We start from the raw sequence: 113,488 nt of genomic DNA on the forward strand, positions 1-113,488 counted from the left end.
TCAGCTATTCCAGCTATGACATTATGCAACTATTTTTACAGGCTGTCTATAACCCTGCATGTGTACAATCAGCAGATTTATTTTACTACTAGAATAATTATAAGTACTATGCAAGAAAACATGACAGTGATTATCACCAAACACTGTTTCCAGTCAAGTCAGTGGTGTCAGGAGAGCAATAGTAGAAAGTTGAGGGGGCGGAGTTATTTGTTTTGCGTCATAATTTATGTTGCCTAGTGTAAACAGTCCATTGGCTGGTTCTTTGTGATGGGGGTTCCCTGCCCCAGATTGCAGGGGTAAAACAATAAATAGAAGCTATCACTTTAAATTTTCAATCTCTGGTACAGCAGAGATCATAAACTATTAGATAGTAGAGCGTGGGGGATATTATAATACACACCTGGAATACTTTGTATTTCAGAACAGTTTGCAGTCGCCAACTCGTAGTTATTTATTACAAATAATTCTGTCTACATAGATAGGTCTTTCATAAGGTAAGTTAGCCATCCTCCAAGCTAAGTTAGCTATCAAACGACTGACAAGCTAACGTAGTACGTACCAAGCTAGCTAACCGTTAGCCGCATTGTCTAGTGAAAACCACGACAACGCGATAGACAGACAGTAACCATTCAAAGTTGCCAGCTTGGTGTGTCGCTACTGTACAAATAGCCCATTTTAGCTATGCAGGCAAAAAAATGATGCGCATCAACTAAATTTGTCAAATCTGGCTTCCTTTGTTTTCTTTGAGCTAGCATAGCACTGAAGTTGTTTCATTGAATGCTGTTAGACAGTGCAAGTTGGGAGTAATTTGTTTTAAAGTTTGAGAAAGGGTTCATATTGCCTGCAGTGTGTAACGATTGCGGTACAATCAATTGTATAATAGTAGTTGGTGCTGTCAATTTCGGACCCCCATTGGGGAAACATGGACACACTTTATCCGTGCACTACATTGGCTATCACTAGCTCAACGTTATGTCGGCTTCGTGGTTTTCCTCGTTTGGTATCAGCTTGAGAGCTGTCCGTCTGAACTCAAAGCAAAGTAAAATACTGACAGTTGTCCGTATTTCTGTGTTTACCGAAACACCTCTGTTTAATCATGAAATATGCTCCTCCCGCACGTTGCTAAAATGACCACCGGCTGAAGGAAAAACGACGACGCCACAAGTTAGCCAGAGCTAGTGTTAGCTAGCTAACTAACCATGTCGCAAGCTTGGCGTTGCTTTCCTGTATGCCGGGCTAGCGTTAGCCATTGAAGATGACAGCGGGGAGGCCGGTAGTTTCCAATTAATATTCCTTCTGTTGTTTTTACAGCATATATAATGTTGACTTAGGTGAAACTGTAGTCGTACAGTGCTCCTGAGATGACTAGAATGGGAAAACATGATGCAAATACTCAATCTGTCAAGATACATGGCTAATGAACCTGCGACAAATGTGAGAACTGGCAAAATGTTGTTAGCATAGAGATGAAAGGCCCAACTCGTACAGTAGGCCACTTATCTACAAAGGGACGCACAGATGTGTGTAACACATGTATGTGGTTGATACTTTTAAGGGAAGGATTTAATTGTAGTTAAGTTAGTTTTCTCAGCTGCCTAAATTGAACACCTGCACCACTCGCTTCCCTTTTTATCTTCTGCCGGTTTCCCTCTTTGTCTCATTGGATGAACGTGATGGCGCAGTTGCATGTTAGCTTGTGTGTTAGCCAGCTAGCTAAACAGTCAGCTGTCGTGCTTCTGCCATGGGATTGATGTGGGTCAGAGAAAACATTGGCCTCAAGAGACAAAGAAAGTGAAACGTTGTCCTGGCGAAAGGGTCCATCAGACTGATTCAGATTTTGCGTGTACTTCGTGTACTTCCTGCTCAGACACATCTGTGTTGTTTACCTGAAGCACAGTAAAGGTTAATGTGTACCAATGTGGACTTCCTTATAATGTCAAGACTTCAAACAATTCAGTCACCTTCTCCTGTTACTGATTCATTAGGTGTGTCTAACCTAAATAAATGCAGCCGAACACAGAAGTTGCACAACAAATCCAACCATCCAAGATTTTTATTTTTTTTTAGTTAAGCTTACTTAATAAATTGCCAACTGACTATCGGTGTATTCATGTATGTTAACTCCTTCTTTTAGATAAATGTTTACAATTAAATCTATGTTTATCTTATTCTTCCAGCACTTAATATTGTTTACCAAAGAAATGGTGATGGAGAAGCCAAGTCCCCTGCTTGTAGGGCGGGAGTTTGTGAGGCAGTATTACACACTCTTAAACAAGGCACCAGATTTCCTGCACAGGTAATTACCCAAATGTTACGCATTACAGTCATAATGTGTAGGTGTTTGTAACACTCTGTTTAATTAACCGCCAAATTCTTGTGCCACTCAGGTTTTATGGGAGGAACTCTTCCTATGTTCATGGAGGACTTGACGCAAGTGGAAAGCTGGCAGAAGCAGTGTATGGGCAAGCGGTAAGTGTTATGGATCAATAATGAAGATTCACATTGAAAATACTGTGAAGTAGGTGTCTGGTAATATTTACAGTGCTGATGAAGAAGTAATCATTTTAACTAAATCGAACATGGCACAAAATTTATCATTGACAGCGTTCGGGGAAGGAATAAACATAGGAGGAAACATTGTTGACGTGGTTCTTACATTGTATAAAACTTGATGCCTCATGCTTCCATGTGTCAGTATTTCTGTTGTTTTGAGTTTGACCAAAATGGTGTCAGATATGAAATTATTACCCTGCTTTCAAGGCAAAGCTGAGAAATGAAAGTGAAAGTAAATCACACACTGGCTGACCTCAGATTTAGGTTAACTGGCAACAAATTGAAGCAAATGGGAAAGAGATTTTCCAATTTAAGTTTTGTAACATGTCATCAAAAGTTTGCTGGAAGTACAAATATGTTTTTTTTCAATGGTATGATCTGTTTTGTGTTGGTAGTTGAAGGATCCAGTCCTCAGTAGCATGAAAAATTGTGATCATAATCAATTAAATGGTTATTTTCTTGTGTCTGCATCCTTTAGGAAATCCACAAGAAGGTTATGTCCCTGCAGTTTAGTGAATGCCACACAAAGATCAGGCATGTGGATGCCCACGCCACACTGAGCGACGGAGTGGTGGTGCAGGTCCTTGGAGAACTTTCCAACAATGGTCAGCCCATGAGGAAGTTCATGCAAACTTTTGTGCTTGCTCCAGAGGTGAGTACCTCCACCTTACAGTACTGTTAACAGACATTATGTTTGAGTGATAACAACAGTAACTAATGATTCTTGAGTGCTGAATTTTCTTTGTTTGCATGACAAATCTTCTTAGGGTTCAGTGGCAAACAAGTTCTACGTCCACAATGACATCTTCCGTTATGAGGACGAGGTTTTTGGAGACTCTGAGGCTGAGCTTGATGAGGGTAAGATGTTCACAAATGTCCAAAAATATTATTTTAAAATGCAAGTTTTTAGGTTATGTTTTCGTGGTAAACGGTGGGGCTGCTAGGGGAAATAACCTCTCAATTTGTTTATTGTCTTTTTCTCACTTAGAATCAGAGGAGGAAGTTGAAGAGGAGCCAGAGGAGAGGCAGCCTTCCCCTGAGCCACTTCAGGAAAGCCCCAACAGCACCACCTACTACGAACCTCACCCTGTCACGTATGCTAAAACTTCATCTTAACCTCAGCTTTATATATTAGTGTGTTTTGTCCTTTTAAAAAAATAAAAAATAAATCATGAATGATTTTTCCTTTTAAACTTCTGTGGAAGTGATGGCCTGCTGTTTTATGCTCTGTAGTAATGGAGTAGAGGAGCCCATGGAGGAGCCAGCCCAAGAACCCGAGCCAGAGCCTGAACCAGAGCCCAAAGTAGAGGAGGTAAAGCCTGAAGCAGATGAGAAGGTTCTTGAAGAGATGGAGGAGAAGGCACCTTCACCGGTCCCTGTGGAGTCTCCACCTAACACCCAGGAGCCCCCCAAGGTAAGACTGATGTGTCTCTGCTGTGTACTTCTCTTGTATTTGATTATGAGGGGCGCAATCTCCTGACTCAGTTTCTCTCCTTTGTGCCCTTTGTTTTGATCTATCAAGTATGCTAACATAACACTTTTTTAAGGAAAAGACGTCGGTGCAACTTGAAGATTTGCTCTCACACAGAGTTCATTATTATTCAATATTTTACAGACTTTCTCATGGGCCTCGGTGACCAGTAAAAACCTGCCTCCTTCTGGCACAGTCGCCTCCTCTGGAATCTCACCCCATGTTGTTAAAGCTCCAAGCTCACAGGTAACCAACTACCACTGGATATGAGATTTGCATTAAAGAAATTTGACTTTTCTGATAATAAGATTACACTAGAAATGTGTCACTATATAAGAGTCTACCACAATGTTCATGAAGACCAGACAGTTGTTACCAGCAGCAGTAGATTTAGAGGTTTGTGTGAAGGGCACTCTCTGACTGGTTAATTTTGTCCAATGCCTCTTCAGTTGTGTTGTGTTTAGTAAGAGTAGCAGAGTTTCCAACGAGTCCCAGTAGAAATAAAAAGCCCTTAATAAAGAAAATTCACTGTCCAGGTCTATCAGGCAGGGGTGGGTTTTCTGAATAGGTTTGTTGTGTTGACAGTCTTTATTTAATTATGTCTGGAAGAAGGTATTTCCTTTTGCAAGGACTTTGTGTAAGCATGTTGATGCTCACATACTTTATTCCATTGAATCTAATTATTTCAAGACTTCCTCAGACTTTAAATGGATTATTTGTACAGCAGTTTAGATGGGTTAGGGTTAAAAAATAATAAGAGAGCATTAGCTTAATTAAAATAAATGAAAATAACCAGATAGTCATGTCTGTTTTCACTTAAACAAGTGAATTAAATACCAAAAAACAAGTACTTTATTACATTGCATGCATAGATCATATTAAAATGTTGTGTTGCCACTCAGACTAAAACATTCGATTTCTTTATATATAGTCTAACATAAGGTCTCGTTGAAAAGTTGGGGGGGAAAAAACAACTAAAAATGGTTAAGTTAAAGCAGCAGAGTGACTTGAGAGACTTGAAATTAAATAATAACCAGATCAGGCGAGGTCACTTAAACTAGTCTCTGGAGCACTGAGTAAATAGCATTAATAAAAAGGATGTCTGGCTCATTTTTTGTGTCACACTCCTCCACCTCACAGCCCAGAGCTGAAGCCAAGCCGGAGACACAGACAGCACCTCTTCGGCCCAGAGACCAGCGCACACGCGACAGACCGGCATTCACTCCTCGGGGTCCCAGACCTGGTAATGCCAACACTCATTCCCCAGAATAAAGATTTCTTACCTTCTTTTGTTTTGTTTATTCTGACGTCTTGCATGTCTCTGTCACTATTAGATGGTGTTGCATCTTCGGAGTCACAAACAGGAAAACCACACTTGAGTTTTGTTAACAAAGGTAAACACGATCATTCTTTGATAACTGACCAGCAACATTCAGTCATTATCTTCTTACTTGTTGCATAAGATTGACGTTCATCATGCCAGAATTTTACTGTGTTGGACTGTGATGCAGATGATTCATGTGAGCTGATCTGGTGTTTTTCTGCCTGTTGTTCTGACGTGCAGGTGGCAGGGGAGATTCTGAGTCTGGTGACATGGACAGCAGGCGAAATCCTCGCTATCCAGACAGCCACCAGCTTTTTGTTGGCAACCTCCCACATGACATCGATGAGAGCGAGCTCAAAGAGTTCTTCATGAGTATGTTTCTTTGAAAAGCAACACTTACTCCACGTCCTGCAAAAATCATGCATGGGGTGAATACAAATATTAAATTAAATAATGTCTTTTTATTCGTGCAGCATATGGAAACGTTGTGGAGCTACGGATCAACACCAAGGGCGTTGGTGGGAAGCTGCCCAACTTTGGATTCGTGGTCTTTGACGACTCTGAACCTGTGCAAAAAATCCTGGGGGCCAAGGTAGACGGGGCATGTATTGACATTTTCATTACCCACTTTCATTCTTTTGGTGATGGTTTGGTGACACACATTTCTACAATTAGTCAGACCCTGAATCTGACACATTTGTCATAAACTCCACACAGTCATGTTTATGCCATTATAAATATACCGATGTGTTTGTTTCCCATTGTCATGTCAGTAACAAATCAAGTTTGTAAATGGATACCTGAGGCTGTGTTCAGACTAACATCGAGTTAAAAAACAAAAGATACAATGAGCTGCGTTGCCGTGTTGCAACAGGTGCAGATGAAATAAAATATGAACCAAGAAGTGCAGTTTGAAGGCTCAACAAATGGCAAGATGAGACAAACTTTCCCCAAAAACAGTAGATGAGACTGTAAAACGAAGTTTTTTTTAACTTAAATATTTTTCACTCTGATGTAATCAGCATTTGCACGACATTTATCTATAACTGGATGTGCAGCCGTACACGTGTCACTTCAGGTATTCTGAGACAAGAAAATCCAGTTTGAGTAACAGATCCTTGTCCTCCTAGTTTGGAGGCTTATAATACTTTGACAGGATTTTACAACTCTGGAAATGTAACACAACAGCAATCAGTGCATCTTTTGTTCCAATGAGCTCGAGGTAAACGGTAGAAAAACTTCACTGATGTTACAAAGTAATCCACCAGGATGGTGTGCTTGCATGCATGGGACTGAACAATGCAACTTGCTGTACGACGTTACAAACCTTTATTGCCTGTGTTGGCACCCCAACTGCAACACCAGACTGGCCTCACTCAAATGAACGAGGGGGCTGCATTTTTTCATACAGGGCTGGAGTCGGTCTGTACACAACCTCAGAGATAAAAATTGTTTCACTGGCAGGGACACCGAACTTGTCAGGTCAGACCGATGTGACACAGAACAGTGCTTACATAGTCTGGAACAGATCAACAAACTTGTGTGCAAACCAGTGAATGATGTGGGTTGTGAAATGGATCGGGGGAAATATTCAGTCCTGGTTTCTTCCGTAGTGACATTGCTTTTCTCCCTGCAGCCCATCATGTTCCGAGGCGAGGTGCGTCTGAATGTGGAGGAGAAGAAGACGAGGGCGGTGCGTGAACGAGAGACCCGCGGTGGAGGAGATGAGCGTCGGGACATGAGGCGCAACGATAGAGGCCCCGGAGGTTCGCGAGGCATCGTGGGAAGCGGAATGATGCGTGAACGCGACGGGAGGGGACCACCACCTCGAGGCGGCATGGCCCCCAAACCTGGCATGGGCTCCGGACGCGGCTCTGGAGGCCAGGGAGAGGGTCGCTTCACGACCCAGCGTCGCTGAGAAGAGCACCACCTGCAGTGTGGAAGTAGTACCGTGTTCTTCATCTTCAACCGTTCTCGTTAACGAAAAGAAATCTTCATGTATAAACGTATATATTTGTTTTTTGTTTTATTTTTTATTTTTTGTTCCCTCTTTGCTTTGGAATGTGACACAGCCTGTCAACCATTTGTTTGTGAAATAGACAAAACAGAATAAGCAAACAAAAAAATTTCGCTTATTAGTTGTGAGCTGAGCATCCTTTTCGGGTATCTCAAGAAGTCACAAACTTTAATTTGTAAATTCGTGAAAAAAGGCAAACCAACCAGGAGTAATCTGCCACATTAGGAGGGACTGATAAGACTTTTAACTACGACAGTACAGCCCATCATTTGGAAAAGAGATTATATGCCTTGACTTAACTGGGGCGCTGCTTCACGAAATCCCTCTATTGCACATTTTATATGGTAGTTTTCTGCCCGTTACTGTTGGAAGAGTGAGATGCAAAATTTGTGCAGTTCCAGGGGAAAAGCTTGCCTTTTACTTTTTTCCTTTTGAGAGACCACTGCTTCAAAATTGCATAATGCACTCATCAATATGCACTAATGGGTACTTTTGTCGTATTACATTGACATCCACGCTCGGAACGCAGCTGGAGAGACGTGTTTTGTCTCAAAGCGATACGACTTAACGGGGCAGGCCTCGCTTACAGCCTGTCTGCTGTGACCAATGTACTTTTCTCACTTTTGACCCAAAACTACGCTTCAATTACTGCTGGATGGACAAGATGACAAGCAAATCTACATTATATTTTTCCTCATTTATAAATCACATTAAGAAAAAGCTCAAATCCTGGACTTTCACCAAATGAGTGGGGGGACAAAGGATAAACAAGAAACAAAGTTGAACAATAGAAGAGTGGTGGTAACGATGGCTGCTCGCTCTGTTTTTCTTTTTCAAAGTTTGATTTTCTTCATGTTTTTCCCTGCCAGCTAGACCGCAAAAACCGGGATGGACGACGCCTCCCTCCCCTCTTCCCTCCCTTCCTGTCTTAAGTGCAGAGTAACAGAATAAATGTACAGCAAAAATCATAGTTTACTGTATGTTTGGTTTTCTGTGTATAATTTAATTTCTCTCTCGACTTGATAAGAGCATGATGGTGCCTTCTATTTCACCTTTTCCAGTCTTACTAAAGCGGTTCGGAGCTCGCCGCCTCCCAATGCAGAGCTGCTCATTTTGAACTATTGTCTTCTGGGAGCAGATACAAAAGAAAGAAATTGCAGTATTCACAGGATTTTAGGTTTTTCAGGTGCATTTCTTTTTTCCATACTGTTTTACTACCTAAGATGATCTGTTGTGAGTTTTGTACATTTGTTTTGTATTGTGTCTGTTCTGGGTTTTGTAGAGACAATAGGTGCCTCAAGTTCTGTTCGATGTTAAATGGTTAAGACGTGCATCTGAAGAACTACTCCCAAAAGAAAAAACAAAAGGTACATTAAAGATGGTGACAGTGGAGTGCTTGGTCCTTGGTTGAACATGTCAGCTCTGCACAACCGTGATTTCAGTTTGGAAAGTCTCACAATGTGATTCAGATACTGTTTATTCTTTCTTTTCAGTCTGACCGTCATTTTTGACTCATGGCAGCACTCGGGTTAATCCCCGGACTCAGAAGTTGTCAGACTGTTCTTTTCTCAGCAACAATTTTGTAATGATCTGTGCGGGTGGGCTGGCCGTAGTTCCAGCCTGCAGACTAGCAAATAATTGTTCTCACTTTTCTAGCTGTTTATGCATTTGTATTTTCATATGCTGATTATTCATTGTGCTTATATTCATTTATTTTTCCATTCAAGGCGAGTCTGAATGCCATACTTGTTGTCTCCTCCTTGTCCTCTGGCGTGTTTTCTTTTTACCAATCGGTAGGGAGGGAAGACCTTTTGCTTTCAGCTGGAAAGGAAAACATAAACATGAGATGTTAACCTTTTTTTTATTTTTTATTTTTTGTTATCTTGCACTGAAATGGGAAGTGAAATTGATGTAGCATTTTTCTGGACAAATATTCTTATGAGGTCTTCCTTGTCTGGTGGTATTGCACTATTCCCAACATTTCTGGGACAATCTGTCAGTTTGAACACAAGCCTCTTTCCAAATTTCTCATCTGGCGATGATACAAGAAAATATTAGTGCTCATCTTGTAATCCGCATGAAATAATATTTGATTTAATGCTCGGACATGGCAAATTTAATTTAGTTTTCCACAGTGATGCTCAGCTACTCCCCCATGTAGGTGAGAAGAAATATTTTCAGACGTGAGAGTAGTTTTCAGTAGAGAGACTCTTCATTTGTTACCATCAGCCTTTGACCTAATATTACAGAAAAAATACTGCTCTTTTGGTCTTGGAGTGTTTTTAACAGACAGCTCTTATGGGTGCCTCTACCCCGAATGTTTATTTGTCAGGTAATTGCTTAACATGGGCACTTGACTGCAATCACACTTTTTACAGCAATGGTCAATTGAAGAGAGTGGTGAAGAAGAGCCATCATGCTTTCAGACCAATCTGTGCTTTTACATTGTAGTGGTGGTGAAAATGTTTGAGCATATAAATTTAGGGTTGGATAGTTCTTCTTTTTTCACTGAGGGTTTCAACGACCAACCCTTTTTTCCAAACTTTAAAGGATCCACATTGAAAAAAAAAAACATGTAAGTTTATTTTTCTGTGGTTGAAAATGAGTGGATCCTCATTGTGAATCATTCCAGTCCTTTTTGAATGGAAATAGAAGTACCTTCTTGGCTTTAGCAGGTGTGGTAAACAGTTGGCTGCCATCTTAATTTTACTGTGTTTACCCTTTACTTGTTGCTAGTACAAAAGTGTTGCAGGTGGAGAATCTTTTTTTTTGTTTGTTTTTTTAGTTTTGTTTTTTTTTCTCTTCTTTTTTCCTTTCTATTTTGAATGTGTTGGACTTAACATACAATAAACTACTGATATCAGCACCACTCATACCGTTTGTCATATTTGCAGGTTACTCGGTATAAAAATAATGTAACTATTAAAATAAGCTAAAACAAGTATAAACTAGAGAGATACTCGGAGAGCGCAGACTTTTGGGAAGGCCCGTAGGCCACTCTTCAATGATATCCAAATCTACAAACGCGACCATTTTATATGTCTCGATATATTTGTAATTGTACCAGGTCTCTCATTAAAACACTGTCCCCGAGTTGAAGTTTGAGCAACTACGGCTGTGTGTCGGCTGCTCCTGCTGGTTATGACAAGGTGTCATCATATCTGCTATGTTTTGTCACTGTTGAGCTTTACTGTCATCTATTGGGTTATAAATTTCATGGCATTTATTCCGCCGTGGAGAAATAAACGACCATGTAATGTTGAAGTGAAGGATAATGTGTGTACCTGTCCCGTGTTCCTACCTGTTGCCATATTTAGTGAGTTCTTCCCAGGTGTAAACCCATCTTGACTTCGCCCATTGGTTTGTAGACTACCGTTTTGAATCCTTGAGTTTGGCATTATGGCTGTCGCCAACTTTGTTTTTTGGAGCCAGATGTGAACATATTTGGAAGAGAGGTTGGAATTGCTGAGGATATCCTGATATCATCTAACTGAGAACCCGAGGACTCGCAGTGCCAGTGACTTGTCGATCATAGCCATGCTCATGCACATTTATTTGACTCTAAATGGGACCATAATTTACAAAGTGAACATCGTGTTGTATTGAAGAAGTCTCTGGACAGATACTTGATTTTTGGGGCCTACTTGATGCCGATTAGGGAGGAAAAGAACTCTGTATGTACTGTACATAAACACTCATTTTTTGCAATTATCTCCCAAATATGGTTCTCAAACACTCATGACAAAGATATATACAGTATGTCCAGAGTTGGGGGCAGAATATTTTACAGTTAATAAGCTTTATTGTCCAGAAATGATGATAGAAGTGCACTGAAACAAAAAAACCTTCACTGGGAATTAAACAAGCATTGTAAATGCCATGGAGCGATGTGTTTATGTGATACACGCTGCACGTTTCAGCCAATAGTTTCACATTATTCCACTGATCTGCAGGCGGTGCTAACACCGCAAGAAACACACTAACAAACTTAACCAACAGAGGCAATGAAAAAGAAGACTGTAAACTAATATATAAGGAGGAGAAAAGTCGGCTTAACAAATGTTCTGTGAGGAAGGAAATACACTCAACATGTCTGTCTGACACAGTGTGTTTTGGTAACAGTAAATGAAATGAAGAAAGCTCGAAAGATCACCTTTAAGACTGAAAGACAAGATAAGGATATAAGCAGTCTCATGAATCAGTCCCCGTCACTATCACTATCCTCCTCAGATGAAATTTTACTCGATGTCGAATCACGCCTTTCAGCTGAGAGGGAACCTCTCTGATTTCCTTTTGGTTTGATGTTGCCTTGTGGAAATGTGCCTACAGGGAGGTGTTTACTTCTCAGAAGATCCAAAAACCACTGAGGAGGTCGGAGGGAGCCAGACGCTCCACAAGGTGGTTGTGGAAAAAGTTGACCACCTCCTTGTCCAAACACATGAGGGAGAATATAATAAGGACCAGTAGGTTGGCAGAATACTTTAGGTGGAAGAGGAGGCGGTTTCTGATGTATGACAGTAGGTGTGGGAGGAGGAATAGTCTGATGATGTGGTTTACTGGTGGAAATTACAGGTGGAGCAGTGGTGGTGATTCCCATCGAAGGAGCATCAGTGACAGGAAAAATCTGACATGGAAGGTTTTCATTTCTTGTCTGAGCAGCAACACTTTCTTTGACAAAGGTCCCTACAAAATAAGAAATACACATATGATACTGCATTAAAGTTCAACCACAAGAGAAGCTCATGTAGTGCCAAGAAATTCATTTCTGTCACACATTACCTTGTTTTTCATTTCCTGAAGCTTTATGTTGATAGTTGGCACGGTCATTCCTAACAGGCAGGGCGCCTTGAAGAAAAGACAAAGTATTGTTTTTCATTATTTCATAGGTTTGTTAAATGCAACCCCATCGCTATGATTTTAGAAACTTTGAGGTCATGAGTCTGATGACCTCATCCCTTAGAAAAAGTTGACCAGAAATAAAAAATAAAGTCATCATCATCAATTTTTCAAAAGACAGCATTAAATATATGAATTTATTACAATCAGTCTGAATAATCCTGTTATCAGCCTAGTGAAGAATAGTAAAGTCAAATAAAGCCCCAAATCACAAATTTGCTTTAGATGGCTTCAAAAAATGTACAACATACAAGACCTTCTATCTTTGGCCCTCAGACTACAGTCCTCGCATCATGACAGCCAGTGAAAATGTATCTTTCCTCTATGCAATAAGCTTTTCCAAATCATTTCTTAAAGAATGAAGGCTGAAACACGTCTTACCTGTGTTTTGTATCTGTAAACACAGAAGAAAAATCAGAGCTGCTGTCGTTGTTGGCTCCATCGCTGACAGAAAATGTTTCCTGAAGACCCTCAGTGATACTTTAAACAAGGAGTGGGTCTTTTTTAAATACCTTATTTGTTTGTGTTATTATGACTCAGGTGTTTGTATCATCGCCTGACTTAAATTTAATTTATAATAGTATTGCTTCACTCCCAACATCACTTTAACAACAGAATTACTTTAATTACTGAGCCTACGTGAATCAGCTTGTTTTATTTTTCTTCAGGTGTGGAGAAACATGGCTCGGTGCTTTGGCCCTGTGAGTCACAAAAATAAAGAGATACAGACAACATGCTTAGAGTAAACTGTGTAACTATGGTGAACCCAAACATTAGACAAGTCAAAAGGCAGATGGGGTTGGGAGGACACCGAGGTCATGCCCTCTTTAAGTTAGTAATACCAATAACATGGAAAACACAGTGCTCCCACTCTGATCGACCAATGCTGAGTACCAAAAATAAGAAATCAATACAGATAAAATAAAACCATAGATAAACAACATTAAATTATATCAGTCTCCTAATACTCAAATGATTCCCTTTCTTGTTCTGCAAGTTGTTTTTGTTGTGCTTTGACTCTTGTACAGTTTGGAGATACTTGTACTTTTGTGTTTTCATGTTTGTTTTGTTTCTTTATACTTTCATATACTACATTGTAGACAGAAATATTGTAATTTTTACAGTTTTCGGATTAGGATTTAATATACAACACATATGATATGTTTATAAAATGCATTTGTACAGATTAAACTGCCCAACAGTGAAGACCCCAAAACGGACAAGTTAACTGCTATTTATATCAGAAATATTCGTATATATTCGTATATATAATAATATATCAGTGACAAAAGTGACAGCCTATTGTTTATTGGCTACTTTTCTTTTTGACACTTTTAATACATTTTGCTGCACCTGAAGTAGAATTTACCAGTTATGGAGTATTTTTGCTATGCATTGTTATTTCTAATTTACTACTGCGTTTGAATTACTACCAGTGTTGTAAAAAGTACCCAAAAGACATACTTAAGTAAAAGTATAGATATCGAATGGACATACTACTTTGGTAAAAGTGAAAGCTGTCCATATGAATAGTACTTGAAGAAATTTTAAAATATCTGATATCAAATGTACTGAAGTAACCTATCAAAAGAACAGGTAAAAGGCAATTATACGTATATTTACTTTAATGTATATATGGGTATCAAAACTGATACTGAGCTGATTCCCGTAAAAGTACATTAATTAAAGAATTTCTAATATGTAACTTCAGTGAAAATGTAGGATCACAGTTTTACATACATAATTGATAAAAAAACAAACATATATTCACATGGTAAATTATAATTATGAGATAAAAAATCCAAAATTGTTAGATGAAAAGTGAAAACGACATTTTGCCCCTTTAATAAAAATAATGTCTTCAACCACAATTCTTACATATTGCACCTTTAAGTACAGTACTTGAGTAAATGTACTTAGTTAGATTCACCGTTCGTATCAGTGACGTCACACAGAGTAATGAATGAGGTCTGCTGGCCCTTTAAATAACCTAATGACGTGTCTGCTGCTCAGCCACGTATCGCCACGTCTGCGCGCATGCGCGGTGCTACCACATTTGTGTTCCGGGGTCGGTCAGTCAGTGTACACAGTGTAAAAAAAAACATCATTGTGTATCCTTTTTTCTTTTTCAACTCACGTAATCACTGCACGGACCACTAAGAGGGGAGTCTGAGGGGTTTTTCAGAGGGAGAGACGCTTTGAATACGGCACCGAGAGGACGTCTGTAAAGATGAACTTCTTCAGGGGAATGAGGGTTGGGCTGGCAGCCGGGCCGCAGCCGTCCGGAGCGGAGACGGTAGGAAACCAGCCCCGGCTAGCTGCGGCTAGCTTACATTTCCTCCACGGTGTGCCCGACAAACCGAGACCACACACACGTCACCAATAAAACGTGTCTTTTTTTCCGCATTGAGGATTATATTTCTCTCTAAGAAACACACAGAGGGACATACTAAGACACTGGGGCCTCCCTAAATTAGATCAACGAGCTAGTCAGGAGGCTAATTGGCTAACGTAGCATACCTGTCAGTCAGCAGCAGGGCTGTTGTGACATATCTCGTGTTTTCCATACGTGTAGCTAAAATGAACGATGAATGAATGAAAGAAAACGGATAGTTACAAATATTAGGAATATCAGTTGTCAGTCTCTCAATCAACATCTTCCTACAATATCTGTATTAAAATCACCTCCAACAATACAGAAGCTAGAAATATTCAAACCCAGAAGAAACGTATAAAGATCAGTCAAAGCCATAGCACATAATAAAAATAGGCCCTCTTTGCTAGGTCTGCAATTGAGTATTACTTTCATTATCGAGTAACCTGCTGTTTTTTTTTCAATGACTGAATAAGTCCAGTAAATGTCAAAAATCACAGTACAAGGTGACAAGTTGTTTATGTTGCCCAACACCCAAGGTTATGTAATTTCCAGTGACAAATAAATATTTAAAAGGAGTAAGTCCTCACAGGTCTAATCCTAGTATGAAACTAGCGTTATCTCCAATTAAAATAAGCTATGAGATGCATGTGTTTTTATACAATACGTATGTATTGTATGCAGAGTTATTTTATTTGGAAGTTGGTCCTGCTGTTTTTGCAGGAGCGTGATAGCCACATAATCAGATCTTTGTCTCTAGGCATTCCTGTGCAACAGTACTAGTTTCTTGCCTTTTTGCCTGACTCCTCAGACCAAGACTTGAAGAAATTGTGTTGATACTGTTTACCCCGAGGCCCTGAAGTATATGCGACAACATTAGGTCCACTGATCTGCAAAATGCCCCCCACTATGAAGTCATATAGATAAGGACATCTTCTCTTCCTCTGTTAACAGATCCAGAAGTTGTGTGACCGCGTTGCCTCCTCAACGCTCCTAGAAGATCGCAGAGATGCTGTCCGTGCTCTTAAGTCGCTCTCTAAGGTAAAGTATTAAAACAAAGCTATTGGAAACAGGTGCAGTAAAAAATGCACCCAGCTGCTTAGTTTATCTGGTAAATCTAGCCATCACTTATGCAGTCTAATACAACAGTCCTGCAGAATATCCTTCCTTCATGAAGGTTTTAATGTTCAGTTTTTCTTGAAAATGTTTTTGAAGAGGTGATTTAACTGTTTAACTCGTTTTGGAGTTTGTGGTTCTACTCTTTTGTTTTAAGTTTAACTGAAAGTGTTTCTAAATCCTTTCTCAGTCCAAAACGCAATAAATACTGAACATTATTATAACCTTCTTACAGGTTGGATTTTATTGCAGGGCTGTTGTAATTGACTGCATTTGTTTGTTTGTTGGTTTTTTATCTGACTAGACATTATAAACTAACAATTGAGTGTAGGTGTGATGTGTTTTATGGATAGAGATTTGTGTTGATAGCCGTTAATGATGCTTCCAGTACTTTTTTATCCACAAGGTGTTTAGTGTATTAACCTTTTTTTAATTTACTGGTGTAGCTGTCAGTAAAAGAGAGAATAGCAGTGGAATTAAATCCCTCCTCTCCTATGTGATTTTTTTCTCCTCTGCCACACTGTCATGGACAAAACACTAATATGTCAAACTCTGCTATTTAAAATGAACTAATCATTGCCATTGACATCAACTTCTTCAAAGCCAGTTGTTCTGTTCATGGATAGTTTTGTAACTGGCTGCCCCATCAACCATGAGTAATGAGTTGATCAGGCATGAATAAGGGGTTTAGGAGGCATCGGGGTTGCACGTTAACACACACTGGTGTCAGCGCCGGGCAGAAACACTGACATGGATGTGCAGACTTCCTGTTTTTTATAAGTTAATAAAACAAAGTAATTTTTTTTGTTGTCCACATTGATTGAAATTCCTTTATTTTTAAAATAAAGGAATTTCAATTTGATGGTTATTGAGCAGCACGTCGACAGCACGTTGTAACTGTTATGCTCCTGTTTTCTCAATTATAGCTTGTATTTGTTAGTTCTTTTACTCTTTCAAACTCCTGTTGTTTTATATTGCCTTGTGTTTATTTAATTTGTAATAGCCTTTCATGTCTTATATGCAACACTTGAATGGCTTTGTTGTTGAAATCTTATACACAAATAAACATGCTTTATTATCTTTTGTAGAAATATCGCATGGAAGTTGGCACACAGGCGATGGATCACTTGATTAACATACTGCAAACTGACAGGTATGTTGATGTAATGTCTGTGTTTTTGTTCGGTCTGGTATCTGCGGTGGCTGACAAGGGCAAACACATTACAACGACGCAAAATCCAAAACACACAAACCAAAACAACGGAAGTTCTCCAGGCGTAGTCCCCCTAGGTGGAACAGCGCTAAGGGAAACAACTTGACTTTAGACCCAAGAGAGAAAGACCAGATATGTTGCTCTTTTATAATATTGTCAAAGTCGAAGACCACTTGTAAAAAAAGAGTACAAACCTTTTTGTGTCGCCTTTTTATTCCATTTTTCTTCCTGCTTCAAAAAGAAACACATTCTCGTCTGCTCTCTCTCTCTCAGATCTGAAATCAGCTGTTTCCACTTTCCTGTATCTGCAGCGTGTTTGCTGTTAATATGTCTGTGGTGGCTTTCTGCAGCTCGTTTATTAATTGACAGCACGTTTCCTTTGTTGTATTTTGTTTTGCATTTCCATATATTTTAATGAATTGGAATGTAAATGTTTTGTGTGTTTGCCCTCGGCCACCAAAGGTATCCGTCATTGTTGGCCCAAAATAGCTTTGTACCCGTTACTGTATAATGTGTTAAGTGTTGGATGTGTTATGTGACTCAAGTTAACATGGTTTGTTAACACTCTGCTTCTTCCTGCCAATTGAACAGGTCTGACTCTGAGATCCTCGGCTATGCTTTGGACACACTGTACAACATCATCTGTAATGATGAGGAGGAAGAGCAAGGTATTAAACCTTCCCACAATTATGAGAAATGATCAAATTCACTTGAAATCTGTTATCATTTGAAGATAATTCTTCTTAATTGTGTGGCTACTGTTGACTGTGGTTTTGTTTGCATGTGTAAATGAGTTCAATTCATGTCAACTGGACATCAGTCAATTTGCATTCCCCTCCTCTGATAATGTCTGCTGTATATAAAGATTCTCGTCTCTCTTCTCTTCCATGTTTTAACCCTACAGATGAATCAGAAGGTAAAACTCTCTGACTGTGCATGTTACCACCCCCCTCTAACCTCCTGCAGCACTTACCAATCAAATATTCCTCTTGGTTGGATCGTGGAAAAAGAGCACATTAATATTCTTGTTTACACCTCCTGCTGCAGTGCACAGATTGTAAACAGCTGATGGAAACTAAGGCTGTGTTTTGGTTGTTGTCGTGGCATGTCTTCACAAGAATCACTCAGCTGGTTCTACTCTTCTTCGGAGTGGTTGAAATGAATGCTAGCTTCTTCTGGGTGAGGCTGTAAACTTACTCTCCCTCCCCCTGCTCTCGCAGACGCAGTAACCCCTATCTCTGTCTCAGGGAAGCATAAGAATGCTTCCATGCCTGGTCAGTACTGAAACCAAGCTATCCACACAGTAGTAATAGAAATGCTAGATAACTAACTTCACTAAGATCAGTTGGCACTGCAGAAGTTACTAGAAGGTGTTTGGGTGGTAACAAGAATGCTTCACTAATAACTTCACATCCCTGTCTTATAGTGTGTTATGTCTCCTTGCTCCTTTGTTTCCTTCACATTTTAGTAGTAGCTGGTTGTTTTGCACTGTTGTGGTGAAATAATACTGTTTAGTTTTGTTTGCCTCTTGGGTGTTTTTTCATTATCAGTTTACCCCAAAAATACAAAAGAATCTAGTGTTTTGTTTTGAGAAATGAGAATCGTTAGTAACAGAGACTTAAAGGACACATTGCTTTGTTCAATCTACTTTAATTTACTGTGTTTTAGTCCCCTGATAAAGTCGTAGACAAAAATATAGTTGCATATTTATACACCCGACACACTCAGATGTAAGATGTAAGTCCAATATTCAACATTTTTTTAGCTCAGTCCCAACCAACTCCTAAGGGAATTATCTGTCCTCTAGACCTGTCACTATAACTACTTTTTACTGGGTGATATATTTTCCCAAAAAATAATTGCCATAAACGATTTTATTGTCAATTTAGTACCATTTAATGCCACTTATATGATAATATAAAAGCATAATAAAGCCAGTGCACCTTTTCAAAAAGCAGTGCACTTTTAATTCTTAATATTAAGACATTGGAAAGGGAATGTGAGATGCTATGTCTAGAAACAATGCTCATAAGACCGGTGAGATTGAGCCAAAACTTTAAAGATACAGGTTGGAAAACCAAAACATTCAGCTAAAAGAAGCTAAAATGATTAGTACAACTAAGTTGGTTGATAATTATACGTGGGCTTGTCGCTACAAATGCCCCCTTTTCAAATGTCACGTAGTCATTTGATCCATAATGAGTGTTGCAGCTTTTAATTAAATTTTCCAATGCCATGACCAATGTTTTATTGTTTTGGGGAGGAAGCAGGAATCTTAGAGATGAATAAATCAAAACATGGATAAAAAAAGTACCATTTAAGCTATGACCACATAAATATGTTGAATACATACATATTGTCAATGCAGTGGTTTTGCTAACTAGCCTGTCACACTAAATGAAACCCCTTCTATAGTAACCCCTCTGATCTCACCCTGTTCACACTCCCATCCCCCTCACCTGTGTGTCACCCTTAATTTTCCAGTAGGCGTGTTCAATAGTGTCACCCTGAGCATGCACACAATTTTTTATGTAAATTAAATTTACATATTTTTTGTAAAGAATATAATAGCAGAAAACCACCAGTGACAAACACTCTGAGAAAAGTTTTCTTTTCCAATGATTATGGCTTTCTAACTCGGGCTGATTGCTGTGAACAAACCAACTGGTGCCCTCACTTGACTGATGACTCCTGCTGTAGAGTAGTATTCATCAGAGACGTTACTAATTTCAGCTTTCAATCTCCTTCACAGATGAGAACGCCCAGAAGCAGGCAGATGACCTGGGAGTGCAGTTCACAGACACGTTCATTCAGGACCCTGAACATGTGACTCTGCTGCTCACTATGTTGGAGGTACTGAGCTGTTTCTGCTCCTGTGGCAGGACCTCTGTTTTATTGTATCACTGCCTGATGTGTTCATGCATTGATGTGATTTTCAGGAGTTTGACTTCCATGTACGTTGGCCTGGAGTGAAGCTGTTGACCGCACTCCTGAAGAACCAGGGTGTCCAAGTCCAGGGCATCATTCTGGTCAGCCCCATGGGTGAGTTTCTCCTCTCCAGATCGATCAAGCTTGTTTTGTAATGTCAGGATTTTACTCAGGACCTGCACACTCAGTGTTACATCAACATCTCTCTGTATGTCTTTATTGAGAGAATCTGTTAACTCTAAAAACGTTAACAATTCGCACAAAAAGATGAATTTTTTAAAGGGTTCTACCAGTATTTAGTTTCCCTTTTTCTTTGTGCCTTGTCTCAGGTGTGTCCAGATTGATGGACCTATTGGCAGACTCTAGAGAAGTCATTCGCAATGATGTAAGTACTTGTCCCTGCTGTTTACGCTGCCATTTTATAATGAGCCCCGTATGAAAGCTTCTGAAATAAAGGTCACGTTCAGACCGACTTTAGTTCTGTGTGAAAAACACAGCCCTGCCAACACAGAGGGTGCCAGCAAAAACATTCAGTGTTGTACCTCGTTCAGTTTTTGCTGCAATGCTACGTTACATCATCCTGCACAGCGCTGTGTTGGCCAGTCACATGCATGTAAGCAACATTCCTGATTCCAGTCCGGCTGACGAAATGTAACCCATCTGCTATTGTATGACAGTGATTTAGCTTTTTGTTAGCTGTTTTGAAATGTATCTGTATTCATATGCAGATATCTTTTTATAGAGATTAGTCGTCACCCAACTACAACTCCGTTCTCCCAACTCAAGTTGCTAATATGACTGTGAACAATGACTGGCACACGGAAGAGGACCTTTTGGCCTGGATGTCAGTTGTTTGTTATTTGGATATCCACTAGTTATTCTGGAAGCCCTGAACAATTGGCTGTTGCCTAAATCGGCTAAATTGGCATCAGATGATAGCTAATTGGCTTGAAGATTGCAGCCATGATAACTAGCCGTGCAGTGTTTTGGCATCTGAGAAGCCTTTTAAATCACAGATCTGTTATCAGAAGTGGACTTCCTGGATTGTATTTCCTGTCTCACTGGTACCTTAAACAAAACGCCCCCACAACAACAGGCTTTTATTGCAGGTGTGAACTCCTGTTGCATCTTTAATGCAGTTCTTTTTATAATAAAGAGATGTATGACGATCTGTTTTTCTCTTCCAACAGGGCTTGCTGTTGCTCCAACAGCTGACCAAAAGCAACGCTGCCATTCAGAAAATTGTGGCATTTGAAAACGCATTTGAGCGCCTTCTTGATATCATCACAGAAGAGGGCAGCAGTGATGGAGGTAAAAGGATTTTTAGATTCAGTGCACAATTGTCTCTAGACTTTTTAATTAAATCACACTCGTTGTATTTTCAGTCATTAAAACAGTCAGATTATTGTTCTTTCTTGTGATATAATGTCCTGACGCACATCCCTTCCCCTCGGTGCAGGTATTGTGGTGGAGGACTGTTTGCTGCTGCTGCTTAACCTGCTGAAGAACAATAGCTCCAATCAGAACTTCTTCAAGGAGGGCTCCTACATCCAGAGAATGAAGCCCTGGTTTGAGGTTGGAGATGATAACTCTGGCTGGTCTGCACAGAAGGTCACCAACCTCCACCTCATGCTGCAGGTAACACAAAGCAGCCATGTTGAACTTTAACCTAACAAGCAGAACAATGGGATGTTGAGTTGTTGAAATCTTGCACTCTGTTCCCAGTTGGTCCGAGTCATGGTGTCTCCAGTGAACTCACCTGGAGCCGCAGCCAGCTGTCAGAAGTCCATGTACCAGTGTGGTCTGCTGCAGCAGCTGTGTACCATTCTCATGGCCACTGGTGTGCCTGCTGACATCCTCACTGAGGTAATGACAGGAGCACTTACCGATACAAAGAAGGATTGTTTCTGACTCGGAAGGCTCAATGAATTCAAGCTCGTTATCTGGTTTCTGTCTTTCAGACCATCAACACTGTATCAGAGGTCATCAGAGGCTCACAGGTCAACCAGGACTACTTTGCTTCTGTCAACGCTCCTTCAAACCCACCGAGGTGAGAGAATCAAGATGTTAAATCTCCCATAACGACCTGATGGTAAATTCTGTACTCGTACTAACTTTTTCTTTCCTCCTCATGTGTTCACAGACCAGCCATCGTGGTGCTGCTCATGTCCATGGTGAACGAGAGACAACCGTTTGTGCTCCGCTGTGCAGTCCTCTACTGTTTCCAGTGTTTCCTCTACAAAAACCAGAAAGGCCAGGGAGAGATTGTTGCTACGCTGCTGCCTTCCACCATCGATGGTCAGTTACACCAAGATGAGAATTTAGAAGTGGGATTATCAGTTGCTTTTCTATAAGGATGTTGAGTTTGTAGACAAATTGACCTGAGAAAACGTTATATACCTCTGATTGAAAAAAAACATTTTGAGATTCACTGTAAGTGGGAAAACACATTTTTGCATCACAGTTTTCATTTTCAGTTAAAAAAATCGATTAAAATTGTGATGGTGTGACATTTTTGGGATCTCAACCAAACAAAACAAATTTTCTTACATCTGGAGAACGAGATTTGTCGACCCGGACGTCTCTGCAACACTACAGTACTTAATAGTAATGGTGTTATGTCACATTTCAGCTGTATCTATCTTCTGCAATTTGGATATAGAACATGGCCATATTTCAGTTTCAATAACACTTTGATTAATTGTGATTAAATTGACAGAAGGGCCTGTGCCCACAAACATGGCATGTAGGTTATAAACGTTCATGGCAGCCTTATCGAGTCTGCCGACTCTATTTTTCAGTTTTACAATTATAATTCTGTCCAGAAGCTGTTCAACATGTTTGGAGTTTGAGTTATTTTTTAAGCTTTTTTACTCCCACTTTTAATAAGGAGTGGGAGTTCCACTCCTACCATATTGACATCTGCGCTTCACAACATTTAAAACTGTAAAATGAATTTTAGTAGTTATGTTTTGGAAGCGACACATTTAAAACGCTGGCTGGCTGATATATAATGTGGCTGATATACAATGTGATGCAGGAAAAACAATTAATCAAATGAATCAATCTAACAAACTTTATTTTATAGCACAAATCATACAAAAAACACAACTCCAAGTCCCGAACAAGACAAGTTAGGGTTAAGAAAGAAAGTGTAATTGACAAAAACTTGTCTTTTGTTGAACGGGAGCAGTTTGGACTTAATCTAAAAGTTGTGATAAAATGGGACCACGAAAAATTGATGGACGTGTGTTTATTCTGCTGGATACGGTTTCATTTTAATTACTTACTGTCGTACTGACTTGCTCACTTTCTCCCCCCAGCAAATTCCATCTCAGCGGGCCAGCTGCTGTGTGGAGGCCTCTTCTCAGCAGACTCTCTGTCCAACTGGTGCGCCGCTGTGGCCCTGGCTCACGCCCTGCAGGACAACCTCACCCAGAAGGAGCAGCTGCTGAGGGTTCAACTGGCCACCAGCCTTGGGAAGCCCCCTGTGTCCCTGCTGCAGCAGTGCACCAACATCCTCTCCCAGGTAGGACCCTGACAGTGAGCTGCTGGAATGACAGAGATGCCGAATGGTCATGTGTGTAAGGGTAGAAGGACTTTATAAGAAAAGAGGCATATTCTTGGCAAACGAAGGTTAATAAAGTGTCAACAATAGTGAATAGAACAATGTGACATTATTGTAATTTTGCAGGGAGATAAGATCGTCCGGCGGGTGAGTAACGTGTGTGTGCACTGTGTCTCTGTTTGTGTGTTTTGAGTGTTTGGGCGGCACCTGTACTGGTTGTTTTGGCTTGGCATCTGTAGTAGGGGTCTCATTGGCCCGCGTTTTGGGGGATCTTGCTTCCCTTTAACTCTTCACTACCACTTCTTCGTCCCTAACGTATGGCTATGACCCAGTTCTTCCTCTTTCAGGTGGCACATGGGGGAACTCCTCACCACAGATTTGGTAGCTCTAGTTGCTCACTCATGGGTGAGTGTGGGCGAGTACACAAGTGTACATCTGACAGAGGTTCAGAGAAGAGGGACATAGCAGCTGTTTTTAGTGGTATGAGCTCAGAGATGTCATCCTAACACCTAATTTGAGCTGTGAATAGACCGTTATTTGACTGCAGGCCCTTATCTGTGTGCACAGGAAGTGTGCAATGCAGAAACTTTTGGGCCTTTTCCTGTTGAAGGGAGAGATCTCTGCTCTTGTTTGTCTGCTCCTTCCTGATCCTTTTATTTATATCTACCTGCTTACAAATACACAGTGCAGGCAGCAGATGGTTTTATAGTTTAAACTGTGCTTATGAAGATTACTCAGTTGTCTGTTTAAGTGTCAGATGAAGGTTGAATTATTCAGCCACTCTTTGATTTTTCTCCTGCAGTAGATTCTGGGATGGCAGTCTGCTAAAATGCATGAACTTCTGTGCGCTTTCCTGGTGAAAGTCTTTGCTATTGCTTGGCAAACGCTTTGGTTTCAGCGGGGTTGGTCTCAAGTGAGGTGACCAAGTTTGGATCAAGGAAAATGGGCCCCTGTCCTGGGCACCAATGTTATTTGGTCAAGTTAAGGCAGAAGAAGTAATAAGGGGGCAGCAGGCAAAATTGGTGGTCTTTCCCAACAAAAATGGGCTCTTGACGCTGTGGGCAAGATCTCTGGGGGAGCTTAAGAGGTTGAGCAGTACCAACTAGATGGAGTCAAGATCACCTCTATGCAAAGCAACATCTTCCAGATTTGGGATGATCGATTTTGTAGATTTTTGATCAGATCTGCAGCTAAATGTTTGTTTGTTTTCAATTTGGAGCGTATCAGTCTCTTGTTTGATAGTGACAAGATGGAGTGAGGTCACTTAGTGTGGCGTCAAGAGGAGTGCTGGTTTTAACTGGACTGTTGTAGTAATCTAACTACAGCTAATGACTGTAAAGAATGAGATTGTGGATAGAAGCAACATAAATGTGTGTGAGTGTTACCTGAGGGTTTCTCTTAGGGAAAGAGTGAGGAGCTCGGACAGCCAGAAGTAGCCTCGAATAGAAGTCCTGCTCCAGACGCATCCGGCCTCGGCTCCATTGTACTGATGTTTGACTTTAAAGGTCATAATTACAAGATGGAGTCTTCAGTTTTAACCTGTCGGCTGTAGTTTTAACCACAATCACCCACACAGATACAGTGTATGATTTCTTTTTTTTTTTTGCTGAGGCCAATGTGTGTTCAATTAATACTTGACATGTGGTCATTTCCTGTCGTTTGTTTTTCCTCTTCATTTTTGCATTACGTCACATTTGGAGACTAAATCTGAAAAGGTGATGTCGTAAGTTTTTGTAGTCTGGAATGCTGATAAGTTTTTATCCGCACCTTCACTGCTCAGATCTCCATATTTACTCAGTTTTGACATTGTTTATTTCACCAGAGTAAAGAAGTCTGCTCTTCTTAACGCATGATGTGCATTCAGTCTTAATGCGCCAGCTTGTTAGCAGCGTTGCGCTACGGTGAAGAGTTTACAGTTTCTGTTTGCCTCTGCACTTTGATTTAATCTGTACTGATTTTCATCATCTTATATTTAAACGCCATGAAAATCACCCTTTTTCTGCAGCTGATTTGAATAAATTGTTTGACACTGCATAATTACTTAAGACTTTTGTGAAGATGAAAGAAAATCCAGCTTTTTTGTTGTAGATCTTAAACCTCTTAGCTGCTTCTCAAAGCTGTTGTCATGGAAATGCACGATCGTTTTTATATTATCTTTTTATTATTACAGTTTCATGTTTTGTTTTTTTAAAAGCACATTTAGCAGGATTTGCTTTGCATGTGCTGATATCTGGAAATGCAGTAAAATTAGAATTTAAATACTTGGATCTGGTACTTGGATTGTAAGTCATCAATCACTAGTAGAATGAAAATTACAAACTTTATTGAAATTATGAATTTGTGGCGGTAAAGAAGAGGGTTTTTTTAGGCTTGAAGGACATTGATGTATTCAGTGAGCTTAATACAGCTTCTTCTTGTCAGCATAACCTTGTTTTAATACACTGATTGTATTAATTTGACTCCTTTTGTGTTTCTTATAACCTCATTAACTACTAATGGTTGATGTGATTGAAGTGCTCCCAATTAAACACTGATGGTTTTTAACCTTTTCTATATTTATGTTCTTTGGAAAATCAAATACAGGATGGGAAAAAATGGTGAATTGTCAGAAAGTCATCTGTCAAGCAAATTAAAGATTTTAACACCAACTCATATTCAAGCACTTTTGTTGCCCTTTTACAGCCCCCGTTTTACTTTCTTTTTGCATTAATTTTGTTGGATAACTTTAACATTGGTTGCCATTCTGATATTGTTTACGATCACATGCCTTGATGTTCATAACCTCCCATATTTAAAATCTGGTTCTTCACTTTCTAAACTCAAAATGTTTTGATATGTTTAGAATATTACATATCTGGTCTACCTTGAGATCTTGTCAACCATTTCTTCTCTCATCCTAGAAGCCTGTGTTGACATTTCTTTTGTTTTCTCTTGTGCTCTGCAGGGCAGTAAAGTGCAGACCAGGGTGGGCCTCCTCATGCTGCTGTGCACGTGGATCAGCAACTGTCCGATAGCTGTCACACACTTTCTACACAACCAGGAGAACGTTCCTTTTGTATCCTTGAAGCAGCTTTCAACCAGACACAAGTTTCATAACAATAAATGTCTGTTTTAAGTCATAGTAACTGTTACCTTTTCTTTTTTTAATCACTCGACATAAAATGTGGCAACAAAATCTTTTTATCAGTGAGAACGGGAGCCTCATAATCGACTTCCAGGTTAAAAATGGGGTGTGGTAGCGTGAAACTAGTTGGTGTTGAATGAATCCTTGACTCAGTGACTCCTGCAGCTGACAGCTCAGATCTCAGAGAACTTGGGAGAGGATGAACGGCTGGTGCAGGGCCTGTGTGCGCTGCTTCTCGGCATCTGCATCTATTACAACGACAACTCGCTGGAAAACTACACCAAGTAAGTGTCGGCTCACGCACCTTAAAGATTACTTATCAAATATACACATGTCATAATAGACCAAATGAAAAAACAATTTCACGTGAACTAAAGTCTTATTGGATTCACATGCTGTGTTTCTACCACATACTTGAACTAATATTGGCTGTGTATGAATGTATTCATGTTATGTAATCAGCTGTGTGTTTGGTGAGCTGTCACTGCTGCCTGACTTTGTTATACAGATGTGAATCATACAAGTAGGCTGCTGTTCTGCTGTGGAAACGGACTTATTTTGATTACATTTTTTGGTTATGAAAGACTGTTAAAAGCACTGATTTTTCAGTTCTTTCCTCTGCTTTGTTATTACAGTGATACTTCAGTGCTGTAGGTCTTTGTCATGAAAGTAATGTGCACATATTTTTTCACAAACTAGGGCTAAATAATATGCAAAGATAATCATACTGGGATATGAGTCTAATTTCTCGTGGGAATGGTATTTTTTTGCATGTCATTATCACAGAAAAGAAATATAAAAGTGATGATGTATATGAATAGGTCAAAACTCCAGCAACACTTGCAGCTGAAAGAACAATGTTAATGTCAGACCGACATGTTTTGGCTTGTGGCCTTGATCGGGGTCATCCTATTTAAAACCTGCCTCGTCATCGCTGTCTTCCTCAGAGAGAAGCTAAAGCAGCTCATCGAGAAGCGCATCGGAAAGGAGAACTTTGTAGAGAAACTGGGCTTCATCACTAAACATGAGCTGTACTCGCGGGCGGCTCAGAAGCCACAGCCTGTCTTCCCGTCTCCAGAGCAGATGCTGTTCGACCACGAGTTCACCAAACTGGTCAAAGAACTGGAGGGTCAGTCAGAGACGGATCTAATCATCTATTCATTAATGTTTGAGTTATTATTAGCAGTTGGAGAGTTTCACAATGTTTTACGAATTGTTTTTATTACAGGTATGATCACCAAAGCAGTTCACAAATCCAGCGAGGAGGAGAAGAAGGAAGAGGAAGTAAAGAAGACTTTAGAGCAACATGACAACATTGTAACTCAGTATAAAGAGCTGATCAGAGAACAGGTAAACCGAGATAAGTGGTACTGTCATTTTAAATTCTGCATGTGGTTTTGTTTTTTTTGTCTATTTGATGTTATTTATATTCAATGTTTTCTCCTGTTGACTCTTTTTATTTGGATCCTCAGGATGCTCAGATCCAAGAGCTGAAAGAGCAGGTATCGTCCATGGCATCTCAGAACGAACAGATGCAGACTACGCTCACCCAGCAGGTGTCCCAGATCCAGCAGCACAAAGATCAGTACAACATCCTCAAGCTAAAATTAGGTGGGTTCACCTCAGTGGTTCACCTTCAACTGGTGTTTTATGTCCTCGTGAAAAACAAACAAACAAACAAACAAAAAATGTTTATTACAAGAAATACTCTATTTCTGGTTAATTTATTTAAAAACACAATTTGAGGAGAAGTGGTTGGACCAGTCTTTAATCTTGTCCTAAATGCAGTTAAATACCTTTAATATTCTGTGTTCTGGCTTTTCATATTTCTGGCCTCTGGCCTCTGTCCTGGTTGATTTATGTTCTTTCTTTCACAAACAGTCACGGTCAGTCAGTCTTTGTTCCAGCTTATCTGAAGAATGTAGATAGTGACTAAAACACTGTCACATCCGCACAGAACAACGATGACTCACAGGAAGAATAACTGGAACTAAACTCTTGCCTCAAAGGAATAATTTGGGTTAAACAGGGTTGTTTGAGGTTCTTATCAGTAGTCAGTGTATGACTTTCGGTCGGCACGTCCTCAGTTTGGAGAAGCAGCAGGATTACAGGGGCAGGACGCTAAACTGTGTATACTCAACACCTATAAAAGGTCCAGCAAAAAAGTCTATATATATTTATAATATTTTACACCACTTTACCTCTCCATTAGACAGCCCTTTCTGACAGGAAATAGAAGTCACTTTATCCATATATTTTCGCTTCATAGACACCAGACTCCTTTGGCAATAAAACGATAATTTTACCTCGCAGTACACGGGAGGTGCTGGTCTGCTGCTGCCTCTATCTACTGGTTTGTTTGTGTTATTGTGTGACTTCTGTGTTTTAAAAGGTTAGTTCAGATAAACCAATGTCCCACAATATCACAAAAAAACGATCTGATTGAGGCAGCGGTAGACTAACTCTCGTGTTCTGTGAGGGAAAATGACTGTTTTTGTCAGTGGAGTTTGGTGGCTGTGGAATGAGCAATATAACGACATCAGTTCCCCACAGAAAAGGGCTGTTTGATGGCAATGTAAAGCAGTGAATATATTTTCCTGGTTGTGTTTATGTCTAGAACATCAACATTCACACCACACTTCCTGTTGAATCTGACATTTTAACAGAGTATGTCTTCATAACTTCAGGTAAGGAGAACCAGAGTCAGGGAGACGGCTCACAGATGAACGGTCTGCAGACGGAGGAGCTCACACAGCTCAGAGAGGAGATGGAGGAGCTCCGCAAGCAGCACACACTCCTTCAGTCACAGCTCGGCGACAAAGACGCACTCATCAACACACTGGTTAGCAAATGTTTGTGTACGGCATCTACACGTTTGTTTTTGTGTGTGCCGGGACTGATTTTGGGAAGAAAAATGTTGAGCTGTTGTCGGGGCGCAGACTTTATCAAGACGTCTCTGTGTGTGTTTGTTTGTCTAAGCTTCAAGTGGAGGCGGATGAGCCGTGCAGGCAAAACACACTCCTCCAGCTCGGTGACACCCTGGGGAGCGTTTCCCCCAAACAGCAACGGTGGTCACAGTTCGACCACCAGAACATGTCGTCACTGAAATCAGTTGACCTCATGGAACAAGCTGTGTTTAGTTTTCTCTGGTCTGATGCACACATAACATATAACCAGCCGGTAGACTATGATTGATAAAACAAACCACGCCTTCACAACTGCGGCAACAGTCAGGCAGCATTACAGACTGGTTGCCAGCTACAGTGTTCAGGCAAACCAAAACTATTTAAAACAACAAACAAATCCTCACAGCAGAAACACTTCCCTGGGGCGTCGAATTTAGTGTCGATGTAAGTCAAAGAGAGAAAATTGATATGCAACTATTGTTGACAGTCGATTAATAATTTGTTGCTTTTTGCCTTTCTTTGTTTGTTTCTTTGTTATTTAATCTTTATTTGATTAACAATGCTCGTTTAGATTCAGGTCTCTTTTCCAAGAGAGAAAAGAAAGAGGTTGTTAGCTATTCTGAATATAATCTTACAGTTGGAACAGCATGGAGAGTTTTACTTTTATCCGGTGACAGTGATAATGACATTATAGCGTATCACTAACTTACTGTTGTCTTTGTATGTGACCGCAGAGGTCGGAGATGTCACAGACGGCAGATGGTTCAGCAGGAGGATCAGACAACACAGAACTGCTCAAGGTGGGATTCATCACTATAGACTGTCCCTTTAAAAACAGGCTGGTGTTCTCTATTTTTGTTGCATGAATTGATAACAACCAACAAAACTGGTTTGCCTCTTAATACTTTCCAACTTCCCGACCTTTAGCCCTGCACCCATTTGTTCCTTTTGAAGATGTAAATGTTAAAAATACGCAAATATCTTGTGAGTATTTACAGCAGCAGTACAGGTAATATGAGACTGACCCAACATAAACTGCCCTGCTTGTCTTCATGGTAATTAAGAAGCATGTTATCCAGAGTAAATGTGTGGCTCATTTATTGTCAAGAATGGAGGTCTATGGCACAGAGGAATATTTGTTATGCAATTCCTATTGATTTCCCATTAAGACCACTATACATTCATCAGCAATGTGAACTGGAAATTAAAGTGCATTTAAGTGCAGTAAGAATAATTCAGGTTTGACTACACAGGCAACTCATGACAGTAGAATCAAGTTTAATATAATATAGACAAAATATAGCATATCACCAGACTTGACCTTAAAATTTCAATCTAAAGCATTTCTCCTATTGACTGTTTGCTGCAGGAGCTGGAGGCTCTGAGGAGTCAGGTCCAGTCACAGTCTGCAGAAATCAACCAGATGAAGACAGAGAGACAAGAGCTGCTGAGAAGAGCTGAAGCTGGGGTGAATATCATGCAAATATGATGTTTTTTATCAAATATATCACAGCAGATGCTAAATTAATTGACCTCCCACTGGTTTCTCTCAGTCCTCAGACGCAGTTCCCAGTAGTGACGGCTCTTTAGACGCTGCCAAGATGGCTGAACTAGAGAGCAGACTGGCAGCGCTGACGACTGAAACAGAGAGACTCAGGGTTTGTAGAATCACTTTTACATTCATTATCTGACGTCTTCGAAAGTATTTTTTTTTATCCATCAGTTGTTAATGATTTTTCCTGAGTTCCCATTATTTGTATTTATGGATCATCCTACTAAACATCTACATCCTCCTTTTCCCTCTCTGTCCTCTCCCTCTTTTTCGTTTGTGCAGGAGGAGGCAAAGAGCTCGTCACAAAGCCAGCCAGAGCTGGAGCAGCAGCTGGCTTCAGTCAACAGCACGGTGGCCATCCTGCAGACGGAGAAAGCGAAGCTGCAAACGGAGGTGCAAGAGTCCAAGAAAGAGCAGGACGACCTGCTGATGCTGCTGGCAGACCAGGACCAGAAGATCCACAGCCTCAAACAGAGACTCAAAGACCTCGGAGAGACGGTAGAAAAATCAGTATTATATTCTTTTTCTGAAGTCAGTGGGAGTTTTAACTCTGGCCATCGTTTTAGAAAGGCTGAACGGTCTCCAGTCTTGGCTCCATTTGGTGCTGATAATCAGAAAATAAGAAATTAGACTCAAATTGTTTAAAAGTCTGGAGTTTTTCTTGACTTAAAGTGGACTACAGGCATTAATCTAATGACTAATATGTGCAAAGTAATATTGTTGATGCAGGTCTAAAACTAAATCAAAGTTTTTTTTAATGATTCTAGATTTTTTTGATTTGTTGACCCTGAATCTGCACCACTGAATAAACTCTCTGCAAGCGCTAAGGGATCTGGTGCAACAGCCATGAGAGAGATATCCTTTATACCTTATCTTTTTATAATCAGTGTCAGTGCAGAGCCACAACTCACCTCACTAGTTCACCTCCCTTTAATGAAGTTCAGTCACCTCCAACTCTTCGTCTCTACAACCACCGTCTCGTTCAAATTTTGTGGGGGGGAAATTAAAGCCTTGAAAATTTTTTGCAAATAGACATAGACTGTGAGCTTCTGTAAAGCCTGGTAGCTCTGTTTTGTAACAGTCATGAACCTTGACCTCTGCATCATACTTTGCTGTGTTGGGTCCATGAATTTGAGTGAATCTAGCCTGGAAAGTCCTTGAAAAGTCATTGAAATTGATGTTTAAAAAGGTGTAGGGACACTGCCAGCAGAGAAGGGTAACTTTAGGTTGCAGATGCTCACAGAACAAGCTAATTGGTCGATCCAATAAGTATAAAGAGCTCAGCGTTTACTTATTCATTACGTCGTCCTCTCTGACTTACAAGACGAAAACATCTGTGTATGTCGGTGAGAAGAGGTGTTAATGTAATAGCTTTCTACTCTTTGAAGCTGCCGGTGCAACTGTGGTCTTAGTTTTTAGTGATAGATGTCGTGACTATTAATCTTGGTGGTAGAGCAACAACTCTAAAGACGTTGCTTTGTGTCCCGACCACTCAGCTGTGTGTTGTGTGTTTGCTCTAGTTAGACTGTGACACTTTCCCTGCAGGTGGACGATGAAGACGACCTCGACGCCAGGGACCAGACAGACGACGATGAGGAGGAGGAAGAGGAGGACGATGATGAGGACTAGAAGAAATAAAACACTGAAAGGAAAAAAAGAAAGAGATGGGAATTTACAAGAAAAGACTTTTCAGAAACACACGTGAGAAACGGAAGCATAGGACTAATATATTGAAGCAGTTTCTCTCCAGCTGCCATGCTGTCTTCACTTTTCTTTACCCCCTCTGTCACATCACACGTTCACGTTAGTTATTTGGACATTTACGTGTTCAAGATGTGGTTCTTCAATTTTCAGTGACAGCTACAAGACGTCAGTGCGTTCATCTCTGCCACGTTTACCATCAGTCTGTGATGATTTTACCAGTCTTGTGTTTATTGTAATGTATCGTCACGTAGTGTTAATTTTGATACACAAGTCATCTGGGAAACGTAGAGAGGAGGATTTAAAATGTAGCAAAAATGCAACTAAACAAATTTGATATTACTCTCATTTTTATCATGAACATGCTGGTGAGCTCTTCAGGCTCCCCCCCCCCCATCCTGCTCTGCTGCTCCCACCAGATGCACCCACAACATTAGCACCACCTGCAACATGTCACTGTGCTGCGCCCTGAGTTCACCTTCATACCCCGATCAGTTCAGTGTGTATGTTCAGTATTCAGACACTCAGAGTTGTTTCATTTCACTTCGACAACTAACCGCTCTACAATATGCTGCAAAACACTGACAGAAAAGATGTAAAGACAAAAAAGATATTTTTGCAACTTTTTGTCCAGTTCTGGCATCAAGCTTCTGTATGATATTGTGTAACTTATCAATTTATGAGCCACATTGAAATGAATAAAGAATCTATCAGTCTGTATGCCTGTATGGAGGGATAATTGTAGATAAATTAAATTTTACTAAATCCACGATAAGACTCTTGTATTTGTCTTTTCAGGATTATTTATGTCTGAATATTAAGCTGGATAACTTTTATTACATAGACATCACATCAATACAAATATGATTCAGTATCTTCTGGTGTTGTTAGGTTCTCACAGATTCAGATCTGCTGGCAAAGATTTCTTTTCTTTTCAAATGCGTCCGTTCAGCATGTTTACACAAACAGGTGTGCATTTTTCAGGCGATATCTGTCCAACGTGTGTGTGAGGTAAAAGTCCGATCAAGCATTTAGAGCCAACTTCGGGTATTTGATGTATTATGCTTTTATTTTGTAGGGATACACGTTACAAGACAGGAAGCAAGAAAGAGAGGGCTACAACAATGGAGGTTCAAACTGGGTTTGACAAGCTGCTGTGGTTCATGGTCACAATTCAGTCGGTTCTTGAAAAGAGAAGTGGTTCGAAACACAGCCCTCTTGTAAATAAAGATGCAAGAATATCATACATTATGATTATAAGTTGATTAAAAGCCACGTATAAACCAACATTTACAACTTCTCTGCTTTATTAGACACCTGGCCCTTATAGACATAAATATTTTAAATGGAGAGGTTGGCTGCCTTTGTAGAAATGATGAAAAACAAACAGAGAGAAGAGACGAAGAACAGCTCCAGCTCATCCTTTTGCTCAAGGATTCATACAAGAAATAAAACAAGCCCCCACTCGAGGAAGTACTTCACTTTTTATTATGAAGCCATTTTTCTTCTCTCCAAGAGAAAACCTGAAGAGGAGGCTCTCCAGGCCCGGAGAACATTTGTCATCGGTCCTTAATTAATGGCAGAGAAACAGATAATAAGTAACAGTCTCCTAAAATATAAACTCTGGGACAGTGTACAAATTAAAAGACTCGTGACATCCACAACATAACAGTGAGTCTTCAATCCAGAGGGTTATGGGGCTTGTCCACGGTGCAGGCACATTTTAAACTAAGTCAATTTAACGTAAGGGAGGCCAGCAGTGATAATTTAAAACACTGTATTGATTTTTGCTGAAGTATTAAAGAATATTTGACGTTATAGTTTGACAAATGACTCAATGCAGGTCGTTTTTTTATGTACTTCAATTAAGTTTCTGAATATTTCCTCCAACACCAGAGGTGGCAAAGGTAAACACACTATTTACTCAAGCAGAAGTACAGATACTTAAAAACAGACTCCGGTAAAAATAGAAGCACTGATTCAACTTCTTATTCAAGAAAAAGTAAGAGGGTACAGGCTCTGAAAAGTACAAGAATAAAAAGTGTCCCTCTGAAGGACATTTCTGTGCAAAGACAACTGAACCTCATGTTAATATGATTCAAAGACAATTAAACTTGAAGGTAGAATCAGTGGGATTTGTCCCAGCTGTTCTTAAATGCACCAAAAAGGTACTTGATATTTTGGTCTTATTCAATAATCGATAATTCCCCTTAAAGGCATCGCAACTAAAGTAAGGAGCCTGTTTTGGAAATGTAAGGAGCAGAAAGTTCAGATATTTGCGTTAAATGTAGGGATTCAAGTAAAAAGTACTCAGAGATCTCTGTCGTGTCCCTCAGAGTGGCTCCTGCTTTCATGAATCCTCTTGTGATGGCTGCGTTTCAACACTAGAGGGCAACAAACACCTTCAAATACAGATGTTCACCAAACCTCACTCACAAAGGGACATATTATACAGTACGCTCTCCAACATAGCATGTGAGGAAAGCATGAAGGATTTAAACAAGGTTGGGTCACATTTTTAAAAAAGAAAATACACCTAGAAACATATTTAATGACACTTTTTTAGATTCCTGTTATTGTTAGGGCTCCATTAGTCTATCAAAGGTCAAAACACTGTGTTTAGCATCTACTAAAGGTTATTATCTGTATCTATGATGTATCCTATAGAGTGAATGTTGTCAGTTAAGGATCTGTTCAGCTCTCTCACACACACACATGCACAGTCAGCAACATATGGGATCTATGCAAACTATGATGATAACGCGCTGTGCAGTGAGAGTCTGACGACACACTGACAGCTTTACAGTTTACTGACCTGTCACACCTGCTTCAAAGCCCCGAGGCAAGACTGATCTGTGAGCCTCTTCTTCTTCTTCCTCTTCTTCTCTGTCTGTGCTGCACTGTTTGTTCCCTTCATGCACCCGTCACATACAGCTCACACACACTGCACCGCGGGGCCTCACAGGAGTTTTTAAGGGAAATGAACCTTTTACGTCATATAAACATGTTACGCTTCTACACAAGTTAAGATACATGCAAAGCAAAACACAATGATTAAAGAAAATAAATGTTTATTATTTAACTAACAGCACACCTGACCCACCTGCTGTATATATGGGTCCATGTGTGTGCCTGAAAGGTATCAGAACCTCACTGGCCTTAAATAAGATTTGAAATAAAATGCAGATATAAAGACCAAATGTTTAATAATGTAGATTGGCAAAATAATCTCTTATTCACTAAAAACTACTGAAACTGTTTGAGATGCACAGTTTTCACATGTAGTGCCTGAACAAGGAGTCGATCTATTGGTTTTGTTCATTTAAAGTGTGGCCTGCGGACCAGAGCTGGCCCGCTGTAAGGATTGTCTCGGCCCACAGGATGTTTCACCAAAATAAAATAATGATCTGAATCAATGTTTATCCTGTTTTTAATTTTTATTAAGTAAACTGCTCTTTGAATATGTTGGATCCCTTATTATTATTATTTGTAATGATCTGAGCACCATGAGCCGAGTGACACTGTGCAGGAAGTGAGTTATTTAAAGGGTCTCCTGTGATAATTTATCATCATTTACATGTATTAATCGCTTCTTTATTGGCCATATGTGAGCGGGTTGTAACGTGAGGTGAAAAATGTCAAATGGAAACTAACGACCTGCTTCCAGCACAACACAGAAGACCCACAGAGCCCTTTTAAAAGAAACTGGGATCCTTGAACTACGGAGGCCCTGACAGACAAATATCACCTTCACCAGGTGTGTTTCACCTGTTCTCAAGTCATCAACTGAGGCGTGATCAGACTTATGAAAATGGACCATCAATTCAAATCACAATTTCTCTCACTGGCCTCTCCGGGCTTCCGTACAGCACCATTTTGCATTTTAACAACATAAACAGGTGACTAACATAATAAACAGGTGACTGCTTCAAGGACAAGAAAGTTGAGCTCTCTTGATTTAAAAGAACAAAATGTGAGTCAGCAGCACAAAGTAGGACTGCCACTGTGTATATGCATGGGTTATGCAAGGGATTATGGGAAAATTTGTGCAAAAAAACATAATAAAGTTTTTGCAAAAATAAAAAAATAAAAAAAATAAAAAAATCTTTGATTCATGATAAACTCTCGTTTCATGTTGGGAAATCATTTATTTATTTATTTTAAATCACCGTCATCATTTCAGTTTGTGCTTGAATCAGCCTGCCTCGCCCCTCCTCCCTCCTCCCTCCCTCGTCGCATCCTGTGCTCTCCTCCCTCCTCCCTCCTCCTCCTCCTCCTCCTCCTCACGCTGGCTGTGTTGTGTTTCAGGAGGGACATGTTCTGTCCGTGAGCTTTTTTATTTTTTCTTCTCGGGGACTGTCAAGGTCGAGCCGGGCATCATGACTTTTAATTGACCACCATGCAACAACCACCGCTGTTATAACACGACTGGTCTCCGCCCGGCAGCTCCACCACCAGCTCCACCAGCAGCAGCAGCTCCACCACTGAGTCCTCCTCAGGGAAAACTGCCACCACCTGCCGACGCGACTCGCCCCATATGACCGTCACAAAGGTGAGTTCACTTCAGTGGAAAGTCGTACAGCCTTGTTGTTGTTGCTCGCTTGTGTCTGTGCGGCTGCAGGATGAACGGATTGAGAGTCGGACAGTTTATTTTGGGCGCTGCACTTGCACCAGCACCACCAGCACCACCAGCACCACCAGCTGCAGCTCTGCCATGCGGCCAGCAAAACACAACTCAACTCCAGTCTGCAAGTGTGTGTGCGTGAAGGTGTGTTAGCTGATTGTGTGGCAGCATGTTGGTTAAGATGCATGTCTTTTTAATCCATGTCATGCACACCAGTGAGCTCCTTTGTAATGATAATAATAATAATAATAATAATAATGATAATAATGATAATAAACTTTGTTTATATAGCACCTTTTAAAAACAGAGCTTATAAAAGCAGAAGCAGAGTCTGAGGTGAAGTTAGGACAAGAAGGCAGAACAGAAAATGAAGAAAACACAAAAGACGGTATGAATAAATAACAGGAATAAAAGCCATAAGACAGGCACAATAACAGAAAGAGAAGGAGACAGGCAAAGTAACGCAAAAATAGAGATGAATAAAAGAATAAAATCAATAATGGATGATGAGAAGAGGTATAGTTGTGATTTTGTTTGTGCTCTGACACAGAGGTGCACAGCTGTTTGAGGCTGCAACTTACCTCATTAATCGATTAGTTGTTCGGGCTGTAAAAAGGCAGAAAATGGTGACAAATGTCGATCAGCGTCACACAAAGATATTCAGATTTCTGTGGAAGCCCATTTCCACCACTTGAAGGAGCACTCTGTAGTTTTGGAGAAGAAATTCAAACTCATATTTTTTATGTTTACAGTGTTAATGAGGTAATAATACAAACTCAGACATATTTATTTTTCCCATCACTGAATAAACAAGCTGTTCTCAGATGGAAAATAAGGTCCCCAGAACACTGTGTGGAGCTAGAAAGGTGGCGCGGTCCGCCAAATATAAACAAAGTAAAACAGTATGAATTTGTGTTGATTTAGTTTGTTACACCAAAACAAACTTAATAAACAATCGGTCTAAGAAGATCTTTCTCTTCTGAGAATGCCTTCCCCAAAACTACGTAGTGCACCTTCAAAGAAAAAATAGTTGAAAGTTGATGAAAAAAATATTTAAGTCATAATATATGTCATAATTATGAGCTTAAAAGTCATAGTGATGAGATAAAAAGTCACAAATGATCTTTGATTTGGCTTTTTTTCTCACAATTTCTACTTTCTGTGTCATAATTATGACTTTTTGTCTTGAGTGAGTGGAAACTGGCTTCCAACATTTGCTGTCAGAGGAGTAAAGAGACACTTTTAAGAAGGTGGAACCAGAGTTATCAATTATCAAAATAGTTGGAAAGTAACAGATAAACAATCAATTGTTTTTGCTCCAAAAAGATCAGACGAATGGTGAAAAATGCTCCATGTTTGTATTGTACAGCGTTATACGAACAACAATCGAAAAAGTCAAATATATTCACTTTACAATCCTATAAAGGAAAGAAAAACACCAAATAAAAGAGCTCAAGAAACCGTAACAATGACTCATGAACTCTGGTATGTTTCAGCTATAATTGAAATGATGGTAACTCTTTAACAAAAATGTTAATTATTTAACAAAAATCTGTACAATAGATTGACACAAATTTAAATGTTATTCATTGGACACGACTGAAAATACACAAAGATTCATATGTTGCACTGAAAACATGAATCGTTTCAGAGTCGATGAGTTGAAATTTTAATTTAAAGAAAAAGAATCCTCAATATCACAGATGACTGCAATCTAATTTAGATTATTTTTATTTTTTTAAATTCTGGTTTCAGCTATCCAAACGCAAAAAATAATATATCACAATAGCTGATAATGTTCTGTCGACTGACTAATGGACAAATTATTTCAGCTTTATATAAAACAATTCTTTATTTTGTCACTGAAGCTTCATCCTACATCTAAATCTAAACCACTGACTGTAAATATTTTAAAGATAAAAATGTTTTAATAAAAAATGATATATAAAATGTTGACGAGTCTATAGAAAGAAGATAAATCCCAAACCAAGATGAATTCATGACCCAGTACAGTCGTTCATTTACTGTCGTCTTCATGTCTGCAGACAACATCATCGGTTATAAGTGAAATCTTTTATTTTGGCACGGTGGGCGGTTGCGTTGTGTCCGGATGGTTTAAATCCATTGTTTTTACGCGCTCTAGTCTGGATGGATGTAAACAAACTACGGACAAAAGAAAAGCAGTTTGAGGGCTCAGTGTTTAATGACCCGAGTCTAATGGTCACCACATGTTGAACAGTGGGAGAAAGACATGTGGGACTCGGTGCCAACTGGGCAATTGTGGCACGGGACATCACTTCCACAGGGGCGAGTCCAGGACAGGCAGCTTGTTTGGACTCAGTTTAATATCATTCAACATCAACAGTATACATCTTTACGGACTTATTGTTATTATATTAACCCGTCACCAGTCACAGTTTATTATAATTAGGATGGTCCAGAAAGTTGAGTAGTTCTGTGTGATGAGTGACAGAGCTCAACATTTTGGGAAATTCATGTAGGTGCTATTATTTTTGTGAGTTAGATGGAAAGATTGATCGCTCACTGATGTTTGTGTCTTTTCCAGTGTTTTTTTTATCATATATTTGTCAGTGTAAGTCTTCTAAAGTTTGTATTTTCCTGGACAGTTATAAAATAAAATGTTGATATCTCATCCTGCCCTCGGGGGCGTACACTAGTTTTTGCATCCAATGACGCCGTGGATGTATAAAAAGAAGGACGAGTGTTTCTCGGGAGCAGGCCTCACACATTACTGTCCAACATCTTGTTAAGTTAGCCTGTTGGTTCACCAGCTTTTCATTCACAAACTTGGTGTTTCAGGCTGTGGCGTGTAGCAAGTTCAAGTGTGACAACTTGAGTCATGACTTCTGGAGCGTCGAGCAGTGTAGAGGTGTCGTGCCAGCACCAGATCTGTCTAAGTAGGCCGGTCGCCTACCCGATGGCAAACTCCAGCCAAAATGAGCATTAGACTAATGAGCGTGCTACACATCTTTGCTCAAAGTCTCCCAGCCTCACTGCGTGTAGCTGGCTTTTAACAGTGTCGAAGAACACATCTTCATGGTGTCTTTTAATGGTTTCAAGGAGGAGTTTGTGGTATTTGAAGACACTGTACTCTCTGCTATTTTTTTCTACTGTTGTCATTAGTGAAATATGTTGTGCACTTTCGTGTTGGGCCATAAAACGTCACCCAGTATCTCTGGCATGTTATCACTCAGACTGTTAACACATGCCTGAGATTCTCCAGCTTTGTGCAGCTTGGAGCTCACTTCTTCAGAAGCAAATTATTGTTTTTTCTGCTAAACTCCTTCATGAGAAGTCACTGATGAGTTATTTTCTGTCTATCTTGTACTAAACGTCACAAACGTCAAAACAGCAACCAGAGCTGCAGGTTTCTGAGATGATACACGACCTCGCTGCTGGTTCCAGGTGTCAAAGTCCCACCTGCTGTAATAACTGCGTTGAATTGAAGGTGTGCTTTTGAGCAAACACGCCCTTGAACCGGAGCGCCTTATTGGCATTCAGGGCAGTATGTCACTGTCATGCTGCTATGAGCATAAAGTGATTGCCAAATATCAGGAGGTATAACCTGTATTTAAGACAAACAATGTGCCCTGATTAACTCAGAAGCCTGTTGACATTTAATTTAAGATTGCTCTGTGCACTGCAAGCGTGGTGTTTTAAATCTCATGGAAAGAATATGAGCAAACAAGCCGGAGCTGTTGTAAAGTGGAAACAGACAACTGACCATTCCTAGCTTTTCCAAGTGGTATTACTGTCGGCACTGCTGTCACAAAGACAACTGGACCGCTTTCCATTTTCTGCAGAATAGCAACTACCAACAACACAAGAGAAAGAAAGTGTTCATTAATTCATTTAGTCTCTAATGGAGATGTGACAGCGGATAGAAATGGTGCCAGGCTGACAGTCCGGCTGGTTCTTCATTTTCTAGGAGAGTTGGGGTACTGGAGAGGTACTGGTGGTAATAAACATTGCACGGTGAAGGCTGAAGGTTTCTAGTCCTAACAGATTAAACTCGGATTTATTCTACAGCCATTACATCGTGTAATCAGTATTAACTAATAATAGGTTGAAGAAAAATCTTGTCTATTGTCAGTTTATTAACAAAAAATACCACAAACTCATCAGTTCCAGGTTCTCTGATGGAAATATTAGTTGTTTTTTTCTTATCTTCTATAGTAGGGATTATTTTGGAGTGTATTTAATAGCTGATCTGGAGCTTTCAATCACATCACTAGCTTAATTGAAAGAAGATTTTGGGGGGTTTTGGAAATGAAAAGATGTCAAACTGGTAATTGAATCTACATTTCTGGGACTCCATCTGCTGGTGAGGATCATGTGAAATGATAGAAAGGTCCAGAACAGCTACTAAAAGGACTTAGGTTAAGATTGTTTTGTTAAAGGTGCTGTGTGTAAGAACCTGTCAAATTCATACTCAAAGCAAACAGAGCAGCATATCACCAGAGTAACGCCTAACTGTAGCTGCTGTTAGCTTGTTAGCTCGTTTAGCTGTGCATCTAGTGGTCCAGACTGGGAGAGAGACTGTTGGTGTTTTACACCACTGGCACATGAGCTTTGGACTGGGATGGGCCGGGCCTAGCCTTTTAGCACGCTAACTTCAGTCAATAGCAACACAATTCATAGACGTCAAAACTGTGATTTCTTTACACTCTGTTGACTAAAATTCTTAGATGTCGCACCTTTAAGGTCAAGAATGAACTTTGTAACTGTCAATTGGACAAAACAAAAACAATTTTCTTGCATTTTATAAACAAATAAATAATGGAGATAGATATGAAACATATTATTTGTTTATATTTGTATGAACAGAATCATTTTTAGTTGCAGCCGTGTATGTTTCTGACGTATCTCCACTAATGCAAATGAGTCAACGGCGCTGGCTGATAAGAAAAAGTCCCAACTGTGCTGATGCCCAGATAGTGACCACGCAGCTCTCCTTCCTCAGCAGTGCTTGGACTGCAGAATGTGTCAGGTTTGTGGCATTGTGATGGATCATTAGGTGCTGCTCCACACAGAGGTGACGAAAGAAACCAATTAAAGGGTGGTAAGTCATGATGTAACCAGGTCAGACTGTTGCGCTGTTGTTAGGTGTGTCCAGAATACTAAATACAACACGAGATGACTTTATATTGTGTAGCTTTATGACCAATGTGGAGGTCTGTGACTAACTGTTACTTTAATACCATCGGTTAGACTTGTTAGATTTCTCTATAGAATAATACAAATAATGAAAAGAGACTGAACACGAACTTCCAGAACATTTTTGTGCTGTGCAGTACTTACTTATGACCAAATACCTGCAAAGCTGATGACACTCCCATCAGCCTCAGTTGTGCTTTGTGTTTAGTGCTAATTAGCAGATGTTAGCATGCTAACACGCTAAAGGAAGATTGAATTCTGTAAAAAACATACATAGCATGCTGACATTAGCATTTAGCTCAAAGTACCACTGAAAACCTGAAGATTACCATCATAACTTAGAAGAGCTCAAGAAACCAGTTTCATTCATCTTCATTGGTCCAAAACCCGCAAATAATACACGTACAATGACATAAAATTAAGAAAAGCAGCAGCTGGAACCACAAAATTGATTAACAAACAAAATAAATGTGTGTAGTTGTGTCCCTTACTGAACTGTGTGTATTCCTCGTTGTCCTGGATTATGTCACTGATTTAGTAACAGTCAGAAACAGCCTGAAGGTGAATGAGATCATCTCATGTGTCCTCTGTCGCTTCACTATCGGAGTCAAAGCAGACTTTGTGTTTTGAGGTGGTGGTGGTGGAGAACCTGATGTTACCACTAAATGATGCCTCATGCATGACTATACCTCCAGAACAAAGCCTGCAGGGGCCTTAAGACTCTGACTCCACCACCACCACCACCACCACTCCCTCCTATGGTTCATTCAACACTAAACCCATTGAAGGCCTGGCTCCCTCCCCAGCAGGGCCGAGGTGACTTCATGGTGTTTGTGTCAATGAACCGTTTGGTATAGATACACTTCCTCTGTCAGATTAAGGATTTTTGTTGTATTCTTTCATTTTAGAACAGGAATAATGTGGTGTTGTTGCCGTGTTTTGGTAAAAATGCAGTTGAGTGATTACATTCGGTCATTGACGAGTTTCTACAAAACCACTGATGAGTTCAAACTGGAAAATTGATGATGATAGATGGAAAAATAGCAGGTTTTGGTTTGCCACAGACCACTGGAAATGTCCGCAGCTCTCCTTAAAAAACGGTTTTGACCTCAGATAAACGGATGGAAATGTCTCTAGGTGTCCTTAAAAATATCCAGTGGTGTGACTCGAAACTCCTGTCGCCCGATTGGCAGCCATGTTGGCTTGTAATAATGCTACAAACTTCCCCTCCACCTCCTGATGTGAAAGGCGATATAAGCATATAATGTAAACGTGATATGCCGTGTTTGGTGCTGTACACATGTCAACCTTGGACATTACTGTGGTTTGCTGAACGTTAACTGCTGACGTTACATCCTGGTGACTGGGCTGTTTGTTAACTTTTGACTGAGCGGGAGAAATTAGTTTTTTAAATCCTATAAAACTGAGAAAAATAGCCAATCCACCACATTTGAGAAGCTTTGAAAGGGGACTCAAATGATCAAGCAATTATGAAAATACTGTAGTTGCTGATTAATTTCCTGTTTCCTCACTTCTTTAGCAACGACACACAACTTCTGATCTGCAATTTACTGCGACGTGTGAGCGGTGACTGACGTGATAATTACGCCTCGTTACGACAATCTCCATCAAGTGGGCAGATGTTTAAACCTGAAGTGGATTCATCACCCGACACTTTGTTGTAATCAAATATAATCTTTAAACTCACACTGAGATGTTTAATGATGGATGTGAGTCACTTACTGCTGGATGCTCTCAAGGCAGCGACCGAACCTTTTCAAACAAGTCTGCCATATTTAAGTGCACCGGCTTTAGGAAACAATCTGCTGGTGGATGTTAAAGATGATTACTGTACTTGTCCCGACAATGGTTTGGAAATCCTAAAATGCTCTTATGTAACCGAAGAGTCTGCACGTGACCCGCACAACCCTCTCACTGTTATTGTCACACACAGGCCGCCTGAAGACCACCAGCCACCCCCAACAAACCAGCTCCTGCTGTTCCTTTGACACTGCAGAGCAGGGTCATTTACACGACCGAGCTTAATGACTTTTTAAACAAAAGCTTTAAAAGACCTGTTTGTGTTTCCATTCCTCCCTTTACTGTTACATCACTGTCACTCAGATCAGTCGTGGCAGGTTGTCCTGCACGTTCCTGACATGACAGCTGTCCGACTGTTTGAGGATTATCTGGTGCGGCGCCCACGTGGGGCAAACAGGGAGGGGATTACTTAACCAAATAGAGAGAGAGAGAGAGAGAGAGAGAGTCTTTGGATTTGTTCAGCGTCGAGCTCATGGCGCTCTCGTAAAGGTTTATCAGGCCACGTTATAGTAAGGTGACACTATGAAGGCCACAGGAAAGAGGAAACTTCAGCACTGTGTTGGGACACTGAGCGAACCAGACTGTCTATAATCTGACAGTGCTGGTGAGCTCTTAATGAGCTGTAGCTGTGTAACTGTGATATAAAATTATGGAAACCATTAAAGAAGATCTTTGACATATCGCCCACCCCAACTGTTATCTTAACATTTCATATAATATCTTTTTTTTTTTTTTTCTTTTACTTTGAAAGAAGAAGAGGAGCGCTTTCCTCACCCTTAGGTGTGAATAACTTTGAGATTAGGAACTATTTTTTTAAAAATGTGAGATTATTGGTTAATTTAACAGTATTGGCCGTGAGAAGCAGGTAATTATCGGTAATCAGTATACATATCGTGCAACCCTTCCGCTACCATCTTTGGTTGGATCAGGACGCAGCTTGGAAAACGGGTTAAAAGTGTAACAGCGGATTAAATATTTAGATTTTTATCCAGATGGTTAGAAGAGTCTTTGAAGGGTCTGGAAATGCCTTCTTAACAGCGGGAACTGTTACTTAAAACCAGGGATTTATTTCATTTATTTTATTTAGTATCACCCAATAAAAAAAACCCTCTCTGTGCTACAATGTGGTCACTTTTCCTGTTTATGTCATCATTGAGACAATGGTTAAAATGAACTTAACACGTAACATAGCGGTATTTACAAGTGTGCACATAAAGGTGCTGGAATAAACAGTCTTGTCCTCTGCTGACCCCTTTACCCGATCCTCCCTGACACGCTCTCAACAGTTCATATGTACAGACATGAAGCTGAAGCTCAACCACAGAAGTGCTGGGAATGAATGTGGGTTAAGATATTTACAGTAAATATCTTTATCATGAAAATCTTAATATATGATCGGGAAGTAGATTTATGACCTCTTTTATGAGCTATAAACACTCTGAGAGACGTGATTTTCAATAAGTGTCGAGTTTAACTATCTTTTCCTTGCCCAAAACTTGTTTATCATCAGGTCTATCTTGTGACCACCAGGTCAGCAACCAGTCTTAGAGCTTTTATTTCATCAATGTTCAGATTGATTTTTCACTCCTCTGGTGAGCTACACCTGCAGCTACAGGAAGTGTTTATTTAGTAGCACTGTTTCAGTGTTTTGCTCCTGTTGTTTCTGTAATCAGGGGGTCATAATCTGAGGCAGATGGGTCAGCAGAGTGTGATTCATTATTCATGAAGACATGTAGATGGCCTCTCACACTCGTGTACGTTCACCATATTGATTCCAGAGCTCTGAAGTAGCCCTAATGGTTGTACCTCATGAAAAATGCTGTCAGAGCAAATGAACACTCGCTGCCTGACAAGGCAAGTGGCAATGTGTACATTTGTTGATCAGACTGAACAACAGCGGCCTCTCAAAAGCTTTTTGCAAATGGATGTACAGTGTGATATACTCTATAATGTAGGTTGAATGCTCTAACCCACAGAAGCCTATATGTGCAAGATCGTTAAAGTGAGTGCAGGGTCAAATGCCTCATCTCATATTGTTAAACAGGAACGGAGAGTTCAGTCTGCCACTGAAATATCTCAGCAACTATTGGATGGATTTTGAGGATATTTTGTGCAGACATCATGGTCCCCTGAGGGTGAACCTTTATGCTTTGGGTGATCACTAGCATGTTTATGTTTGTGTTTTTTAGTGAGATTGCTTCATAGCTGTTGGATCCCCTCATGATGAGTTGTAGTAACTTTTTAAATCTACCTTCAGGTCAACATTTGTCGTAATTTGTGAATTATTTTAGTTTATGGCGACATTCTCATTAGCTTTACATCATATTTTACCTTGTATACAGTAGCATGCTAACACGCTAAACCAAGATGGTGAACACGGTAAACATTACACCCGTTACACATCAGCTTGGTGTCTTTGTGAGTGTGGTAGCTGGCAGGTGTTAGCATTTAGTGTAGCCTGACTGCGCCGCTAGCGTCGCTAATATCAGAATTTCCAACACGTTGCATAAAAACGTACGCTCATGTGCTAGTTTTGAGTTTCCCGGCCTATGCTGTGATGGTATTCTCATTGACAAAACACTTAAGCATTAGCATGTCAGCGAGCTGCACATTGTGTGTGTCGAGTATCACAACTCGCTAATGCAGTTAGCTAATGGGGTTGATCTCGTTAGCGGCGGCCTCCCTCCGCCTCGTAGCAGGGCGTGCACTGCTGCAGTACGCCGTCTGTGTTTTGTTGACTGAGAGAAGCTGTGCCTATATAAAGGAAGGCTAATCCCTTGAGTCATAGAAAGTGAAACTCACCTTGACTACAGTCACTATGGTTAGGATGGATGAATGACCTTAGCTGGTGAGGCTCACTGACACTGTATTAATCTCAGTGATAAGGAACCCTGTGACCTGTTTGGTCTGAAGAACAAGCTCACTGCCTTTGCTGAATAATTGATCAACCTTCAACCAGTTTGTTATTTAATATTCATTACATATAAGCGCAAATTCTGTAATAAATTGCATCTCTTTACCATATAAATTCCCAAGGCGGCGCCTCTTGAGCTAAATTTAGAACATCAAACCTCGTCTTGTGGCTCTCGTGGCTGTAAGTGTTGCACGTATTCATCCTCTTCCTTCTTCTCTTTGATGCTGAGTATTTCTAATTGTGTCAGGAGCTCGCGCGGCAAAGACTGTCTGCAGAGCTGCTTCGCTTAGTTGTAATTAATACGAGATAACAGAAACCCTCTGGAGGCTACGACCTGAGTCACACTCACATTTCTTTTTCAGTTGTGAGAGTCTTCACATGCATTTGAGACATCCGGCACTTAGCAGTATTTTATGCGCTGCCTTTTTGTGTCTTTTGCTTCAATAAAATCATTCTTATCGGATGATATCTGCTCAGTGAAGTGAAGAGACATGGAAACGTTTAATCTGCTCCAATTACACGGAAAGGAGGGAAAAAGACATGAGCATATAGTACCCATTCAGCCGCAAGCTTATTGTATATGTGGATATCTATACGTAACACACTTTAACAACTGATAACAATGTGTGGTTTCTTGCCTCACCAACAAAAATGATATTAAAGTCCTTCCCCTTTGTTGATTTGCGTGCTGATTTGTAGCCTACAGCTGAAGTAACCACATGGTAAGAGCAATATGATATCTGACGAGTCTGGAGGGTGGTGCATTAAATAACATTGAAAACACATTAACGGACACAATAGGAATGGATTAAAGTGTTGTCTGCTTTAACATAACTTGCAAGCTTTTTAAGCTAATTTGTTTGTTGATTATTTTATGTGTTATTGATCTAAATCTGCAAAATAACTAGTCACTTAAAGGGATAGTTCGGGTCTTTTGATGTGGGGTTGTTTGATGTATTTATCCCGAGTCAGTGTATAACCTGCAGTAGATGACCGTCAGGGGGAGTCCCTGTGTGGAGAAGTAGCACGTGGCACCGACAGGGAAGCAGAGCATTGTACTGCTAACCAGGATCGCCAGCAAGACGTATTTTAGCCACCTTAAAGAAGGCCCACCTTAAGAAAGTTTAAGTGTACGCTACATTTTGAACATTTTTGGCTGTTGGACAGCCTTTTCCTTTGGCACTACGTTCCCTCAACGGTACAACGTCCGTATTCCTACACACAAGCACAACTGTGCCTGCCAGCTGTCTTACGGGTGCCTCTCCCTCTCTCTCTCTCTCTCTTACTTTCTGATGTGATCATTATGTGTTGTGTGTAATACAACCTCCGTCCAGCATGTCTCAAGGCTGGACCCTCTTACCGTCAGCCAATAAAGGAATTGATTTGGTTTCCAGCTCGTTTGCTGTAGTGCTCCTGGATGCCAGCCGCTTGTTTGAAGTCTGCAAGATTACGTTCTCTGCGTTTCTAATCACCGTCGTTGTATGTGTGAAAACAGAGAGAGAGAGGTGCACTTAAATGTTTCAATATATAACAGATTCTTGATCTTTACAATGAGTAAATGTATTTCTTTGATGTGAGTTCAGGGATTATTGGCTGTACAAACCGTCTCTCGCTGCCAGCGATGATGTAAGCAGGTAAGTGAGGCCGTGATATCACGAATGGGAAGGCCTTCAAACGGCTGTGTTAATGCAGATATTGGACTGAATCAGACGTGAAGGAATGAGGGGCACTGCACAGGCATGCTAACGTGAGTCAACGTATAAGCTAACAGGTGAGATCACCATCGCACGACGCGCTTCAGTCGTCCATACGGTGAAATGTGTCTCTTTCGTTTGGAACCGCAGACATCAGCAACATAGTTTTGAAATGAGGATTGATCGTCTTATCAAATAGTTTGTCCCCCACATCACTGCCTGTCTCCTGATCGCAATCAGGTGTTTGATCAGCTCGAATGGATCATGGTGTCTGACCTGAACATCTGCGCACTGTTTCCTGTAACTGAAAGAGGCATGTTTGCGCTCCAACACAGTAAAAACAACATCTGGAAAGAAACTTTATAAAAAAAAAGCTTCTCAGGTTTAGACTGGCAGAGATTTACCTGTGATTTTATCAGTACACAAGTCACACCTCAACCTGTTGAGACACATGAGCAGATTAAATCTGACTGAACTTGGTTGTTCATGTTGTATCCTCATTTCGTGTGTGTCTTGTGTTGCTGATGTTTTCACATGGATGATGTTTTCTTAGTAGTTTCTTTTTACACGTACTGTCAGTCTTGTCACAGTTGTGGTCACAGTACATACAGCTTTTCTTGAAATGCGTCGAGAATGTGTTTATAAATCAAATGCCTATTTTTGGTGATCCAGTGAATTAGATATCCATAAAAAGATAAAGAGGATTCACATGATGCAAAAAAAAGCAACTTCAGTATTTCCAGTGCGTGTTCCTGTCATGCTCACATTTTCAAGGTGCCCTTTATTCGTCTCCTCAGTGAGTCCAATAATTGGAAACCACTAAGATGAATTTTAAAGATCACAAACTGCTTCTTTAATGTATGGTTCGCATTTGATTTCTGTTGGACTCACTTCAAGGTACGAAGCTCTCCAGCTACACTGACAGTGAATGAACCCAAGATGTTTGCCTGCTTAGCATCACCTGTTTGACTTTTCTTCCCCGACAAAGACTCTCCGTCTGTCTAATTGACTCTTGCTGTCCTGAATCCGTATAGTTTGGCCAGCATTAAGAGCACTGTTGATTGCTTTTTGTTCCCTGAAGTATCACATTCAATCATCTTTAATCTCACCCCAGATTTATCTTTTATCATTTGTCCTGAAATGCTTTCAAGGCCCCGTTCCCAGGAGGACGCCCCACAGATTGGGCCTTAGCAGTGTATTGTAATTAATCCCTGGCTTTGGTACTGTGTTGCTAGATAAGTGCTACTTCACTACAGCTCAGAGGCAAATATTGTACTTTTTACTCCACTACATTTGTCTGACAGCTGAAGTTACTAACTACTTTTCAAAGTACATTTTTTCATACCCTACCTGAGCAGTGATAATCATGTACCTGCAAACTTTTAGAATTAGATTTTTTTATGATAAATTGAGGGATTAGGAGAAATCCCCCTACTTTTTATGATGAAGTAACTAATTAAAAAAACATTGAATTAGCAGGAAATGAGCAGGAAGAAAGCTAAAACAGACGGTCACCTCAGCGGATTGCTGCTGCAGTCGGGTTGATAAACAGGAGTGAAGATAAGAAGAATACCTCTTCCACCACTGATCTCTTGATATTACATGTTTTTTATTGTCAGAGAAGTTTCATCTCCAACTCCAATCACAATTTAATGTTTAATTAAATAATTATTTAATATCCTCAAAAGCTGTAACTGTGCAGTAGGTAGTTGAAAATGTATTTTGCCCCTCAGAAAATCTACATTTATGACATTTAGTCATATAATGAATGTTGTTTCCATTAAAATAAACCCCTGAAATCAACATTATCCCCAAATTTAGTTTAAATTCATATAGATTGCACTTCGAGGAAATGTTTTCACTGACTCCTGCGTGACGGCTTGTTGAATCAGTATCTTTCCTGTGTCGGTGTAGGTGTGTCTCCTCATTTGCACACTAAAGCAACAGAATCAGAGCGTCAAACAACATGCAAATTAATAACAAATTGACATAAGCTTGACCTTGTTTTTCTCAGTATTGCTCAGTACTAACATATTGCTGCCATACCAAGTGATGCAAAGGGGTTTTATTGCTACGGTAGGAAGGTGTTGCCCTTTTATTTGCTCTCCGAACAACTGGTGTAAATTAATCCCTCTTTAATGGAGGTTTCTGTGTACACTGGACTTCACCAGCTCCAGATGACTTATTCAATCATCAGCTGCACCTGTTCGGTTAAGTGTGTACTTGAATGGGACTGCACTATTTGCTCAGTTGTTGAACACTTGACCATTGAAAGCCCGGAGTGAAAACACTCAGCTCCAGTCCCAAAAAGTCGCTAAACCTTCCTACAGCAGCTTAGGCCCCAAACTGAAACACATGATTGTACTTGGCACTGAAACCAGGTGTTTTACAGTCAAAACACAGTCAGACGGCTAATCGGGAATGACAAAGTGAGGAAGGGAAGGCCATTGTGTCTCTGCGGTGTCAAAGGCTCTGGCCTATTTTCTCACAGCAGCCAGCTATTAGTCTGCGACCGTGTGATCTGTGATTAGAGAGCGAGCCTTGTGGTTGAAGCTCTTTGGAAAGAGTCACAAGCTTTTAGGACTCATGCCCTGTCCTTATTGATAATTGCTACAACTCACACATACACACACACACACACACACACTTAAAGCGCTAAGGTTTAATCCAGAGCCGAGAGCTGAACGAGAGGAAATACAGCGCAGCCAACAAAGTGTTCATAAATCAAAGCTGTCTGTCTGCTTTGATAAGAGGAGTAGATACACGGTGACACTGTCCAATCGCTCCACTGTCTGTCTGCTGGGTATCTGTGACACACCTTTGGCACAGTATTGAACGCTAGATTGGAAAACTGCTCGTCTGATTAAAGCCAACACAAGCATTTCCTTGTAATTTCAGTATCTCTAATCATTCTGTTCTGCTCTTCCTTTTAATTTTATCTATACGGTCACTGTCTAATGTTAGGGTTAGGAGTGTATTAAAGTTCCCGTTTTCCCCTTTGATGAGTCAACCACTTCCCACATCTTTTTTCCCCGTCTGTGTGTCCTGTGTGTCTTGTCCTGTGTGTGACCGTTGGACTCTGTTGTGTATTTGGGGGAGATGTGTTTCCAGCTGGCTTTATCAGCAGGGTAAACGTGTGGGTGTGCGGTAGGTACATTCTCTCAAGCACTGTACTGCAGTGTTGACGCACAACCACATGGACACACATTTTGTATTTGGAGTTCACACGCAAAACATCATCTTGCAAAATATGAGTCACTGCACCAACCGTAAATACTGTAGTTTAAATTGGCGCCAAAATTGTCTGCTTACACATTAATTTATCAGGAGTAACAATTCAGTAACACTTTAAAAGAGGCCATGCTGCATAATTATAATGTTTTTTTTGTATTTACACTGGAAAAATACATGTTTTTTGCTGTAATGTGTCATTCTGGAGAAAAAACTGATTGCACAGTATAATGGCTGGAGAAACATGACACCATCCGTGCTTTCTGTAAACCTCACTTCACCTATACTATTCAGTCAGCTACTAGGCTGGATTTTTCCCGGAAAAATAACGTTTGAGCTGGCTTTCTTTCCACTAGATCAGTTAGTGACAAAAACCTGCCTACTTATCAATGTTTCATAGCGCTGAGTTCGGGATTTCTGGGTCAAATGAGTACATCAGAAATACAGTACTTGAGACGTGAAATTCATTCATTTTTAACTGTATGTACAGTTTTGAGTACAAATTATAACGAAGTGTCTTTACATTGCAGCATTGTTACCTTGGACACATTTATTAATTCAATCTTTATTTATACGGGGTGGTCTGGTGAGAGCTCTCTCTGTTGCATGCATGCCCTGTGTACACAAAACAATTAAAGCAACGGCAAAAATCCAACAGTCCGACAAACGTGAAACTTAAAAGACTGCAGAAAAAAAGAGACGAGGATACAGTTGAGAAAACTTGTTAAACCAGCATTAAATAAAATCTGAAACAAGAAATATGGGAGTAAAGCCAGATTAAAATTTTCAGTCTGTACCTCAATTAGACCTAACTGTTGCAGGTAGCTGTTGCATCAGTAGTCCTGATGATCTTTACAACTGGCGTGCAGCATGCACGTTTGTGCAATAACAACAATTGATCAGCCCCTCGGCTACACCCGTGTGACCGTGCGAAGGCCAGTTGTCAGTGGCCAGCTCTTTCCTCCCCCGTCCTCTTATCGACCTGTTAGCTCTCCTAGCCTCTCATGCTAATGTGGCATTACATAATGCCTCAGTTTGACTTGGACTGATAACCGCTGTGGTCCAGCTGAAGCCATGTGAACGGTTGAATGGATTTTAGGCTTTCTGCCAAACAATCCAGCAGCCGATCTAATTTAGAGTGCATGTTGCATCTCTTTGCTTTAACTTGAAGGTTCTTCGTCTGTGTCGGATCGAACTTCATAGAGGACGCGTGGTTTGAGAGGGACGGCCAGAGATTATAACATTAAGTGGAAATGTATGTTTTGTGTGTGTGTAGTGGAGAACCTTTACTCTTACACAGTGTAACTTATTAATGAATTAAGTACCTATTTTGTTTCTGAAAATGTGTCCCAACTTTGAACCTGTTGTGTGAGAGATGGTTTGTTACTAGGGCTGTAAAACACCAGTTTCATCACAATACTATACATCGATTCTTTGGAGAATGATGCGATATTTACAGATATCACAAAGTCTGGCATGATACGAGTTCGATTCAATTCAGGGGCCAATGATAGATGTGAGAATATTATCATCTGCCTGTTTAACAGAGTCAGCTACAGACGACGATTGAATAAACCATCCGTCTATCAACCACTTTTCCATCGAGAAAGTTCTTCCGTGTTCTTTGCTTTCCTGTGAATGAAATACACTCTCAAGTTCTTCTATGCTAACGTCTTTCGGAGCTGCCATTGTTGTTTTTAAATGAACGGTTGCTTCTCATGCCGGTCGTCACATCTAAACCACTACCAGTAGTTTCTCGTAGGATGCTGACTGGTTCAACGCCTGCCTGATAGATCCTCAACATCACATGATCACGTGATCTCATGAATCCAGCTGCGCTGAGGTGACAGGAGGGAGGGAAGAGGGGATGACATGCAGCAAAGAAGCTGGGACGTTGGCATTATGTAGTTAGCGTCTTTAAAGTAGGAATATGAAGTTGACTTATAACTGCACAGCACTATCACTATATAATACTTTTTTAATTTAGTTTATTGTTTTTTATTGTCTTCTCAAGCTCTTTGAATGCATTAATTTGCCTTAAAGAAAGAACTCTGTTCGTCTTACCTTCCCTCACTTTTCGTCAGACTTTCTAGGAATAGATATTTCTAGACAAGGAGGAAGGTTATACAGAAGAGATGATGTAATTCGCTTTTATGAGCTACAATTCTATCGAAAAGAGACAAGTAGGTCATTTATTATTGAGCAACGAGGGTGAAGAGGAGCGTCTCCTCCTTCTCCTTAAAGATCGAGCAAGGAATCCTGATTGAGCAAACTCGCTGTGGAGGAGTGACGAGGGAGCGGCGCTCACAGATTACCTGCTGCACTCTCTCTCTCTGTCTCTCTCTCTATTTCCCTCCCTCCTTGTAGTCACCGCCCTCTCAGGGAGTGTACACACACACACACACACACACACACACACACACACACACACACACACTCACTCCTGCACTCTCCTCCTGCCTGTTCACACACGCACTCGGCTTCATGCTGCACACACACGCCCACCGTCTCCTCTGACTGTCTGTGTGGACATCAAAGAAGAGAAAGAAGCTCGGACGGGATAGTAAGACTCAGGACGGGCTGCCGGTGTGTGTGCGTTGGGGTGTGTGTGTGTGCATGTGTGTGTGTGGAAGCAGTGTTGACCCATGTGCTTGAGATAAAGCCAGACAAGTGATCTTTTTAAAGGGGGAGTATTTAAAATCTTTTTGGCCTGCCACTCAGACGCAGAGTTGAACTTTTTCTCACTCAAGGACCCATTGCTGCTTCTTCTTGTGCCGGTGACGACTCACTCGACAGGGTGAGTGCTGCTGAACTCCCACTTTGACTTCACACTCACACACACACCTCTTGCTCAATTGCATGCTCTTTCTTTCTCTTCCGTGTCGTCCCTCTCTTCATATCTTTCATGTCCTGCTCACTCAGATCTGTCTCTGCAGTTTCACATACCGTTATTGATCCTTTTACTCTTTAGACCTCTGTCCACAAATGCCTCACTCTCTGTCTCTTTCTGTGTTGTATGTGTGTGTGTGTGTGTGTGTGTGTGTGAGCTCACTTTTTCCCCTGGGGATTCAAAGTCTGTGTGCATGTGCATGAGACAGGCTTCAACAAGATGAAACAAAAAATCTTTCCTCAAACATCTCTTCGCCTCGCCAGCGTCTGTGCATATTTGAGAAACTATTTTTAAAGAACTTTCCCTGCGCGCCTCAGATTTATCTGACAGCCGACTCCTTTTTAGTTAATCGTCCCGCGGCTCAAACTTGGACGAGTAGCCGCTCATTCGCTGCCATGAGCGTGGAAGTATTTTCTAAAAAGAAAATGTCAATATGAAACTGAGGCTGTTCCACAACAGTGAGAATGACATCATCATCCACCGTCCCAGTCAAGTCATCTTTCACCACAGATGGCTATTTATGGCGGCGTCCACCCTTCAAAACACTACCATTCGCTGAAATATGTGCCTTGTGGTTTGAATGGCAGTCTGTTTGAGGTCTTTTCATTAAGCCTGCTATCCTGTTTCTCACGTCAAGGTTTATGAACCGATGAGTGTGCAGTGCTTTTCATCCAGCTGTGGAAGTGAAGGTTACAGCTCAAACCTCAAGACTTATTCAGCTCTGATCAAACTGCATCTGTAGCATCTTCTGCGAAGCTTTATATTAAGTACCTTGTACTAAGTGCTGGTTAATAGATTATATGGCTCTCTCACAGATAAGAGGCCTATTAACATTAGTAAAGTGTAAATTATAGCGCCATAAACACATTTATAAAGATTATAGGCACTTGCGAGAAACTTGGGCCTTATTACCTAGAAACTCTCACTTATTACAAGGACCTTAGCGCAACATTATGTAACTTTTTTACCTTAAAATAACAGCTTCAAAATCATGTTGATGGTACAGTGTCTTGTCATAGGGTGAATGGTGTCTCTGTCTCAGTCACTTCACCCCCCCTTCACTTGTTTCTCCACTATGTTCTAACTTCAGTGAGAGGGAAGGATCACAGCGTTACATACATGTTTACTTCAACATACAAGTTTTAAACACATCACATTGTAATAAGTTTTGTATGTAGTCAGCGCCTACATTATGTCTGACAAGTTGTTACAGACCTGGGATTTGTATTCACGACAGTGGTGTTGCACTCAGAAACTTTTGGGGGGCGCCAAATCACACAAAATGGCGAAATCTACATAATGTTGCTTTAAAAGTTTACAATGTTTTTGCTAGCATGCTAACATTTGACTTAAGCATTAAACGAAACACAACATTTTGACCTGATGATGGCGCTAGATGAAATTTGACTTAATCACCAAAGTTACTACAATACACTGCACACAGAAACTGTGGGAAATGGCACAAAACGGCAATTTCTATACAAGGTTGCTTTAATATGAAGCGTTAATATAAATGTATAGATTTTTGTATCAGAATATGGAGAGTGTATGGAGAGGACTGAAACACAAAGGTCCACATGCAATCTTCGAATCCACTGGCAATCATCTGATGACAATTGAGCTTTGTAACAGCTTTTTAATAAATGTATCTGCATTAATATGCAGATGTCTGATTACAGATATTAATTTGCGTTGTAGTTCAGCTTATTACAAAGGTTGGTCGTGTCACTTGTTGCTAATCGGAGTGTAAATAATGAACAGTGTACTCAAGAGGAAGTCTAGGCACACTGACACACTGACACATCGAGCGGGTTAAATGACAAATGAATGAATCAGTAATGTTTGAGGAGAAGTATTCGTCTGAAGTGTGCAGTATGAGTGTGTTGGTATCTGTTTACAGTAAGGCTGTCTGTGTTGTATCCTGTTGTCCTGCAAACAGTTCATGGATGTTCTTTAATGGCTAATGGACACAGGAATTGTGTTGTCTTATCAGTGGAGAGATGATAATGGTACACCAGTGATTTAATGTGAGAAGTGGCAGAGTTTTGTATTGATTTCTGATTCATCCTCGCACCAGCAGTGAACCGAGCACAAACAGCTGATCACAACTTCGGTCTCACTTTCACAGTTTTGCTGGTTGAACAGCACACTCATCAAGATAATGGTTGAGATCTGGGACCAGCAATGTTAACTTAAAAAAAAGTCAGACTGTGCAAGAAACGCATACAGTTTGATGTTTGCACATGTTTTAAACAAACCCTGTCATTAGTCAAACTGATGTGAAAGAGAAAATAAAGCAAACGTTAAAATGATCACCCGAACTGTGTCTGGTGTAAACACCCATCACATTTTACAGACCCTCTCTCTGGTTTCAGCTCTGACCTGACGTACTCGTCATAGTTGTAAAGTCACACAGTTTTCATATGCAATAAAGGATTATTACAAACATTTCAGGTGAAGTGGTTTAGGCAATCTGTCTAAACCTCAGGAAGAGCGCCTGGCTTTGAAGCCAACTGTCATAGTGGCCAAACCGCTCAATTACAACGTCCCGTGATGCCCCTGGTGAAAAAAGTGGCTGAAAAATGGTGGATACATTTTTTTGAGCGTCACAGCCCCCGCAAAATGACATTTCGACTGTCATAATTTGAGCCATTCAGTCCAATAAAATGTGTCTAGTCTAGAAGAGACACAAGATTGAATAATTTAATCTTTATCCAAGTTAACCGGCCGCTAAGCCGGAAGTTAGCCGGCTCGGTTGGCGGACGCTCTATGGGCCGCACCACATGGAAGATTTTAGTATTTATTCTTTTTTAGACACGGGAAGTTGAGCTTTTTGGGCTTCATGCCCCACTGAGAAGCTTTCATAGGAAAGAACGGTGCGCCATCTCCAATGATGTATCTGGATTTTAATTGTGGATTCATGGTCTAAACTGTTGCCTCATAACAGCCTGATTGTCTGAGTAGTAAAGTTAATGTGCTCCTTGATCTTTCATGAGTAGGATATCCTGATGATTAATAGAGATGAGAGCCAAAACTCCAAATAAGAAAGTGCAAGTTGTAATAAAGTGGAACAATACTATAATCTCAACTTCATATCCAATTCTACCACACTTTGAATATATTAGTGTATATTCAAATGATTCATGTTGGCATTTTCAGTCTTTCTTTGTCCTTGAAATGAAAAAGCATAGATTCACGGAGGCTGCTGAGGGACTGAGACAGTCAGCCTGATTAGAAACTCATTCGTCCTCCAAAACAACCTAATTTTTTCCACCCCCGAGTCGGTTGGTTTCATTACACATCCACACCCTGCCCACCAGACTCCTGTAAACGTTAATCATTAATCACTTTTGTCTGTTTATGAATTCATACACCCGTGAAACAGCCTCCTGGAATAAAGGGCTGCTGTGAGCTAACCTGAAGATCTGAATGTGCAAAAGTGGAGGCCAGGGCGTCGAAAAGTGCTTTGAAATGTCAGAAATGCACAGAACAGAAACTAAGCAGGTGTTTGTTCATAAATCTGTGATGTCTGAACACTCACATCCTCTTACAGATGTCAGACACGGTTACATATCTGTTCCAGTGCCACAGAAAATGTGCATCCAGCTTCTTTTGCTGTCCGGGTAAACACTTCCAGACAGACACACAGCCTGTCTGATCCTTTCAGACTCATTCACATGTGCGCTCTAAATGCAATGAAGCAGCTATTGGATTACCAGTGTGGCTGTTATCCTATTACCAGACAGAGGTTGTAAGCTGTCATCTGTGTATGATAGCAGACCGTCTCGACCGAGTGAAGTGTGTCTCACTCGCTCAGACGCACATACTGTCACACCACGGCATGCGTTCGCACCTGTACACTCCCCGTCTTGAGTTTCACTCGCAGCGTTTACAAAACATTACATCCATCCCGTCTACAGATGGAGAGGGCGGGGCTGTCGCAAGCTTGGTGTTATGAATAGTGAGTTTCTGGATTAAGTTTGGAGTCGGGAGGTCATCTTTGTTCGTACAGGAGAGGGCAGAGTGTCAGGATTAGCAGATTCTCAGTTCAAAACGTCTTTCTCCTCGTAGCTTCAGGCCCAATGCAGCTTAAGTAACCGATATCTCGACACCAGCAAGTAAACTTTGAACCCCCCCCTCCTCCTCCAGCACGGAGCCTTGGCAAGCCAACGAGAGGAGTGGCTGCTTGTGTACGCGTTTATGAGTTATGAGGTGCTTAAAAGACAGCCTGTAGGTGAGGAATAGGTGAATATTCCTGGCTTTGTTTTCCATGGCTTTGCACATCGATATACAAGCACAAACCCACACAAGAACTCTGGCTGAGCAAACCAGATGTACAATATATCTTTTTTTAAAGTCATATCTGTGTTTTCAGTTTAGTTTTATGACTGTTTTTATAGCCCCCTTATTGCAGTTGCTGCTGTGACTCACTGGTCACGGACTAAAATAAATTTCCCTCTGACAATAAAGGACTGCATCTCTTTTAAAACAAAAAAAAGAAGAAGAAGAAGAAAATGCCAGACATAAACGCTGTCAAAGAAGCCTTGTGTGATTAAAAAACGTTTTTCTGCTGTCAGTGAATGTGCCTGTCTTTTGATCAGCAAGAAGCCCGGCGTAAAAATAGCCAGAATAGTGTTTTCGTCATCAGTTCTGTGAGGAGCCGAGACAGGCCGCCTACCATGCAGCCTCCTGCGTACCTGCTGCAAGACACAGCCGAGAGGAAGCTGCTGCTGGCCTGATTACAACCTGCTTTAGATGTGACAAGATGTCTTAGCTTTCTGCCCTGGAAGGCTCTCCCTCTGGTCTTGTAAGCCTCAGCAACACATGAATGCTGATTATATCGACCCAGATGTGCTCAGTTTGTAAGTACATGTAGTTTACTGAGCAGTGCTTTAGCAAAAAACGTGCACCGGCTGGTCGATGCATTCAAAATTCAGGTCAAATGTGGAAATGTGAAGCAAGTAACAATTTCTCTGAGTCAGCTCGATAGTTAAGTTATGAGGAAGGTTCCTTCAAATATTGGTTTTGTTCTTACAGAGCGGAGCAGGTGGCATTTCTTTTAAGTGCACAATGGAGTGATAATGATCAAGAATGTATTTTGGGTGGTTAAGCTTTACAACACGTGCGTTATCAGGTTATCGAATGGGAACAACTGACTTAACAACCACAGGAAACTACAGAGGAATGCATGTCAGTAAAGATACTGCATATAAAGAGGTACATGTTCCTGCGTATACCTGAAAGTTGATTGATTGAACTGTTTTGCTAAATGTTTGAGCCAAGTGGATAAAAATGCCATGATTCCTAATGACTATGGCGATCCCCTGACTTTTCCTCTAAAGCGCCACTATTAGGATGATATCTTTTAGTGGCTTGTCTCGACAGCTGTTGGATGGATGGTCAATAAATTTGGTTAACACGTTCATGTTCTCCACATTTTTTGTAATAACTTTGGTGATTAAGTCAAATTTCATCTAGTGCCATCATCAGGACATAATTTTGCTTTGTCTAATGGCTTGTGTTGTGCTTCATTTAGTGCTAATGTCAGTCGTTAGCATTGACGGCACAGAAGTTTGCCATCTGAAGATGTTTTCTTTGACTGATGGTGTCTCAGAGGCAGTCAGACGCTTGAACACCTGAGAGGTTTAATGAAGCTATTCATCAGGTGGGGAAACATTCCAGTGTGACAGCATGAGGCTCTTTGTGACAGCCTCAGGGTAGAAGGTGAGAGGTGGAAGAGTAAACCGAGACCTGGAGAGTCACAACCCCTATCGGTGCATTTCTGTTACTCGGAGATTCTCCTTTAAATTTATTTTCTGTGGCCAGATTTTCTGTCACTTTCATTCCCTGCTCAGCTTCTTTTCCAGCCAGCAGCCACGCCTGCGTCATGCTAACCAAATGCTGTTATTTTTACTGCCCTCACTGTGATGTCACTCTGTTTGCATATTGGTTGTATTTATTTAGCCATCATCTGAAAGGCCAGCGGGCAGCCCACATACAGTAAATCAGAAGAATGATGTCATTGATTAAAAGGACAGGGATTGTTTTTAGATGACAGCTGAAGAATGTCGTGTCTCGTCATTCTTTGCCCTATTTTCACAGCCCATTTACTGCTTTACTCCGTCTGGCTACTGGAAGTCGTTGTTTGGGTCTATTTTTTCTGTTAACATCTTGTCCATCAACCTCCTCCACCCCTAATTCATAAGTAATGACCATGCAGCAGGCAGGCAGGGAGCCAGGCAGAGTAGCAGAGCAGACATGCTGGCTGGCCAGGCCTCGTCCCAGTGGACCAGAGCCACTTATCTCTCACAATATAATGACATATGCATCGACTAGCTTTATGAAAGTGGCTAAAAAGGGACTCTGGATTTGAGAAGTCTCAAATTTTTTTCCAGCTCTGAATTTATTTAGTGTTTTGTAAATTACTGAGGGATTGATTTTATTTGCATGGTGAAATTAATTTGCTGGCCAGGACATATTAATCAAGGATAACACTGAAAAGACATTAAACTGACATTATTAAACAAGCAATCTGTTTGTAACATAATTACAGTCATGACTATGAATATTATTTACAACACATAAACAAATGAGTTAACAAGGAACAAGAATAACCCTACAACCAACCAGATCTCATACATATTGTTATTAAATCATATGTTTTTTTGTTAAAATCTGCCCTCAACATAATCTCACAAACTACTTTCTCTATTTTAATATAATTCACACACTCAAAATGACTCACCTCAGCTTGTTTTTGAGGGCTTGCAGCATAAGAAGGTGTCTAATGAATTTATTTTTAAATATGTAAATTTTTATCTCTAGGACGCTTTGAAGTACCGACATAAACAGAAAGTCATGACACAAGATAATGATGTGTGTTGTTTCTTCATACCAGACACTCACCAGACACACGTTGACCTAAAATACAACACATTCGATAAATAAATGTCTGAGCCTGAGAAATTGTTACATTACGTTGTACATTTTAACACACTGCGCTGAGTTGACCCTGACAACAAACTTTTTTATGCCTGCGAAGCGACGATAGCTGTGGCTTGAGGCATTATGTTTTCGGGTTGTCTGTCCGTACTTATGTATGTTCGTACCATTCTTGTGAAGGCAATATCTCAAGAAAGCCTTGAGGGAATTTCCTCAAATTTGGCAAAAATCTCCACTTGGACTCTGTTACCCCTTTTCCACCAAAGCGAACCTAGCGCTGGTTCCAAGTTGGTTCAACATGTAAACCTGTGAAGAACCCGTCATGGGCATGAGAGCCACCGTAGAGTCACATAATTCGGACACTGTACAGGTCTCAGGTTCCCAGCATTGCTAGGAATAACTATGGCTGACGACATCAACTCTTTTCAAAGTGTTGATCCTGGCTTTACATCCCTACATTGGCAACCAAATGTGACCAGTCCTCGGACCACTGTTGCTTTCGATTAGTGAAAATCTTTTGTTTATCATCTGATGAATAAGTCAGTTCTTTGACCGTCAAGATGCACAGAACTGGCTCCAGGTTGGTTTTACACAGATGTATCCAAAAGGTCAACTTCACTGTGATGTCACAATATTCTACATAAAATGTTCTGGGCGTTATTCAACATTGTAACTCAGGAACAGCAACTTGACTGGTGCTCAAGGCTTACAGCCACGAGGCGTTAAGTGTAGTGATTGTGATTATTTACCAGCAACTGCCAGACTTTCCAAAGCTTTTTGCTCGGAAATTGTTTAACCATATTCTTATAACTATAAGACACCAAAAGAGCAGAATATTTAGAAATTGAAATAAAGATTGTGGAACAAGTAAACACCTCACATAATTAACAATTAATGGTAATTAAAGTGTGATTAAAACAGTACCCTGTGGGACACCACAAGACATTGTTTTGGACAATGCCTCACAATATCTATAACTTGAGAAATAAATGGTAACCATACTAGTGTAAAAATAACATATAGGTTTCGGTAAAGACCATAAAAATAATGGAGGAAGTGCTAAATCATTATAACACAAGGCTCCTGATGCTCAGGTAGGCAAGCATTGTCTATAATAAAGCAGTGTGCATTCATTTTTTAGGGGGAACCAGTTCAGTGTCTAGAGCGAATGCAGCTCATGTTTTGTAAAATCGATCACGTCTCCCATCACTTTGCTCTTTTCTTGTGAGAGAGGAGCAGGAGTATAAAAAGCCCCATCACCATAACTGTGAGAGATGATTCTCCTTGACTGACCTCCCTCTCCTCCCTCTCCTCCCTCCCTCTCTCCTCTCTCAGATGACATGGCGTCCTCAGTACCGCAGCTCCAAGTTCCGCCACGTGTTCGGTAAGGCCGCCACCAAGGAGAGCTGCTATGATGGCGTGCCAATCACACGCAGCGTCCAGGACAACAACTTCTGTGCTGTCAACCCACGTTTCCTGGCAGTCATCACCGAGTGTGCCGGGGGAGGGGCCTTCCTGGTCCTGTCTGTCCATCATGTGAGTATCTCGACCTCATGGCAGGTTTTACAGACTCATGTCAGCTTTTTAAAGTGGCACACGCACCATTTCATCATTTATGCTGATAACAGATAATGTGGTATTCCTCATCTCATGCTACATGTTCATGCTAGGTCTGGTGTTGTGCACAAACAACTGAGCAATTTATTAGGTACACCTGTACAATCTGAGGCAATCCAAAACAACCGCTCTTTCATCATTCTTCTTTTACAAAGCTCATCAATTTTCAGTTTTTGAAACAGTCAGACTGTAAGAAACCGTCAGAAAGGTGATAATTCGAGAAAGGTGTAGTGGTGAAACATTTATCAGACAAAAATTGAGCTTCTCATATATTAAATGACATTGCAAACAAATAACTTTACATCCTGTCCAAGATTAGACAAATAAAATGCACCCAAAAAGGATCTCTTTCAAAAACACACATTTTCATAATCTTTTAACCAAAATAATATCAGATATAAACATTTTATGTAAAAGTGTAGGAATTAATGACAAATAGTGACAAAAATAAGCATGGATGAGACACAACAACTGTACAGGTTGTTGTGTGGTTGTCATACAACAACCACACAACATATTTATTAGATCTCTGTGGAAAACATTAACTGCTTTTAGGAACCTCTACTGCAGTGTCCGTGTCGGCTGAAAGAGACATCTGTGTGACAGATGCTGCTGATTGGTTTAAGCAAAACAAAATAATCCCCACACAGAATCAGAAATCATCTAACGTGAACATAGTGCAAGACAAAATAATGTGAAATGAAATAGAAATTCAGAGAGATTATCAGAACGAGAAAAAACCCTGCTCTCACTGTCCAAATCATGTTAATCCCAATTAACAATATCTCTGCAAATGTAATCTAAGGGAAAATATTTAGATGCCTACACACAAAATTCATCTCATCAGAGTATTTTAGGTGCATAGCGGCGCAGTGGTTGGCACTGTTGTCGGGTATGTGCATGCATTTTTATTGTCTGCTCTGTCGGCCGATGTTTGCAAAGCACATTGGTCAACTTGTGTTGTTTTAATTGCTCTAAAGAAATACATTTGACTTGACTTGAGTTACAAGTATTATTAGTATTTTTGCATAGTGAGAGCTCAGCATAAAAAGATGTTTGATACTGTAACAAATTAGTACTTTCTTCCAGCAAACCGCCTAAGGTAGCTGCCGTGCAACAGGAGAAATCCAAAAATCAACATGAAAAATGGCACCAAGTTCCAAGAAATTCTCACGTCTGGGCAGGTAGAGGAAAGATATAACAAAGATATACAGCAACAAGTCGTCTACTTGCACAGCAGCAGTTCACATCAGACGTGACTGTTGTTTTTGTTTCTCATATGTAGCATAAATGGGCTTAACCACTTTAATCTTTAACCTTGATTGATTGAGTGATTATTAGGAGCAGAAAGTTTCCCTATAGATAGCAAATAATACTTATTTTCTATCTATGCTGGTCTTTCTCTTTGCTCCTGCACACACAGCACACCTGGAAGAGACAGCTCTGCTCTCAGATTATAAATAGGACGACCGCAGTGCAGCCAAAAGAATCTCTAAACACTGGGAAACCCCCGTCAGCTCCTCCACTACAACCTAAACATCGCATGTGGTCTTTTTTTCCTCCTCATCATTCTGTCTTATCTCGCTCACCAACCTCAGCTTGAACATGATCAATCCACACTCTTCCTGACATTATTTATGCGTATTATCACATCCAGTGGTGTTATCAGAAACAATAGAGATCTCTCAAATAAACTGGTTGAATTTACAGTCCCGCTGTAGATCTCCGGTCTGGAGCGATTCATCAGGCTCCCTCCTCTCTCTGTCTGTCTCCATCTTTTAAATGGTCCCGGTGAATTATCACCACCCTCCTGGCATGGACAGGAATTGCATACGAGCTTAGGAATGACATAACTCATCGCTTGACCCCACTCTTCCCCTCCTTTCAATGTCTCGAGGAGGTGAAACTTCCGCACTCCCCCCCCCTCTACTGCCTTCATGTGTGTGCACTTACAGATAAGCTATTGTTCTGTGGGGAAAGTAGTTAACACACATAGATATGTGAACAGAAGTGTAATGTTCTACTTACCTGTGCGTGTGTTAGGTTGGCTGGAAGCACAGATAGTGGTTACATCATTCCCACCTCACCTGCACATTAATCTAGCCTGCAGGTGTGTCAGTTGAAGGAAGGTTCTGTTTGTACCAACAGTGTAATTAGTGATCTTGTTGAGGCAGAAAATCTTCAGTAAGCCTCAGTGGCTTCTCCCTTCTAACACCGGGGCGTGTGTCACAAAGGTTTTGTGCAATTCCATCTTCAGTTTCAGTCGTTTCATGTTCACGTCACGATGAATTCGGCTGCTTGCGCGCTGGATGCTTGTTCCAGCCTGCACAGATCGACGTCTGTTTAGATTCTCAAAGGATAATTTCACCCAAAAATTGCAATTCAGACATTATCGAGTTTCGGAGTCCACAAAACATTTCTGTTCAGCGCAGGATTCTTTTAACAATCGACTAAATGACTATATGTGAAAGGGTTCGCTCAAAGTGATGAATCACACATGATGATCATCCCACTCCTTCCTACAGTCCTACAGCTGACTTTTACCTCATTGATTTGGTTTAATCGGCAAAAAGTTCACCGTTTGCTTTAGTTTCACTACGCTAATCGAGTCGGCAAGGAAGCAAATTTCCCAAAATGTCAAACTTCTCTTTAATCCAATAATACACATGAATAATTTCAAATGTTCTGTGTTGTAATTCTGTTTATTTTCGTGTGTTTGTCTATCAGACGGGTAAAGTGGACCCTCACAACCCCAGAGTGTCGGGCCACAGAGGCAACGTGTTAGACATCAAGTGGAATCCCTTCAACGACTACTGCATCGCCTCCTGCTCCGAGGACTCCACGGTTTGTACACGCCAAGCACATTTTTTCTAAATGGTTCACTGGCTCGTTATCGTTTTCCCTGGAATACGAGCATGTAGCAGCGGGGAGATAATTTTATTGCCTTCGCCGTTTAGCCTTCAAGAAGAACTAGAAGTCATTCCACACATTCCTCAGCTCTGACCTGGCTCAGAACAAATCTCTGTACACAGAAAGAGAAACGAAGAGTCAACAGGTTTTTGTTTCCTCTTAATGCTATTTTTACAAAGTGTGTCCCGAGGCTGTGTTTTCCTTTTTCCAGATTCAGTCAAGATTATTTTCTGTATTGGATATTTTTAATTTGGCAGTTAGATATAAAAGGTGAACAGTGATAAATGATATCTCAAGTACTAAGTGTCCAAAGTGACACATTCACAGTGGTTGTTTGTCCAAACAATAGTACAAAACTCTAAATTATTAAAAAATAATTTGAACCGAGCAAAAAGGATCAACCTGTCCAACCTCAGATGTTTCTGTAAACTGTCCCACGTCTGTGCAGACTAAAATTTAAAAGCCAGTTTTCTCAATCTCTGTTTTACTGTGGTGATTGTCAAGGACTGAATAATCTTGGCACGTCCGCAAAATCCAACCACTGTTTGTGTATGTGTCTGCAGGTGAAAGTGTGGGAAATCCCTCCTCATGGCGTGCTGAAGAACCTGACAGTACCGTGGAAGGAGCTTCAGGGTCACAGCCGCAGAGTAGGCCTCATCGAGTGGCACCCGACTGCTAACAACATCCTCTTCAGTACGGCCTACGACTACAAGGTAACACAAACAGACACGCTCACGCACACTCGCCCTCACACAGCCACAAAAGAACTGTGACGAGGTAAAGACTCGGGGCCTAAAGTGACACACTTTATAAGTAATTATGTATTTCATTACAATGCAGCCAAACAGGTCGCAGCTGTTTGTAGCAGCACAGTTAAAGGGAAACTAAAGCTGGATTTTCAACCAGCTTTATATGATTATGATGAGGGTAGTAGATGCAAATGAACAGTGTTTAACTTCCCTCCATCCTGTGTGTGTGTGTATTTGTTTGTGTGCCTTGACATGTGCAGGTGATGATCTGGAACCTGGACTGTCCGGAGCAGGTGATAAAGAACCCGGTGCGGACCATCAGCCACCACACAGACGTCGTCCTCTCCATGTCTTTCAACACAGACGGCAGCCTCCTCGCCACCACCTGCAAAGACAGGAAGGTCCGACTCATGGAGCCACGCTCAGGAAACCTACTGCAGGTAAGGCTTTGTGCACGTTAGCGCTCTTATTTTGAAAGGCATTATTTCTAGCGTTTGGATATGTGTGGACATTAAAAATCACTTAAACTCGCATATTTCTTGCTAAAATCCAAATATTTCACAGTGAGAAGTCTTTAGTGTGTCTTTTAGAGTTCAATAGCACCCCAGCCAATCTTGCATAAGTGGGAGTTCCCTGCTCCTTTTATCCTTCCCAGACCAGGCACTCATCCAGCACCACACAGCCAAAACTGACACCTCTGGCCTGAGCTGGCCCACAGCATAACTCCTCAGACCTCTGGGTCACCAGCCGCTGACTCACACGCTTTAAATCAGTCTGCTCTCACTACCTTCACCTGCCAAACGAGGGTATATGGAACATTACATCACAGTGATGTAGTGTTGAGCAGTCATTGTCGGCCTTTTCCATTATTAAGTCTTGTGCTGTGCGTACAAAATGTTTAGTAAAGTTTGCTTCAGGCTTTGATGTATGTTGTGTGTTTGCAGGAAGCCAACACCAAGAATCACAAAGCCAGTAAGGTGCTGATCCTGGGAAACATGAAGATGCTCCTCACAACAGGCACCTCACGCTGGAACGATCGTCAGATCGCTCTGTGGGATCAGGTGAGAACAACAGCTGAGAGCAAAGGTTCACTTAGTAGCTTCTCCTGCGCTTTCATCCACATGTGACGTCTTCATGAATGGAGCGAGATCAGATGTTAAAAAAGCAAAGTTCTGTCACGTGATGACGCATTCAGTCACTTGTCATCAGGTGACTGAAGTGTGACACACTCAGGTCACGTGATGACACCTGAACCGGCTCCATTCATTGATGAAGACAATGAGATCAGTCTGCAGGAGGTCTCTTTTGAGTTTAGATCACTAGCTCACATGTGCTGTTCTGTTGTAGTTGCTTCATGTTTCTTTATTGTGAGAGAAACATGTGTCTCACAAAGGAAAACGGTTGAATGTCTTAGTTACTGAATTTCACATTTACAGAGAAGTGTTTTCATTTTCACTTAATCTACTTATTTACTTTCTTAGTGAATCTGTTGATCATTCTGACAATACAACGTCAGCTAATTGTAAAACGTGCCTGTTATAATTTCCCACAGTTGATGGTGATGTATTCAAATTCCTAGTTGTCATTCGAACAGCAATTCAAAACCCAAAGATGTTCAGTTTACGATCAGATATCGTAACAAAGAGCAACAAATCCTAAAGCACGAAACTTGAAACTTTTTGCTTGAAAACTGTTTAATTAATAGATCAATGTGTGAATACACAAGATAAAAGAGCTGGGACAGTGGCAGAAACAGAAAAAAACAGAAAGACAAATAATTGTATCTGCTGAGACAGAGCAATCCAGAGTTCAGTAAGAGCTCTGATGGTTAAAGTCTAGTCTCCCTTAGTGCGGATGTTTAGATCAGCCAGTATCATAATAATCAACTAAAGGATTTAAACCTTTCAGTCAGTTTTCAAGCAAAAATGTCAAACATCTGCTCGTTCAGGCTCCTTGAATGTGAGGTCTTGTTGCTTTTCTTTGTCATTTTGATGAGTATTTTTCACACTGTTTATAGACGTAAAGATGAATCGATTAATAATGAAAATAATGAGCAGATGAACCGTTAATGAAAACTGTCATTAGTTGCAGCCCTTATTAATAATAATATTAATTAAATAATGGATGAGACATCACCAGCAGAATATTTTAGAATTAATAAACTGAGAAATGGTGTTCAGCAACTCGTCGCTTCATCTGTTTTTGCTCCAAATGGCCTCATGTGAGATTCAAACACTTGGACTGTAGGAAAACAAAATAAAAGCACGTAGTAAACAGAAGCTCATCCCATCCTGATGCGTGCCCTCATGGTGTGAAGTGTTCTCTCTCTCACACACACAACTCTGCCATCTAGTGGACAGATTGATTGACAAATGAAACCACCCACAGTAAACCTGAAGACCTCACTGTGTTTAAAATGAGACAGAGGCTCTCCTTTATTGATTGTGTCTTTACCTGTGATCAGTCACACCTGTCAGCCTGTGATAGCAGTCGGTGTGGCAGGCTGATGTGTTATGATGTGAGGGTATGTCGTGTCTGGGAGATTATGGCCGGACTGCGGATTAGGGATTGAGTGCTCAGTGTTTTGTTTTTTTTTATTCAGAGCTGGAGAGTGCTTTTTATGTCAAAGTGGATTTTGATATCAGGGATTTTTCTGTGCATGTGTCTGGTGCTGAAGTGTTGATGTCTTTTTTTTTTGTCTGTGTGTGTTTGTAGGACGATCTGTCTGTGTCTTTGTTACAAGAAAACCTCGATGGTTCGTCAGGAAACCTTTTTCCATTCTATGACCCCGACACACACATGCTCTACATTGCCGGGAAGGTGGGTCTTTTTTAAAAGCAACAAAAAAGCATCTGCACATTCGAGCACAAAATACCTACGAACATATGATTGTTACAAAGACTTCTCTTGTCTCTATCAGGGTGACGGGAATATAAGGTACTATGAGATCAGCTCAGAAAAACCGTATATCCACTACCTGACAGAGTACCGCTCAAACCTACCTCAGAAAGGAATGGGTAAGAAACACACACTTCCACACGCTGGTACTATCAAACTCTTCTAACTTTTGTTAGTTAGAACTGAAGAAGCTTCTCGGATGAGAGGTGAAACAAGTCCAGTTGCCTGCTCTTGGACGTTTCTTTTAACTGTCTCCTGACTTGAAAAATTAGTCAGTCGATCTTTCTCGAAACTCTGCCTTCCTTCGGGGCGTACTGACACTCCTGCACCTGTAAGCAAAGCTGCTGTGCAAATAAGCCTGCAGTATTTGAATAGCCAAACCAGGTGATCACACAGATCATGTGAAGCGACGGTCTGCAGACTGACAGACATGTTGTAGACTTTTAACTCAAGAGGATACTGTTGGTTGGAAGATGTTTAGAAACTAGTCTCAGATTAAATATTTATGGAACTGAACAGCAGCAATGAAGGCTGAATTCCAACTAATCCTCCGCTGGATTTTCAAAGAATCGAGATGCTGCTTGTAAAACTCTGAGCATTTACACTTCGCCACTCTGTGTGTAACAGTCGTGTTGTTTTCAGTTATTGTCCGATCAAAGATAGTGGATGGTTGAGTGTTGCTCTGATAAGTCCGTTAGACTACCTGAGGAGGCTCAGTGCTGGAGCATCTAGTCCTTCAGTTTGGTGATCAAGTAAAATCTCAAATTTCAAGAGTCTACTAAAATCTATAAAATTTTAGTGGACTTTTAGTAGATTTCAAATATGATTGAAATCGCAGCAGCTGCCATTTTTGATAAAGGTGAAGTGTATGACAGCAGCATTATAATGAAGCACTGTGGTGCTGCAGAGATGTCCTGAGACGTAAGAAGTAGGGACGGGACGTTAAATGATTTTATATCGCGGATCGAGATAAAAAACACGTTAATTTTCATTTTCTTTTTTTTTTTTTAACCCCACAAAAACAAGTTAAATCAGATGTGTGTAAATACTACAGACTCCAAACTAAAGAACAACAGGGAAATGAGGTTACCACCATTTATTTATCCTTTAAGTGTGTGTCCTATCTGTAATACATGATAATATTTGTTTCCAAACAAAATGAAAGGTTAAAGTGATTCCAGTACGTTTTAGTGGAATTTTAGTTTTTTATTTAAAGTTTTAGAATATTTTTATGATTATTGGGATAATATAATGAATCCCAGTTATCTTGGACAGGATAATCCTGACATGACAATTTCATATTGTCCAAGACCTAGTGAGAAAACATGTTTGTTTGGTACAGACCTAAAAATCATCATGTTTTTTTTTCCAGTGAAAATGAAATTTGCAATGTAAAAATAATCATTCCCAATTTTTGTTTTACCATATCATGTCTGTTCCTGCACTGTATTGTCTAGCAGTGGCACCTTTTTCCATCGCAATATGAACATATACTTCATGTGTGCTTGTTAAAGGGCTTTTCAAATTTGTATTTTTCATTTTTCAAAATGTATAAAAATTAAACTCTATTGTTAAGCTTTAATGTAATAATGCTGAAGCCTATTTCCTGTGTTTGTCTTGGTGTTCTCGCACATATCTACCTTATCTCAATCACTCAGCGCAGCTTAGTTTTAGTGTACAGCGAGTGTCTTTGTTTTATTTTGATTGACGGAGCCCTTGTGACAGAAATGACATATTATGCATTTGACTCTTAGCAAAATGTAACAAGAGATGCTATAATTATAAGTATATCACAGTAGTGAATCAGAAAATATGTGTTTCCTGTGTAACAGAGTAAAACTGTCTCTGTCTGTGTGTTTTACTTCAGGTGTGATGCCAAAGAGGGGGCTGGATGTGAGCTCCTGTGAGGTGTTCAGGTTCTACAAACTGGTGACAATCAAGAGTCTCATCGAGCCTCTTTCCATGATCGTGCCCCGCCGGGTGAGAGCGCTTAGACTCACATGAGCCTCAAACATCAGGGGATATGAAACAAAAGCTTAATAGATTTCAGAGACCTAATTTGGTGTGCTTACTGTACGTCTGTCTGAATGTACTGTGTGTGTGTGTGTCTCCAGTCGGAGTCGTACCAAGAAGACATCTATCCAATGACGGCTGGAAACCGGCCTGCTTTGACTGCAGAGGAGTGGCTCAGTGGCGTCGATAAAGGTCAGAGTTAATGTGTGTGTGTGTGTGTGTGTGTGTGTGTGTGTGTGACATTTGTATATGATGGTGAGGTGTTGGTGGATTTACAGGTTTCCTCCAGGCTGGAGGTGAACTGCAACAAACTAATTCACAATCAAGGTGCAAATATACCTTAAAAAAAACAAAATTACAAGTAAGGCTGGGTGATTTATGAATCAAGATCACAATGTTGACGACTTAATGTTGTAGCTGGTCATGGTTGGACTGATTCAAACTATTTTATGATCTAACACGTAGTTCAATTTCTAACTTTTGTCTTCCAGGCCCCGTGCTGATGTCACTGAAGCCTGGAAGTCAAATAGCAGAGTCGTATTTGGATATGAACAAGGAGAGGGGGAACTTGATGGACACCCGCAGGTCTCAGAGCAGACCAGGGATGCTACAGCTGGCGTACATTCAGGACCAACTGGGAACCAAAGACGGCAAGGAGGACGGCAGCCGCACAGTGGACGACAGGAGTCGGACATCCGTGAGCAACGGAGAAGACCTCGCACTTTGCTCTCCGCCACGGACAGAGAACGAGGTACTGACTGATTTATAGTCATTTCTCGAGTTTATATCCTTTTATATCTATGACTGAATGATTGTGATTATATATATATTTTTCCCCCACATGCAGTGACATAGATTTGACATTTAATTTGACACATGCCCAAAACACATGACTGAGTTTAGTTTAGTTGAGTCCCTAGGTGGGCCCTTAAAAACATGAAACTAAAGCAAATAAAAGACAACAAAAAGCCAAACTCAACAATAAATCAAACAAGAAAATACAGACGGAAAATATGAAACACAGACTGTAGACAATACAGTGAAACACCGTAAAACAAGCAGCACCAGATACATTCATGACTAGATGACTGATCCCCCTTCAGAAACTGTTTGAGTTTAAAATGATCCCAGTCAGGATCCAGTTTGAGTTTGGCAGGTAATCAGAAAGAACGGTTTGTCCAAATGAGGATAAACGTAAACAGGTCCTGTTGGATGCTCTACGTGTTACTGAGCCTGAAGGAGCCTGATTGTGTCGTTCATTTACAGATGAGTTTCTGATCAGCAAATGTAATAAAATGATCAAAACTTAACACCTTTGATTTCTTAAGAACATTTTAATGTTGTGATCTTAATGGCCTGTCCAGAATTTTAATAGCTTAATTGTATATCATCAGAGAAGCTTTAAAGTAGAGGATGACAAAACCAGGATTTCTTGTCAAAGACGTCTCCACCATCTCTAATTGAATTGACGACCTTGATGTATTCCAACGTATTGTGTGTGTGTTCTGTCCACAGCTGCTTCTGAAGTTTCACAAGCAGCAGGAGGAGATCCGACGGTTGAGGGAGCTCGTCCACCAGAGGGACGTGCGTGTCAAGCAGCTGGAGCTGGAGATAAAGAACATCAAAAACTCCCAGGCTCAGAGCTCACTTTAAGACTTGTGGAGCCACCCTCACCTCCTCACGGGAACACATGCATTACTGTACAAACCCCATTTTCAAAATCGCTACACTCTTCTTCGTGTCACCTCTTATCCCGCGTACTCACTGCACAGGGGTGATTTAAACCTCAACTTTATGTTTGCGTTCACCCTGTCGTTCTGTCTGTCCCGCACAAGGTGCACACACTCTTTGTTCATGTACATACACTCAAACACTGAGTCTGACCCACCTGTGACATGTTTTCAAACTCTTTGCACCTGTTGAACCTCACCACCTTTCTTTTTGTACGCTTCGCAGCTATGCAAGTTCATTGTAATTTTTTAGCTTTTTTTATTCTCTTTTTAGCGGAGAGATAAAAAGGATGTTTGTGCCTGTCTCGAGTGAGTGATGTCTGCGTGTTGTTGGAGAGTTGTTGCAGGGGAGGCGCAGACATCCTGTGTGATTGTGAGATAACGCTGAATTTATTTTCTAGGCTTGGTGATTGTTGTTTTCCCCCCCAATATTTAAACTACTGTAAGTGGAGATGCCTGTGGTGTTTTAATGTATGCGTGCTTGAATGGGAATGATCGAAATGATAAATATCATGATCCCCGCTGTGTTTTTTTTTTTTTTCTTTGTTCCATTGAGCTTCATTTGTTTTATTTTTGAATGACTGGAAAATTGGTGGGAATCAATCAGTTTGACAGCAGCTAATGTGTAAGCCAACTCTGTAACTGATGCCATGTGGCATTTTCTGATCTTAATTTTTATATTTATTTTTGAAAAAATACACTCAAAGAAAATACCATTTAATCAAGTACTTGAATTGGTGATTTTTTGGAAAACACAGCTCGCAAACTGTTGAAAAAACGACCTAAAAAACAGCATAATTGCTTTTTTCCTGTTGTGGAGTCACTGTGATGAACTAATATAAAAGCCATTGTAGAGCCAGAGTCCTGCTCCACTGCAGGGTGAGCTTGTGATCCACTAGCTTTCAGTTGTTCAGGTATTTTCCCTAACAGGGTGTCTTATTTCTCTCTGAAACACGACACTGGGGTTTCTGCTCATATTTTAATCTGCGACTGTAGTGGAGAGTAGGATTTGAACACCTCGGATCTCTGATGAGTGACAGCATGAGTCAGGGTGACAGTAGTTGGCCTAATGTCAGAGATTTTGCCACATGTTTAATCCCATGGTAGAGCTCCCTTTCAGTTGCTTAGATGATTGATTCGTCCATTATTTAATTAATTGGATTAGACACAGACTTTACTGTCTGAATTAATCATTTATTAAACAGTTTCCTGGCATCTGTATAACGGATTATCCAGTGAATTTAATATATCGTGATACTATAAAATAGATTGACAAGACAATATAAAAGTAGATAAAAATGACAGGGTTTTATTCATATCGCCCGCTCCGCCTGTGGTTGTTGAATGCTAACAAAAAAATAATTCTTGACAGAACATTTCTTACCTTGAAAACAATCTCCACTCAGGGTCACTTACATGCTCGTCCTGGAGCTTCAATAGCAAAAGAAGTTTTAAAGCAAATGTACCTTGAGTTGAGTTTTTTAGTTTTAAAGGTCCAGTGTGTAGGATTTATGGGTATATAATTTTTGCAGAAGTGGAATATGATATTCATAATTATGTTTTAATTTGTGTATAATCCCCTGAAACTAAGAATCACTGTGTTTTCGTTGCCTTAACCAACCCTTTTGAGACTGAGAGCAACCTCAGCGATAGAGAGTAACACGGAGGGCAACTTGTTTTTATAACTGACATAGGTTGTCCAAAAGACAACTGATTGTGGAGGGCGTTGTTCTCTCAGACAGCAAAATGCTAAAAATGAGTTTTCCAAATTTTCAAGTTTTTTTCCAAGTCCTACAATCACACTTTAAGCATTTTAACTCCAGAACTGCGCAGCTTTCTGGCAGTTCAGCATTTTGCCAGTTTACGGCTATTTTAGAGTAGAATGATGGCGCAGATATTGTGACGTATCATTAGATGCTACAGATGAATCGCTGTAACGTGATACTAATGTTATCGTGGTCAACGTAATGTGAGTTACTCTGTAATTCCCACCCCTAGTTTCTACAGTAGTCTAGAATCAAACATGGGCTCTAGAGAGGGCCTTTCATGGTTTTTGCCTATTTAATGGCCACCTTAGGAGAGAGTGAGAGGAGGGGTGTTCAGTTACTTGCAATTGTCAACCTAACTGCTTGATGCCACTAAATCCTACACACTGGACCTTAATGCTAACAGGGATGAGAAGAACAAGTACAGATATGTGGATATATGTTTTTTTAAAGGATGGACAGAGACTTCCAGTCTGATGTTTCAGCTTTGAAAGAAACCCTCTGTGTGAAATGACGTAGTCTGGACGAGGCTAGTGGAACAGAAGTGAACTCAACAGGAGACGAGTCTTCATCTCTAATTTATGAACATTTTACTTACATGTGACAGGGAATTCATTAATGTTTTGTTAGTTTTTAAATGCTAAGCTATGATGATCAACCTCAAAGACTTAACTGTAAAATGTACACACATTTACACTGAGCAGATGGTAAAGGCCATCCTTCATGACATATAGAAATGTGTTTTCCCTCAGGGAACTCTTGAATGGTGTTCATAGTTGTTGCCACGATGCAGTCGGGACAGTCAACTTTGACCTAGAGAAAACAATCCCTCGTCTCTCATCTCCACGTTGAGACTGACAAGTCTCTGGTCGGCATGTAAATATGCATAGATGTCACAGAACCGCTTGCAGATATTAGGCAACACAAACAATATTTGTTGAACCGAAGATACGAACAGTCAGATACAATACAACCAACCATGCATGCTTGTATTTACAGTATATAGTCAGAGGCACAAGCTCCATAATGATTTTCTTTCACTTTTCAAAGAAGTAACACGTGGAAACTGCCACACTAACCCACACACATACAGACACACTGGCCTCAATACAATTGTGAACCTTTTGACCTCTGGCAGGACAGTTCTAGCACAGCCTCATCTCTGGCTGACTTTTGTCCTCTAACCACCGACTGCTTTTGGTGGACAAGTCTCAGCGCGTTGCCACAATGTGCTGTGGTCGTAACAGAGTCGGCCTGTGGACGATCTCAAGGGCTGATTTGGCCGTTTGTTCACATCACAACACTTTAAAGGTGCAATATGTAAGAATTAAGTTGACAAGATTCAAAAATGGACAGAAATGTGAAGAAAATAACAGTTTTGATGTTACGACGTCTACGCTGTTGCAGAGATTTCCTCCGAAGATAGCATGCTAACCAACTAGCCGCGTCCCATCCCTGTCCAAAGTTCCTGTGCAAGCGGTATAAACACCAACACCTCCCTGATGCTCCGAGCTCCCACTCTTGACTGCTTGCTGCACGCCTAACTGAGCTAACTAGCTAACGACAGCTACAGTTATCAGCAGTAAGCAGTTACTGTATTGATATGCTGTCCCCTATTTGTTGAATTTGACAAGTGGTCAATTCTTACATATAGCACCTTTTTAAGGTGACAGATCCCAAAGAATGTATTCAAATTGGCTTTATTTTAAATGTATTTATACTATTTCTGCCTCACAGAAGTCGATGCAAGTGAGAAAACATTGTTTAAGCGTCTGCTTAAGTTAGCTTTGGAATTCAGTGCTTGACGCAGTTGATACCACAGATAAATACTGCATATCTCCAGATAAATAACAATAGCAGCTACCATTTTTGAGCCCATTTCTTTCGCACTATTTCATAGTGACTGAACCGAGAACAGCAGAAATGTGATCTGCTCTCACTCTTTTTACAGTTGCCCCATATTACCTCCCATATCCCCAGAATTGTAATATTAAAGGAGACCTATTTTGCTTTTTCGTTTTCTTCCCTTTCCTTTAATTTGTTCTAAAAGTTCTTATCCATGTAAAAGGTTTTTAAATTTAAAACAGTCTGTGCCAACGGGAGCTCCTCTCTGCTCCTGAAGTGCCTGAAACGCCTCATCAGTAGTCCCGCCTTTAATTCCGTGACTTCTTGACATCACACTACATCACCATGTCACACATTTGCATAATTTATGCAGCACAGCACAGCCGACTGAAGTCACGTTGAGCGGTGCTGGCTCAGGCGTGTGTGAGCTGACCAATCAGAGCAGACTGGGTATTTGGGAGGGGGGGGCCTTAAAGAGACAGGAGCTAAAACAGAGCGTCTCTTCAGCACTGCACAGTATGAGAAAACTGACCTATTCTAGCAGTAACCAAAAATAAAATTATTAACCTGAAAAAGAGCACAATATGTCTCCTTTAAATACATAAAAAAGCCATAAGATAATCATATGAATGCATTGTGAAAATATATACATTTACCAATAATGTGTGACTAAGAATTTATTAAAACAGCTCATTATTATGAAATGTTACTTCACCAATCATTTTCATAACTGAATGTTTTTATGATGTCACCTGAGTTATTTGAACTCGGGCTTGGGGATAACACACTGGAATATCTGTGGAATTTGAAACAAACAGCATTTAGTAGTTAACAAAGAGATGCCATTGAATGCAGCATTTTATAGCTTGACCTATACTACGGACCAAAAGTCAGGATATTGTGACCCCTGACCAGCTTCATTTATGTGCAATATTAAATTGCTGGAATATCCCTTTAATTTGATGAATGATTGTATTTGGTTTAATATTTGTGGTTTTGGTGAAATGACACTATTTCAAAGCTACAGTATGACACTAAAAAAATCATGACTTTACTGCCAGCTAGATCAATAAATACCCACTCATATTTTTGGATATTTGTGGCGTACCACCTTGTAAACTTGTGCAAATGCAGCATAGTTTCAATATACTTGTCATCCATGAACATAGATTATTAACAGTAACCAGAATGGAGTTGAAAAGGCGAGCTCTTTCTTCATAAATCTTTTCTTGCAGTTTCTCCCGAGTTATCTTCTAAATGAATCATCACAGTGTTGTGGTACACTGATGACTGCTTTGCTGTTCTAAAACTTGTAATAGATGATCATCATTCTGTTGCTCTTTTATGAATGTGGCCAAGTCCTCAGAAAAACTTCTCAACAAGCCAAATGAGAACACTATCGATCCATTCCAGAGACCTCTCGGTGTTAAAGCATGCACATTTCTTACATTACACTGGAGCAATAATGTTGCTGCGGACTCAGCTGTAGCATTCACTGTCTGATTTAATAAAGCATTTCATTAAAGGGTTGTTGCTGGGTTCATATGCGCCTCACTGTGCCTGCATTTTAATGCAATTATTGTGATGTCTTTAAATTGTTGAATGCTTTTAGTGACAACTAAAAAAAAAACCTTTTCTTTAAATACTGTTTCTAAAACGTGCAAAAAATATATTCATCACATGAAATATAATTAAACTTTTCTGAGAAATCCATTTGTCTCTTCTCTAATAGAGCAGAATATTGCCCTGCCTAAAACAATAAATTGAAGTAAAAAGCATTTTAACTCAATTGCACAAACACATTAATATTTTAGCAGAGGTTTCTGTGCTGCTTGCAGGTCCTATATCTTCCTCAGTTAACTCTTGACTATTTTGAGTGTCTGAAGCTGCAAAATGTGGAAGGCTGACATTTTTCATCAGCACATGATCGGCTGCCTTGTGTTTAAAATTCAAACATGGGCTCTAAAAGGAGCAGCAGCAGCCACAAACTGCTTTAAAAACACATTATTGTTCTTCAAAAGCACAGTAATGCACTTTGGTTGCTATTGCTTGGCTTAATGTAAAAAATAAAGGCGTTTCAGACTCTGAGTAACATTACTGTCTGTAAAGTGAAAAATGACATTTTGTCACAGAATGTATTATTCACTGCAGGCTGCTCCAGCATTTAAGTAATGGGTCATTCAAAAATGAAAATTCAGTCATTATGTACTCACCCCCATGCTGATAGAAAGTCGGGTGACGTTTCGTAGTCCACAAAACATTTCCGGAGTATAACAGTGTTGCAGCATTCTCCTCTCACTTAAACCTTTTCTAAGCTTGTGCATTTCAGACGGGGTGCACCCTAATGTCTGTATCTTAGCTTACAGTGAAGATTTTTTCAAATCAGTACTCATAGGTGCATTCAAAGTTATTGATCACTGTAAATAACCTGTTCCCAATCTGAGGGTCAGGTCCCACCACCATAAGTCACAAAATGAGGGTTGATTGACAAGTTAGAAAAGAAAAAAACAGATATTGTATTTTTGCCTCTCCCCCTCTCTTCCTCAACACACTTTTTACACGCTTTCCTCTGCGGCCCTATAAAAGTTATTCACATGAAATTGTTCACAGCTCATAGACATGAAGCCAACACATAAAGTGACTGGGAACCACGACTGTGCTCATTTTTCCTGTCCATGATGGCTGCCAAGTGATCCCTTGATGGCGGACAACGTCCACAATCCACATTCTGTGTAAAAATACATTTAGCACATTACATTGCATGTGAGTATTGTATCAACATAGACCCATTAAAAAAAAAAATAAGCCCATTTTTTTAAGCCTTTCCTGTGGCCACTGCAGTGACCAGCATGATGAGAGCATAACAGCAGGGGTCGATGAGAGAAAGGGACCATATGGCCGCCATTTCATCCCTTTTTGTTAGTTTTTGGGACACCAGAAAAGCAAGGCAGGACGAGAGAAAAGCACAAAATGTTAACATTTTATTTACAAAGTTGTTTTTTTTGTCATACAGAAAGTAAAAATGTAGCTACAACCTTGATTTGTGCAACAGGCGGCCACACTAAAAATCATGGCTCGCTGGTTGCACAGCTGCTATAGCAATAATTTTATTGGGAAAAATAAGGAACAGAAAAAAATAAAAGACAAAAAATGAGAAATAATAAACCCAACAACAAAAAATATTTCTTCCAACAAAATATTAAAAGCACAGACCCAAAACTAGATACCAGTCCCAAAGTCCTCACACGGGAATACATAAAGAGGGATCGACAGTGAAATTGTGGAATGCTGAGTGCTGGGCTGCCTGAGAACCTCGGGGCCGTGGGGTGGGTGAGGTGGAGGGTGTTGGGTGGCTCTCAGTTCCATGGGGTGGGGGGAGAAAAAAAGAGGGAGGGCAGCTCCACTTGGCCCACCCATCCGGTACAGTCTTGCCCCATAAAAAGAGCTCAGAGCTGGGGGGGTAGACGTGGATTACAAAGGCGGTGCGAGTCGTAGGAGGGCGGACGTTCGGGTTTGTGGGGGAGGAAGGGTAACTCGGTAGGCTCTCGTTTTCAGTTTTGCTCTTAATCGTCGTCTTCATCATCGTCGTCATCGTCGTCATCCTCTGGGTCTCGCTTTCTCTTCTCGCCTTTGCCAGTTTCTGCGTCTGGGGGCAAAGAGGAAATCTGTGTCATGTGGTGTGTCAGGGGTGCCAAGACCACGAAACTTCAATTTAAGCAAAACGGTGAAAATAAAAAGGAATATTCCATCTGCAGGCATCAAAATAACAACCCGACTCCTTCTAGCCCTCGAGTCATGTCACAATCACAATATGCAAGATTCTTACAGTCTATAGTAGTCTTTATGCTTAATATATCTTAGAAATACCACGGATGTTCAACATTAATTTAGGGTGTTATCTACTAAAAATTTCTAAATTAGACATCCTAGGTCTCATGCTTTTATTGGGAAAAAATGTTATTTCAGAGAAAGAAAAATGTATCTGTGTATTTGTGAATACATTTGGAAAGAAAAATAACTAGTAGGAACGCATGATATGTATTTATAATATCTTTAAAATAAGAATAAAAGAATAATAAAAAATTATATTTAAAAAAAGCTAATAAATAGAGCTGATTTACAAAGCCAGATTGCTTTCATTGACAAGCGCAGCATCTACACACTCAAATACAATAGGTGATGGTTTGCCCTTTTAAAGTCTAGTTTGCGATTCACCAAGGAACATACACAAGAGGAGGAGGGAGAAGAACAACTGCAGCACACTGATGTAAAAAAACACGATGCAATTCACAGTACAGGGGTTCAGAGAGGAGGGAAAAGTCTACAAGTTTTAACACATCAAATCTCATTGGAGCTACGGACAATTAAATCATCCATGTTGGCTCACGACATCTTAGCCTTTCTAGATGGTGCTCTGAGGCGCCCTGGCTGAGAATGGCTGCTCTGGTGTAATCTCAGGAAGTGTGGGCAGTGTTTAAGAATGGACACTATCATGTTTTGCTGCCCCTACATGTTACAATGTTACATGATCAGCAGCTCAAAATAAACAGTGTCAGATATGTATCTCCAGTATTGACATTTTTCAGGATTTAACCGGCCCTTCTCTCCAATTTTACACTCCAAGCTTGTCAGTTTTAACATTCTTATATCATTTTTGACTTGTAACTGATCAAGTACAATTATCTTATTCCAGTTGTATAATGAATAGTCAATAATGTAATCAGTGTAGCAGGCACATTGTAAGTCCCTGTGAACTTTTTTAGCTCTCCTGCATAAAGCTTCCTCTGTAAACAAAGCCACCAGCAGGTGTCATATTATTCCTGATATCGAGTTTGTATTAGTCATTATCAAGTTCACCATAACACTATTAAATGTAAATGAACTCAACACTATGTACACAATTTACCAATATCTGCAGCTTTTGTACAAATAAATGTAAAATCTAAAGGCCACTGTCCCTTCTAGGCCAGTCTGCCTTGACATTAATGGCAAAACTGCTTTGTGTCAAACTGCAGTTTTAGTACATTTGACTACTGACCTTTGACTACACACATTACTACGTAATAACACAAAGAGTATGATAGTACACACTGTGTAAAATAATTTTTGCACTGTCACTTTTAATAGGTCTGAATACCCACAAACAGGAATATGATTATATGATTTTGGACTTAAATTTTGAGCAGTAACTAAACAGTGAATATACTTTAGTTGGTATATTGTATTTTCATTCATTTGGTATGCCATCAATGCTTCAACCCAATCAGAAAAATATGTAATCATTCCTTGTACTGTGATATGAAAAAGGAGTGTTGTATTTCAGTTACAATAATAGTTTACTATACTACGTTTTTTTTTAGGGTTTTGATGTTTCTGATATGCGAAGGGGCATTTAGAAACTAAGGAAATGTTACATACCGTCTTCATCATCATCGTCATCGTCGTCTTCTTCGTCCACTTCCCCATCCTGACCGAAGTCTTCCTCCTTGGTCAACAAAAATTTACAAGTTAAAACAGAAATGATACATCTGAACTCCTTGTACAAAATGTTCAGCCAAATAATCCCCGTTGAGCTTTTATTTTTGTTACCTCATCTTCTCCGCTGACCTCATCGTCATCCTCTTCTCCTTCTACCTCCTCTTCATCTTCCTCATCATCCTCGTCCTCATCAAAGTCCTCCTCGCCGTCCTCGTCTTCCTCCTCCTCTCCCTCTGCAATACAAAAATAAACAACAATCAGTAAACCACCAATTTAAATTGTGTTGAAAATCAAAGCCAAGTTCCAGGCAGGCAGCAGTCATGAGGGAAGCTATTGTGGACTAAAGGATAGCGTTACAGCAGCAAGACCAGGAAGCCATCTGTGAGATACTGGAAGAACGTCTTACCTTCATCTTCATCATCATCTACACCGTCTCCGTCCACCTCTCCGTCAGAGTCAGAGGCTTCCCTGTCCTCCATGTCATAGCCATCCAGGTAGGTGAGCTGGGGCAGCAGTTTGAACACGCTGTCTCTGTAGTCGTTCAGGTTTGTCACTTCACAGTTGAACAGGTCCAAACTCTTCAGGTGATCCAGCTTTTTCTGTTGATCAGATAAAGTCAAGTACTGTGATTAGGACTGCAACTAAAGATTATTTATTTATCACAATTGATTTATTTAGTCTATAAAATGTAAAAAAAAAACTTGTGAAAAATGCTCATCACAATTTCTGCGGGGCCAAAGTGACACCTTCGAATAGCATCTTTTGTCCAACCAACATCCAAAACCCAAAGACCATCATAAATGATGAAGAAAAGCAGCAACTCTGTACATTTAAGAAGCTGGAACCAGCAAATATTTAACAGTTTTGTTTGAAAAATGAATTAGTCTGTAAATAAACAGTAGATATAACATTTATACAGAGTAGGTTATCTCTTTATTATCTCTGGCATTGTACTACAACAACTTTGAGGCAGTATTGGATTTATGATATTTTTTCCATCAATGTGATGAACTACTATTATTTGCCGGATAGTTAAAACTCTCCAACAGACAAAAAGACTTTTGTATCTGTTGATTTTATCAATAAAGTTTTGGTTTCTCTATTCAATTTCCAAATAATCTACTAGATCACTGCAGTTTCTTGCAGTCCTAACTAGAGGAATCATGTATGCAGTTTGCTTAAGTTCTCAAAGACATTTTTGTTCTAATACGAGTTTCAATTAGTTATTGGAAATTAATGCGAGTGAGTATTAATCACATGAGTTATTGATAAAGAGGGTTGGTTCCAGTAAATAATTCAGTGTAACAACAGATCGTTTGAATATCAATATACAAATAAACAGAAAACAGGGCTTAAATTAAAAATGTATCTGCTGCTTTTTAGCTGTGATTTGAGAACAGTTAATGAACTGCAATCAGTCTAGGGATGTTAATGATTAATCATTAATCGATTGATTGTCGTTAAGAATTTAACTGATTAAAAATGTATTGGAGACAGGCACAAATACATCAAAAAATACTTCGTTGCAAATTCTTGTTTATCAAATATATCAAATAAAATACTGGAATGAGAAAATGTATTAAATTAAATTACACGTAATTTGTCATTTAAAAAATACAAAAAGACATTCTATACAAACTAATGTTTTTACATTTTAGCCATTTAGTAACCTAAATATGGGTTGGACTTTGTTGGGCCAGTTGTTGAATAGCGATTAGTCATTATTTTGTGTTATTTAGTTCATTATTTAAGTAACTTGGTGTTCACTTTATCTGTTCTTTTAACTCCTAATGTTGCCTCCTATAGATCAAGTCAATGGTAAATCAGTCTTCTAATGGGAACATGTCCTCCATATTTCATAAATTATTAATGATGAACCAATAATTAAGTCAACAGACTATCAAGTCAAGAAATTACTTAAAATTTGCATCACTACTAATCACATTTACATGAATACAGCTGCATACATAACAACCGTTTGTAGGAATATTCAAAGTTCTTTGTCTAATCATAGTAAACATGAGATATGACAACAAAAAGCACATTGCATGCAGCAACCTCAGACTAAATATACACATCGTGTAGGCATGCAAATAGTTATGCATGGTGAGCGCGCATGTGAGTTGAATCATACCAATGGTTCCAACGTGCTGATGTCTTTCAATTTGTTGCCACTCAGGTTTAGATGTGTGAGGTTGGGTAGTTTCTCTGCTAAAACATCAAGGCCGCCGCTGATTCTGTTGTCACTCAACTCCAGCTGAAAGACGGAAGAAGGAAACATTACTCCAGCTGACACCGCTGTCACATTTCAGATTTTACATGGACGTATGAAGGTGAAACATCACTTTTACCTTTTTGAGTTTTCCTAGTTTAGGCAGGTTGGAGACTGAGATTAAGCCAACATTTATCAAACTGAGGAACTCCAGGTTGACAAACTCAGCTGTGAGGCCTTCAATTTTTCCTTCACTTGATCGACAGTTGTCGAGGACAAGTTCTCGTACCTGAAATACACAAAAAATATATAATACCACGTAAAATCTCCACTGTTTTGTGCATTGAGTGGAACTATCTCATTATTGATTCAGAATTACAAATTTACATAAAACAAACATTTTTTTTAATATTGCAAAAATATTCGACAAACTCTCTTTTGCAAAACAAAATGATTTTATTTTTGTCAACTAAAACATCTTGGAAAAACAAGCTGTCAAACAACACAACCACAGCGTGTTTAATGGGGGAGGGTGGGTGGGTGCAGTTGTTTAGCAAAATGGCCTTTTACTTTGTGTAAAATAATCAAAAGGCATTTTGTAGTTGCTGTTAAATATTAGAAAAACAAGTCCGAAGGCGGAGTTACTTTCAGTCAGTTAAAGCCAACACTGGTTGCGCAATTCGGTGTTGGACAAAAAAACGTTGCAAAAAAAGTTGTTGCCAAACGTCAAAGATCACGATTTCTCAAGTAAAACCCCTCAATGGACACCTCGTCTCCGTCTCAAAACACTTTGCGCCGCTGTGTGCTTAATTTACCCGGGCACGACAGTTAATGAATCGGTTTGTTTGAGACGAGGAAGAGCAAAAGCGGCAGCTTCCCATGGCCTGCTGATGCAGTCACTAATGACAAATGCAATGATTTTTGTGAGCTAGCTTGCTACACGCTAGCCATTGCCCCTTTTAAACGCTGCCGTGCAGTAGAGGAGCAGCTACAGAGGTCTGTCTGCCCGCCATTAGCCAACCCAACAGCAACGGAAAGGATTGCGAATACACCCTTAGAAAAGATTTTCTTTTTTTCCGTTTAACCAGCTTTCATTGGGGAAGTGGAATATTCTTTGTCGTCGAGCGAACGACCGATATTGCCAGTTTGTTACAGGGTACTGCATCGTTTTCAGGTCGAAGTGGCGAAGGAAATATATTGAGAACGGAAATTTAGTAAAAACAAAGATGGAGACAGTTCCTTTCTCCCAGAGCTTCAAAGACGACAGAATGACAACATGGCGATTCCTGAGATACAGTATGCAGTTCTCTGAACACTTCAATGGCAAAAAAAGTGCTGTTTAGAAAGTAATTATCGTTACTTACACATAACCTTTTGTTATTTTTCGATGTTTAATTAGTTTTATTTCGTGCATGAGTCGAGGGGAAACGCCGACCGTCGAGTTTTTGGCTGCCCACGCATGAAGCGCGGTGCACCGGATCTCCCGTGTCATTCAGGCTGGCTGGCTCGGTTAAATGAAGCTGGCTTGGCCGGCTAACAAATCGATCCGTGTAGTTGCAAAACGATGTCAAGTTTAGCTTTAATGACAACGACTGGAAGAAACACGCTCGCTGTTGTTTGATGTTTTAAGTTTACAAACCGGGTATTATTATTTTTTTTGTTGTCTTTGAGCAGTGTAGCGAAGGGGGTAATATGGCGGGAACAAAAATACTAAGTTAGGTGGCTGCTGGCTGATTCTGGCTGGGAATCATCCGACCACCAGACTTCATTAAATAAGTATGCAATGTTTAGACGGTGAAGATGCACCGATATGAAAGGGGGGCAACGTCGCTGCTGTACGAAGTGTGCAAGCTATTTTAGGGAATTAACTGCTGCACACTCCCTTTAAAAAAAACTTACACATCGCAACAAGCTTAAACGTGGCTTCAAACAAAGCACGATTACAGGGGCAGTTGGCTCTTTTTTGTTGTTTTGTGTAGACATCAACCGGCTCAGCTTATGGTGAAAAGGTATGGATGACTCGTGAATCAAGTGACTGTTTTTTTTGTTGTCGCTGCTGAATCTGGCCATTTGATATTAACGTACTCTACAGAAATTTCAAGACGTAACTCGTGATCGGCCCGTTCAACTACATGTTTAGCAAAACTCTCTTCTTTTTCCTTTTTTTTGCACGAACGCATCAGAGTTGTAAAGAGCATTTGTATTGAAAAAAAAAAAAAAAAAAAAAAGAAGCGCCCCATTTTAGCAGTTATGCTAGCAGCAAACATGGCTTCCGAGGACTGTATAAAATATACCACTATGTGAATGCCAAACGCGGCGCAGGAGGAAAATTTCCTCATCTACCAGCGTAAAAAGAAGTTTACTAATTGTGCTACAACGGTGGAGTCGAGCTGAATCGTGTGTGCACCGCTGACCAAGGAGGCTGCGAAACGGTTAAAGCACTGCAATAATGCCAGCAAGCTGAGGAATCGCCGTTTCAAAGTAACGATTGAATATAGCTTTTCTCGTCTCGTTGCCCCTATACGCCCAATCCCGAACAGTATAAAGGATTAAGCTTGTTGTGCGAGTGTTTTCCGCCCCATTATAAACGAGAAACATAATCTAAAGCCCATGTGGTCACCATTACGTTAGCCACACAGGTCACTCGCAAAGCAAAAAAGTAGCAAGCAGGCTAGCAAAGGCTAGCCAGAAAACTAAGGGCTGGTTTTAAAAAAGCACGACTCACATCAGACGGTGTCCTGTTTCTTAGCTCCAAGTGGATCCTCTTTTTCATGTCCATCTTGCCCTATGAAAGTTAAACTTTTCTCTCTTGGGTTTTGGTGGGATCTTCAGTCCAAAGGCAGAGATGCCCTAATGGAGGGAGAATATAGGACTGTATAATGAACTGAGCCAAACGCTAAGTTAGTCGGAGAGAGGAGAAACCATGGAGGGAAACGGGACTGAAACAAAATATATGCTCAACAGCGCCATCTGCGTCCAGAACCGCCCATCGCCTCCACAAAGGCATTGCAGTCACAAAACATGACGCTGCCCCGAAACGGTGCTATGGTGCAATTTATTTCTGCAAGGAAACTACTGTACGATGTTTAGTGAAGACGGGGGAGCCTTTCTGTGTTTGAAGCCACTGTTATTATATGAAGAACACATGTGTACACTTTACCCCCCAAAAATAGCACTCAACCAATTAGACGTCGATAAAGTAGGTCATATGGCTTACTTTGTTTATCTGCTTAACTTAATAAAGTTTCATAGCTTTTAAAACGTGCCCACGTTTTATAGATTTAACGTTGTAGTGGTATCGTTTCATATCCAGTGTGCAAGTAAGGCAAATATCCAACATAACATAAGGAAATCCTGTTTCTATAATGTTGCTCAAACCTGTTGCCACCAAAAACTACAAACATCTCCTTTGTTAGATTGTAATTGCAGCCCAGTCGCAATGAAATGGTGAATTTGTATTTTGACAATTTTGATCAATAAACTGCATAATGGATAAAATGTGTTGTACTTTGTTTTTTTTTTGGCTCTTAAATGTCACTTTCTTTTAACCGTTTTTTTGGACACATTGCAAGAAAGGAGGGGTGTGTTTGGTTTGCAGTAAAGAGAGCATTGTATATGCATATGGAGAGTATGGCACCCCCTCTAACCCCACCCCCCTGTACTTCCTGAGACGCCTGGCCTCCAAGAAGAAGTCTGCTCAGTATGAATGGCTGATTTTTTTTTTGTGAATTAACACATAAAATCAGCAATAATGTTTTGTATTTTTTGTCAAATTAGAGATTTTTCATGTTCAGTCAGTAGTATAGTAAAGAGTTAACATAAATGAACATAGTTTATAGGCTGTAATGCTTTATATCCACTACTCAAGGCACATTATCCAAATAGTCTCTCTGGCCTTGTGTATTTAATATATATGCATATAAAGGGTTATTAAACCTGTGATTGGTAGTTGAAAAGACACACCAGAAGATGGCACTGTTATATCTGCTTTGACATTCCTCAAACTTGAGTTTCATTGTGCAACAGTAGGGTGTGTGTCAATGTGAGCGACAGCTTTTTATGCTTTTGGCTTCAACAGTAAGGCAGATAATAGTCTGTCATTTGGAAAAGGACTCACTTAACTCTTCAGGTAGTTTGAATGTGTGTGTCAGTTTTCATTCAACAATGGGACATCTAACTAGAGCAGCAATGATTAATTGATTAGTTGTCAAGCATTCAGTTAATAACCAACTATATTCGTGGTTGATTAATCGTTTTTTTCTGCTATTTTTAAAGAAAAAAAGTCAAAGTTCTCTGATTACAGCATCTTAAATGTAAATATGTTCTGTTTTTTTTTTTGTTTTTTTATCTAAAATGAAAATAATCATTATATCAGCCCCTCATCTAACAATGGGACAGTTTGATCATTTCAGTCAGTGTATCCCAGAGAAGAAGAGGTTTTTGAAATGACTAAACAGGTGAAGCCGCATATTTGCCACTCATAAATCCATCTGTAAAGAATGTCCTACATACATGAACCAGACGGCAATTTAGACTGACACACAGTTTTTCTGAGAAAGTGTGTGTGAATTGCTAGAAGCTCCTTCAATACAGATGTGAGTGAATTCAACCAAGAGACCCTCAACATTTCCCCTACAGAGCTGGAGGCAATTGGCAGTTGAGTGTTATTTACTCTGTTGGACAGCTTCTCTCTCTGAGTGGCTCAAACACACACATCAGGGCTCAATGTGCTGTGAGAAGATTGAGAACACACCCCACTACAGCAGCTCTCCATCTGTGAGATAAGATGGGTATGCCCCCGCTATTAGAAGGCAGGATTTCTTGCTGCGTCTAATGGCGTTTCAACATAGTAATCTAATACCTCCGCCTAGCCCCAACAGTTCCCCCTAAATTCAATCAAGCCCAATCCAATATCAAAATATAACAACATATTTAAATCCGCTAGATCCAGATTTTTAAATTGTATTGACTCATAGATGCGAGCCACCTAAATAATTAAGGAAAATGTAAAAAAACAAACCAAACCAAAAGAAAGTGCAAAACATGTCCTTGATCTGTCCCTTTATTGGATTTGCACCAAAAGTTAAAGGTGCAATATGTAAGAATTTTAGTTTAACACATTCAAAAATAAACAAAAATTATTATCAGAAAAATGAAGAAATAATAATTTTGACTTGAAAAACGTCCATTTGTTGTGTTGCAGAGACAGTTAGCAGGCTAACCAGCTAGCCTCTAGCCACTTTGTATCTCACGAGGTTATAGTCAGATGGTAAACACCAACACTCCCATTATGCTCCGAGCTCTAGTTAGCTAATGCCTGCGTTGCCTGGCTAGCTGAGCTAAGTAGCTAACAGCGACTACAGTTAGCAGCAGTTAGCAGTTACTTTGGTAATATGCTGTTCTCTATTTGTTTCGAGTATGAATTAAACAGGCGGCCAATTCTTACACATAGCATCTTTAATAGGGTCTATACTAGGCCGAGACCCATCCTCCTTCCAAGTTTGGTGTAAATCTGTTCTGGGGTTTTTGTGTTATCCTGCTGACAAACCAACCAACCAACCAGCAAATAACAACAAACATACTGACAGGGGTGAAAACATGACTTCCATGGCGGAGTTAGTGACAGTTGATGATGATAATTATAGGCAATGCTGCAAGAAAACATGCTGTCATATTGTACACCATTATACAGCACACTGGTGGTCAAACTACAAAAAAGCAAGCTTAAGAAGACTTCAAGTAGCTCATTGATGCTTTGAGAATTTATTTAAGAGACCTAGATATTACAGTGCAAGTGAAGTGTTTGTGGCTGCTGGCTTTCCAGGCTGTTTCAAGAAATCTTGTGCAACTTCTGTGTTGTGCTGAAGGCCTGTTAGTAGCTTATGTTAGCAGACTCCATTTCTAAACTAACGTTAGCTACTGTTGCTCTCTGTTAGCAGAGCGGAGAGAGGCACTGAGATGAGGCGCTCTAGAATAAAGTCACATCCTTTGGGCTGTCATTGTCTGAACCAAGTTCTTCAAAATGAAATCCACAGTCCAGCAGCATCTAACAACTGAAACAAATTGTCCACAAGCTTGTAAAGGGAACAATCTGCTCACATCTGGGCAAAAAAAAGTGATTAATACATGCAAATTGCTGTAAATAGTTAGAAAGAGCCACTTTATTGTCTCTGAAAATGAAATAATTTTGGTTTTATCAAACATAAGGTGTAGCACTCCACGCTACCAGTCCTGGCTGTGGAGACATAGAGTACACAGTTATCTCTTTGTAAGACACTAATGTATACTTTCTTCCTCTTTGAAACTATCATCTTTTATTCTGCTTTTGCATGTAATTTATTCAATCGATTGCTTGTCCTTTCCTGGACCCTGAGTCTGTAATAAAGTTTGTACTGAGGTTTGCCATTGCTAAGCAACAGCAGTATTTTAGCTTCACTATCAGCCTCTAGCATGCAAATAAAAAAAAGAAAAACCCTTCTTATTGTCAAATGTGGTCACCAGTTAAATAAAACAGCATTTTCACACATGATTTTTGAGTCCATAAGCACACTTATATATGTATTTCCTCCTTTACCACATATACTGTACATGTTTCCTCCCTGTCACACACTGCCTACACACAACTTCTCTCTCTCTCTCTCTCTCTCTCTCTGAGTGCTGTGCCAACTCCTCCAGCTTTACAAATATGATAAGAGCAAAAGCTGCAAGAACTCTTCCAGCACTATGGTAATGGTTAACCAGATAATTCACTTAGGGGTGGGAATAGAAAACAGTCAGACGTTATTCCGTCTTCTGTGCTGTGCTCGCCCGCCTTCAATGAGTTGAATTCATTCATAGCAGGAGTCAGAAAAATGGACGAGACGTTGCAACAAGAGAAACAGGAGTCGGAATATGTGAATCCAAACGAGGACAAAGGTTAACTTTTAATATTTCTTCTCTTCTTTTGAAAGGAAGTACTTCAGCGTTTCAACTCAAGAAGGTTGAGTGAGCTAGCTATTCATTTGCACACAGTGTGGTGTCAACTAAGGTCAACTCATGCAGAAATATTTTAATCAACATCTGAGCTGTGTTACAACAAATAAAGAGACAAGTTTAGTTGTAAATGTGTAATTATATTTTAAGTGTTATGGAAAGGTTTCTGTCACAGACTTGCCGGGGCGTAGCTAGTAGAAAACCACATCTTAATATGCCATCAGTCACTCACATTTGCCTGTCATGCGTGAATAAGTACTGCTCTGCATTTCTTTGATTTTATGCTGCCCTCGTTAAGATGGCTTCTCTGAACGGGTTTCTGTTTTATAGGTGGGATCGGCCGACGACTGAGGGACAGGGATCTTCTCAGGAAGAGAAAGGCTGAAGCAGAAGAGAAGGAGACTAACCAGTGGGTTTTGGGGTAAATTTATAGAAGAGCACAGTCAATGTTAGTGCAGTGACCTACATTTACAGCTATGATCAGTTTGAGTTACCATCAGAGACGAATTCTACAAATTCAACTCAGACAGCAAATAATTGGTTTAATGCAATGGAGAGTAGTCGAATTTTAAGCATTGGTTAGGAAGATTTTGGTATTATAAAACTCACTGCACTCCACAATGTAAAAACATTATCAGCTGCTTATCACACTGCTTTATATTGAATATGGAGCAAGAGGAAACCAAAGGTTGCTCTGTTGTTTCTATTGACGCCCCAGATCCAGGTCAAGGACTTTGTACTATTAGCTTTGCAGGAGTATCACAAAGAGCTAATATCAATGTCCACTGTTGTTGTGGTTGATTGCAATTGTTGTACTCGTTCAGGGTGGAGAGCCCGAGGAAAAGATCGAGAGCTGCAGGGGACAGGAGTGGAACAAAGAAGAGAGGGAGGCCCAGGAAGAATGAAGCCACGGCAGAGATATCTGTCATGCCAGAGGAGGCAGCAGCGCCTCAGGAAGCTCCTGCAGTAGTGGTGGTGCCTGAACCCGCTGAGGTCATCCCCGATCAAATATTAGCTGCTGTAGAAGTGCAACCAGTACCTGTCCTCGCTGCCCCTGCTCCTGCTCCTGCTCCTGCTCCTCAGCTAGTGTTTGGATCCCTCAAAAACCCCCTCTTTGCTCCAGCTCCATTCATCCCGACTCCAGCTCTTTTTTCACCCTCAGTTCCCGCTCCAGCTCCCGCCAAAGATCTAGATAAGGCTCCAATCCCTGTCCAAGACGTGGCTCCAGCTTCAGCTCCAGATGATTTTCCAGTCCCCACCTCAACCCAAGCCCCTGATCCAGATGAGGCTCCTGCTCCTCCCACAGCGCCTCGCCAGGTGGGGGCCCTCTATGTAGCGGCACAAGGCAGGGAGGCTCCTAACCAGGTCCTGATTGAGGACTTGGCCCCGCTCAAGGAGGAAGACATCCCTCCATCTCAAGACAAAAGAGTGGACGAAGGTAAAAAAGAGGACATTTTGACTTTTTGGAACTGTTGAAACGTGAAACTTAAAATTAACTGTTTCCTGTCTGTCTGTCTTTTTTAGATCTGAATGGGACACCCTTGATCAACGTACCTGAACAAAACAAAATGTTCTCAGTTCCCACTTTGTCCTCGACGCCTCCTACACAAGAATATCTCCCAGGAAACTCATACTAATTTTCTAAAACACACATTTCAGATACCGCCGCGGTTCATAAACACAGAAACCAGACGGCATCCTTTTGGGTCACAGTTTGTATCTGAGTATTATTCTGGTTAGTATGAAGCCCGTTGGTAGAAGAGAACAAACATTATGAGCATATGCATCGCTTATTTGTCAAACTTATGAATTCAAACCAAACCTTTATGCTTATTTATTCTGGTTTGTGCTTCAGGGCGAAGCTCATGAATTCTATTTTGTATTTTACATTCAGCAAACAGCAATTTTTGCCTGCTTTTATTTAAAAGTAAATGGCATTAATCAATGGTAATTATGTACTTGTAATTGTGGATTTATTTGATTCAATTTTGTAAAAGTTGTTTTTTCACTGAATAAAGTACACTGCTTATAATCACCTGACTGTGGTCATTATTATCTGTGTCACCCACAGACTAACAATGTAAATGTGACGTATAAATGATCAGTAGTTAAATAAGTGTGATTTTCTTTAGATTAAGTGATAGATAGATAGTGTTTTTGTACAGGCTTTAATGAGACTATCATACATTTATTTTGAAAGTTTCAATAGTAGGTTTTGAGGATGTATCTGCTTTTGTAACATCCATTGTCATGTTTTTTCTCTTAGATTAGATTAGAAATGAGCAGGAATAATGAAGACGAACTCTACCTGATGATGCAGCCTGTTGTGTTTAATTGCTCCAGTATATCTCGGGCGTTTATACTGTAATTTATTATCAATTATGACCTATTTCAGTATTATTGATATTATCTACATTGTAGTTATAGTGTCATATGAGCCACATGTCTTTACATATTTTTGTTGCAATAGTTGTCACATATCGTAGCTTAATGCACATTAATGATTGTTAAAACTTTTTATTTTGTATTCTTATTATCTGTTCTTATTATCTGTGGTACTTAATTTAACCACTTTCACCAATAACAGCACAGCAATATTTCCATGTAAGCAAAAATAATGTGTTTTACATCCAAAGTATTTAATGTACATGAAACACGACTACAATAGATCAGCTACTCATTGTTTGAGTAATTAAAATGACTGCATTGGAAACTAAAATGGCACTCAGTAGCGTGCATAGTCCCCTTTAATTAAATCAAGCGTAATCCAATATCAAACTCGACAGCCCTTTATCCCTCTAAGTGTTAAACCACCCATAACTAACATACAAGAATGTTTTGTGGCCTAAGAAACTTCCCCTTACTCTCTGTTCTTACTTTTCATTTTGTACCTGGGAGGTAGAGCCAATTGAAACCCCATTAACCTATAGTATCATCTGTAACTTTGCTTTGTATTCAGACACGTGACTCAAGTCATTTTTTTCTTGGGCAAGTCAACTCAGGTCCCAGGTTGTGTCAGGTCAAGTCAAGTCGAGTCCTTAGTTAAGGCAAGTCAAGTCCCTTCCCCTCCCAAAGATACTGCAGATACTAAGACAAGGTATCACTACCTGTTTAATAATGATAAAACTGGCCAATTTATGTAACTGGTTCAAAAAGAAAGACATTGAATTGTACTTGTATTATAACTGATAATCAGTGAAATTGATATCTTATCAGGGCTTATTTACTTCTTAATTTCTTCAATAAAAGAATATTCCCTCTTAGTCACTTTGAAACAGTGAAATACTGACAGCCAGACTACAATAAACAAACAAACAAACAAACAAACAAACAAATAAATAAATAAATGAATGAACACAGACAAGTCATTCAAGTCATCATATCGAGTCCAAGTCATTTATTTCCTGTCAAGTGACTTTAGTCCACACTGATTATGACATGATTTTATATGATCTTATATTTTGCATGTACAATTTAAATATGTTGAGTAAAGCGTTCATATCAATGTAATACATGTAGAGTAAAAGTACTCGAGAGCAGTACTCGTGTAAATGCACAGTATTTACATTCCACCAATGACTTTATATTGTTGGTTTTGTATTGATAAATAAAGCTTTATTAAATAAAAAAAAAGTAGATGAGCCTGACATCACTCTTGACCGCCCCCTGCTGGCCTGCAATGTTAGTGCAATTTCATCAGTGACTTCTGTAATATTCACGCGTAATTTATTTGTATTAGCTGCTTGTATTGTTTTCTGTTTACATTTACTTTAAAACAAACAATATAGAGGACGTGACAAATCTACATGAAGCCACACCGCTCAGGTGGTTGTTATGTGGTCACGTGAACCGCTCACCAACAGGAAGTGTGACATGTACTTCCGCATTGAGGATTTCGCACGTGTCACCTGCGTGAGGTTTGTTTGTGTTTAGCAGCGAGCTGAAAGTTGACTAATTGAGGAGTGTCTGTCCTTTCTGTCCTCCTTTACACGATGAGTCCTGCGTGTGACTGCTGCGGTGAGCACGTCAAAAAACTGAATCAGCAGGTTTCTGTGATGAGAAAAGAAATCAAGAACCTGAGGTACGTTCACAAGAGGAGATATGAATGTACCATACACCCCTGGAACAGTTTGTCTCTTTAGACATGGTGTTACAAGTAAATGTTTAGTGTTTCATCTTCTTCAGACGTGTCATTAATATATAAAGCTGCTTTTACAGGACTGTATTGTATAAGATCTTGGTGTGTTTACTTGTATCTGCCCCTCTTTGACAGGCAGATGTTGGACAGTGCAGTCAGAGCTCATCGCAAACACATGACATCCATTCAGTCTGCTGTGTCAAAGGTTGGACTCTGTGAACCTGCTAGAGACCAGACACCACCACCACCACCGCCGCTGCCTTCACCACCATCATCACAGGCTGCATTAGAGAAAGGTAATCATCATTTGTACAATTATAAAGTCAACCCAATAGTACTGAAAATAAAGACATTTTTGTACAGGACTACCTGAGAACAACTTCAGTACATCCTACTATTAATACATACTGTTGTTGCAGTTTATTTTCCTGCATCACATAAGACAAGATTGAACTTTAATCATTCCAGTGGACATTGTTGTGCTAAACACACTCAGTATACATAGCCAATTGTGCTTTTTTATTATCTATTAATACGTCTGTTAATATTTTTCATGAGTCTTTCAGTAATTTAGATACTGGAATGTCGCTGAAATAGTAAAAAGAGTCTAAGGTTACATCTAGAGATGTTGTGATACCATTTTTCCCTTCCCGATACCAATACATGAACACCACATATCGGCCGACACCAAGCAAGATCCTATACCAGTGCGTTACACGTATATATGTTATTTTTAGTTGCCTGCTCTTTAGGGATATTGGCTACTTGTGCAATAACAAATCTGCTAGTTACATATATTTGTTTGGGATGCTCCTGGGAAATAGCAGGGTCTTGTTTTTAATAAATAAATTGTGTTGTACCAGATCGGTGCACTCGCCGATACTGTTCCCAGTATCAGAAGCTTGCCCAATACTGGCATCAGTATCAGAACATCCCTAGTAGTGACATCCTCAAATTACTTGTTTTGTCTGACCAACAATCCAAAACCTAAAGATATTGAATGTACACAATCAGAAAAGCAGCAAATCTGATTAATATTACTGTCAATCAACTTAATTATCATTTGAGCACTAAAATATACATTTAAACTATATATTAACTTTTGACATACATAAATTAATCAATAAAATAAAAGCCGATAAGCCCCCACGCATGGAGGAACGCGGATCTAAGTACAAACGATGGTGGAACACATGAGTGCAAGTGCTACCACTGAGCACTGGTTACTTTTTATTTGTAATTACGAGTGAAGGAAATGCGCAGAAAGGATAATCTGCATTACAAATGTTCAAAATCCAAACAACATTTTTGACTGTGTATAATTCCAGGAAACATCCAGACTGTCCCGATCGGTTACATCAGTTCCTGCTTCTCTGTGAAGAACGGGACCCCCAGACAGCCCACCATTTGTGGCCCCTCGAGGGCAGAACTGCGCATCCAGCAGAGTGTCTTCAACAACCCTGAGCACGCTCTGGTGGGCCTGGAGCACTACTCCCATGTCTGGTAGGTCACATGCTGTTGTTGTACTGCATGTTTGTTTATTCATATGACGGTCCAGTTCTTGACTTGAAACTTGTTGCAATGAGTTTTCACTGAGACATTTCAGTTAACAGTCCCTCAGTAACACTGATTTCACCCCCATGTTACATAAGGTCAGAAACTGCCTATGCACACATACAGACTTTATGTATCAACTGTTTATGTCAACTGAGTATTTCCTATATTTGGTCTCTACAGGATCATCTTTCTCTTCCACAAAAATGGACACCTGAGCTACAAAGCCAAAGTGAAGCCTCCCAGACTGAACGGTCAGAGAGTTGGTGTGTACTCCACACGCAGTCCGCACCGACCGAATGCTCTGGGCCTAACTCTAGCTAAACTTGATAAAATTGTAGGTGAGTGTTAACAAAATGTGTCTTAAATGACTAATTGTGTGGTAATTTTGTCTTTTTGAGGACATATGTACAGATTTAGGAGAACATATCACCATGTTTACTAATTGTCTGTTTAAAAACTGCTTGATAGAAACAAATACATCTTTATTTTCTAGGTGATACAGTACATCTGTCAGAAATTGACATGATTGCTGGAACCCCAGTCCTGGACATCAAACCTTACATCCCAGAGTATGACTCCCCAAACACCAGGATGGACATGGACTCAGAATCTTGTGATTCAAACACAGACCAACCAGGTGGAACTACTGTGTCACTAAATGAGTCAGCAGAGATGTTAAACCTCCAAAATGACTCTGAAAGAAATGCTCAGTCAGACCTGAAGAGTGTCCTCGCAAGAGAAACAACTAAAGCTGATTCATCTGGAGTCAGTGCTCAGTTTTCTCTCCCAGGACACCTCCACAATGTGCTCGAGGACGTCAAGACATATGTGACCCAAGGTGACCTTTTTCAGATGAGTTGTGAGAGCGATGATGAGGTTTCAGACTCAACCAAAAGCAAACCGCAAGAGTCTTCGGTGGAGCACCCTTGCTATGGAGAGGAGGCTTACAGCACCATCGCTGGCTGGATCAGAGAGCCTCCTGTCGGCAGTCTGGAGGTTCGATTCACCCCTCAGGCAGAGAGGGAGTTGGCAGAATTCCTTCCAGCACACCAGTCAGGTAAGACAGGCTTTCAATGTGAATTGTAGTATGATGCAGCCAGGGTGATGTTGTGCTTCTCTCCACAAGAGGGAGCTGTTGCGAAAGAGATGAATATGAAAATAGTTCCTCTACATGACCACAGGACCCGCTGAGAGTGACGGACCCAGGTTCAAGTTCCTGCGCAGTCCAGAGGAGGCTGCAGCCGCCATCAGAGGGGTGCTGTCAGCAGACCCACGGTCAGTCTACAGGAGGACACGCTGCAGAGACAGACTCTTCTTCTTTACCCTGGACACAGCTGACATCACATGCTGGTTTGGAAGAGGCTTTGCTGAAGTGCTGCAAGTCCGGCCTGTTGAGCAACACATTGCCTCAACGTGAGAAACCGTCTCACCCGCCGGAGGTGGAAAGACTCGTGTGCAAAGAAACAAAACGAGAAGCTGTCAAATGTTCTTTACCTAGACATCTCCAGTGTCTGTACAGCTGAATGTGAGACCTTTTTGAAAAAGATCAGACATATTAAACACAATATATGTTTAACTATGTATAAATAGATTGAATAAAAGATTTTTGAAACAATGCTTTTTCTTTTCTTTTTAAATTGTGTTTATGTGCTCTAGTGGCAGTTATAATGGTTCAGAAAAACTACAGCATAAAAGACTTAACCATTAACATACATCGTCATGATTTAGAAAGTTGTTTGCAACTTAATCCAGAAAAACTTGATTCATCCCTGTGGGGAAAACCGTAACATAAGCAATTTCCCCTGCTGGGATCAATACAATATTTCTGAGTCTGATTCTGATCTTGTGTCAAGACTTGGTCTCTACTGGTGTAGAGAAGTAAATCTTACGGTATAGCTTAGACAACAGTTGCCTATCATTTCCACTTTCATTTATTTTTCTTAATTTGGAGGAAGTAACTGGCCCTCTATTCACAGTAGATTTTTGTGTTTATATTTGTAATTTATCAGTGGTAAAGCTCCCCATACTCCCCAACAGTTGCAGCAAATCATTTTCCATCTTTTTCAACTATTTACAGTGGTGTGTTTTTTTAGTCTGAGAGAGGAAGAGGGTGAGAGGGCATGGTTAATGAACAAGGGAAATGTTTAGAAAGAAGCTGTTGTTGGATTTGGAAATTAGGCAACCTAAATGAACAGGAGAAGTACAAGAGTGTGGAAAAGGTAAGGCTGTGGCTAAGTGGGATAAATGTCACAAGATCATTTGATAAGAGGAACAAATGACACTATGAGACACATTAAATGGACAAACAAGGCCTCAAAAGGAAAAGAGAGGTGATATTTATTTATGTCCAGACATGAAATTATAAAGAAACTAAATAAGACATAAAAAGAAAAAGGAGACAAATTCTAGATTTCTCTATCAGCAACTAAAACGCCCTGGTGTAGTGACAGTAACTTCCTGTTGGGGGCAGCAGTGTGCGGTAGTACGCGGTACGGCCGCCCTATGTGTCATAAAACAACCGAAGAAGAGAAACGGACCAATCACAGAGCTGACATTTGTGTTTTGAATGAAACGCGGTTGGGTTGATGGCAGCTCAACGCTTGGTTTGTTTACGCTATTCTCATCACTTTTGTTACGCTGGTTAAAGTTGGCTGTCTAAAGTTCGAAGGTAAGTGTGGTTTTATATGATTTCAGCGGCTGCTTTACGGAATTTACAGTTTGCTTGGGTTAAAATTGTCGTTATCTGACGCGGTGAGGTGTGTAAACTAACTTGAGTTAACGCAACTTACGTTAGCTAACGAACAGCGTTAACGTTTTAGAAAACTAGTTATTTGCTAGCCTACGCCCGTGCTAGCATTATTCTTAGCAACACATTGTATAATAACTTAGTGTTACCTCATACATCTAGGTTATGTTTGGTTAGTTATCACCGCTTATTGATATGTTAATAATCACAGTTACTTTCTGTCAACTGCCAGTACTCGTTACGTAACGTGATGACAGTTGCTTCTAAGCTAGTTTAACGTCACTGTCCTCCAATCAGTTTAACCAGCTATTCTCTTAAAACACGTTTAATGGGGAATTGTCTGTCTTGATTTGCAGTCCTAGAAGGAGTTTCCCAGCACTTCAAAATAATGTCTTCCAGGAAGTCAAGTTCCAGTGGGGAAGGCTTGGTAAGACTTTTGTTCTATGGTATGCGCCATGTATGTTGTTAAATATGACTGAACAAGCTAATGATGTTTTGTTTGACTTCTGTTAATATTAGCCTTCAAGCAAACGTGGGGAGCGTGCTCCTCTGAGAAGTCTGGAGAATGAAATGCTGCATCTGTCAACTCCATCATCAGTAATCAAGTCAAAATCATTGATGACAGTGGTGGGTAAATACTTATTTTTGGAAATGCTCCTACTGTTTGCAATGTTTACGTGACTTTTTCTTACCCTGCTTTCATTTTAATCCACAGAGTGATGTTCCTCTCTGTAACCCAGTACCCTACTCACAATCTCCTCCATTCACCAAATTGATACAAGCCAATGTTTCTAACATTGATATGACAACTGCCGAGACAGCTTGTGGAGATGTAACATTTAAATCCTTTATCTGTCCTGGGGGCGAAGTTGAGATTACAGGTGCTTCAGTGTTTGCTGAAGAGAGTATTATTTTGCCCAAGGATCAGGCTATGATAAACACTTGTGAGGCAGAAGATACAGTCATCTCTGACAGTATGATAGTTCAGTCATGTTGTGACCACAAAGAACACCCCTATCACAATCCTGCGATGAAAGATACCTCCCTGGTTGATATCAACACAGCATGTCTCTGTGAAATTTCCAATGCTACACCGGCATCTGGGGACTCGGCTGATAAATGTGCCACACAAGATTTCAGAGCTTTTCAGCAAGATGTCACTTGGAAATCCTTTGTCTGTGATGGCGGTGAGGTGGAAGTTTCTGATGTCACCAGACTACAAGATGAGACCATTCCTCTGCCCAAGGCACAGCTTGGTGAACCCTTAGTAGACAACAGTGTGAATTCAACCAATCTCTTGGACTGCAGCCAAATATGTCAAGTGGAGCATGCAGATCATCCCTACTGTAGCAGTCAAAATGGTGTTTGCGTCATTGCCTCCGCCTCCTCTGAAACCACAAATGGTTCTGTAGAGCCTGCTAATGGACTGAGTGATGTAACCTTTAAGTCATTTAACTGCACTGGAGGCGAGATTCAAATTTCAGATGGCACCAAACTTGCAGATGAGACTGTTCCTCTGCCAGCTGACCAAACTGTGGCCTGCAGTGAGTCATACAACGGTGGTATGGATCCAAGCATTGTAGCTGGTTACCAAGATGTGCAAAATGCTGATGATCATTTAGATCACCCATACTGTAATGTTGAAAGCTATCCATCAACCCCAAGTGGCAACCTCACCATTACCCACGAACCATTACAATTCAACCCTGATGCTGTGGAGGAGGAGGTTAAACAGATAAACTTGGTGGCACCTGATAGACCGACTGACACACAAAAGGGTGTTACAGTCGGCTCTTTCCTCAGTGCCAGAGGTGAGGGTGAAGAATCAGATGGAGCCCGATTGTCTCAGAAGACCTCCACTCTTCCTGATGACCAGGCTGTGATCAGCCAGACCCTGGATGACAACGGTGTAAATACTTCTATTACACAGGATCAAATTCAAGATAACTACGGCCAACCTAACAGCCACGTAGAAAACAATGAGGCTGTGGTAGATAGTGACCCACCAGCTATCACTACATCGTCAGTGACTAACACGTCTTTAAAGGCACTGTGTGATAAATCTGTTCAATCTCAAATGCAAGAACCATCAAAAAATGACTCGATGCATCCTGAGGACAGTGCATTGCCTTCAGTGCCTCGTAAAGCAGAGTCTTCTGAATGCAGCCATCTTGCGGCCTCGGCCACAGTTCCTGTACCTGTGGCAGTGCATCAGGAACCCGTCTCAGAAATGCACCTCAGCAGTGGACCCCATGGATCCAGTGAGGCAAAAGACAGTGCTCTTGGTTCATATGGGAATGAACCTGTCCTTTGTGACTCGGCAGGCACACCAACTTATGCAGAAAACCTCCCTGATGTTTTCAAAGTGCTGTCAAGATGCCCCTCAGTAGCATCGGCTTTGCAGTTTGGACTCCTCAGTCCTGTTCTTAGGAGAGCCTCTCTGTTTGTATTAGGGTCTAATAAGGATCCTGCTGCCGACCAATTTTTGGCTGCCGATTCTGCTCTTGAGGATGAAAAGAGCTTCCTAGCTCCTGTTAACGTCAACCCCGCTGGGTTGTGGGCAGAGCACTTGGAGAGCCCCATGCCACGTCCTCTGTTTAACTCTACAGTACTCGGTTGCAAGGCCCAGCCAGGCCCAGTCACTGCGGCCGATGTGGATGTGAAGCCTTGCACAGTGCCTCAGCCTGAAGTGGAGAAGCCGGTTCTGGATGTTCCTTCGGTTCCAGATGGTCCCCTTCAGCAGCAGCTCCGGCAGATGGCAGAGTTCCTCTTATTAGTGACAGGAAAGATGGATCCTGCTGCTGTCTCTGCTCCAGTTCTGACTCCTGCTGCTGTCACTGTCCCATCGGCACAAGCTACTCCTACAGAATCTCACAGTGTCTGTGTGGGCACCAGTCCTATGAAATGGGTAGACCACAGCGTCAATACATCTGGCCAGTTTGAGAGACGGAGGGAGTTCTCTGTGGTCGATTCCTGCACTCTGACTGACCCGCTCCTGTGGAAGTAAGTTTAGCCTTTGGATTAGTTATTTAAAAAATTTGATTCACGATAACAACATGGCAGATTCAGCTTTCTCTGTTTTCTGTGTCTGCCTCTCACTGTTTCCTTCTCTTGACATGCTCTCAGTGTACCTCCAGGCAGCCTAGAGTGTCTTCCCAGACAAGAGCTGGAACAGAGGTTAAGGTCCAGTATGATCATGGTGGAGGCTCTGGTGCAGCAGTTGACTGCAGCCAGGACACATGAATGTTCTGCCGGCCCGGCCCCTTCAGACCTCAGGGAGAAACTAGTGCAGACAGACCACACTGAACTCAGTCAGGTGAGGTCACAGTCAGATTTTCATTTTTAGATTTAATTCTTACTATGATGACATCTTAAGTCTAGTTTATCACTGTGTTGATTTTTCATAGACACCACGTTTTCTGTTCAATGGATTATTTGTTTTGTATTTTTTATAGACCTCGATGCACAGAGACCTATATTTGGAGGCTCTGAACAGGATTGGTGAGTTGGAGCAAGACGGAAGTTCTCTACAGAACCTTGTGCAGCGCATGCAGGACATGAGTGTCACCATGGTGAGACAATCAATGACAAACATGTTCTATGTTGCAAAATGATTGAAACTTTATAGACAGAAGCCTCTGACTCTGATAACTGATATAAATGATTTTGTTCTCGCAGTTAAGTGTCTGTCTTTGTCCCAACAGACATCTTTGAGTTGTGACACGGATACTGCTCTCTCTAACATGAAGCAAATAGGAGAAGTTGTCAAAGAGGATCATCAAAGCCTCGTTTCACATGTATGTAAATGCATCTTTCATATCTTTGCCAGCTAACAGTGACAGCTTGATTTTATATAATTATCCAGTGGGTATGAATAAGTTGATGTGTATTTTCCCTGTACTGTTCAGTACGGTCAGATGAAGTCTCTATTAGAGAAAACGAAAGAAACACAGACGGTAATGATGCAGAAGGTCAAAGACGCTCTTCTCCAAAAAGATGACATGAGAATACAGATGGAGGAGGCCTTCACAACCAAGGAGGCGGTAAGCATGGCAACAAATGTCTTAATTGTTAATGTGACATGAGTAGTTCAGTGTGTGTTTTGTGTCTAGCTTGATGATTATATCCAATCTTTGTTTAAGTGGCTCTACTGCAGGTTACAACACAAAAGAATCTTGTCATTATTCTGAATTGATGAAGCCAGTATTTTTAAAAAAACAGGGATATTCTTTGTTATGCTTTTGTTGTAGGCAAAAATATTTTAAAAATAATTCCTGTGCTGATATTGGATGAGGAGCCAACTGAGGCATCTCAAGTGAAAAATAAAATAAAATCACAGCCCACTTATTGCTTAATTCTTTATGTAGCAGGAGTTGTAGCTTTCTGTCTCATGGAGAAAATTCAAACTGCCTTGTAAAGTTGAATTAATTTTCGTAGCATTCTTCACTCCAGGAGCATTAAGTGTGTGTCTGGTTATGTGTTTTCAGGCCTTCAGTGCGATGGAACAGCTGAGGACACACTGTGCCACAGAAATCTCACAGCTGGAGAGGATTGTGGGGTCTCAGGAAGAACTGTTTGCTGCCCTAAACCAGACTTACCCAGAACTGGTAACAGAGAACAGGCCAAAAACAAAACATCTATTCAGCATACATTCAACAAATGAGTTTAATCTCTCTTTTTTTTCCTCTTCTAATACAGGTGGCATTAAACCAAGCTCAAATTGAAACGCTGAATTCTGCTTCTGACATTTTGTCCACAACCAAAGAGGAACAATCCGGTTTGATGAAAGAAGTATGTTCAAAATGTTCTTCAAAAGAGACTTAAATAAGCTTTGTAGGCTTCTAACAATACCTTCACACAGGATGTAGCTATTCCCAAAAGTCACAATTGGTAAAGATGCACCATTTGCAATCATCTTTGCCATTTCCGATTTCTTTTCTTTAAAGTCTTACCTGCCAGTTTCTATTTTGGACCATCCTGATTTTCTTTCTAAGAACTATAATTAATAATTTATGATATTAACTTAAGAGTCTGTGGGTTTTCGACATATAAGCAATTTGAACACTAAAAACAGCACCAACAGTGTTTTTTGTTTTAAACCATTTTATCTAAATTGTAGTTTGTAATCTGACATTTACTTTCAATATATTAACAAGACAATGATACCTTATCATTTCACTCTTATGTGGTGTTAAAATGGTGACATTATGTCGAACTTTGCTTAAAATCCAATAATATTTCTGGTGCTTTCGTGTGGTCATCTTTTCACAGCTCTGCACAGTCAGAGGCCTTCTGCAGAAGACTGCTCCCATACTTCTGAAGCTCAACGAGAAGGCAGCTGCTGCTCTGAGAGAGAGGGACGAGCATATCACTGCTAGAGACCAAGCCATTGAAGAGAGAGAGCAGGTCAGATGTTTATAATTTAATTTGGACACGTTTTTTTAAGTATGTGAACCACGAGGATGACGATTTTTTAATTTTAAATTAACTTACTCAACAGATGGAAGAAGAATGGAACCAAACTAATTTGGATCTCCAAACTGCCAGAGAACAGATTGGGGATTTAAATCTGCAGGTGACAATTCTGACCTCAGGTAAACAACTGAAATAAATATGTTTAACTTTGTTTGGGTATTTCATTCCAGCTGTATAAACAGTCAATACAGTTTGCTTTGTCATCAGCCTTACATATCTTTCTTTTTCTTTTCAGAGATGGGTGTGCTGCGTCAGAAGCTAACAGAAGGAGATGAAGAGAGGGGTCAACTGGAGAGGAAAGTGACAGAGCTGTCTGCCACTGTATCCTCCACTTTGGCCTCCTACACCTTCCTGGAGCAGGCCCTTGCTGCTGAGACTACAAAGTATGACCTCCACAACATATACATGTGCTGAATAATGTAAAGGAAAACAAGTACTGTGCTACTAAAACATTATGTGTGTGTGGTCTTGACAAAGCAAAAAATGTCACTGAACTGCAGCAAGCAGGTGCTAAAAATGTTGTTGCTTCAGTTTGCAGCAGTCATGGAAGGACGTCCAGCAAGCCAAGGACAAGGCAAACGAGTAAGTGTTGACAGTGGTTTTGTTTACTCATAGTTATGGAAGATGGTTATTTCAGCATTCAGCATCTTGGTCAAGACAAAAATGGTTGAAGAAAAGTTTCCTTCTTTCCCTTTGACGTCTTTATATCAATTGTTAACTTGACACTTATTTCAAACTGCACTAAGACCCATTTAGTAAGACAATAATAATATGTTAAGAATGGGACCCATACATAATCTTGTTCTCAGAGAGCAAACCAAACTCCCTGCCACACATACAACCAAGACAAGACCAACACTTTCCTGAAAAGTGTTGCTTAAATACTGAAACTAATGTCACTACCTGTGTTTTGTCTCTGTCCAGGTTGGAGACGTCACTGGGTCAGTCGGAGCAGTGTGTGTGTGAGTTGAGTCAGGCTCTGGCTCAAAGTGAGTGGCAGCTCAGTCAGCTGCAGGCCCTCTCACAATCCCAGAGCGTGGAGATCCAGCAGCTCCAGGAGGTTTGCACACAGCTCAGCAACGTCCGGGAGATGAACGAGGTCAGTTTCCTGGTCTTCTATATACAACGTACACTTTTTTTTTATACACGTGACCTGTGTTGTGCCTGTGATTTTAGACCGTCATGTCTGAGAAGATTGAAGCATTTGTTTGGATCAAATGGCCTGCCTTCATTTTTAAAAAAAAAATGTATTTACCCACTCTGCTTATAGTTTGATCTCACTCCTAATACACATGATACACTTTTACTTTAAGCCAACATGGAGCTGAACAATTGAAGTTGAGCTTTTATGGCAAACATTTTCTAAAGATTTTGTGTCCTCTTTGCTGTCTTGAGTGGAAATAATTTTCTGCCCCAAAAATCATGATTGGAGAGAAAATGTGCTGCAGGCAGTGGAGCTCTGTCAGCTATCTTGATGGCAGGACAATCCATTTAAGGCCTCATTCAGGTCCAACCAGGCATGATGAAAACGGCAATCCTTCCATTTATTTGGGGGCGGTTAGTGCGTGAAGGATGCAATGGTGCATGTCACAGGGGTTACTGAAGAAATGCAGCGGCCCTGCGCAAAAACGTGAAATGGGATCAATTTTGGAGAAACACAACTCAATGTCACACTGCGGTGGCCCATCATATTAGCCAGCGATCAGACTGGCTGGACAGAGTTGTATTTGTACTCAATTTATAAAAGTATCACTATAAATCCTACTACAGTACTGTCTTTCATTTTGGTGTGGTTCACATCACACATTTATGTGTCAGGGTGAAACCAATACTGTCATATAGGCCAAAAAAAGATACACGCACAAACATTCAAGTCTGCCAAATTTAGGATAAAGATGCTGCTAACTTGTTGCGGATGGAGAAGAAGGCTTAAGAGTTGTTGCTCCCAAGCCGGGAGCTGGAATCTGGGCACTACCCAGGTGGAGTTCACAGACCAAATGCTACTCTCACAGTTGTGTCCTCCCACATCGGCGCACAACCCTGCAGTAATTGCCACAACTCCTGATTTGGTCTGACTACAGTCTAGACTTGTTCATTCACACAGCAAAGGCTGCTGTCATCACTGGATTAGTACGTGGCTTCTGGTTTCTGGTGAATTTCTGGTTTAATTTCCTGTTGTCTGTGTGTGTCAGTTCTTGCAGATGGAGAATGAGTTGGCGAGGGAGCAGATGTCTGAAAGTGAGCGTATGCTGAGTTCCAACCTGCAGGGGCTCCGCGAGAGGAACATCCAGTGTGAGGACCTAAAAGGAGAACTAAGTAAACTTCAGTAAGTTTAAGTTAACACCTGTTTATAATGTCTTTTTATATATTTTATGATTAAAGCTGAAAACCAGTTAATGTGCTGTTATTATATCCAGATTTAGCAGATTGCATTTGTCGGGTTGACAACACCACTGACCACTTATTTACTTAATAAACTTGTTCTTTGCCTTTAAAGTTGTTTGCGGTGTGTAATATATTTGATATATTATGTTGGATTCCTTTATTGTATCTATTAAACCATTAGACCATTAATAAACCAAAACAGTTTTTCATTGTGTGAATGACGGTAATGGCAAATATGAAAAAGCATAGTCTTCAGTCTCGTGCAGCTGTATTAAACTTCAACAAATCCGACTCTAATCTTACATCAAATTGTTTAAAAGCTGTTTTTGTCTGTATCCTGCTGCATGATAACTTGTCTGTCTGCGTATGTACAATGCAGGCTTGAGAACAGGAGTTTGCAGGAGGAGCTGGAAACCACAAAGTTCAAAGCCAGTACCACCCAGCTTGAGCTCGGAGACAAACTTGCACAAACAGGCACTGAGATTACTTTGCTGCATCACACACTGCGAGGCCTGACCAATGAGCTTCATGCAGCTCTCAATGACCAGGTAAAAACAACCTAAAGCAGAACATCCAGATTTCACTGTCTTTGCCCATGTATGTATATATTCTATTCAGAAATGCAAGATTCAAAAAACAATTTTTGTGAAAGCAAGTTGAACTAAATTGAATTTAAAAAATATGTGAAAGTAAGTGGACTGCAGAGAAAAAGCGTCTTTTTCATGCAGGCTTGTATGTTGTAATTTTTTAGAAACAAGACCCACTGAAGGATAAAGAGTCTCAAGCAGTCTACAGCGTAGAGCGTCGTCACCCCTCCTGCTCCTTTGTCGACAGCATCATGGTTGCATTAACTGCTGAGACGGAGGAAGACGCCAGCACAGAGACACCTCCTGGACCAGGTACTGTGATACTTTTTCCAGAATGTAATAACTATCAGGCGTCTTAGTATTTACAATCTTGAAAGGCTGGCTCCTTTTCAAGATTAGATGTTAGGATAAAGGCTTTGAGAGTTTAGTTTTGGATTGAGGTACCTTAAAAGCACTTGAATTTTACTCTTGAGAGAATCAAACTATTTGCTCATTAAAGCAGCCAATTACTCGGCTTCTGTCGTTTTTTAGCCTTGAACACAATTAGCAACTTTCCAACTGACATAGTGTCGCAGATTAAATCGTGCAGGTGGTCAATCTTAATGGATCATGAAACATCTTCCAACCTCACTTGATGATCATCCTCTCAACCACGGGTTGCAAGCAATGCTTCCGTGAACATCTGTTGCTATTAGAGATGTGTTTTTTGAACAGTGGCACCCAGATACTCACCTGTGACAGCTGTAAATGGCTCAAACTTGGGTTTTTGTTCTCATGTCATTAATCATTGCGCTTTTTTCACTTCAATTCTTGTTCTTTCTACATTATTTGCTGTGGCAATTATCACATTTTCCCTGCGGATAATAAACACAGCCATCATTTTCTGTCTGTGCCAGCTGTATTTTGAATCAACATGAGTCCGAGTAATTTTGAAGGGACCGTAATTGCCTGCCTACATTTGAACAATCTGATTAAACACCTTGAATTCGGTTCAGAGAGTAGAGTGCTTAAATGGATCTAACGACTTTGGGCTGTAGAAAATCTAATTTGTAGCTCACTATCTCTTCAGTCTCCTCAGACGTGCCTGAGCCACAGTGTGAAACTTTGTTCAGTGAGACGAGTGCCTTCACCCGCATTGCAGCCGTCACCCCAAAAAAGAATTTGAACGCAGTAGAGTTTGAGCCTGAGGAGGACGACGACCAGAACAGCCTGGCAAAGCTGTTCACCGGCCTGGACAGCACCGTCACAGAGCTCGACAGCACCCTGAAGCTGGTGCTGCAGCGTAAAGATGCCCAGCTGGAGGAGCTGCACAACATCATGTAAGTGATTTCCTGTAGGAATCTGTTTTAGAATTATGGCTAATAAATTTAGGACCACAACTAAAAATTACTTTAATTATTAGTTGAGTTGCTAATCATTAACCATCATTGAACTGCTTTGTTTAGAAAATATTAGAAAACGGTAAAGAATGCCAGAACAACGGAGCAAAACAGAAAATGACTTTGTGGGAAAACATGGGAGGCAGGAAATGTTTGGCATTTTTTGCTTGATAAATTACTTAAAGGTCCGTTGTGTAGGATTTAGTGTCGGCTCCATACAGCTTGTCCAGTGTAATCCCAGTTTCTGGAATTTCCAACTTCCCAAATTGATTTGAAAAGACATTATTTACACCCTCAACACCTTTAGTTAGCAGCAACAGTGAAGATTTTGTCTTAGAATGAATGTCCACCCAACGTCCCATCCACAATGGGGTGAGTAGATAATGACAAAATGTTCATGTTTTATCCTTGAAGCGAAGGAGGATTTCATTTAATTGCTTGTTTTAGCCGACTAATGGCTTAAAAACCAGAATATATTGAATTAATTATCTCATTAGACAATAATAGCCGCTAATCCTGGAGCTGGAGCTGAAGAATAATTTGTGTCTTTGCTCAGAAAAATTGACTCAATTAATTGATTAAATAGTTGCTGCCACTTCAACAGTCAACTAAGTGCTTACGCGATGAGAAAAGCAAATGTGAAAGACAACTCTGCTACAACCAGCTGAAAGAGTCTGCATTTTATTCAAACATGCTTTGGCACAGGGCCTTCATCAAAGGTTTTGTTTTGATGGGGCCATAGCGAAGGGGACATATTCAGTTTAATACATTTTATATATATTCTTTAATATTCTCTGACACTTGCCTCTGAGAGAAATTATTTTTTTGATTTTGAGGTTGTTGTTTTTTTTTCTCAGATTTTACAAGTTAGTTTAGAAAAGAGCATCGTTTGGTTATATAAGCATAATGTAAAACTTTTTCTAATGTGTATGTATTGTTTTATTCCAGATGTGGCCTGCAGGTGGAGCAGCAGGCCGCAAACAACAAACAGCAGTCTGAGGTGTTTGAGCTCAAGCATCAACTAAGCCGTCTGAACAGCCTGGCTGAGAGGGGAAATCAGGCACTGCAGCAGAAAGCTCAGGTTCGAACTACTGGACATGAAATTCAAAATGGGCACGGATGGACTGATGTAAATTATCTTGTTGAGCTGAGAAAAGCACTGAAACATTCCTGTAATGATTTTCTCCTTACACAGGACGAGAAAACTGTGACGAAGTTGATGTCAGAAGTACAAGAGACCCAAGAAATTCTGAATAAACACAAAACTGACAGTAACGTAAGGCACAAAGTGTATTTATTAATACACTATAAAACACCCAGAACACAGTTGGCTTAATGTAACAATTGTTGTCAACAGATAGATTTGTCATTTATTTTTCCATTTTTAACAGGAATTGCGAAAGGAGGTGATCGAGCTTCGTCGTTCTCTCCAGCAGTCAATGGCGGAGTCTCAGTTCCTGCGGGAGGAGCTGAGAAAAGCTGGTGGCCAATCAGCTCCTCCAGCACATTTCATGGAAGAGAAGATTCGGTTGTTGAAAGAGGTATCACGCTGTCCTTTATCGTGAGAATTGTCGGCTGCAGAATATTTATTAGAATACTTGTTAGGCGAGATTTAATAATGCTCACTTTCTCTAACACGGGTCCTCTGATTTTTATCTGCAGGTGGAGAGACTGAAGCTGAGTCTGCAGGAGGTGGAGCAGGCCAGAGTTAAACTCCTCGAGAGAGCAAAAAGACACGTAAGAATCTGCTTCATGTACTGAAGTAGTCACTGATATTACTGTGTTATTACTGTACCATGTTTGTTAATCTGCTTTTATTGAAATTATTTTTATATTTAACAAAAGCCCTGTCATATAAATAAGGGTTGTAATCCAGTATGTTCATGATGTTGTCATGCCTCACGCAGCAAATCATCCACCAGACCAACCAGCAGAAAAGTGAGAATGAGCTTCAGATGTTGAACCACATGATCAATAAAGTCAGAGAGGTGAGAGATGCTTATTCTTTCATCTTAAATGTATCCTGTAAATACTTGATGTGTGTACATATATTTACGGTAGTGAATGTTTTCTCCACACAGACTCTGCTGTCTTTGCCAGATGTGGTGAAGAATAGCGAACAGCTCCAACAGCTTGTTGAATACATCGGCTGACATGTTTGTTATTGTCACCTGCGCTCATTTTATTTATGTCTGTTATGTTTTAGCTTGTCCTGACAGTTAAGTATTCATATTTTTAGTATGATTGAAATAAAACAAATTGTATTTGTTTCTTATTTATGGTCTCTTTTTTTACACATTCCAGAGTAATGGCGGTCTTTGACTATTTCGTGTCAGTTTGTCGCTTTTTAAAAACACACGCAGACACTGTTGGTTTTTACATACAATATTCTGAAAACAGATGTGCGTTACTGCAAGCTGCACAGTGTTCTTACCTTTATGCATTTGTGCTCCAACGCAGATAATATAGGGTTCCCATGGGTCCTTGACAGAGCTTGAATTTATAAATGTAACCCAACGTTTGTGAATAGGCTGTCTTCATGCGTCTCCCCCGCAGTTTTCTGCAATCCCTGTAGCAGCACAATTGAAAAGCGTTCACATACTCGAGCCTCTTCCTCTTTTTAATTGTGTCTGCGAGCTTCTGTAAAGCCTGCTAGTTCTCATTAGAAACATTCTGCGTTGTTGTGACAGTAATTAGCCTTTTGTCTGAGTCAAGCTATTTCTTGTTGTTTCCTTTTGAATATGAGGGAGTTGGGCCTAAAATGTCCTTAAATTTGCAGATTGTAGTAGCCTACTGATACCGGAATTACATTTCTTTCGGAGTTTCTTGTTCAAATGCTCAAAATATGAAACTTAATTTACAAAATGTCCTGTCTAGCTCACCTGGGAGTGTGCAACGTATATGCAAGCGGCCTGGGTTTGACTCTGGCCCATTTAGTTTCCATCCAGCCATCTTCGGTCGCGCTTTACTTTAGTTTATTTTTTTGACATGGAC

At 40.4% G+C, this 113,488-nt stretch overlaps 7 protein-coding genes across 13 annotated transcripts; 6 read left to right on the forward strand and 1 right to left on the reverse strand.

The window, feature by feature from the left end:
* Window positions 1–316: 316 nt before the first annotated feature.
* On the forward strand, window positions 317–10,238 carry g3bp2a (G3BP stress granule assembly factor 2a). The gene is made up of 13 exons (XM_084381684.1): window positions 317–494; window positions 2,178–2,296; window positions 2,388–2,469; window positions 3,032–3,205; window positions 3,321–3,411; window positions 3,542–3,647; window positions 3,787–3,967; window positions 4,169–4,270; window positions 5,165–5,267; window positions 5,359–5,418; window positions 5,589–5,720; window positions 5,822–5,940; window positions 6,985–10,238. Exons 2-13 carry the CDS (start codon window positions 2,202–2,204, stop codon window positions 7,264–7,266), a joined length of 1,527 nt encoding a protein of 508 aa, XP_084237810.1. The 5' UTR covers window positions 317–494; window positions 2,178–2,201; the 3' UTR covers window positions 7,267–10,238.
* Window positions 10,239–14,303: 4,065 nt separating this feature from the next.
* On the forward strand, window positions 14,304–33,512 carry uso1 (USO1 vesicle transport factor). 5 transcript variants are annotated; one of them, XM_084369606.1, is made up of 27 exons: window positions 14,304–14,557; window positions 15,590–15,676; window positions 16,840–16,904; window positions 17,556–17,632; window positions 17,869–17,880; window positions 18,185–18,238; window positions 19,717–19,817; window positions 19,904–20,006; window positions 20,222–20,277; window positions 21,083–21,203; window positions 21,352–21,530; window positions 21,618–21,758; window positions 21,854–21,942; window positions 22,036–22,190; window positions 23,216–23,421; window positions 23,587–23,607; window positions 26,405–26,515; window positions 26,750–26,868; window positions 27,532–27,713; window positions 27,813–27,934; window positions 28,057–28,195; window positions 29,272–29,426; window positions 30,225–30,290; window positions 30,860–30,958; window positions 31,044–31,148; window positions 31,325–31,540; window positions 32,588–33,512. In XM_084369606.1, exons 1-27 carry the CDS (start codon window positions 14,492–14,494, stop codon window positions 32,669–32,671), a joined length of 2,931 nt encoding a protein of 976 aa, XP_084225732.1. In that variant the 5' UTR covers window positions 14,304–14,491; the 3' UTR covers window positions 32,672–33,512. The 5 variants fall into 5 exon arrangements, with proteins under 5 accessions (XP_084225732.1, XP_084225733.1, XP_084225734.1 ...); XM_084369607.1 differs by lacking the exon at window positions 17,869–17,880; XM_084369608.1 differs by lacking the exons at window positions 17,869–17,880; window positions 23,587–23,607 and having other exon boundaries at window positions 14,305–14,557.
* A 3,502-nt stretch (window positions 33,513–37,014) lies between these two features.
* Window positions 37,015–74,679, forward strand: coro2aa (coronin 2Aa). Of its 2 annotated transcripts, none has more exons than XM_084374651.1 (12): window positions 37,015–37,295; window positions 63,373–63,573; window positions 66,382–66,498; window positions 67,128–67,277; window positions 67,574–67,753; window positions 68,258–68,374; window positions 70,029–70,133; window positions 70,234–70,330; window positions 72,079–72,191; window positions 72,326–72,416; window positions 72,716–72,975; window positions 73,740–74,679. In XM_084374651.1, exons 1-12 carry the CDS (start codon window positions 37,281–37,283, stop codon window positions 73,875–73,877), a joined length of 1,584 nt encoding a protein of 527 aa, XP_084230777.1. In that variant the 5' UTR covers window positions 37,015–37,280; the 3' UTR covers window positions 73,878–74,679. The 2 variants fall into 2 exon arrangements, with proteins under 2 accessions (XP_084230777.1, XP_084230778.1); XM_084374652.1 differs by lacking the exon at window positions 37,015–37,295 and adding an exon at window positions 54,698–55,002.
* Window positions 74,680–80,986: 6,307 nt separating this feature from the next.
* On the reverse strand, window positions 80,987–88,657 carry anp32b (acidic (leucine-rich) nuclear phosphoprotein 32 family, member B). Its single transcript, XM_084339754.1, has 7 exons — window positions 87,981–88,657; window positions 85,395–85,544; window positions 85,178–85,300; window positions 83,450–83,642; window positions 83,155–83,276; window positions 82,984–83,050; window positions 80,987–81,211 (listed from the first exon to the last, which is right to left on the reverse strand). Exons 1-7 carry the CDS (start codon window positions 88,032–88,034, stop codon window positions 81,129–81,131), a joined length of 792 nt encoding a protein of 263 aa, XP_084195880.1. The 5' UTR covers window positions 88,035–88,657; the 3' UTR covers window positions 80,987–81,128.
* Window positions 88,658–91,992: 3,335 nt separating this feature from the next.
* On the forward strand, window positions 91,993–94,262 carry hemgn (hemogen). Of its 2 annotated transcripts, none has more exons than XM_084368875.1 (4): window positions 91,993–92,170; window positions 92,558–92,648; window positions 93,052–93,665; window positions 93,752–94,262. In XM_084368875.1, exons 1-4 carry the CDS (start codon window positions 92,107–92,109, stop codon window positions 93,862–93,864), a joined length of 882 nt encoding a protein of 293 aa, XP_084225001.1. In that variant the 5' UTR covers window positions 91,993–92,106; the 3' UTR covers window positions 93,865–94,262. The 2 variants fall into 2 exon arrangements, with proteins under 2 accessions (XP_084225001.1, XP_084225002.1); XM_084368876.1 differs by having other exon boundaries at window positions 92,558–92,636.
* A 1,852-nt stretch (window positions 94,263–96,114) lies between these two features.
* trmo (tRNA methyltransferase O) lies at window positions 96,115–99,537 on the forward strand. The gene is made up of 6 exons (XM_084343324.1): window positions 96,115–96,308; window positions 96,501–96,661; window positions 97,694–97,868; window positions 98,103–98,260; window positions 98,416–98,979; window positions 99,104–99,537. Exons 1-6 carry the CDS (start codon window positions 96,220–96,222, stop codon window positions 99,337–99,339), a joined length of 1,383 nt encoding a protein of 460 aa, XP_084199450.1. The 5' UTR covers window positions 96,115–96,219; the 3' UTR covers window positions 99,340–99,537.
* Window positions 99,538–100,476: 939 nt separating this feature from the next.
* Window positions 100,477–112,769, forward strand: spag5 (sperm associated antigen 5). The gene is made up of 25 exons (XM_084344652.1): window positions 100,477–100,590; window positions 101,025–101,095; window positions 101,188–101,295; window positions 101,384–103,671; window positions 103,795–103,984; window positions 104,124–104,240; window positions 104,373–104,465; window positions 104,577–104,711; window positions 105,156–105,275; window positions 105,367–105,459; window positions 105,940–106,074; window positions 106,169–106,262; window positions 106,379–106,526; window positions 106,675–106,725; window positions 107,068–107,242; window positions 108,336–108,469; window positions 108,908–109,076; window positions 109,280–109,427; window positions 110,185–110,434; window positions 111,443–111,575; window positions 111,690–111,770; window positions 111,886–112,035; window positions 112,157–112,231; window positions 112,402–112,482; window positions 112,576–112,769. Exons 2-25 carry the CDS (start codon window positions 101,057–101,059, stop codon window positions 112,645–112,647), a joined length of 5,079 nt encoding a protein of 1,692 aa, XP_084200778.1. The 5' UTR covers window positions 100,477–100,590; window positions 101,025–101,056; the 3' UTR covers window positions 112,648–112,769.
* The last annotated feature ends 719 nt before the right edge of the window (window positions 112,770–113,488 follow it).

Source organism: Pagrus pagrus (genome assembly GCF_965226575.1).
Source record: "Pagrus pagrus genome assembly, chromosome: 2".
Lineage (NCBI taxonomy): Eukaryota > Metazoa > Chordata > Actinopteri > Spariformes > Sparidae > Pagrus > Pagrus pagrus.

Coding starts and splice junctions, on each gene's coding strand:
- g3bp2a (XM_084381684.1), top strand. CDS start 2,202: ATGGTGATGGAGAAGCCAAGTCCCCTGCTTGTAGGGCGGGAGTTTGTG. Junction 3,968..4,168: donor ACACCCAGGAGCCCCCCAAG/GTAAGACTGATG, acceptor AATATTTTACAG/ACTTTCTCATGGGCCTCGGT. Junction 5,268..5,358: donor TCCTCGGGGTCCCAGACCTG/GTAATGCCAACA, acceptor TGTCACTATTAG/ATGGTGTTGCATCTTCGGAG.
- uso1 (XM_084369606.1), top strand. CDS start 14,492: ATGAACTTCTTCAGGGGAATGAGGGTTGGGCTGGCAGCCGGGCCGCAG. Junction 21,204..21,351: donor AGAGGGCAGCAGTGATGGAG/GTAAAAGGATTT, acceptor CCCTCGGTGCAG/GTATTGTGGTGGAGGACTGT. Junction 21,943..22,035: donor GCTCCTTCAAACCCACCGAG/GTGAGAGAATCA, acceptor ATGTGTTCACAG/ACCAGCCATCGTGGTGCTGC.
- coro2aa (XM_084374651.1), top strand. Junction 67,754..68,257: donor GCTCAGGAAACCTACTGCAG/GTAAGGCTTTGT, acceptor GTGTGTTTGCAG/GAAGCCAACACCAAGAATCA. Junction 72,192..72,325: donor CCATGATCGTGCCCCGCCGG/GTGAGAGCGCTT, acceptor GTGTGTCTCCAG/TCGGAGTCGTACCAAGAAGA.
- anp32b (XM_084339754.1), bottom strand. CDS start 88,034: ATGGACATGAAAAAGAGGATCCACTTGGAGCTAAGAAACAGGACACCG. Junction 83,643..85,177: donor TCAGCACGTTGGAACCATTG/GTATGATTCAAC, acceptor TCTGATCAACAG/AAAAAGCTGGATCACCTGAA. Junction 81,212..82,983: donor TGACGATGATGATGAAGACG/GTATGTAACATT, acceptor CTTTGCCCCCAG/ACGCAGAAACTGGCAAAGGC.
- hemgn (XM_084368875.1), top strand. CDS start 92,107: ATGGACGAGACGTTGCAACAAGAGAAACAGGAGTCGGAATATGTGAAT. Junction 92,649..93,051: donor ACTAACCAGTGGGTTTTGGG/GTAAATTTATAG, acceptor GTACTCGTTCAG/GGTGGAGAGCCCGAGGAAAA. Junction 93,666..93,751: donor AGACAAAAGAGTGGACGAAG/GTAAAAAAGAGG, acceptor TGTCTTTTTTAG/ATCTGAATGGGACACCCTTG.
- trmo (XM_084343324.1), top strand. CDS start 96,220: ATGAGTCCTGCGTGTGACTGCTGCGGTGAGCACGTCAAAAAACTGAAT. Junction 96,309..96,500: donor AAAGAAATCAAGAACCTGAG/GTACGTTCACAA, acceptor CCTCTTTGACAG/GCAGATGTTGGACAGTGCAG. Junction 98,980..99,103: donor CCTTCCAGCACACCAGTCAG/GTAAGACAGGCT, acceptor ACATGACCACAG/GACCCGCTGAGAGTGACGGA.
- spag5 (XM_084344652.1), top strand. CDS start 101,057: ATGTCTTCCAGGAAGTCAAGTTCCAGTGGGGAAGGCTTG. Junction 104,241..104,372: donor AGGACATGAGTGTCACCATG/GTGAGACAATCA, acceptor TTGTCCCAACAG/ACATCTTTGAGTTGTGACAC. Junction 104,712..105,155: donor CCTTCACAACCAAGGAGGCG/GTAAGCATGGCA, acceptor ATGTGTTTTCAG/GCCTTCAGTGCGATGGAACA.